The sequence below is a fragment of the Neophocaena asiaeorientalis genome, unplaced genomic scaffold (assembly GCF_003031525.2).
Source record: "Neophocaena asiaeorientalis asiaeorientalis breed wild unplaced genomic scaffold, Neophocaena_asiaeorientalis_V1.1 scaffold142, whole genome shotgun sequence".
Taxonomy (NCBI): domain Eukaryota; kingdom Metazoa; phylum Chordata; class Mammalia; order Artiodactyla; family Phocoenidae; genus Neophocaena; species Neophocaena asiaeorientalis.
In genome coordinates, this window is record NW_020174563.1 from 1 (window position 1) to 117,160 (window position 117,160).

The window sequence follows — 117,160 nt, forward strand, 5'->3', positions numbered from 1 at the left end:
GTGAGCCTTCCCAGAGTCCGCCATTAGTCCCACCAAAGAACCCTGGTAGGCTCCAGTGTTGGGTCGCAGCAGGCCAAACAACCAACAGGGAGGGAACCCAGCCCCACCTATCAGCAGTCAAGAGGATTAAAGTTTTACTGAGATCTGCCCACCAGAGCAACAGCCAGTTCTACCCACCACCAGTCCCTCCCACCAGGAAACTTGCATAAGCCTCTTAGATAGCCTCATCCACCAGAGGGAAGACAGCAGAAGCAGGATGAACTACAATCCAGCCTGTGGAACAAAAACCACATTCAAAGAAAGACAGACAAGATGAAAAGGCAGAGGGCTATGTACCAGATGAAGGAACAAGATAAAGCTCCAGAAAAACAACTAAATGGAGACAGACAACCTTCCAGAAAAACAATTCAGAATAATGACACTTAAGATGATCCAGGACCTCGGAAAAAGAATGGAGGCAAAGATCGAGAAGATGCAAGAAATGTTTAACAAAGACCTAGAAGAATTAAAGAACAAACAGAGATGAACAGTACAATAAGTGAAAAGAAAAATACACTAGAAGGAATCAATATCAGAATAACTGAGGCAGAAGAACGGATAAGTGACCTGGAAGACAGAATGGTAGAATTCACTGCTGCGGAAAAGAATAAAGAAAAAAGAATGAAAAGAAATGATGACAGCCTAAGACACCTCTGGGACAACGTTAAACGCAACAACATTCACATTACAGGGGTCCAGAAGGAGAAGAAAGAGAGAAAGGACGCGAGAAAATATTTGAAGATATTATAGTCGAAAACTTCCCTAACATGAGAAAGGAAAGAGCCACCCAAGTCCAGAAAGCACACAGTCCCATACAGGATAAACCCAAGGAGAAACACGCCGAGACACATAGTAATCAAATTGGCAAAACTTAAAGACAAAGAAAAATTATTGAAAGCAGCAAGGGAAAAATGAAATATAATATACAAGGGAACTCCCATGAGGTTAACAGATGATTTCTCAGCAGAAACTCTACAAACCAGAAGGGAGTGGCAAGATATACTTAAAGTGATGAAAGAGAAGAACCTACAACGAAGATTACTCTACCCAGCAAGGACCTCATTCAGATTCGATGGAGAAATTAAAAGCTTTACAGACAAGCAAAGGCTAAGAGAATTCAGCACCACCAAACCAGCTCTAGACAAATGCTGAAAGAACTTCTCTAAGTGGGAAACACAAGACAAGAAAAGGAGCTACAAAAACTAACCCAAAACGATTAAGAAAATGGTAATAGGAACATACATATCAATAATTACCTTAAACATGAATGGATTAAATGTTCCAACCAAAAGACACAGGCTTGCTGAATGGATACAAAAACAAGACCCGGGCTTCCCTGGTGGCGCAGTGGTTGGGAGTCCGCCTGCCAATGCAGGGGACGCGGGTTCGTGCCCCGGTCCGGGAGGATCCCATGTGCCGCGGAGCGGCTGGGCCCGTGAGCCATGGCCACTGGGCCTGCGCGTCCGGAGCCTGTGCTCCGCAATGGGAGAGGCCACGGTGGTGAGAGGCCCACATACAGCAAAAGAAAAAAAAAAACCCCAAAACACCACCCAAAAACAAGACCCATATATATGCTGTCTACAAGAGACCCACTTCAGACCTAGGGGCACATACAGAATGAAAGTGAGGGGATAGAAAAAGATATTCCATGCAAATGGAAATTAAAAGACAGCTGGAGTTGCAATACTCGTATCAGATAAAATAGACTTTAAAATAAAGAATGTTATAAAAGACAAGGAAAGACACTACATAACAGTCAAGGGACCAATCCAAGAAGATATAACAATTGTAAATATATAGGCACCCAACAAAGGAGCACCTCAATACATAAGGCAACTGCTAACAGCTATAAAAGAGGAAATTGACAGTAACACAATAATAGTGGGGGACTTTTTTAACACCTCACTTACACCAATGGACAGATCATCCAAAGAGAAAATTAATAAGGAAACACAAGCTTTAAATGACACAACAGACCAGATAGATTTAGTTGATATTTATAGGAGATTCCATCCAAAAACAACAGATTACACTTTCTTCTCAAGTGTGCATGGAACATTCTCCAGAATAGATCACCTCTTGGGTCACAAATCAAGCCTTAGTAAATTTAAGAAAATTGAAATCATATCAAGCATCTTTTCTGACCACAATGCTATGAGATAACAAATCAATTACAGGGGAAAAAAACGTAAAAAACACAAACACATGGAGGCTAAACGATACGTTACTAAATAACCAAGAGATCACCAAAGAAATCAAAGAGGAAATCAAAAAATACCTAGAGACAAATGACAATGAAAACACGACAATCCAAAACCTACCGTATGCAGCAAAAGTAGTTCTAAGAGGGAAGTTTATAGCAATATAAGCCTACGTCAAGAAACAAGAAACATCTCAAATGAACGATCTAAACTTATACCTAAAGTAACTAGAGAAAGAAGAACAAAGAAAACCCAAAGTTAGCAGACGGAAAGAAATCATAAAGATCAGAGCAGAAACAAATGAAAAAGAAATGAAGGAAAGAATAGCAAAGATCAATAAAACTAAAAGCTGGTTCTTTGAGAAGATAAACAAAATTGATAAACCATTAGCCAGACTCATCAAGAAAAAGAGGGAGAGGACTCAAATCAATAGAATTAGAAATGAAAAAGAAGTTACAACAGACACCGTAGAAATACAAAGCATCCTAAGAGGCTACTACAAGAAACTCTATGCCAATAAAATGGACAACTTGGAAGAAATGGACAAATTCTTAGAAAGGTATAATATTCCAAGATTGAACCAAGAAGAAATAGAAAATATGAACAGACCAATCACAAGTAATGAAATTGAAACTGTGATTAAAAATCTTCCAACAAACAAAAGTTCAGGACCAGATGGCTTCACAGCTGAATTCTACCAAACATTTAGAGAAGAGCTAACACCCACCCTTCTAAAACTCTTCCAAAAAACTGCAGAGGAAGGAAACCCCAAACTCATTCTATGAGGCCACCATCACCCTGATACCAAAATCAGACAAAGATGTCACAAAGAAAGAAAATTACAGACCAATATCACTGATGAATATAGATGCAAAAATCCTCAACAAAATACTAAACTGTGAAATTTTTTGTTCTAGTTCTGTGAAAAATGCCATTGGTAGTTTGATAGGGATTGCGCTGAATGTGTAGATTGCTTTGAATAGTATTGTCATTTTCACAATATTTATTCTTCCAATCCAAGAACATGGTATATCTCTCCATCTATTTGCATATTTCATTTCTTTCATCTGTGTCTTACAGTTTCCTGAGTACAGGTCTTTTGTCTCCTTAGGTAGGTTTATTTCTAGGTATTCTATTCTTTTTGTTGCAATGGTAAATGGGAGTGTTTCCTTAATTTCTCTTTCAGACTTTTCATCATTAGTGTATAGGAATGCAAGAGATAGTTTTACTTTCTCTAATTGCTTTAGGTGTAAGGCTAGGTTGTTTATTTGAGATGTTTCTTGTTTCTTGAGGTAAGATTGTATTGCTATAAACTTCCCTCTTAGATCTACTTTTGCTGCATCCTATAGGTTTTGGGTCATCGTGTTTTCATTGTCATTTGTCTCTAGGTATTTTTTGATTTCCTCTTTGATTTCTTCAGTGATCTCTTAGTTATTAAGTAGTGTATTGTTTAGCCTCCATGTGTTTGTATTTTTTACAGATTTTTTTCCTGTAATTGATAACTAGTCTCATAGTGTTGTGGTCAGAAAAGATACTTGATACAATTTCAATTTTCTTAAATTTACCAAGGCTTGATTTGTAACACGAGATATGATCTATCCTGGAGAATGTTCCATGAGCACTTGAGAAGAAAGTGTATTCTGTTGTTTTTGGATGGAATGTCCTATAAATATCAATTAAGTCCATCTTGTTTAATGTATCATTTAAATCTTGTGTTTCCATATTTATTTTCATTTTAGATGATCTGTTCATTGGTGAAAGTGGGGTGTTAATGTTCCCTACTATGACTGTGTTACTGTTGATTTCCCCTTTCATGGCTGTTAGCATTTGCCTTATATATTGAGGTGCTCCTATGTTGGGTGCATAAATATTTACAACGGTTGTATCTTCTTCTTGGATGGATCTCCTGATCATTATATAGTGTCCTTCTTTGTCTCTTCTAATAGTCTTTATTTTAAAGTCCATTTTGTCTGATATGAGAATTGCTACTTCAGCTTTCTTTTTGATTTCCATTTGCATGGAGTGTCTTTTTTTCATCCCCTCACTTTCAGTCTGTATGTGTCCCTAGGTCTGAAGTGGGTCTCTTGAAGACAGCATGTACACATACGGGTCTTGTTTTTGTATCCATTCAGTCAGTCTATGTCTTTTGGTTGGAGCATTTAATCCATTTACATTTAAGGTAATTATCAATATGTATGTTCCTATTACAATTTTCTTACTTGTTTTTGGTTTGTTATTGAAGGTCTTTTCCTTCTCTTGTGTTTCCTGCCTAGAGAAGTTCCTTTAGCATTTGTTGTAAAGCTGACTTGGTGGTGCTGAATTCTCTTAGCTTTTGCTTGTCTGTAAAGGTTTTAATTTCTCCAACAAATTTGAATGAGATCCTTGCTGGGTAGAGTAATGTTGCTTGTAGGTTTTTCCCTTTCATCACTTTAAATATGCCCTGCCACTCCCTTCTGGCTTGCAGAGTTTCTGCTGAAAGATCAGCTATTAACCTTATGGGAATTCCCTTGTATATTGTTTGTTCTTTTTCTGTTGCTGCTTTTAATATTTTTCTTTGTATTTAATTTTTGATAGTTTCATTAACATGTGTCTTGGCATGTTTCTCCTTGGATTTATCCTGTATGGGACTCTCTGCCCTTTCTGGACTTGGGTGGCTATTTCCTTTCCCATATTAGCGAAGTTTTCAACTATAAACTCTTCCAATATTTTCTTAGTCCCTTTCTTTTTCTCTTTTTCTTCTAGGACTCGAATAATTTGAATGTTGGTGCATTTAATGTTGTTCCAGAGGTTTCTGAAACTGTCCTCAATTCTTTTCATTCTTTTTTCTTTATTCTGCTCTGCAGTAATTTTTTCCACTATTTTATCTTCCAGGTCACTTTTCCGTTCTTCTGCCTCAGTATTCTGCTATTGGTTCCTTCTAGAGAATTTTAAATTTCATTTATTGTGTTGTTCATCATTGTTTGTTTGCTCTTTAGTTCTTCTAGGTCCTTGTTAAACGTTTCTTGTTTTTTCTCCATTCTAGTTCCAAGATTTTGGATCATCTTTACTATCATCACTCTGAATTCTTTTTCAGGTAGACTGCCTATTTCCTCTTCATTTGTTTGGTCTGGTGGGGTTTTACCTTGCTCCTTCATCTGTCATGTGTTTCTCTGTCGTCTCATTTTGCTTAACTTACTGTGTTGGGGTCTCCTTTTCACAGGCTGCAGGTTCGTAGTTCCTGTTGTTTTTGGTGTCTGCCCCCCAGTGGGTAATGTTGGTTCAGAGGGTTGTGTAGGCTCCCTGGTGGAGGGGACTGGTGCCTGTGTTCTGGTGGGTGAGGCTGGATCTTGTCTTTCTGGTGGGCAGGTCTGCATCCAGTGGTGTGTTTTGGGCTGTCTGTGACCTTATTATGATTTTAGGCAGCCTCTCTGCTAATGGGTGGGGTTAAGTTCCTGTCTTGCTAGTTGTTTGGCATAGGGTGTCCAGCACTCGAGTGGAGCTGGGTCTTAGCATTGAGATGGAGATCTCTCGGAGAGCTTTCGCCATTTGATATTATGTGGAGCTGGGAGGTCTCTGGTGGACTAATGTCCTGAACTTGGCTCTCCCACCTCAGAGGCACAGGCCTGGCACCCGGCTGGAGCACAAAGACCCTGTCAGCCACGCAGCTCAGAAGAAAAGGGAGAAAAAAAGAAAGAAAGAAAGAAAAAATAAAATAAAATAAAGTTGTTAAAATAAAAAATTATTAAAATGTAATTTAAAAAAAGGAAAGAAGAAAAAACGGACAGACAGAACCCTAGGACAAATGGTAAAAGCAAAGCTATACAGACAAAATCATACAAAGAAGCATACACATACACACTCACAAAAAGAGAAAAAGGGAAAAAATATATATTTTGTTGCTCTCACAGTCCACCACCTGAATTCTGGGATGATTCGTTGTCTATTCAGGTATCCCACAGATGCAGGGTACATAAGTTGATTGTGGAGATTTAATCCGCTGCTCCTGAGGCTGCTGGGAGAGATTTCCCTTTCTTTTCTTTTTTTGCACAGCTCCTGGGGTTCAGCTTTGGATTTGGCCCCGCCTCTGCATGCAGATTGCCTGAAGGCATCTGTTTCTGTTCAGACAGGCCGGGGTTAAAGGAGTGGCTGATTAGGGGGCTCTGGCTCACTCAGGCCGTGGGGAGGGAGGGGTACGGAATGCGGGGCGAGACTGGACGTTGCAACAGCCTGAGGTGCGCCTGGGTGTTCTCCCGGAGAAGTTGTCTCTGGATCACGGGACCCTGGCAGTGGCCAGCTGCACAGCCTCCTGGGAGGGGAGGTGTGGATAGTGACCTGTGCTTGCACACAGGCTTCTTGGTGGCTGCAGCAGCAGCCTTAGCTTTCATGCCCATCTCTGGTGTCTGCGCTGATAGCTGTGGCTTGTGCCCGTCTCTGGAGCTCGTTTAGGCTGTGCTCTGAATCTCCTCTCATTGCGCACCCCAAAACAATGGTCTCTTGCCTCTTAGGCAGGTCCAGAGTTTTTCCCGGACTCCCTCCCGGCTAGCTGTGGCACACTAGTCCCCTTCAGGCTGTCTTTACGCAGCCAACCCCAGTCCTCTCCCTGGGATCTGACCTCCGAAGCCATAGCCTCAGCTCCCAGTCCCCGCATGCCCCGGCGGGTGAGCGCACAAGCCTCTCAGGCTGGTGAGTGCCGGCCGGCACCAATCCTCTGTGTGGGAATCTCTCCGCTTTGCTCTCTGCCCCCCTGTTGCTGTGCTCTCCTCTGAAGCCTCCCAGCCGCCCACCCTCCGTCTCCACCAGTGAAGGTGCTTCCTAGTGTGTGGAGGCTTGTCCTTCACAGCTTCCTCCCAGAGGTGCAGGTCCTGTCCCTATTCTTTTGTCTCTGTTTGTTCTTTTCTCTTTTGCCCTACGCAGGTACATGGGGAGTTTCTTGCCATTTGTGAGGTCTGAGGTCTTCTGCCAGCGTTCAGTAGGTGTTCTGTAGGAGTTGTTCCACATGTAGATGTATTTCTGATGTATCTGTGGGGAGGAAAGTGATCTCCACATCTTACTCTTCTGCCATCTTGAAGGTCTCTGAAAAACTATGCACTTTTAACTGGAACAGGAGGATGTTCTGGGCATTAATGTGGACTTGGCATACACAGTAGGTGAAAATGACATGCAAGCTCAGTTCAGTAAAAACAGCCACTGAATTAGAGGTTTGCTGGTGGAAACGGGATTGCAAGTGGCATGCTTATCTACACAGAAAACCTCAAGGTAGGTAAAAAAAAAACAAAACCAAAAAGACTCCTAGGACCAATGAATGAGTTTAGTAAGGCAATAAGACTCAAGGTCAATACATAGAATAATCGTATTTCTAAATATCATTAAGGTAAAGTCTGAAACTTAAATTTTTAAAAATCCCACTTATAATAGCTTTCCCCAAAATGAAATACTTAGGTATCAATCTAACATGTACAGGTATCTGTATGCTGTAAACCACAAGACACAGATGAAAGAAATAAAGGAAAATACAGATAAATGGAGAGACATGCTGCATTCATGGATTGTAAGATTCAACATAGTAAAGATCTCAATTCTCTCCAAATTCATCTACAGATTTAACACAATTCCAAAAAAAATTTTTTGTGGATATGGATAAGTTGATTGTAAAACTTACATGGAAACCGAAGAAACTAGAAAAGCTAAATCAATTTTCAGGAGAAAAAGGGAACAAAATGAAAAGAATTACACCATGCAGTTTTAAGAATTACTTACATAAGGCTACAGTAATCAAAATTATGTGTTATTGATGAAGGAATCGACACATAGGTTAATGAAACAGAATAGAGAAGCGAGAAATAGATCCACATAAATATGGCCGATTTATTTTTGACCAGGGTGGAAAACAACTGAGAAAGCAGTCATTTCAACAAATGGGGCAATTGAACATTCACATGCAAAAAAATGAATCTTGAACCTCACACCTTATAAAAAATTAACTCAAAATGTCAACTATAAACTTCTAGCAAAAAGCTTAAGGAAAAATCTTTGTGACTTGGGACCCAGAAAAGAATTCTTAGACATGACAGCCAAAGGCAGGTCTATTTTTTTTTTGACAAATTTGACTTCATAAAAATTAAACTTCTGCTCTGTAAAAGACACAGTTAAGAGAATGAAAGAACAAACTAATTTTTCTCTACAAGCTATACGCCTTTCTTTATCTTGCCTTATTGTACCAACAATATAATGTTGAATAGTAGTGAAGAAAGCAGACATCCTTGCCTTTTTCCTAATCTTTGGAAGAAAGCATTCAGACTTTTCACCATTAAGAATGATTTTTAGTGGTAGGGTTTTAACAGCTGCCCTTTATCAGACTGAGAAAGTCCCTTCTATTCCAAGATTGCTGAGAGTTTTATTATTAATGGATGTTGAAATCTGCCAAATGTATTTTTACATCAATTGATATAGTCACATGGTTTTTCCTTCTTAGACTATTAATATGTTAGATTTTACTGACTAATTTTTGAATATTGAACCAGCTTTGCATCCCAAGGGTAAACTCTACTTGGTCAAGATATATTATTATTTTTATATAGCACTGGATTTGATTTGCTAATATTTTGGTGAAGATGTTTACATCTATGTTCATGAAGCATATTGGTCTGTAGTGTTCGTTGGTATGCTGATTAGATCAGAGTCACATATAACAAACCTGTAGCTCAAGAGTGGTAATAAGAATTAAACATAGTAATATGGGGTTGGTTTCCTGAGCTCCTCCCTTTGGCCCTCTGGCCAGAAAGCTGGGGCTTTAGTTACTCCTCTTTGCCACATAGTTCTGTGACTACATCCATGCCTAGGGTCAAGCAGCAAGAAAAAATGGGGGTGGGGAGTGGGGTAAAAGTGAGATGGCAACCTCACTGCTGGTTCAGAAGTCAGTTTGAATTCTCATCTTCTTCCCCAATTTGCCTACTATTTACTTTTCAAAGCCTTCGAATAGCTGCTCCATGCATTCTGTCCACGTTTATAGCTGTGTTCAGTGGCAGAAACAGTATGGAATGTTTTTACTCCATCTTAACTGAAACCATTAAAAGCTAGTTTAATCAGAATTCTGACAGGAGGCTTCTGTTATATTATATTCCTACTAGCTTTTACTTCATAAAACTTAAGCCTGCTTGCTCACCTATACCAGCAAACTCTCTCAACTTCGTCCAAAAGGACCTAACAGGCTTGGCAGATTTTCTTTTAAGGGCACCCTCATTCCTTCCTTAATGGCTAATGAAAAAGGCAGAAGTCTTCATCTCCCTTATCATAGTCTCTCTGATATCAAGTAGAAGTCCCCTAAAATTCAAGTCAGTGCCCTAGAGAGCAACAGAGCAATCACGGTTGAAAATTATTTTATCTCTGGTGTTTAGTACTTGTCTCTGTTCCTTAAAAGTATAACTATGGTAGTACTGACTTTAATCAAGAGCCAAACCACATTAACAGATTACCTTAAAAAATCACACAAGCTCTCAGAGGTAAAACTCAGTAGAGGTACTTCTTGATGTTAAGGACATAATATTTTAAAAAAACAAAAGATATAGAAAAAATGAAAATTAATGAAAACAGAAACCAAAAGCTTATTAGGCAGAATCAGAGGAGTTACATGAAGAATGAATAAGCTAGTGTCCTACAGCTAACTCCCTCAATAAATACAGGGACATATTTAACAAAAAGGGCTAAATTATCTAGATAATTATGACAGTGACATAATGGGAAATCCAAAAATGAGTTTCTTTTTCATGCTCAAGGAAGGCAAGATATAGGGGGAAAATGCAGGCACAGAGAGTACAAAAGATGACAGCAGAGCTGTCCTTCATAACAAATGATCCAAAAATATGAAGTAGTGTCACCTTCAGTCTGATTTTGCTACATACTTTCAGAAAGTATAAAGGTATAAAGCAAAGGAAGGAATTGTGAGGTAAGTTAATGAGCCTGTGCTCTAGAGCCCTCGTGCCACAACTACTGAAGCCCGTGCGCCTAGAGCCCGTGCTCCACAACAAGAGAAGCCACCACAATGAGAAGCATGTGCACCAGAACAAAGAGTAGCCCCTGCTCGCTGCAACTAGAAAAAGCCTGCACGCAGCAATGAAGACCCAACACAGCCAAAAATAAATAAATAAATATTTTTAAAAAAGAATGTCCTGCTTAGATTTCATAATTACAGTTAACATAATCTTAAACCAAAGGAAAAAAATTTTGGAACAAGTTCCAAAAAAAATCATCTCCCTACCTTACATAAATTCAAGGATACCACAATTCAAACACAGAATCCTTTTTAACCCCTTAAAGACAATTATTAAGCAGGCATTCTACCAAATCAAACAGTCACAGGGTCTGATTAATTTTTCTCCCAACCATTAAGGCTAATGATATCAGGACACTGTCCAGAACACCTGAGATACTTGGCTTGAAGTTTTTTCCTCCACTGATAATTATTTTAATTGAAGTATAGTTGATTTAAAATACTGTGTTACAGTGTTCACTGCAGCTCTATTTATAATAGCCAGGACATGGAAACAACCTAAGTGTCCATCGACAGATGAATGGACAAAGAAGATGTGGCACATATATACAATGGAATATTACTCAGCTGTAAAAAGAAATGAAACTGAGTTATTTGTAGTGAGGTGAATGGACCAAGAGACTGTCATACAGAGTGAAGTAAGTCAGAAAGAGAAAAACAAATACTGTATGCTAACAAATATATATGGAATCTAAAAAAAAAAAAAAGGTTCTGACGAACCTACGGGAAGGACAGGAATAAAGACGCAGACATAGAAAATGGACTTGAGGACAAGGGGAGGGGGAAGGGTAAGCTGGGACGAAGTGAGAGAGTGACATGGACATATATACACTACCAAATGTAAAAGAGATAGCTAGTGGGAAGCAGCCGTATAGCACAGGGGGATCAGCTTGGTGCTTTGTGACTACCTAGAGGGGTGGGATAGGGAGGGTGGGAGGGAGATGCAAGAGGGAGGAGATACAGGGATATTATGTATACATATAGCTGATTCACTTTGTTATACAGCAGAAACTAACACACCATTGTAAAGCAATTATACTCCAATAAAGATGTTTAAAAAATAAATAAAATACTGTGTTAGTTTCAGGTGTATAGCAAAGTGTTTCATGTATATATATATTTTTTTCAGATTATGTTCCACCATAGGTTATTACAAGATATTGAATATTGTTCCCTGTGTTATACAGTAAATCCTTGTTGCCACCTGATATACTTGGAATCTGAAATGTATACCTGCTGGTCAGCCCTTCTAATCCATCTCTACCTTTCAGGAAAATAGTATATTCCACATAATCTCACTTGAACACTTTTCCCCTTACATGCAAACATAATACTTGATTTATGTATTATTAAAAAGAAATATAATGTGCTGTATTCATATTAGATTATATAATTTTTTTTCTAGTTCTTACTCTTATATCCTTTTTTTTATTCCCAAACTTCTTTTCATTCCTCTGGAAGGAAAAAAAGAAACCAAAAAAACTGACATATTAGTTTTTGGAAACTGACATACCCATAGGCAATCTCAAGATTATTATATTTAAGAGCTTGATGGCATCTTTCTTAAATGTATCTTAGCTAATGGTTTTAAGCTACTGGTTTTCCCTGTAATACCTCACCTTTCCCTAAATTATGACAGCTCTGTAATACAAGCAGATATTGTATTGTTACATTCATTTTAAATACAAGGAAACAGGTAAGTTCAAAGAGGTCAAGTAACTTTCCCAAAGTGAAATCTAGATAATGGCACGCTGAATCTAACATCCACGACTCCTGACTTCTACTTCAATGCTATTTCCTCTATAATACACACCTTTTCTATCAAAAGGATAATACATATCTCAAGACACACAGATCCTATACATCAAAATTAAAGAATGAGTACAACCTTCTGAAGAAGCTCTAAATAAAATGTTATATTTTCTATGTAAGGTCCACCTATCAAGAGATACAACCAATAAAGGTCTCTTGAGAAAATATCCATTAAAAAACCTAGTGTAGCTTTCCTGCTTCCAAAGAGAGAACCTAGTGAATGGTAATTGGATGGTAACTGAACTATGCCAGTTCAAGATGCCAATTCTCAGATTCCCAAATCACAGTATTTTATTTAACTTTCTATGAACATTTAGTCAATGGGAAAACAAAAGTGATAGATTTTAAAGGCCCCCTTCTTTCCCCTCCTAGATTCTAAGTGTGATCTCCAGAACAGTGACAGCAATAGAAAAATCACCGAAAATTTTGTTGGAAATTCAAATTTTCAGACTTCACCCAGGCCTACTGTGTCATAGATTCCTGGGGTGGTACCCAGCAACCTGTGTTTTAACAAGCCCTCCAGATAATTCTTATGCATATCGAAGTTTGAGAACTACTATCTTATTAGACTATCAATGCTTTGAAAACATTGCATTTCTGTTTCTCTGCTATGTATACAAGCTCTTTATAACTTGCCATTTTAAGAACATCTTCTCCATACTACATTAATTTGATTGCACTTTTAATAACAAACTTCAATTTTCCCTGTTCAGTGTTCCATGAGTTTTGGCTCATGCAGAACTAGTATAAAGTTTAAATACAAGTTGCTATAAATTTAATAGTTAGCCTTAACTATCATATTTCACTGACTCCATATCTTTTAAAATTTCATTAAAAAAAATCCCTTGCCCTTCTTGTACCTAAATGATATATCTTCTAATCAGTAATGAGCCTTATGAGTCAGTATTTTATTTATTGTACAATAATGCTTCATGGAGAATTGTATTACTTATAGTTTTTATATCCTATATTTTCTATAAACAAAAATCCAAAGTCCTTCAGGGTACAAGTTTTCTAATCTGTTATGCATTTTAATTATTTAATACTTATTTTTGCCCAGTTTCTACAGGATGCACTGTGAAACTAATGTGCCAGCAGGTACATGTCATGCATTCCTTTTTCTTTCGTCTAATGTCTGATAAAAAATGAAAGTGGGGGTGCTAGGAATTGTTAAAAAGAAAGTAAATGAATTCTTTGTCTCACTCTGCACAGATGTACTAAACTCACATTTCCCAAAGGAGAAAGAAGATATTCAAAGGAAATAAGGGTCACGATATATATAACAAATGTTTAAGGAATTAGGATGTCTGAACTCCAAGGTCAGATGGTTTGCTCTGCAGAACTCTGGATGATGTTATAAGAAAGGAAAACATTGAAGGCTAGATGGTAATCTAGGACACACAGCACACATTTCAGACAAGTCTGCAGATGTATTAAACAAAAACGTGCCTGCTTGTTTGAAGTCAGAATTTGGCAATTAGTAATCTATTTAAAACCTTTCACACATTGATGGTGAAATGGAAGAATGTCAGTACTTACATTTCAGTAAAAGTATCTAGGGGAAAAAAGCCATCACAATTTAAAAGTGTCCATATTTAAAATATAAACTTACAATACAGAGAGCGAGAACACTTATGACTTTTTAAAGGCAAAGATAGAAAACAGGAAAAAGATGGCCCCAAAGTTGGAACTAAAATGTTTGATATCCACAGACATTTTAGCCAGACAACAATGTTTTCAAATAGATGGATAACCTGTCAGATCAATAAGAATAGTATGCAGCAGGAGCTGCTTCAACGGATTCAGACTAGGCTGGAGGCAAACCCAAAGGCAGCCTACTTTCTTAAGTGCCAAGTGAGAATGACAAAATTGGAAGAAGTCAATAGGAAGGATGAAAAGAAATTAGACATCTTTATAAAAATCTGCTCAATTTAACAGTTTGGCTTTACACCAGAATGCAAAGAAGAAATGCATAGACTCTAAATCTGTATTAGAGAGAAGAAAACCCATGGGAGAAATGACCAAGATCAAAACTCTAGTCCTGGGCTTCCCTGGTGGCGCAGTGGTTGAGAGTCCGCCTGCCGATGCAGGGGACGCGGGTTCGTGCCCGGGTCCGGGAACATCCCACATGCCGCGGAGCGGCTGGGCCCATGAGCCATGGCCGCTGAGGCTGCGCGTCCGGAGCCTGTGCTCCGCAAAGGGAGAGGCCACAACAGTGAGAGGCCCACGTACTGCAAAAAAAAAAAACCCCAAAACCCCCCCAAAACTCTAGTTCTTAACAGTTGAAAGCAACCATGGATTATAAGACTACGTATGAAGGGGATTCAAGTTGTGATTTAATATTTATATGACAAACATCACTGCTGAAACATTCCTCAGGATCAATAAAGCCTACAACTTCTCTAAACAGTTCTTTGGAGTTCTATATTTGTAAGATACTGTCATTAATCTGTTTCCTATGCCCAGCTTGGTAGGTAGGTAGTTACCGGAAAAAGGAAAGCAAAGCAGTTTTATATTGAGCAACAGTAAGGAATCTGTACTAATTTTCACAATCGGACAAAGAAAATTTCCTAAACAGCCAAATACCAAAAAATCACAAACCAAAGCTTTATAGTTTATAGCAGTGTGACAACAATTAGTATATCCCAAATGATAACCTTACAAATTACCATATAAGACAACAATTCAACTCTATATAAAGATAGGGTCAATGATTTTGCAACCAAACAAAATATGGTGTGTTTGATTCTAAATTAGAGCCCCTTAGAATATTAAAGTTATTAAGAACTCTAGGGGGCATGGGGATGACAAAAATGACAATATTTTACTTTCATCCAACATTTGCAACTAATAAAGAGTGGCTCTGTTCTTGGAACTGGGCCAATGCATTTGACTTTTTTTTAAATCAAAGATGATTTAGAATAGGAAGCAACCAGAAAACTTTTGAAATATTTTGGAAGGAAAATATACAGTTTTTTTAATCTTGCTAGGAAAAATAAATAAATGGAGGTGCAAAAACAGTGGGGAAAAAAAAACAGGTTTGCTACAGCACACCTGCTCTCATTGAGAGGTTTTTTTTTTTTCTTTTCACATTTGCTCTTAGAATTTTCTTCAAAAAATGCTGTCCACCTATTCATCCTTCAGGGAATAAAAAACACAATTAAAAGAAAAACAAACAAACAAAAGCATTCCATACAAACCTGAAGGAAAAATTAATCTATGATCCAGATGTTTGTGAAGGTATATGAAAGAAAAACAGACAGGATAAGACCTTTAAGGATAAAGCGGTAAGTTTTCTGATATTTATTTTCCAAAAAGTGGGTGGGATTAGAAGTAAGATAAGCATCTATCAGTCCTAAATGAAAACAAAGAGGGACACTCATGATTCAAAGCAACCAATCAATCTATCATCAAGCTAGGCTTGCTGTAAGATTATAGGTACAGTTCTCATGTTAACTTTTTTAGATAATATTTTTAGACAAATTTTCTGGAAATGAGTAACAGAAATTTTTTGTTGTTGAAATAAAATGGTTCGGTTTCAAATCCTTTTTAATATTCTCCTTTCCCAGTTCTCTTCACCTCAATCCAGAAACCCCTCCATCCAGAGTTCATGTTTTCTTCCTTTTCTATTTTAGTGAAAACACACCACATTGATTGTAAGAATCTTACTAGATTTCCATTTGCTTTGCCTCAGCTCCTACATTAATCCAAACAATAAGGGCCTTTAAAACATTCATAAATAACCTGCTGCTGCTGGCACCTAGAAGCCGAGTGCAGCAATGTTAAGCAACAACAAATTTCATAGTTCAAGAGGCACAGTTAAGGAAAAAGGTTGCTCAGGAAATCACTCTTATTTAGCACAAAGATCCTTAAAAATTGCATGAAATCAGTCAAGTAACTATAGAAACCAATTTCTTCAGCTCCATATCACACGTCTCACACCTCAATTGTCTTTATTATCGTCTGCTGTCAGATCCTTAATCAGAAATGTGAACAGGCTTGATGATTTATTCAGCAGGGAAAAGAATCTGTAGGTCAAGTGAAAAATTTCACACACACACCCATACATACACCATGTCTTCAACCTTAGGTACTTTCATTTCCTTCTGTTCTCAGCAGCTCTGGGGGCAACTCCAGTGAGATCCAATATTAAGGCTCAATTAAAATAAGCTCCAATTAGTGGAGCTTTTTTCTCTGGGGCTAGAAAAGTCAGGAAATGGATATTGGGAAATGTAAAAAGTCAGCTACTGAGAGGAGGTTGCAGACATAAATGAACTTATTTGTTGATTTCTACAGTTGCTATGCAGAGGCCTCTGGGAGTAAAAGCTTAACCAGTCTAAGCTATAAACTAAAACCCCCGCAGCTAAACATGAACTGTGTGAAACAAGGGCTCCATTCCAGAACAGAAAACTGCTGGGCCCAGAAAATTAAAAGCCAGAGGCGTTTTCCATTTAAAACTAAATCCCAGTACCACCTCCCAGCCAAAGAATTATAAGCAGTATCAGATTTACAAAACGAACAATTACCCTGGAAAAATGTAGCCTATTGTACAGTCCCAGATGCTAAATCTCAGAAGTTTCTTTTCTTTCTTTTTTTTTTAATCCCACATTATATTCCTCCAAGTGTGCTGCTGTAGTTTACAAAGAGCCATTTCTAGACAGGCCTAAGCCTTGAAAATAAATTTTAAAAAGAGAGCACATAACTCATTGACCTCATTTGAAGTACTGCCCTTGCCTTCAGCAGTTCCTGTCCTTCCCCAAGGCTTCGGCAAATGGTATGCAACAGCAAAATAAACCCTGACCTAATTGCCAGGAGAGAGCTGCCAACCTTCCCTCAAACACAAAGACAAGCATGGTAACTTGAAAGTCCTACCTCTTTGGCTTTCTGCTTTAATCTCAGCTGTTCTGGATCTTCTTTATTGGAACGACTCTATCAAAGGAAAAGAAAATTTTAATAGAAATTACTAGCATCTAAACACCATAGTTGCCGTTAAATATTTAATAAATGACAATTTTCTCTTGTGATTGAAAACCTTAGCTCCAGGGGAAAATGCCTCAATCCAGTCTTGTGCTCTCCCTCCCACCTCCCCCTCCCTCTCATCATCTGGGCTGGCTGCTGCAGTTCTAGCCTGGAGGAAGCTTATAGAGAAAATGATGCTAACAATGTCAGTCAGGTCCAGTTGAGGCATGACGTTGGTCTTGTTGGAACACTAAAAACTGAAAAATGGATGGTAGAGATGAAGGAAAAGAAAAGGATAACTGTTGGCTCGAATGAATGAAAACAATCAACATTGGCTAATCCTTAGGTGAAGCCATTTTGGTAAAAAATATGGTATTTCAAGGACTATTGAAAACAAGAACGTGATGAACTTTGAACCAAATTTCTCTCTCTTCAAAAGTGTAATTTTTTAAAATTAAGAAATACATCCCAATGTTTTCATGAGAGTATCTTACCATCCTTGGGTCCTCTATAGCACTTAACAGAATGCTGTGCCCAAGAAAATGTTCAATAAATGTTTATTGAATGTCACTTTCCATACTGATTCAGTTTAACATTCAAAAAATGAATAATCTTACAGGACTGCTATAAGAAAAGAGCTACATTCTACATGTAATGCTATGATGGAACCAAAGGTAAGGAAAGAACAATATTTCTGACACTACAGACATTTGTCCACTGAAAAATATGCTGCAGATAGGTGTATTCTTCTTCTTAGTCTAATAGTCACCTAACTCCTTATAAACCTGAATATTCCACAACATTCAATAGCAGCTAACTAAAGATAGCTAACAAAATAAAAGCAAAAAGTATTTTCCTATTTACTTAGTTTAACTGATAACGTTTGATTTATCAGTACTTCTGTTAAAGGAAAACACAAGGAAGAAACTGTTTATATCTGAGTGCCTTCTAATTTTAAACACCTTAATTAAATACCTACATAAGATTCTACCGAAAGCTAATACATTTTTTCTTAATTTTGTCTCCAATCTAATAAAACAATTTCACTCTAGCCCAAACTAAGAAAACTCCCTTGTCATTCTACTTATGTTAGGAGAGAATGAGTATATGTGTATTCACATAAAAATATGGGTGTATATGTATGTGTGTACGTATATGTGTGTGTATATAATTTTTGCCACAGTATAAAATGGGCACATTTGGGTATCAAGTCTTTGTCAGTCAACCAATATTTATTGACTATCCATAGTATATATTCTACTCTGTGTGACATTGTTCTAGGCCTTGGAGATATAGAAATGAGGTAACAAGACAAAGTCTCTGCCTTCGAGTAACTTACATTTTAAGAAGAGAAAAATAAAATAATTTTATAGAAATTAAACACAGTTGTGAAATGTAAAACATTTACAATGGGGAAAAATAAAAAACAATGACTGATAGTGATAAGTACTATAAATAAAATAAAACAGGATAATGTGATAGAAAGAGGGGCGTACTTCTGTAGCCAGAACGGGATGGAAGACATCTCTGAGGAGTGACAACTGAGTAGAGATCTGAATGACAAGAAGGAGGCAGTCATATAAAGATATGGGGGAAGAACACTCTTAAGCAGAAGGTGCAGTCACTGCAGAAGCCAAAAAATGGGAATATGGTTGGCATACTTGAGGAAAGAAAGAAGGCTGGTGTGGTTGGAGCATAAAGAAAAGTTGAGAGATAAGGCTGGAGACAATGTGCCGTCTTCTAGGTCATGATGAGGAGTTGGGCTTTGATTCTAGTTGTAACAAAAAGCCACTGGAGGGTTTGGAGCACAGGTGTGAGATGCCACTGGCAGGACACTTTTGAAAGGTCACTCTGGCTGCCGTATAGATGACGCACTGTATGGATCCAAGACTGGAGGCACAGGCACACAGCAATTAGGAAGCTGTTCTAAAACAACTGCTGTAAATACAAGACTGAGAAAAAGATGAGGGCAACTTGAACCAGCGTCATAGAATATGATGATAAAAAACTAGATTGAAATACATGTTGGGGGTAGAGCCAACCAGATTTATTGATGGATTGGATATAGGGTGTGAAGTAAAGAGAGGAATCAAGAATGATGCCTAGGATTGTGGCCTAAGTAACTGGAAGGATAGAAAATTCCAACTTCCCGAGAAGGTAAAGACCAGAGCAGATTTGGGGAAAGGGAACTCAGTGTTCAGTTTTAGATGCTTCATTAGTAGCCTAGGATACAAACTTGGAGCACAAAGCAAGTCTGCTCTGTGACTGGAGCAGAATGAGTGAAGAAGGGAGGGACATGAGGAAAGTTCAGAGAGAGAGGTGGGTGTGTTTAAAAATTTGGTAGTAAGTTTGGATTTTATTTTAAGGCAAGAGGAAGTCACTGAAGGATTTTAAGCAACAGAGACACACATGATTTGTTACGAAAACACTATCCTGACAACAGTATGAAAAATGGATTGTAGAAGGAAAAGGACATTAGTTAGAAGACATTATAAAGGTCCAAGGGAAACATGACTCAGATCAGAGTGATGACAACAGTGATGAAGAGAAGGTGGTGGATACATTTTGGGAACTGAATAGGAAAGTGAACTGGATGTAGGGAGAGAAAAGAGGAAAAGGACTTAAAGATGACTCCTAGGTTTTTTTGGCTTGAACATCTGGGTGAATAATGATGTCATTTACTGAGTTAGAAAATCTGTAAGAGTAGAAGGTAAAACTATGAGAAAGTGAGAGCAACTATAATATACTACACCGGATAATAACTAAACAAGTATTTAAAGGTTTATAACCTTGTTTACAGCAGAGTAATTGGGAATAAAATACCAATAAACCACCTCGTTACATTGGCTGTGTGCTTGCTTATAATACTCAAGGGCTCGAGAAAGAGCATCTTCTTTCCCAGTGCAAGAGGGGTCAGAATGGGGACTGAGACCGTGCGACAGTGAGAAGCTGCACAGTGACAAGGTTGTGGGGCGCCTTGGCACATGAAGGTATAGAACAGAGGTCAAGAATGCAGGGTGATGAAGGGCTGGGGAAGACCCACCAAGGCATGGGCCAGTGGGCATGGCGGCCAATTACATGGGCAATGAAATGAGGGCAGGGGTAACAGTGGTAGCAGACAGAAGAGTCAGTCAGCATGGTTGCTTGGGAGATTAGTTACATTGATCAAATAACTAAATTGAGAACATAAGCAAATATATCGAGGATAATGAGAGTCAGGTTTCTGACTTCAGAGTAAGTACTTATAAACATGGAAAGGTTAAAGCTAGGAAGAACCCTAAGATATCACAGAGATATTCATATAAATTTATAGTTTTATAATGTACACACACAGTAAAATAGTTATAGATCTATGTTTGTGTGTTTATATAGATATGTGTACATATCACATACCATACATGTTTCCTAGATCTGTCCATTTGACAGGGTCTACATGTAATGATACTCTCTTAGCAATGAGCACACTGTAGGCTCTAATCTTGATTTCTGGATATCATCCTCAACTAAAAAGTATATGGTTCCTTGATGAACTGACTGATTCCAGGGCTGGGAAAGGATTAGTAAAAGCTGGGCCTGGAGTATCTTGTGCCTGAAAGTAAGGACATGCTCAGTGAATGATGGAAACATGATTAAAGGACAGAAGTGCCAGCTGGAAGGGTCTCCCACTCAGGAGCAATTTGAGCAACAAAATAAATAATGATAGTAATGGGTTACAACCTGTTGCATCAAACAGAAATCCACGAGCACATGTTGATATAAATGAATGCATGAATGTATGAATGAATGAATGAGAGAGAGGAAAGCTCTTCCACAAAGTAGAGTACTAATAAACATAGACGAGATGATGAGAATAAAGAATCACCATTTGGCAGCCATCACAGAGGTATCCGATTCACAGGTATCATCTATGGATGCTAAAGTTGCTCTGTGGAGTTTGATGAGGTATGGGATATTAGTATAATGCTATAATACCTTCCTACAGAAAACTAATTGATTACAAAGGGGGAAAGGGAAACTTTAAAATGGAGAGAACTGATCAAGGTTGCCTTTTGATAGAATCAGCTGAGAAGAATGAAGCATCATTTCTATGCATTCCCACCAAGAATGCATGACCCAAGTCAAGTTGTAAGGAAACATAAGATGAACCCAGGTTGACAGTCACCCTACAGAAGGTAAGGCTTGTACTCTTGTACTCCTGAAACTTGTCAAAGACATGAAAGAAAAAGAGTGAGAAGATCTGACTGAAGGAATCTGATGACAACTGAATAGACACACATTCCTGAATGGGAAAATGGACCATGAAGGAAAAAGAGGCTTGAAATAGCTGGTTAAATCTGAATAGGGTCTGTGGATTAGATGGTAGTGTCATGTTATTCACATCCTGACTTGGAAGCTTATACAGGAGAATGGCCTTGCTTTCGCAAATACATGCCAGAATGTTTAGGAATGATGAGACATCATGTCTGAAGCTTGCTTTCAAAAGGTTCAGAGAAAGACTAATTAGAGACAACAGTTCCACACCTTTGTGAATGTACGAGAAACCTCTGAATCCAAAGAAGAAAGAACAAAAGAAAGAGAATAATGATAACGGGAGTGTGCACCTGTGTACAGAAATGATAGATGGAGGAAATGCAGTAAAATGTTAAAAATGGGGAACCCCAACTGAAAAGGAGATGTATAGTTCTGGCAACTTTTCTGTAAGTATGAAATCATTTCAAAATAAATGAATTTTTAAAAAAGTGATTAGTATGTGACTAGGAACAAATATTCTAAAAGGGGAGGATTCCAGTAACATTGGAAATCAAAACTGAAGCGTTTAAAACAAAAAATAACACTAGTATCCAACCCTTAAGACTGCTCCCCAAGGCCTACAAAGAAATGTGCAGCAACAAAACGCAAACTATAATGGAACTAGCTCTCACTCCATCTGGCACTAATGGTCCAGGAAAATGCTTAAAGGAGGAAGAAAGAAAATCAATAATAGCCTTACCTGTTCTCTCTTTTAGTATCTCTCTAACCCATTCCTGCTCATCTTCTATTTTGTTTCATATAATCCTAATTATCCCTAATTTTTACCTATAACATTCATGTCCACTTTCCAAATTTTCCTCTCTCAACTTCAACTTGGCACATATTAAATCATATCCCTGAAAAGACCTTGAAAAATTTAAAAACATTTTTACTTGGGGAGGGGGAAGTGGTATGATGCTAGGCACACAGGAATTGAGAATGAGGAGACAAAAGATTATGTCTCATTAAACTAAATTAACTGAAAGCCACTGTACGACACCATCCTGTGGCTGTGAGAGAATTTATTAGTAATTTCATTTTAAGAAATCCTTCAGAGAAATCTAAAGGCCTAACAAAACCAAGATAGTCAACAAATGATAAAGCCAATTCTGACCTCCTTGCCAGGCTGTGTTCACTCATAAATCACATAGGACCTTACCTTGGCTGCTTTAAGTAACATTTCTCTTTCTTCTACATCCTTTCTATGCTTCTCCAGTTGATCTAGCTTTTCAAGAAATTTGAGCTGTGATCTGGTGTCATTAGACAGGATGTAATTTTCACTTGCCTGGGGAAAAAAAAAGTTTTATGATGATCCTAGGCAACACATTCTACATTAAGTCTTGTTATAAATCAGCTAAAGACAGTAACACAAACATAGGGAACTAAATTTACAGGAGGTAATATGTTTATTTCTGTTAAGCAAACAACAACAAAATAAGAACTTTAATCATCCTTAAAATTTGAGAGGTGATTAAGCATTGAAATTTCAAAGAGCTTTCCTAGTAAGCTTCATCCAGAGGGGAGGAAAAAGGAATTAAGCCAAGCAGATCCTAATAACTGGAAGTAGAAAGCAAGACAGTGCACCCTTTACCTATAATCTAAATCTTTTTATTTAAACTATCGTCCATCTGAGCAGACCTTAATGATTAATTAAATCGTAGGACTGTGAAAGACAAAAAATAAAAAACAATCATCTCACTGAAAAATATACCTAAGATGAAAGTTATCACCCTTGTTTCTATTGTTGAATTGGTCTAACCATGCCAAGTGAAGACAACTTCTACCAAAATACGACATAAGACAAAATGGCAAACATTAAAATCCTAAACCCTGTTGTAAGAATTTCCTTAAGCTATGGACTTGGGCAGAAACTACAGTCAAAGAAATTAAGTATACAATGTATAAATGAGAGTCATAATAGACAAATATAATTATTCATCTTCAATATTCCGTAAAATGATAAAATTTATACTGTTTCATTTATTCTGATATTCTACAGTGTAAAACAGTGCTTTACAATCTAAATATTTTGTAATTTTATCTGATATGACCACCTATCTCTCCTCCTTTAATATATGTATGCTTGTTGGGGGTGGGGTGACTTCCTGCCATCTACTCATTTCAGTAATTCAGACATCCAAGCTATAGGAGGGAGACTATAAAATAGGAAAACTGAATGTTTTTAAACGTTTAGTCCAACGGTCAGTGCGTAGCTTGGAAATCTGGGTACAGCACCATTCCCATCTTTGTTTTATCCCATGCTTATGGTTGATTCAATTAACTGGGACTGAGAAATTTCATATGCCCAAGATTCTTTTTAAATTAAATTTTTATTGTTGGTATTTAACTAGATCAAAAGAGTATTACATAGAATAATGAACAAGGATGTATTAGTGCTACTTATTTTATTTTGTGTTTAATACAAAAAGAATTCTCAAATGTTTTTAAAGTTAAATAATACAAGATAGAATATGGAATACATTATAAGCCAACCATACAGGCATAAACAGAATAACCAGTGGTTTCTTAAATACTTCATTTTTACCATTTTTGTGTTCATATACCCTGGAGATAATTTACTGACAGGATTTAATTTAAAAGGACAGCAAATGCTAAATTAAAAAGGCGCACAGACTTTCTAAATTTGAACCCAATCTCATTTCCATGCTAAGATTCCTTCTCTCTCTTCCAACTCAGTACAACTGCCTCTTGCTTAATGCATCCTTCCTTTACTCTTCCAGTCCTAAACAACTGAGTGTCTTCCCTACTTCTACTGAGTCTCCAACTTCATTTAAACAACAGTACCCCAATCTTATCATGATGCTTCCTGTCTACCCAGCTGGTCTAACTGAAGTCTTCTTGCACCACACAGTCAGGTGGTTTAGCAGTGAAAATATAAGGACTCAGACCAAACAATAACATCATCAAGTGAATCCCATCTAAAGAAAGTACTACAGCCCCTTTCAACTGGAAAACATGAAGTTTCTCCACAGCCACTGGCACGTAGAAGACTCTAACATATCTTCAGTGGGAAAAAACCTGGCAGCAAGATCAAAAGCTTTGTATCACATGTGTCACTTTCTACTTGTTTACTTAAATCTCAGTTTATGGACTATGATTAATTAGAGAATTATGTCTAACCAGGTGAAAGATTATCAAAAGTAGAGGGATTTCAAATGGAAAGAGATGGTGGGATTTTGCTTTTAATAAAAGTAGCTCACTTTTGTGAAATTCATGGAGTAAAATTTCCCATACTGTACAGATAAAAATAAATCCTATCAGGGATGAGCTGAAATGTAAGGACAGGGCTCAATCTGTGACACAAAGATTATTACAATCAAAGTCTACAAAATAAGTATATAATTTTGAACTAGATCCAAATATAATTAAATGATTATTATTTCTGTTTAAAGAAGGATGATCGTGTAGCTGCTTTTCTATATGTGCAAATTCACACAGCTGTGAATTAGCTGTATTAAGGAATAAGTGTGGGGAAAGGCGGACAGGGGAAAATCAATCAGGATAGGCAGTGTCAAGACAGAAGGTTAAGAAGGTATTAGCTTTAAGCTAAGTTACTGAGTTTCTAAGTGGGGTAGATACTATCCATTTTGCCTGGGGCAACTAAACCCTTGGAATATGTGTTATTGATATACACTAGAAGAACTACTCCACCTGAAGGCTATACATAATAGAGCTTTGGATGGCATTCTGGATAGTAAACATTACTTGGAAAAATTCTATTCCATACTAAATGCACATGCTACATTTTGTATAGAAACTGCCTACTGTAAATGAAAGTGCACTCATGTATATCTGAAACAACAGGGTGCTTGAGGCAGGAAAAGGGGAGAATCCAGATGTGAAAAATTATAAGGCTCTTTAAAACGTTACAGTAAAAAGACAAAAAGGAAGACTAATCCCCCCACATCCCAAAAGTGAAGGTAAATTGTTATCAATTTAAATTAGGTTACTGCAAATTCAGGATGCTAATTGTAATCCCCAAGGTAACCACTAAGAAAATATCTAAAAAATACACACACACACACACACACACACACACACACCCACACACACACACACACCCACACACACACACACACCCACACACACACACACACACACACACACACACACGTGCAAAGGGAATCAAAACAATATACAACGAAAAACATCAAACAAAAAAGAAGGCAGTAGTAAAGGAATGCCAAAAAAAGCCGTAAGACACACACAAAAACAGAAATAGCAGAAGTAAGTTTTTCCTTAATCAGTAATTACTTTAAATGTGAATGGATAAACTCCTCAATCAAAAGGTAAAGACTGACAGAATGGATAAAAAGCAAAATCCAACTATATGCTGTCTACAAGATATTGGCTTTAGATAAAAGCAAAAATAGGCTGCAAGTCAAAGGATGGAAAAAAAATATTCCATGCAAATAATAACCAAAAGAAAGCAGGGGTGGTTATACTAATATCAGCCAAGACAGACTTTGTGTCAAAAACTGTTAAAAGAGACAGGACATTATATACTGACAAAAGAGTGAATTCACCAAGAAGATATAACAAGAAGATATACACACTAGACAACAGAGCCCCCAAATATATGAAGCAAACACTGACAGAACTAAAGAGAAATAGTTTTACAATAGTAGTTGAAGTCTTCAATACCCTACTTTCAATACTGGATTGAATACTTATACAGAATATCAATATGGAAATAGAGGACCTAACACTATAAACCAACTAGATCTAACAGACATATATGAACACTCCTCCCCAACAACAGAATACACATTCTTCTCAAGTGCACATGGAACATTCTCCAAGACAGACCATATGTTAGGCCACAAAACAAGCCTCAATAAATTTAAAATGATTGAATTGTGCTAAGAATATTCTCTGACAACAATGGAATGAAGCTAGAAATCAACAACAGAATGAAAACTGGAAATTTCACGAATATGTGGAAATTAAACAACATACTCTCAAATAACCAATGAAATAAAGAGATCTCAAGGGAAATTAGAAAATACCTAAGAAATGAATGAAAACAAAAATACAATGTACCAAAATGTATAGAATGCAGCAAAAGCAGTGCTCAGAGAGAATTTTATAGCAATAAATAAATGCCTACATTAAAAGGGTAGATCTTAAATCAGTAACCAACCTTATATCTTCAGGAAACAAAATGAGAAATGAAAGTAGGATCATTACCACTGACCTTACAGAAATAAAAAGGATTATTAGAGAATACTATGAACAACTGTATGCCAACAAATTAAATAACCTAGAAGAAATGGACAAATTCCAGAAGCACACAAAAATAAATACTGATAGTAGGGGTTTTTTCACAGCCTTTTCTGATGATCATATATTTTTAAGTCAGTCCAGCAAATTCTCACAAAGATTTATACAAGTGAGGACCTCAGCAACTATAAATAGTTCTTCCAAAGTTCTAAATGAAGCAGAAAGGAGAGAAAACAGAATGATTTCCTCCAGGAAATTTACTGGTGGTAGAGTGGCTGATCTTCCCTAGATTGCTTTTAACCTATGTGTAGGACATCATGACAATGACCATTCTTGCAAACTCAAAACCTTATAAGGTTACCCATATACCACACTGTACAAAATCTACCTATGAACATTTCTTGATATAGGGGGAAAAGGTTATCTTTTTCAACCCTCATTACCCAATACATTTGTTCTCCATCCAAACCATAATGCAAATAAATCTAATGCTTTCATCTTGATGATGGCAAGTGATTTGGTTCACACTACTAGGGATAAGATAGGCTATTCTTGTATTTAATTTTTTATAAAAGTGGTCAATATAAATAATGAGTGGCACCAATATTAGCACTCAATGCAATCATTTAACTTATTAAAAGGAACAGGAGTGCTAGCAGAGAACGGATCACTGAAGAGAACACAGCTATCCAATACATTATCCCTTCTAACATATCCTCCCTCCCAGTCAAGAGCTTTAGGAGGAGAAGCCTCAGGCAGAACAGATGCAAATTTCAATGTAGAGTGACATAGAAGCTTTGGATACCATTTGAAACCCTATTTTATTTGTCATGTAAGCGTATCTAAATAAGGCAAGTTAGGAATGAGACTTTTATTTTCTACCAATATGAAATATGTCTCGACCATTTCCTTGAAAAAATATACTTAGAATATGAATCCACATCAAAAAACTACCTTTAACACAACAAAGAAGAGACAGAAGAGTTTGTTCTTCTTTAAGGATTTCCTTTACCTTGTAAGTTGTCATTCGATGCTGAGCGATTGTAGTCAGTTTTTCTAGAAGGCCTCGTAATCGCTCCTGTGTTGCATGGGAGATCAAGTTCACAGCATCAGAGTTAAGTTCTGTAATGTCATGCTTTTTACCTGTGGAAGCAGAGAAAATCCATTACGTGTTTTAGTAGTGGCTGATAATTGAAATAATTAGCACAGCAGGTATTCTGTTCCCCCTGGAAGTCATACCCATTATGAATAAAGGTTTGGAGATTATGATTTTCCTGGTAAAGTCACAACTTCAAAGATCTTAGACATTACATTAATAAAACCTAGCCTGAAGCCTCAGAAAATATAGACATTGTTTCACTTAGCCTCTAGACTCATTCTCCTTGCAAGGTCATTTATAGGACAAAGTTAATAAGAACACAAATCAAGTCTAGTGTTCAGGGAGGAAAATGGTAACTGCAGAAATCAGTGCTATATTCTGTTAATTTTAGTCATTAAAAAAATAGAAAATTACATTTTGCCGTTTGACACTGTTAACAATTTATGACATTTATTTCAGTTAATTCAGATTGTGAGTCTCTGTTAATAACTTGTCTGCATGACACACCTATACACCTTTTGTCCATTACCAATCATGCTTATTTTGCACTAACTCATGTTCCATAAGCTGACCTGGTAATTAATTTACAAGTTGAAATGGGTTCAAAGCCTCATCATTTTACCCATCAATTTGAAAAATTTCTCTTTCACTATATCTCTTTCCATAAATAAACCAAACTTCTATTCTTCCTTCTGCTAACTAGGAGGAAAGTTTCAAGAAAACAATTTGGACCACATACCCCAAAGTAGAAGCTCATTTATAAATCAACCTTATCAGTTTTTAAATAGTAATTCTCCAGCTCAGTGAAACTACCTGTATCATCAGAGACCTAACTCTAAAGATACAGGTAATTAGGTAATCTCATTTAAATGAGCTTTTAAATAGTGCTATTGTGTTTGTTTTTAACATATGCATTTATAGAAATTTAAAATATATTATTGTTTGATTTTGCACTCTATCTGAAACATACTCATATACTCAAAGTGTGAATGAGTATTGCAAAAAACAAGCTTTAATTAAAAGCTAACAATTCTTAAACACATTCTTTGACATTATTCTATAACAAATGTTCAACTTAATTCAAAATGTGGGCTATAGTAAATCACACAGGAAAACGATATAAAATGATTCAGCTTCTCCTATAACAAACTTTCAAAACAAAGCAGTTCATTACTTTGTAGCAAAAATGAATTAATCACCAAGTTATGATTCAAGGGGGGGAAAAACACTGAAAAGTCAAATCTACTTTACTAAAACATCAGCATAAACAAATAGTGGGGGCCTTCTACAGAAGGAATAATGCAATTTCAAAACAATCCAGTGATTAAAATTATAAGTAAACATAGAGTATATAGAGGATGACATGCCAGTTAATGCCTAAAGAAAGTGAACATTTAAGAATATAGTGTTGGGCTTCCCTAGTGGCGCAGTGGTTCAGAATCTGCCTGCTAATGCAGGGGACACGGGTTTGAGCCCTGGTCTGGGAGGATCCCACATGCCGCGGAGCAACTGGGCCCGTGAGCCACAACTACTGAGCCTGCGCGTCTGGAGCCTGTGCTCTGCAGCAAGAGAGGCCGCGACAGTGAGAGGCCCGCGCACCGTGATGAAGAGTGGCCCCCGCTTGCCACAACTAGAGAAAGCCCTCGCACAGAAACAAAGACCCAACACAGCCATAAATAAAAAAAGAATATAATAGTGTTTGGGGAGAAACTTTGAAAATAATTTCATATGTATTTACAAAACAGAAACCTACGCTAAAGAAATATCCATATTTTTAAAATACTAAAAATAAACAAGTACTGGGAGTTGCAATCAATTCCAGGGCTTAGTGAACAATCAAACATTCTAATATCTTCACTAAACTGATGATAACACATAAGAGAGTTACAAGTTAAAGTCTCACTTTAAAATAAAACACTCCCTTTAGTAAAGTCACCATCGACTGTTTAAGGCCATCTAGTAGGTGTTTGCAAGCTTACTATGTGATTTTTACAGAATGTCTGTGCAATTTAATTCAGGTAATTAGCAAAAAAGGAAGAACATTGGCATGTTTACTCCCCTAACATATTCAAGTAAGAAAATCTTCCTCCCCAAATTCTTTGGGTTACTTTATAATTCCTGTTATTAAGAAATGGTCTTGGTTCTGATCTGTTCTGTAAACATGGAACATTTTATTGTACATGAAAAAATTTTATTGTATTAAATAAAAAACATTTTATTGTAAATGAAAAAATTCCTAGAAATATATAACTCCATTCACTCTATGGTTTTTGTTTTTGTTTTAAAAGCTTAAGTAATTTAGAGGGAAGAAGTTTTGCAATTTTCCATCATATTAAATGACAAGTTGTTGTTTTATCATCAAGAACTGAAAATACAAAAAGTTCTCCCCAGAATTCTCCTTGAAAGCAGAGGTTAGCAAACTAAATCTAGTCTCTCTTTATAGATAAAGTTTGATGGCAATACAGTCTTTTCTATTTGTTCATATGCTGTCTACAGTTGCTTCTGTAACTTAACAGCAGAGGTAAGCGTTTGCAACACAGACTACATGGCCCACAAAGTGGCGAATATTTACGATCTGGTCCTTTGCAGGAAAAAATATTGTCAATCCCTGTCCTAAATGATGGAAAATGCTCTGTCAAACTAAAAGTTTTCCTATCATATAATCGAGGTTTAAGTCAAGCTAGAAATAAAATTTAGAAGGGGGGCAGGGAATTGCTAAAACTAAGTATGAATCTACTTCTACTCCACCAGTTCTAAATAATTATATGGCTAAAAGGAGTTAAAACACCAGTAAATTTTCCAAGCCATCACACAAAGATATTTGCTTAGGCTTATTTCAAAATTAAGGAACCATCTCCTATACAATACAAAATACAATGCAAGAAGAAAACGAAAGAGAAAGAAAGAGAGGGAGGGAGGGAAGGAGGAGGAGGAGGGAGAAATCAAACAAAACACAAGCAAACAGCAAACAAACATTTTACAATTAGCTCTTCTGAATTTCTATCCCTTTGAACTACTGTAAATTCTAGTTTTTCAAGATAAAAGAAGGATAACATATAACCAACTTAAATTAGAGGTGAAAAAAGTGATAATTTGAATAACATACAGTAGGAGCTCACATATTTCTTTATTGAGTAATTGTGAAGTAAACTTAGAATATGTAATAGTAATGCATTTTGAAGTCCTTAAATATACCATGGATGTATCAAAAATCTGAAACCTTCACATTTTTGTGTTAGGCCTTCAACACAGAATGTAAAGGTTCTTAGTCAAGCATACTAAAAGGTCACTGGTACTGGCCCCTCAAATTGGACATGGGTGAAGGAAGAGAGCTAGAGGAGACTCCAGTAAGTCCCTGTGTCAGGACACAAGAAGTGGGGTAACTCACGTGCAACAATCTCTCTCCAATCTGTCTCTTTTTTCAGTTATCACTGCAAGCTTGGTATTAAACAACAACAAAAAAGCTGTTTGCCTCCAGAATAAAACTGGTATGTTCTCTTCCATTTCCTTTCACATACTTCAGGCCACCCAGCAACTACTCCTGGCCAGAGAGAACTCTGATATTCTAGTTCAGTTCTTTTACGGTAAGGATGGGTTCGAATTTCAGTGTTGAGATGAGGAAAAAGGGACTAACTCTCATTGGTTGTTTCTTTATTTCATAAAAACAAACTTGTAATAAGTTACATGCCTAAAGCCCAACCAAGGAAGAACAGCACAGAAAAAAATAGTATATCATAAGCATATATTCATTTTTTACACATCTATTCTCCCATTAAGATGAATAAAATATTAACGTCTATTATCTACACCAGAAACCATAGGTTACATGATTTAAGTTACATTAATAACTTTTAAAATAAAATACTTTTTTCTATAACACCCATGAAATCTTGATTACTTCCAGAGCCTTTAAGCCTCAGAATTCCCAGAAAAACCAACCCAGGCTATCTCTTTTGATAACATTTTCCTTGGAAGAGACAGTCCTATCAGGTCAATAATCATACTTACCAATGTCTAAAATTCTCTTTTGTAGAGGTCCAATGAAAAGAAACGGTTCATCTTTACATGACTGAACAAGTGTGCCAACCAATTCAGAGTTTGTTGCTAAGATGCAGGCATTTTCTTCACTGAGGTTGACCCCTGCCATGGAAGTCACATCATTGATGTCATCTTCATCTCTAATAGAAAAAAAAAGAAAGCTTTCAGTGGTTGTGGTATGTGAATGAGTGATTTAAGACAGCAAAGAATTATAGATCTCTCCTTATAACTAAAGACATTATTTTACTCAATTTATCCAAGCAAGAGAAGTAAAGCATGGCTATCTTTCCCTGTCAGCCTTTAAAATTCACTGGTGTTTCTAACCACTAGTGTACATTTAATATCAGAAAGATGAATCAGAAGCAACTTTTGTCTCCTAGTGCCCATCTCTCCCACTCTCAGTTTAGTAAATAAGATAGTCTAAGAGGGATTTGGAAGTTATACTAAGTTATCCACAAATTGAGGGTAATGAAAGAATGAAATAAAAACAGACTTCTTTGTTTTCATCCAAGATGATTTAAAAACCCCTCAGATATCCCCAGTGCAGTCCACTGTTCCACTGAGGAGGAGAAATCCCCCAATCCCGAAAGGTCCATACCCATGTAAAAGCCCTTGAAAAGAAGCTTTCTAGACTAGCTATTCTGAAACCATATGGTTAAAAGTAGTTTTGTTTTTCCGCTTCAGACTTTTGGTGTGCTCCACCTGTACCAATTGAATTCATTAAACCACCTCCTCAAGCAAGTGGCTGCAAAGGGCTTATATTTAAAATATAAAATTATTTTATACACACATATGCAAAAGACATACATATAAAAACACAAAATATGTTTGAGCTCCTTGCATTGTCCCAGCAAAATTAAATAGTTGCTTTTATCTAACAGAATTGCTACATGGCTACAGTACTAAGATGAGTATATATGTTTCAGGATAGAGAAGTGAGAGACAAAAACCTAAAATTCCCTTATGGCATTCTTAACACCCTGTAATAACAAGCATGTTACTGATCATAACTCATGTACCAATGCATAACATAATTTACACAAACATGATTATATAAAAAACATATTGTTTCTATTTATTGCATGGGCCGAAAGATATATCATGCAGTTTCATGTCAACGGATTTAAATTATGAACCTCCTTGTGGTAATGCATTTATGCACAAAAAAGGGATATAAAGTATAACTGTCAAGCGCTCAAGATACGAAGGCCTCTGGTGTTCAGCTTTAAAAAGCAGCATGTTAGGAGTGAGAGGGAAAGAGCCCCTACTCACACAGGTATGAGAGATTCAAACTAAATGAAAGAAAGTTAAGTGCTGGACATAGCAGTTGCAAGTGGAGAGAAAGAACAAAGGTCTCACAATCTGAACACTATATTTAAAGACCTAACATTAAAAGGTATGTCTGTGTAATGGAGAAAAGAAAAAAATTTTAATTAGTATCTCAAATCAACCAAATGAAACACGCAATATAAATAAACTGTATGGGGACTTCCCTGGTGGTCCAGTGGATAAGACTCCGTGCTCCCAATGCAGGGGGCCTAGGTTTGAACCCTGGTCAGGGAACTAGAGCCCACATGCCACAACTTAAAGAGCCCACATGCTGCAACTAAAGATCCTGCATGCCGCAATGAAGATCCCACGTGTTGCAACTAAGACCTGGCACAGTCAAATACATAAATATTAAAAAAAAAAAAACTATATGAAAATGGTTGGACTCCACCTCATCAAATGTCACAGAGGTTCTGTCAGAGGGATGGTATGAGAATGGTTCTAAGAATCAATTTACCAACTATGAAAACAAAGAAGTATTCCAGAAACATCTAACCATTTAAAGTCTAAAGTGTAAGACGTAGAGAATGGACATGAGGACATAGGGAGGGGGAAGGGTAAGCTGGGATGAAGTGAGAGAGTGGCATGGACATATATACACCACCAAATGTAAAATAGATAGCTAGTGGGAAGCAGCCGCATAGCACAGGGAGATCAGCTCAGTGCTTTGTGACCAGCTCAGTGCTTTGTGACACCTAGAGGGTGGGAGGGAGATGCAAGACGGAGGAGATATGGGGATATATGTATATGTATAGCTGATTCACTTTATTATACAGCAGAAACTAACACACCATTGTAAAGCAATTATACTCCAATAAAGATGTTTAAAAAATAAATAAAATCTAAAGCATAAGAACAGTAGAAACCATAAACCTAAAGATGGACCAAGGTCTGAGTAAAAAAAGTATTTTAAAAGGTCTGAGTAAAAAATATTTAAAAAACCCCCAAGTATCAAGAAAATGAAAAGACAAGCCACACAATGGGAGAAAATATTTGTAAAAGACATATCTGATAAAGGACTGTTATTCAAAACATATAAAGAACTCTTAAAACTCAACAATATGAAAACAAACAGATTAAAAAATGGGCCAAAGACCTAATAGACACCTCACCAAAAAGATGTGCAGATGGCAAACAAGCACATGAAAAGATGCTCCACATCCTATGTCACCAGGGAAATGCAGATTAAAACAATGAGATACCATTACACGCCTATCAGAATGGCCAAAATCCTGAACACGGACAGCACCAAATGCTGATGAGGGTGTGGAGCAACAGGAACTCTCATTCATTGCTGGTAGGAATGCAAAATGGTACAGCTACTATGAAAGACAGTTTGGCAGTTTATTACAAAACTAAACATACTCTTACCATATGATCCAGCAGTTAAACTGCTTAGTACTAACCCAAAGGAGCTGAAAATTTATGTTCACACAAAAACCTGTACATGGATGTTTATAGCACATATACTCTTAATTGTCAAAACTTGGAAACAACCAAGATGTCATTCAGCAGGTGATTGGATAAATAAACTGTGGTAAATTCAAACAATGGAATATTATTGAGTCCTAAAAAGAAATGGTATCATAACATGAAAAGACTAGAGGAACCTTAAATGTACATTATTAAGTGAAGTAAGCCAATCTGAAAAGGCTACATACTGATGATTCCAGCTATATGACATTCTGGAAAACGCAAATTATGGAGACAATAAAATGACCAGTGGTTGCCAGGGGTTAGCAGAGAGGGATGAATATGCAGAAAACAGAGGACTTCTAGGACAGTGAAATATATAGTATCTGTATGATACTATAATGGTCAATACATGTCATTACACATTTGTCAAAACCCACAGAATGTACCACACACCAAGTGAACTGTAAGGTAAACTATGAACTTTGGGTGATAATGATGTCTCGATGCAGGTTCATCAATTGTAACTAACAGACCACTCTGGTGGGGGATGCGGATAATGGGGGAGGCTGTGCATGTGCTGCCATTTTCTACAACGTCCAAATCAATTTTTTGCTACGAACCGAAAACTACTCTAAGAAACAGTCTATTTAAAACAAAAAGGCCAAGTACAAATCGATGAAAAGTCAGGTCACTCCAAAAGAAAATACCAACCAGTTACTTAACACCTTTAGGACTCAAATTTTTCTTCCTTTAAAAAATGAATAACTTAGATTAGGTATTTTCTAAGGTCACTCTCAGCCACTTAAAAGAATGAGGCAGCTCTCTTTGGCCAGACACAGAACAAATGCCAAGGTGTATTGTGAAGTGGGAAAAAAACTAAACAAAACATAACAAGGTATAGAACAGACTGCACCTTGAAAAAAATACACACACACACACACACACACACACGGGCATAACATATCTCTGGATGCACAAGAAATTCTCTGGAGAGGGAAACAGGGAAGCATGGATAGGAAGAAGATTTCATTTATACCACATCATACTCCTTTCTACCCTTTGAATGTTGTAGTATATACACAGATTACCCAATCAAATGGTTAGTGATATTTTAAAAAATAATATATAAATAAACAGAGAAAGAAAACTGGAGACAGAAAAATATTATGAAGTTTAGACATATGGCCTCATCTTTCCTTTAAAAAAAATCAGAATTGTATAAGGTACACAGCACATGGCCTTTACACACATAAACACAACACTGATTGTTCACAATCTCAGCTGTTTGCTAGGTACACAGGCCCTGTAAACTGCACCCTGCTTCCATAGGTGAGGTCCCACATAGCCCCTGCTGAAATCTCACATACAGACTGGAGAGACCAGTACCAGGCCTCCTTACTACCAGTACCATGCACAGTACTAGAACTGAACAGAACTCAATGTTCAGTGAGGAGACTGTCCCATGTCTTTTAGAATCTTCTTGCAGCCCTTCTCTGAACTAAGAAGGGAGCTAAACACCTAATAAGATTTGTTCTTGCCTACCCACCCACCCAATTTGGCCCCAAGCTGAACACAGCTCCCTCTACTTCAGCTGCCAGTTGCTACGGTTACAGAGGGTAGCAGGAATAGAGGAAGACCCCTACTGAGGGAAGAGGAAAAGGTACCACAATAAACAGTACCTGAACCACTTAAAACTTCCTCTAAGAAAGGAGACAGACTAAAGGAAAGCAAAGACAACACAATGTTGTAGCAGCATTATTGATAAGGCTAAATATTGTAAGATAGGCCAAGGCAGTAATAAAGGCTTTGATGCTGAGGCGTATTTGTGATTCTGGGTTGGCTCAATTTTAAAGGAAAAGAAAGTGAGAACCTCCAAATCGCATCTTCAAGACTTCTGGTCTAATGCAGTATGTCTTTTAATGAAGGTGCTGTGAAAGATAACCTGTTTCATTTTAAAAGACATACAAAAAGGAAATTTAATAGTGCTTCAATAGAAAAAGGCTTCCAACTCAAGATTTTGTGGGGAGTAATAGGTTAATATGCAAAAATTAAAGTAGCATTACCCAATTATCATTAATACCTTGCATTTTGGTTTCTGAAACTGATCTAATTCTTCAGCTTTTTGTAAAGTTAACCATTGCTTGTACCTACCTTCTTAAATCTCTTCTACCCTTTTAAGATCTATAATAGCATCAGACTAATTTTTCTATAGTAGAGAAAATCACATTACTTTCCTATTCAAAAACATTTCATGGGGCTTCCCTGGTGGCGCAGTGGTTGAGAGTCCGCCTGCTGATGCAGGGGACATGGGTTCATGCCCTGGTCCAGGAAGATCCCACATGCCGCGGAGCGGCTGGGCCCGTGACCCATGGCCACTGAGCCTGCGTGTCCAGAGCCTGTGCTCCGCAATGGGAGAAGCCACAACAGTGAGAGGCCCGCGTACCGCAAAAAAAACAAAAAACAAACATTTCATGATCCTATGAGCTCAACCTGATATTCAAGGCCTTCCAAGTAATGACCTTAACTTAGCACTCTTACCTCCCATTCCTCACCATAAAATAGCTCCTACTGATTTTGGCTTTCCTGTTCTAGTCTTTAGCTCCTCTTGCTTTATTATCTTTCAGCTGTCAGTGCCTTATCTATATTCCAGACCTATTTCAAATGCCTACTTTGGAAATGTTGGTTTAACTTATCTTTATACTTTTAAAGCATCTGTCCAATTGCTACATCTTTTGAATTTCCAAGGGTACATTTTGTCTCTGTTATGGTAGGTCTTATTCTGTCTTCCAATAGTCAACTATTTGCCTTATACTTCAACCAGACTAATTTTATTGATCATATTAATCACTCTCATCACCTATCGTTTCTAGCAGAGTAGTCATAAATGGTACTTAAATATTTGAGGAATTTGTATGTGCTCAGAACAGCATGCTGTTTATCTGTGACAATGTATTAGGAAGTAGAAGAATGGTGGGTAAAAAAAGATGAGTCAAACTGCCTACCGTGAAATCCTGACTCTGCCACTTACTGTCTATATGAAATAAAGCAAATTAATTAACCTCTCTAGGCCTGCATCATAAGTAAAATGGAGACAATAACAATCCCCACATCTGAGACTGAGGATTGAAGGAAGCAATCATATCATGAAAAAAAGGAGTCCCTTTAATATATAAAGAGCTCCTACCAATAACTAAGGAAAAGACCTAAAATCCTTAGGTCTTGGAAAAATGGATGAAACATAGAAATCTTCAGCTAATGAAAAATTTTAAATGACTCAAATATAAGATGTTTTACCCTACTCATAAGAAAAATGTAAGACACAATTTTTCACCTGTTAGATTGGTAAAGTTCACGAGAACATGTGGAAATATGATACCTTAAGCTTTGTTGCTCAGAGTATAATTTGTTAAGCCAACTCCACTGAGGGTTATTTGACATTATCTAATTTATAAACTGCTCTTTCTAGGAAAACGATAGTCATTGCAACTCCGTTTTCTGAGTACAAAACACTGGAAACAACCTAAATATCTATCATTATGTAACTTTGTTTAAAACATCAAATCACAATGATTATATACTGATATAGAATAATCTGCAAGATTTATTACTACTAAGTTGTAAATATCAAAATGGGTTGGCCAAAAAGTTCATTTGGGTTTTTCCATTACATCTTACAGAAAAACCCGAACAAACTTTCTGGCCAAACCAATAAAACATCATATATTGTATCCTGCCATCTATGTTGAAAAGATTCTATCTAGAGAGATATGCAAGAAATTGATAACAGTGGTTGGCTCTAGGCTGAGAACCTGGGCAGCAGAGGGAAAATGATGCAAGAGAGAACCTTATTTTTTTCCCACTGTATATCCTTTCGAATGCTATACAAAATGTATGTATTATCTAGTCAAATAAATAAATAATTCGCTTAAAAGGTATAAACAAAAAAAATTTATTTTAAGAAGATCAAGTTCTTCCTTTAGGTTACTAATCCCTGGTTAAATAAGGTTATTACCTTCAATATTCTTTTTTCACCACCCTTGGGCATAACCTCGCTACATTACCACAGCCAGCTTACAAACCCTGCTTTCTTCCTTCTATGACTTTTTTAAAGGTATCTTTCCTCATAGGAAATTCCCTTTCCTCTTTTTAACTCAAACACAGCATAGGATATTGCAGTATTTCTCAAACTTCAGTGACTGTAGGAACTACTTACGAGTATATTCCTTTGCAGTTCATTCAGCATGTAAGCACAAAGATAATTTTTTCTAAATCACATTTTACTATGAAAAAATCTGCCTAAAAACTATGAAAGACTTCACAATCTCATCTCTAAGTCTTCATTCATGTAATTTCGCTGTGAGGAATGTTTAAGAACCTAATTTCTAACAAGATTTAGCATAAAGCGACTCCTTCAAGAAGATTTTTTTGTTGTTGAATTTTAACCCTAGATTTAGAGTTTATCTGGGCACAGCTCAGAAGGATGTTTCTTCCGTCTCCTGACTTTCCAAGATTTTGTCACCAGAGACTGTTTTCTCTCTCTTTAAGTCCTTACTTGAATGATTAATCATCTATATTATGTCATACTCTATATAACAAGTATATATCATTGATACACTTGTATATATAAGGACAGACTCTTAATAAATACATAATGAAACAATTAATTACATATGAATCAAGGTAGAGCACATGTTTAATCTACACTAGAGAATCTGATTCCTGCAATATGAAAAAATGGGACATTAAAGTTGGTGGAATGATATTATCTGTGCAAACGGCATGTAACCTTGTCCTATATTATTTTCTAAGTGTCTTTTAAAGCAAATTTTTAAAAAACCTATTCATTCCTAGCTGGTAAAATACCTTCTAAGTTATGTAAGTATATATTAATATACATATATATATTATTCATCCATAAATATTTTATAATTTCTCTCTAAAATATAAGGACTCTAAACGAAGACCTTAACCATAAGGCATTATCACCTCTTCAAAAAATCAACAATAATTCCTTATTACCATCAAATAGCCAGTCTGTTTAAATAGAGTTAACTCTACAAACATGCACAGGTACTGTAATATTTATCACTTCTGATTCTTAAGTACGAAGAATAAAACACAAATCTCTGGCACCCTCTGGTGTTTAAACACTATATAGCTTCCCTTATTCATCCCAGATGTACTGACAAGCACAACAGAAAATATGATTTACACTGGGAAAAAGTCACAAAAATGTTCTTTTCAGTTAAACAGGTAGTTATGAAAATACAGGAAGATATCACTCTATGTTATTAAACCTCATCCAGTTAAGACAGGATCTAATGCCATACACTATTACCTCCTCTTATTTAACAAGAGTCAATACTAAGGGTCTATTTTAAGCTTCATTTTAACAATAACTGAAGTGATAATTAAGTATCCAAGAAAGAAAACTGAAAGACATTACTATAAAAAGATATGCATAAAACCACATATAACCCAAATAACTAGAACATATTATACAAAAATGAAAAGTGTATCTTTGTGCAAAAATAAAATATATCTTAAAAATAGATTATATCTAAGATTATAGATAATCCTGTTCTCTTTTTCAAAATTCATTATTTCAACAAATTTCTGAATGCTTATTATGAACAAGGCATTGTTCTAAATGTTAAATATACAATGGTAAAGTTATTGTAAACTCTCAGAGATTTAAAAAGGAATGGGGCATATAAAGAAGGGTAAATAGATGAATAGGGTAACTTTAGATAGTGCCTCAAGACAGCAGATATGACTGAAAAAGGAATAAAGAGAGAGGATTTATCTAAACAGATATAAAAACATATAATGAAAGATAACTGAAAATGCAAAAATATTAACACAGAAATAAAACAAAAACAGCACTAAAATGAAAATCTAGAAATGTACCCTTGTATAACTGAGAATTTACTAAAAGGTAAAGTAGCATTTCAAATCAGAAAAGTAAGGATGATGAAATCTTCAGTAACTGTTGTTAAGATGAGCAACCCAACTGGGAAAAGGTAATTTCTGTTTAAGCTATTTACAAAGATAGAATCAAGAATTACTGAAGATTTTGTAAAGGTCTATTGCATATATGAGGTGTGTATAGATAACCTGGAAGAAAATATAGGAGCACATCAGTATGAGCTAAGGATAGGGTAAGATTTTTTAAAATAATGCAAAAGTCAAAAGCTATAAAGGAAGAGACTAATAAAGTTAATATTGTGATTTAAAATCTTCAAATAACAAAAGACACTAAAAACAAAATTACAAGTTAAACAAAAGATTGGGAGAAAAATATTTATAACATACACATATTTATAACATACACAATGAAGATCTACTCTCAGGAATTCCCTGGCGGTCCAGTGGTTAGGACTTTGTGTTTTCACTTCTGAGGGCCCGGGTTCAATCCCTGGTTGGGGAAATAAGATCCCACAAGCCACACAGCGTGGCCAGGAAAAAAAAAACAAAAACTATTTTCCAATATACAAGTCTAGAAAGCAATAAGCACTCAATAGCTAAATGAGCAAAAGTAGTAAGCTAGAAACTACCTAAAGAAAATACTAATGGTGACACTTTTGCTTCAGGCATTAACTGGACTAGATTTATCCATGAGAAATTACATGACATTCTTCTAATTTAGACCAGCTTATTTTCATTCCAGTGTTGGATGCACAGAAGTTGTCAAAAAGGTGTCAGTAAAAATAAGCACTGAGCACATTCTAAAAGTAGAACTGCCTCAGGGGCAAATGCCTGTGGCTAGCACTAGTTTTCGGACCTCTGTTAAAGTGGAGAAACTCTTAACTCAGGTTCTCTAGAACAGGTACTAACGTGGTCCCAAGTCAATAGTCATCCCTGGTTCCTATGGGACACAGTCACAAATCTTCTTTGGAGTAAAGCAAACTCAATTTGGGTCACCAGATTTAATCTGATTTACCCATCCACTGAGGTTTTAAATTCAACAATTACATTTTTCACTTCTAAATGTCCTATTTGGTTCTTTATCAAATCTTTGTATTCATTTTTTAATAGATAATTGTTACTTGCTCATTTTTTGTGATTCCACATTTTATTTTTAACCATTTTCTAAGAGTTTTTTTTTTTTTGCGGTACGCAGACCTCTCACTGCTGTGGCCTCTCCCGTTGCGGAGCACAAGCTCCATACGTGCAGGCTCAGCGGCCATGGTTCATGGGCCCAGCCGCTCCACGGCATGTGGGGTCTTCCCGGGTCGGGGCACAAACCCACGTCCCCTGCATCGGCAGGCGGGCTCTCAACCACTGCGCCACCAGGGAAGCCCTATGAGAGTTTTTAATACTGAATATTTGATCACCCAATGTTTGAAGTCAGTGGCATTACAACTGTGTTGATGTTTCCTTTGCTTGGGGTGACCTTTCCTTGTAGGCTTTATCTTTGAAAGTGAACACATGCATATATACCAGAAAAGAATGAAATGACATTATTAAAGTGCTGGAAGCAAAAAAAGGAAAGCCAACCTATAATTCTAATCTCACTCCTGACATCACTGTCTACATAAACAACGTAATTTAAAAATTATCAGGAATAAGAACTTAATAAGGGGGTTGGCATATAATTTTTTTAAAAAAAGCAACCTAGGGAATTCCCTGGTGGTCCAGTGGTTAAGACGTGGGCTTTCACTGCTGTGGGCCCAGGTTCAATCCCTGGTTGGGGAACTAAGATCCCACAAGCTGCGTGGCGTGGCCAAAAATAAATATAAATAAATAAATAAATAAAAAGCGACCTACATTTCTATATACTAGGAACAGAAAAGGCAATTACCAAAAATTTTACCTATAATAGCAACAAAAAGGTGCCTAGGAATAAACCTAACAGATAAACAAAACAAATGGTGTACAACCTGTATAGATAAAATTATATCACTTTACTGAAAGATGTTAAAGAAAGCATGCATAAATGGAGACATAAATCATGTTCATAGATAGAAGGTTCAAAATTATAAAGAAATCAGCTGAAGGACAATGGACCTATAGGCTCAAGGCCATGTCGGTCAAATTCTAGCAGGTTTTTTGTGGAATTTAAACTGATGCTTAAATTTATATGAACAGCAAAATCCCAAGAATGGCAAAAAAAATCAAGAAGAGCAGGGGAAGCGGGTATGAAAGTGGAGGAAGGAGGGTGTAAAAGTAGAGGAAGGAGAGGAAATAAAAAAATAAAGAGGGATAGGTAGGAACATGCCTTAACAGAGGTAAAATTTATTTTGAAGTTATAGCAAATTGAGCAGTATGCTACTGGAAATAAATTAAACAGTAAGATAAAATAGATATTTAAAAAAAAGATTAACAGAATAGATAAGCCCAGAAAAGACCGTGCCTATACAGGCACACCTCCTTTTATTGCACTTCACTTTATTGTGTTTCGAGATAATGTGTTTTTTACAAATTGAAGGTCTGTGGCAACCCGGTGGTCAAGCAAGTCTACCAGTGCCAGTTTTCCAATAGCATTTCGTGACTCTTCGTCACATTTTGTCAGTTCCTGCAATATTTCAAACTTTTTCATTATTATTTTATTTGTTATGGTGATCTGTGATCAGTGATCTTTGATGTTACTATTGTAATTGTTTTGGGTCACCACAAACCATGCCCATACAAGATTGCCGACTTAATAGGTAAATGTTGTGTGTGTTCTGACTGCTCTACCAACCAGCCATTCCACAGTCTCTCTCCCTCTCCTCAGGCTTCCCTATTCCCTGAGACATGACAATATTGAGATTAGGCCAGGTAATAACCCAACAATGCCTCCTAAGTGTTCAAGTGAAAGGAAGAGTTACTCATCTCTCACTTTAAATCAAAAGCTAGAAATGATGAAGATTAATGAGGAAGGCCTGCAGAAAGCCAAGATAGGCCGAAAGCTAGGCCTCTTGTGCCAGTTAGTCAAGTTGTGAATGCAAAGGAAAAGTTCTTGAAGGAAATTAAAAGTGTTACTGCAGTGAACACACAAATGATAAGAAAGTGAAACAGCCTTACTGCTGATATGAAGAAAGTTTTAGTGGTTCTGGACAGAAGATCAAACCAGCCACAACATTTCCTTCAGCCAAAGCCCAATTCAAAGTCAGGTCCTACCTTTCTTCAATTCTATTGATACAAAAGCTGAAGAAGAAAAGTTTGAAGCTAGCAGAGGTTGGTTCATGAGGTTTAAGGAAAAAAGCTGCCTCCGTAACATAAAAGTACAAGGTGAAGCAGCAAGTGCTGATGTAGAAACTACTGCAAGTTATCCAGAAGATCTACCTAAGATAATTAATAGAAGTGGCTACACTAAACAACATACTTCTAATGTAGACAAAACAGCTTATACTGGAAGAAGATACCATCAGGACTTTCATAGGTAGAGAGGAGAAGTCAACCCCTGGCTTCAAAGCTTCAAAGGTCAGGCTGACTCTCTTGTTAGGGATTAATGCAGCTTATGATCTTTTAAGTTGAAGCCAATGCTCATTTACCATTTTGAAAATCCTAAAATTAGGGTTCAGAATCCAGCAAAGAAAAGTACCCTAAGTCTTAGTTGAAATACCTGAGGTACTACATCCTATAGTCAGGGAGAACCAAAGGGACATGGAGTCTTGGAAAGATTACAGCCTAGATTTGAATTCAGTTACTGACTAGATGAAGGCAATCTGCTCCTCTCCTGCCAACCAGCAAACTGGATAAATTCTCTTTCTGGAGGTAATTAATCCAAAACTCTTATAATTATTTTTTACACATATTTGACACTGACTCAAAAATTACTAAGTTCATACCAAGAAATAGGACTAAAAAGCCAAATAACAGAAACAGACTTACAGACAACCTGGATGTTGGGAATATTAGGTATGAACTTTAATATAACTATGACTAATTGTTCAAGAATGCAGAGGATAATTCCAATAGAGAACAAAAATCTATTAAAAAGAAATGGAGGTGTGGTTTCTGGTAATGACAGAGTAGCTTAATTAATCATTATAAAATCAACATACAACTTTTTAAAAAGGCAACCACTTTAAAAAATGGGAAAAAGGCAACCAGAAACTAGAGAGAAGTCAACCCTTGAAATATGGTAACAACGATGGGTAAAATTTGTGAGTTTATGTCTTTTGGCCTGAAAGCACTCTCCAGACTGTGCAGCCGTATTCTTGGTGTCAGAGGTCAGATTTCAGTGTTGAAAGAGCACTTGGACAATTAGGGAAGATACACCAGAATGTAAGGCTCCACAGAGCAGTAATCCCTCAAATCTGCATATAAATCTGACCTAATCATTGACTGATGGAAGAACTACATATGCCCCAGGGGACACCGCAGCAGCCTAACAAAAACAGCAATAGGAAGGGGAAAGAACCAAGTGAATATTTCAGCTGCTACTCAACCAAAGAAAGACTAAGTTTGGAATTTAAGAACAGTCAAGTTAAACTAAAATAAAGTCTACTAAATTAAAAATCAGTCTTCAGGAACATAACTGAATCCAGAGTCAATAATTACTAGATATGTGAAAAAACAGAAAGTCACTGAATGTTCTGAACACAATGAAAACTTATAAGACGTATGAAAAACTGGAAAATGGGACCTAGAGTTAAAAAAAAAAAAAGTTGGCAGAAATGAGCCAAATGTTGCAATTAGCAGACAAAGATTTTTAAGGAAGCATACAAATATGCTGACAGATTTAAAGGAGCATAAAGATCAAAGAAAATAACAGAGCCTTGGTATATGCAGGAAAATATCAAAGTCTAATGCATATATAATTGGATTCATAAAAGGACAGGAGAGATAATGGTATGAATATACATAATGATATGAATGAAAACTGACTTTTCATCAGAAACAATGGAGACCAGAAAACAATGGAATAACATCTTTAAGTCTTCACAGTCAAGACTGGGTCAGCCTACAATTTCTAATTGGAAAAAAAAAAAAACCAAAAAACCCTACCCTTCTAAAGGGAAGGTAAACAAAAATAGTTCTCAGGAAAAGGAAAACAGAAGAGTTGTCACCAGAATTACAGACCAAGAAATGCTATAGGAAGCTCTTTAGCTGAAGGGAAAAAATACCACTGAAAACTGAACTCTACAGAAAAAAAAGAAGAGCACTGGGAATGTTTTAAAGAAAAGAAAGAATATTTTAAGGAAAAAAAAAGGACTTTAAAGCTAAAACCATAACACTGTGGATACATACATACATTTATAATGCATGCTGATGTAACTAACACATATGAAAATAAAAATATATAGCACAGAAGAAGAGAGTGAGGTAAATGGACTTATATTGTTGCAAAGTTCACATATTTTATGTGTAGTACTATATTACCTCCAAATAGAGTGTATACTAAAAATACATGTTATAGCATATTGTAATCCCTGTTGATCAAAAACAAAAAAATGCAGATATAGATAAGAAGCCAACAGAAGAATTAAAATGAAATATAAAATAATAATCACTTACCCTAAAAGACAAAAAAACAAATGAATAAAATAGCAAAATATTAACCTAAAGAAACTGTTGAATTTCATAAGAAAAGCTCAACCTAGCTATATGCAATGTATAAAGGACACTCTTTAAATACAAAGACACATGTAGGTTGAAAAAAAGGAAGGAAAAAGATAGAATATGCAAACAGTAACAAAGCTGAAGTGTTTATATTCAGCAGATAAAATACACAGCAATACAAGAAATATTTTCAAATAAAGAAGGACATGTGGGGACTTCCCTGGTGGTCCAGTGGTTAAGACTCTGTGCTTCCACTGCAGGGGGCCCGGGTTTCATCCCTGGTCCGGGAGCTAAGATCCTACATGCCACGCAGCATGGTCAAAAAAATTTTTTAAATAATAATAAAATAAATAAATAAAATTTTAAAAAATAATAAAAAAGGACATGTAATTATGATAAAAGGGCCAATTTATTAGAAAAACAGAACAATTATAAATATGTGTATACCTAATAACAGAGCTTCAAATAATTAATGTAAAAACTGGCAGAACTAAAGGAAAAAATAAATCTATAAGCATAGTTGGAGATTTAATACCCACTCTCAGTAACTGATGGAACTAGTCCAAAAAAAGAAAGCCAGGAAATAGATATAAACACTACTAGCTACCTTCACCAGAATGGCACTTACAAAAAACTACTCCCCCAAACTGAGTAATACATTTTTTCCAAGGGCATATGAGATATTCATCAAGTTCGACCACAATAAAGAGTCTCAAATTTAGTAAGATTGATATTTTACAGTGTATATTCTCTGATCAGGACAAAATTACATTAGAAAAAAATGAATAAAATCTCTAGAGAAGCCCCAAGTATTTGTACTATTAAATAAAAGGAAAAGGAGAAAATATTTTGACATGAATAAAAATGAAAATGAAACACTATAATTGGCTGGATGCTAACTCAGTACTTAGGGGGTTTATAGTTTTAAATGAGAAGCAACTAAAACCCAACATAAGGAAAAGAAAGGAATATTTTTTATAAGTCAATAAAATAGACAAAAGATGAACAGATAAAAACAATAAAATCGGGCTTCCCTGGTGGCACAGTGGTTAAGAATCCGCCTGCCAATGCAGGGGACACGGGTTCAAGCCCTGGTCAGGGAAGATCCCACATGCTGGTGAGCAACTAAACCTGTGCACCACAACTACTGAGCCTGCGCTCTAGAGCCTGGGTGCCACAACTACTGAGCCCACGTGCTACAACTACTGAAGCCCATGTGCTTAGAGCCTGTGCTCCACAACAAGAGAAGCCACCGCAATGAGAAGCCTGTGCACCCCAACAAAGAGTAGTCCCTGCGTGCCGCAACTAGAGAAAGCCTGTGTGCAGCAACAAAGACCCAGTGCAGCCAAAATAAATTAATTAAAAAAAAAAGTAAAATCAAAAGTTAACTTTCTAAAAACACTAAACAAAACTGAAAGAAACATATCAATGAAAAGAGAGAGTATTACTACAAATCTTACAGATATTAAAAGGATAAGGGAATAAAATGAACAGCTATATGCCCAAAAAAGTCAACAACTAAGATAAAATACACAAAATCCTTTAAAAAAAAAAAGCATGATACTATGTTACCCTAAAGAATCTACAAATATTAAAAGGAAAAGAAAGTAGCAGCACAGTTTCATTTCAACAAATTTAAAAGTAAGATGAAATGTACAAAAACCTTAAAAAATGCAACTTTCTGAAATTGACATTAAGATGACAGAGAAAATCATTTATAGATGAAACTGACTTTCTTATCAAAACCTTCCCCCAGGGGACTTCCCTGGTGGTGCAGTGGATAACACTCCATGCTCCCAATGCATAGGGCCTGGGTTCGATCCCTGGTCAGGGAACTAGATCCCACATGCATGCCGCAACTAAGAGTTTGCATGACTCAACTAAGGAGCCCACAAGCCACAACTAAGGAGCCCAGCTGCCGCAACTAAGGAGCCCACCTGCCGCAACTAAGACCCAGAGCAAACAAATAAATAAAAAAACAAAAAAACCCAAAACCTTCCCCCCAAAGAAAACAAAAGACCTATTTAGTTTCAAGAGTAAATTCATTCGTATATTTAAGGAAGAAATAATTTCTACTCAAAGGTTTAAAATGAAGGAGAGGGAAAAACATCATACAACTCATTTTTGAGACCAGCATAACCACGTACCAAAATCTGGCAAAGACACCATAAAAACAGAAAACTATACACCAGTATCCCTAAAGAACATACATATAAAACCCTTAAAATATTAATCAAATCAAATGCAGCAATATATAAAAAGGATAATAATACTTCAGCAATACTAACATTCAAACTATTTTTTTAAAAATCAGTGTAATTCAGAATACATTGTATTATTTAAAAAATGAATGACCATCTTAAATAGATGAAGAAAAAGTGCATGACAAAATCACTCAATTTAAAAATGGGCAAAATATTTGAACAGACATTTCACAAAAGGAGCTACACAAATGGCCAATAAGGACATGAAAATACACTCAGCATCTTCATCAACATGGGTTTGAACTGCATGGGTCCACTCATACACAGATTTTTTCCAGTAAATACACACAGTAGTAGATGATCTGGAGCTGGTTGAATCCGAGGATGCAGAACCACAGATATGTTGGGCAGACTATAGAACTTGAGCATCTGCAATGGGTCCTAAAACCAATCCCACCGCAGATACTGAAGAATGAGGGTACAGCTAAATACCAACTACAATAGTTAAAACTTTAAAAGCTGCAGTTTATCAACTGTTAGCAAGGATATGGAACAAATTCTCATACTTTGCGGGTAGGACTGTAAATGGAACAACCACAAAGGAAAACAGTTTGGCAGCTTCTTATAAAGTTAAACATACACCTACTAAATGATTCAGCATTTTCATTCGTATCTTTATGTAAGTAAAGGGAAAACTTATGTCCATACAAAGACTTGGATACAGGTGCTCCTAGCAGCTTTATTCATAATAGCCAAAAACTGGAAACAACCCGCATGTCCACCAATGGATATAGAGACAATTCAGTACAAACAAATGCAGTAGACCCATACAGTGGAATACTACTCAGCAATGAAAAGCAACAAATTACTAATACATGCAACAACACTGCATGTATATCAAACACATTATGCTGAGCAAAGGAAACCAAACATAAGAATACAAATTATATGATTCTGTTGATTTGAAACCCCAGGAAAGACAAATCTACAATGATAAGAAGCCAATCAGTGGCTGCCTAAGGTATAATGGGGGGACTGGCTGGGAAGTCTCACAAAGGAGGCTTCTGAGGTATTCAAAGTATTCTATGTATCTTGACTGAGGTACTGGGTACATGAATTTAGCCTTTTGTCAAAACTCACTGCACTGGAAGACAATGATGACTTCCTAGGTCACCATCTTCCAACATTTACTCCCCAAAACAATATAGAACAACAAAAACCACAGCCTCAGCATAACTTGAAGACAAAGAATACCCAAACTTCAAAACAAGAATAAGTGAAAAAGGAAAACAATTCCCAGTGCACACTTTCTTGTCCTATTGCGACCAATTTCCCAACCCACTCACCCCCACCTCAAAGGCTTTGGGTAAAAGGAGACTAAATAAAAACTGCAGAAGAGACACCAGAGAACTAGTGGCAGGCATAAGGATGAAATAATGGTTGTCCTGGTAGATCAAAGTATGGACTACATTCAATTAATTTCATCCAAACAAGAGATGACTAGGAAAACTTCAGAGAACAGATTGAAGGTGAGCATTTTAATATAAAAGTAGAACTACAACTAAAATATAGGTGGGGATGAGGAAGGAGGACTAATGTACAAATATTTATATATTGTGACAAATAATGCAACTAAAAATGGGAGAAGATAGAGAAAAAAGAAAATAGAATATCCACACACTGATTTTTAAATAATCAACTGGTAGAAATTAAAGAATATCAATCCAAGGACAAACATAAGACTGTAAAACTTCTAGAACAAAGCATAGAAGAAAATCTTTGAAACCTTGGGTTACACAAACATTTCTTAGACAAAACATGAAAAGCATAACCTATAAGAGAAAAAAATTAATGAACTAGACTTCAGCAAAATTAAAAACTTTTGCTCTGTGAAAGACACTGGTAAAAGAATGATAAAACACACCACAAAGAAAATACTTCCTAATCACTATGTGACAAAGGACTTGGATCTTGAATATATAATGAACTCTAAAAACTCAATCATAAGAAAAAAAAAAACTCAAAGGAAAAATGGGCAAAAGATCTGAATAATACACACTTCACCAAAGAAGATAGTATAAGGATAGCAAATAAGCATAAGAACAGATGCTCAACATCTTAAGTCATTAGGAAAGTGAAAATTAAAATGACAATAATAACAACCACTATACACTTATTGGAATAGTAAAAATCAAAAGAATTGGCAATAACAAGTACTGACAGAGTTGGAGTGCAACTGGAACTCTCATCACTGCTGGTGGGAATGCAAAGTAAACAAAGTAAACAACTTTGGTAGTTTCTTAAATAGTAAAACACATACTTACCTAATGACCCAGCAATAATACTCTTAGATATTTACTACAGAGAAATCAAACCTATGTTCACATAAAAATCTGTATGTAAATGTTTACAGCAACTTTATATAGAATCATTAAAAAACTGGGAACATCCTAATGTTCATCAACAGGAAAACGGATAAACAAATTTACATTTAGACAATGAATGCTGCTCACCAGTACAAAAGAACAACCTTCTAATAATCAAAATGATGTAGATAAATCTCAAAACAATGCTGAGTGAAAAAATTCAAATGCAAAAGAGTATATAATGTAATTTTCCATTTATGTAAAGTTCAAGAATGGACAAAAATGATCTATGGTGATGGACATAAGAACAGTGGCTGCCAAAGGCAAGGGTTGGAAGTCATTGATTTGAAAGGAGCATAGAGATGATGGATATGTTCGGCATCTTGGTCTGAATTATGATTATACAGGCATATGTTCGTCAAAATTCACTGAGCTCTACATTTAAGATTTGTGCACTTTACTGCTTATAAATTATACTCAATAAAGTACTGTTAGCTTTTTAAAAAGGCATCATTAAATTTATTTTATATAAGTATTATTCTGTCATCCCCTTCCTGTTTTTTAAAAAATTATTAATTTCTTAAACCAGACCAAGTTTTAACTATTTAATTTCTTTACCTGAAGGATGCTGTTCCATTCTCTTTTATTTTGCTTTTCTGAATAGATGACTGAAGTGACAGAACTTTACTTCCTGGCAGGGTAATTTGCTTTAGAATGGAAGCTATAAAATCAAAAGAAGAAAGAAAAGGTAAAATTTAAAAAAAGCAATCACACTACATTAGGAAAAATTCAGGACAAGTTATGTTTAATGCATATAGAATAATCAAAGAAAATTTCAAGCTGCCCTAGAACTATGTTTAAATTCAAACATGACAATGAATTTATTCCCTGCACAAGAAATCATAAAATTAAGACCTCTCCCATTTCTTTTTATATGGTCCTCAAATTGGCTAGAAAATTACCAGCATTATAAAAATATTATGCAGAAAAGGTGACAGAAACATGTTAATAATATATCCTTTATAGTGGTAGATTTAAAAAACACATAAAACCTCTTTTATTTGTAAGACTGACTTCCAAACGTTGGGAAAGAAGCACATTTTAAAAAGAAATAAGACAATAGCAAATTTTATAAGTTAAAAAAAGTACTTTATTTACTAGTAGATTGTTTTATCTAGTTACAAAACACCATGAGTGGTGCTTCTTTAATCTAAAACAACATACACCCTTAAAAAGTGGCTATGTACAAAGAATATAATAAAGTTATCTTTCAGTCTTCTCTCACAGGCCTCAACTTAAAAGAAATCTCTCTTCTCTTAACAGTGCAAAAGAAAAGTACGGAAACCCATCCATCATGTTCCAAACCCAAGGGATGAGCCAGAGTCTACCTTGAGAAAACTGACTGGTAGGTACTGCAGTGCCCACTGTCACCTTCTGTCCAGATTTCTGGATGGTCAATGCTGAGGAATGGGAAAGTGTGGTCACTTGTTTTGCAAGGCCTCCTGAAGGCTGCTGGACTACCTGAAACAATGAGAATTATTAATACAGTCATTCAACTAGACCTGCTTTAGGAAAGAACAAGCTTTCAATTGTAACAATAGAACAAATGATTAGGCTCACCTAACTAAATATACCTTTATCGTAGCATCACAAGAAAGCCTACTTAAAATTTAAATTTGTATGTAGCAAAATTATCTTACTCAAAAGTGAAAAACATGACTATCTCACACTATAATTTTCAGAGTGTAATTCAAATTTATATTCTGCTAAATTTAAATCTCCAAATAGACCCTATTTTCATCTTTTAACTTAACACAGAAAATTTCAAACACATACAAAAGCAGAGGGAACAATAAAATGAAACCACCTATACCATTATTACCCAGCTTCAACTATGATTAATTCTTGACCAATTTTATTTCATCTATATCCTTACCCACTTCTCCCCACTCTCAATTATTTTAAAGCAAATCCCAGATATATCTTTTTATCCATAAATATTTCAAAATATACCTCTAGAAGATGATGACTTTCAATCGGTTGTTTTTTTAAAAGTATCTGAAAGATAACAATGCTACAGGCATTCTCCAAGATAACAGTTCAAGAAATCCAGAGGGTGAGGGTTGGGGATAAAGGAAGAGAAATTAAAGTAATAGCAGGGCCTTGTTTATAGCTTCAAAGAAGAAAAAACAGAATAGCAGAGTTTCATTTTTTCACTTCAAAGAAAAAAAACAGTCACCATGTATTTGAGCCAGCTATTGAGAGCGAACTATTTATAAGTCCTCAAACTCATATATGGCTAATATAAATGATCTAGGAGGTAGACTTCATAATGGAATTCTGGAGGTATAATTTATTCTATACTCTAATTTTTTGTAAATAAAATTGTCTAGTGCATATTACTAAACAAAAGTAACTTACAAGAAATCCAAAATGTCCCAATAAATAATCTTATAGGAACCAATGTTCCTAGAGAAAAAATACAAGTTGGAATAATCCAATTGCCATGATTCTATGAGAATAGACTCTTGAAAGAGAGAAACAACTCTTGAAAACAATGATATATTTCAGTTGAGATCATACTTATGTATTGTAAAGTCCTAGGAAACAGATTTAAATTCTATAAAGTAATACACATTCAGAGTCCCATTTATGCATTCAGATTGAAACTCAAAAGAAAACAGAAACACTCCTAACAATTCTGGCATACCTCCCTATTGTTCATATTTTCTTCCTTGATATCTTTTATTTGGTATTCTTTTCAGTATTTTAATTACAAAAGATAGTAATAAAATGTTATTAGAAATTTGCTTATGAGTTAGTCTTCATACCATTTTTGATGGGTACTCAAAAATATTAAAAAAAAGTAACAGCCTAGAGACCAGCCCCTGAGGTGGAAGGAGGCTCTATGCCTCCTGGGGTCCTGCCAGGAGGGGTGGGGGCATGGAGGCCAGAAGACCCCAGCATCAGCATGTGGCCCTAGCACAGAACAAGCTGGGGAAGGCAAGCCTTGGTGCCTGCAGGAGGGCTCCCAGGCCAGGGATGTGTGTGGCTCAGCCTACAGCCCACTCCAGGGCAAGTTCATGCAGGGAGCAGGAGGCAAATGTGGCAACTGATTTAATAATCCTGGATACCCATCACTCCTCATCCTAATGAGGATGTACCAATGAGGATGTATGCTACCAAGTGCACCTAATACACTTGGGATCACATGTGCAGTATATTCCTGCACACTTGCTGAGCACAATAAAATACAATGAGAAAGTATAAAACAGTTCAGTAGTCTTCTTTCAAAGAAAGTACCATTTTTAGACCACAATATTAGGCATCTTATGGACACTGATATTAGAGAGATGGAAATTGGCCCAAAGATGATACATCTGCTCTTACTTGGCAAGCAAAACAAAGAGCTATTATATTTTTAAAAACATGTCCTTTATTTACTTTCCCTCCAAAAAAACCACTAGAAAAGAAGAAGAGTAAATAGTACATACCTTAGCCTTTTCTCTTGACAAGTCAAGTTCTGATGTTTTACTAGGATGTTAATTTAATGTTCTATAGTTTATAGAAACTGCAGGTCTAGAGCTACACAATATTCTTCAGGTGACAGCTATTTTTTTTTACATTAATTATGATTTTTACACTAACTATGATCTGGAATATCTGACATGGAACTGTTCTTAAATTCCATAAGGAAAGGAAGCAAACAAACACAAGTACAGATTAAACTAGTAGATGAAAACACCCTTCACACTCTGCTTTCTCTATATTTCGACCCCACCAACTCCTCTGTTCATAAATACACAGCAATCAAATACTTAGCTCTAAATAACTCAAGCAGTACATGCACACAAAGTTACTAAAGGGTAATACCTCCTCTAATTTTTATATAGTATTCAATATGTGATTACTGGCACACACTCACTGAGGCTGAGTTCTAGAAAACATAGGGCCCCAAATGAACAAAAACTGTAGTATAAAAAGTCAGGAAATAGGGAATCCCTGGTGGTCCAGTGGTTAGGACTCTGTGCTTTCACTGCCGAGGGCCTGGGTTCAATCCCTGGTCGGGGAACTAAGACCTCGCAAGCTGCGCAGCATGGCACCCCCCACCCCAAAAAGTCAGGAAATACATGTTAGTTGCCACTATTTCTTAGGAACAGCCAATGTGTGGTTCTTGTGCCACTACTCATATTCTGGGACAAGCATACATCACTAAATACCACCATTTCTATATACCCACATGCAGCCTTAGAATCTTTCTTAACACAGAGGTCCAGTAAAATCCTATAATGAGAGTTGAAATGTATTTGCCATGCCCAATCTAGATTAAAATTCAACCTTGGCAACCTCAGAATATGCTGTTTTTTCAAAGGGCCTTCTAACCACTTTTTAAAATTTGCCCAAATGAATTCTTAATTATATTACCAGCTTTTATAGAAATCAGTAAATGCTGCTTCAAATCGAGAACTTATAAATTTCTGTTAAAAAAGTTAAATGTGCTTATTTGTATGATGATTTATATGAACTTTAACAACAAGCAAAACTAATCTGTGGGAGTCATTGCTTCTGGAGGTACACAGGTGGGGACTGACTGGGAAGGGACAAAAGGGAACTAACTGCAAGGTGATGGTAACACTCCATATCTTGAAAGGGTTTGAGTTACACAGAGGTAAGCATTGTCAAAACTTATCCAATGTTACATTTAAAATTTGTGCACATCACTGAATATAAATTTTAGTTAAAAGGAAGAATACAGTAAACAAATATTGATTGGTAGTTAATGATATGCATGCATTAAAATTGTTTAATTTTTTTAGGAAGAAACCTTTGAAATGTATCAAAAATTAAGATTGATAGGTGGATAAATCAAGTATAGTAACTGTAAATAGTGGAATCTAGGTGGTTGGTATATGCGTGTTCACTATAAACTTCAACTTTGCTATGTTTGGAAATTTTCATAATAAAACATTTTCTTGAATAAGGCAAAAATAAGACAACATACACACTGTAAATATTGTCTCTAAATAGTCTATTTTCCATAAATTCTAATGTATCCTCACCAAACTAAAACCTAAAAAAATATATTCTTCAATTAAATTTAAATGAACTGGCATTAATCAACCTATATATTAAGACTACTATATGAACCCTGACTAAATTATAGTCCATGAAGATTTTTCGACGTAACTCCTGATTATATATGGAAAATAAAGGGTAGTAGGCCTTACTTGGATTCAGCCTCTTTACCAAATCTTTCATTTGTCCTATTTGACAATCAACAACTGAATTCTACCTCTCCTGTCACTCTTAACAGCATGCTAAGAAGAAAAAAAAGACAAACTGATTACTTAAGTCTGGATCGTAGTAGATCAGTCCAATATGAAACTGACAGTGAACTACTTGACCCAATAAAACAATAATCCTTGTTTTGTTTCCCACTCAATTTTAATTTCAACTTCTTTAACAAAAATACTGGCCACCAGCACACTCAGAGACTGAAATTTATACCTTGAAAATGTTTCTCCTTCAGTGAGAAGTGAAGACAGAGACAATCAGCAGAGTTAAGCCTCACAGAGCATTTCATATAAAAATGTGTATTCTGAAATTCTTTAATGATTCCCTACTTCAAAATAATTAGGTACGAGACAAAAATATGATGCAACAACAACAAATTTTTTCTAATATTCTGGGTCAATTTATTTTAGGAGATCAGTTTTACTTCGATGAAACTGAAAATTACATTAATAATGTACTGATAATTAGTTGTTTTTCTCTTATATCCACAAAACAGTAATAGTTGGAGAATGATTGTTGAACCTACTTGGCCACACTTACTTATCAAATGTCTACAATTCTGTTAAGAAAGAAATGCAAGTAATAGTCACCTGGGGAAATATATATCTGAAATAAGGAAAATATCTATGATAATACTACAACTTCCTGCCCTATCTCCAAATAAAATTTTTTTTAAAGATTTTACACACACACACACACACACACACACACACACACACACACACACACGATTACTAAGAGTAACAGTATTCAGTTTACTCTCTAAAACTATACACCTTTTTTCTAAAAAAAGAAACCCAGAATTTTCTTTCTCATTCATTTTTGTTCACACATGTGGATTTGAGAAGCTTATTAATTTTTTGTGTTAAAATTAGTTATTAAAATTTATCAAAATTTAATTTAAAAAATGATGAGACATTAAAATTTAGCTCTTTTAAATTAAATTAACTTTTCTAATTACATTTAAACTGAATTACTATGACAATGTTTAATTTAAATTAAATTTAGCTTTTGCTCAATTATGTGTAAAATAATTTTTTCACCAATATCGTAAGGAAAATTTTAAGCATCAAAACTCCTGAAAGCTTCTACTTATTATCTATCCACCACTGGTAGATTCTAATCCAATTCATCCACTCTCTTTCATTAACTTTTTAAAAAAGGTAAAAATGTCAAGCTCTGCTTAGTTGTAGTATATAACATCCTATAATAGCTGCTATGCCAGAATTGGTAGACAACCAATAAGATTTATCATTTAAAAGAATTAGATTCTTAGATGAAATCCGGGAACTACTGATTAGGTCCATATTTCAACAATTCAAGCATTTGAGGACCAAGATATACAAAGCACTATGTTGAACTACTGGTACAAAATGAAAAATTTACACCTAAAGAAAGTGTGAACAATCCCAGCTAATTTACTTGATGAGAACTTTAGCAGATCCCCAGAGGGTAACATACAAAAAAATCCATGAGATAGAAAAGATAACATGTGGTCATAAATCTAAATTTTTTTTTAAAAATTGGGAGGGGGGGTCTCTTTAATCTGGAATGAAAACATATGCTTCATAAAATAATAACCGTACAAAATCTAAACCCTGCAATGGCAGATTAAGAGGATTCTCATACCTTGAAAGTGTGATATTTAAAACATCTTATCAAGAAGGCAGGAAACCTATACAACTCTTTAGGAAAACTAGACAAGCTAGAAAAAGATAAAGTATTAACAGGGATTTTTAAATTCATGATTATTAAAGGAAATAAATCACACAAATTTTATACCTAACATTGAAAAACACAGCCATACTTCTACTGTTCAGACCACTTTTGGCGATTGCATCCTGAGTTACATGGACCACAGATTTGAACTAGCGTGGCAATTCTCGTATTTTAAATAATTATTTACCATATTTCTTACAAGCTGCATTGAATACTTTATGTTTCTAGCACCCGGAGTGTTTTCCTCCTCACTTAGACAGACCTAGGATTAAACTGGACTATGGTTTATAATGAACTCACTGATGATATTCTTAAATTACTTGAGTAATACTAATTCAAACTTAAGTAACATTAATTTTCTAAATTAGCTGATTTGAAAGAATGTCCTAGTTCAATCCTCTCTGTGGCATTACCATACAGAAAGAACAGCTTATCTTGTTCTGTGCCCCAGGTAAAAATTTGTTATAAAACAGATTACAATGCATCTTCGGTGTCTAGCTGCTCTGTTTCTGCCATTTTAAACAGGAAGATATGAATACTGACATCACATTTGTTGACTAAAATTGAAACAAAGGCCAAACAAGAAAACAGAATTCACAAGGAAAATATATTCCCCATTCTTTTAAGAATGAAAGCAGGAAGTTTAAAAATCCCTAAAATTTACCAGTGGATTTTGTTACATGTTTTTCTTGATTGAAACTGTTTCTAATGTATAACAAGGTAAGCCTATAAAATGTAAATGCTGTCAAGATGTTATTACCTGACAGTTTTCCATTTCAGGACCCTCTAGAAACCTAGAAGTTCTTGCCATAAGTGCCAGAATCTAATGGGAAAGACGCTGGGTTCTAGGCTGAGATCTATTACTTGTTGAGTGCCAGTGGATAGGTCCCTCACAATTTCTGGGATTCTTAGTTTTCTCCCTGCCTTGTCTTCATCAAAATTATTTCAAAATCCATACTGCATACAAGACATGTTTTAAGACTCTATGTAGCTATAAAGTATTATTTCACTTAGGGGTGGATATGCTATAGATTTTCAATAAAGATTAGCATTTATTCAAGAATCAGCTATGACCCATAAAGAGGATTTCAATACTCTTAAGTGCTACCAAAAGAGACCTTTCACCAAGGCAATTACAGTTACAATGGTTCCCAAACCTGGCTACTCAGATCGATGTTTAAGAATCACTGCTTCTAAAGAAGGTTCGTCTCTGAGATTAAATGCAGACGCCCAAGAGAAACGCCACAAGGCAGGTACATTTCTCCACTTGAAAATCAGACGCAGAGTAGGAAGGGATGAAAAAAGATCAACACCCAGGAAATGATTATTACTTCCCACCGACCCAAGAGTTTTTTGACTGTTGTCCAAACCGATCTTTCCTCTTTCATTCTACACCTAAAGCTTGCCCTCTGCCTCAAAGACAATCATTCACAGATACTAATGTCTTCTCCTGATCACGTACACAAGGCTGGGAAGTTTACTTAGATTTTACTGTTCCAAAAAGCAGAAAAAACTAAAACAAAGAGATTCAAAACACAGCCTTTAACATGAAGGTTTTCAAAGAAGAACAAGGGCAATCACCAAAAATCAAAAGAACAGTTAGTTCTGTTACAGTATAAGGTAGGGGAGAACTTTACTTTAAAAATGCGATTTTTAATTAATTCACCATGTACTATCTTCCACAGGATAACAATACTTTCAGTCTTCCGATAAAACACGTCTTGAGTGAAGTAAATCTAAACACTAACAGATAAACAGCTAAAATTTCAGGTTTCTTCCACCCAAGAACTTCCCAATCTATAGGGTTTAGGAAGAAACACAACTTCTTACTCATCTACTCCCCTCACTTCTCTCTTCCTTCAGCACATTTTTAAAAGAAATGTTACCATAATATCACCTATGTAATAACCTTACCAAACATATTTAATCTGAATCTAGTCTTCAGGAAATGATTAGACAAAACAAAATAAAGGACACTCTGCAAAACAGCTAGCCCAGGCACTTAAAATAGTACAACACAATGAACAAACACAAAAGGCTGAGAACTGTTCTAGATTAACGGAGCCTGAAAAAAAAAAAAAAAGACAAGTGTAATATGCAATTCTTTACTAGAAACATCAGGAAAAAAATTAGCTATTAAGGAAATTGTTGGGACAACTGTAAATATTGTGCCAATATTAACTACCCATGTGTGATAATAAGTACGTTTGCAGTTATGCTAAAAAAAATCCTTTTCCTTAAGAGATATACAGTACTTAATGGCACAAAGTCAATTTCTGTAACCAACTCTTAAATGGTTCAGGAAAAAATTACATGTGTGTTTGTGTATGTGAATAGAGGGAGGAGAGACAAAGCAAACATGATACAATGTTAACAACTGGTCAGCCCTGGTCAAGGGTACACAGGGGTTCATTTTACTAGTCTTGCCAGTTTTCTGAATGTCTGAAATTTTCAAAAGAAGAAATGGAGGAAGAAATGAAATGTTACTCACTAGTTGTTTGACTTTAACTGCCTGTGGAATGCTGGCTGGTTGTGTAAGCACGGGGCCCGGCTGTGCAAGTTTGATTTGGACTGGAGTGCCAATGACAGGCTTGTCAGATGTGGTCCCAGCAGAAGTAACAACAGGTTTCACAGACGGAAGACATACAGCTGCTGCTGAGGTTTCTCCAAAAGTTACCGAGGGGAGGGCCAGTGTCACTGCTGTCCCAGAGACAACTGGCTTTTCAGGCTGAAGTGAGACTGCTGTCACTGTGTTCTGCAGAGATGTCACTAGCGGTTTTGGAGTCTGAAGCACAACAGTTCCAGCTGTTGTTCCTCCTGGCACAGCAGCTGGACCCACAGAATGAAGTGTCACAACTCCAGTTTTTGCTCCCCCTGGAGCAAGTGGATTCAGAGTTTGCACTGACACAGTTCCAGATGTTGCTGCTTCAGAACCAATTATGGGCTTTTCAGGCTGGACTGAGGAAACTACTGTTGTCACCACAGGAGAAGGCGTTACTGTTGTGGTACAGGTAGCAACGACCACCTCGCTAGAAGTCTGCTGAACACACTGCTGAATAAAGCTCTGGGAGTTAGGCATCAGTTGTCGCAAGGCAATCACACTTTTCTAGAAACAGAGGACAAAAAAAACACTGAAAACTAAATAAATGAGCTCTAGTAAAACAGAACTACTTTGTATGTCATATCTTTACAACATAAAATTAAAAGTATACCAACGTTTCAGTTGAGGAAATCTGTTATCAATCATTTACATTCTGTCAATATCCAGGATATAATTTAAAGCCCCGAAGTGCTTCATTTTTCAATTCATAATTATTATGTCTCAGTATTAAACTTATTTTATATACTTCAGTATCAAATTGGTATCAAATATTAATTTGGTAAAATAAAACACTGTATCCTACTTATTTGTATTTATCTAAACCCCATAATAGATCACCCATAACTTCAGTATTTACAAGTTTGTTTACAGGACAGCAGAATCTAAAAAAAAAAGTTTTTGTTAAATAACTTCCAAACTTTGAGTAGAAACAGCCTTTACATCAAAATAAAATTAATAGAAAGAAGGTCAATTTCCTTAATTGAGCTAGAATATTTTCTGACTGGGTTTTAAGTTGAAGTCTACCTTTGTATCTTGCTAAAAAAATAAAAACAGCTTAACCTATAAAGAAGGTTCTGCCTTTTCATCCCTGGGGTTTTTATCTACTTTTGTTTTTGAGTAAGAAAACAAGATGAAAAAGGAGGTGGTTAGTAGGTTATCTTTCAGTGAATTCATGAGCTGTTTTGGAAGATTTCCTTGTTTTGATACTTAAATTCAGTCAGATTGCCTTTACTTAAGAAGCAAATGAGAACTATTGCTTCTCTTCCCTTTCCTTCTAGTTACTTCTTTTACTTTTTTTTACTTAAATACATTGAGAATATTTTAATCTGAAGGTTTTCAATTATATGTATCTATAAATAGTATCAAAAGAAAGAAACAAAAAGTCTTTCACGCTCTTTTCCCAAACTTTAAAAATGGTAGAAAACAGGGGCTTCCCTGGTGGTCAGTGGTTGAGAGTCCGCCTGCCGATGCAGGGTACGCAGGTTTGTGCCCCAGTATGGGAGGATCCCACATGCCTCGGAGAGCCTGGGCCCGTGAGCCATGGCTGCTGAGCCTGCGCGTCCGGAGCCTGTGCTCCACAACAGGAGAGGCCACAACAGTGAGAGGCCCACGTACCACAAAAAAAAAAAAAAAAAAAAAAAAAAAGGTAGAAAACAAGCTGCTTTGGAGACACATGAACAAATGAAGTGATTTGATTAATTAAATTTAAGCAAGAAATCTAAGATGGGGGAGACCTGAAAAAAACACAACTGGAAAGAAATGATAAATAAGACTTAAAGAGACAACAATAAAAACATGTATGTTAAATTATCTCTTGATCACCTGGCCAGAGTTAAGTCTAAATGCCGAATCCCTTATCCCTATGCAAAGTCCAACCTCCAGAGCTCTCAAGGATGTGAAAAAAATATTCTCAAGAAAAAACCATAAGGCTTAATAATAGTCCTCAGAAAACTGATACAAAATGCAAGTACTTAATGGTAATATTTAGTAACTTCAAGGGAGTGTTACATAGCCAGTAGAGTCAGGCTAAATTCTAGACCTGTGTGTTTGATCAAAAGTTAAGTCAATTTAAACAATTTTCTCATCTCCAAAATGGAAAATACTATACCATCTAGCACCTATTGTCAAAAGACTGATATGAAAATTAAGTCCAAACAATGCAAATTATAAGTGAAGTAGCTAGCAAAGCACAGAACACATAGTAGGTACTTTCTTATTTCCCTCCTTCTCCCCCCCAGTGTCTCCAGTGAGTATGAAACATAGATACACTAAACAGAGTTGTCAGTGTCACGTAGAGCACCTACAGCTCACAGAACTTTTACATTGAAAGGGACCCAAGAAGAACTGCAGCTAACTTCTCAATCAAGAGGGTCACCCGAAAACAGGCCTCTAGTCATTTGATGTTCGGTACTGCACTGACCCATCAATCTTCCCTTCCCCAGATTAAGTCTTCCCTGGCTAAAACATTCTCAGTTTTTTAGCCACATTTTATATCACATGATTGGCATCTTCCTAATCAACATGGTCAGCCTCCTAGGGACAATTTCCAGTTATTTTAATAGCCTTCTGAAAATGTGGTGCCCCATCTCCTTTCCCACTCTTCTTTCATGAGGCATCAAAAAGTCTTCCTCTATGAAGTCTCTTTCATCTCCCCTAGATAATTAAGCCAAATTTTTCTAAAGGCAACTGTTCGTTCCATTATTTCAAAATATATGGGATGAGTGTTTGGTTCACTAAAATCTCAGGTCTTTAATAACTTTATAAATTTCAATTCAATTCCTTTTCAGCTTCAAAATATCCAAAAGGAATATATTTTTTCAGCCTGCCAAACAAAGCTCTTGTTATCAAAGTTATTGTTCTCCATCAAAATCTATTTAATTCAATAAATCTTAGAGAAGAGTGTGTCTACTAACAATATAAATTAATTTTTAAAAATAATAGCTTCCTCCCTCCACGAAAAATAATAATAATAGATTTCCCACTAAATTTGGTACCATGTGGTTTACTACTTCTAAGAGAATAAGAGTCATCAGGACAAAGCAGAGACACTATTTTTTTTTAAAGTTAAGAATCTTTGAGAATACAAGCATCAAATAATATAATCATTAAGTTATGTTCAGGAATGAGATGTTACTTCTGTTTTCTCAATGTGTTCCAATGCAAAGAATATGAATTATGAATGTGCTTTACAGATTACAACAGCCCTGAGAGATTTCTTCTACTGTTACTATCTTCACATTAAATTGCTGTCACATTGAAATATTCAAATTTTAAATTACTTTAAAGTAATCTAATTCAAACTATTTCCTCAAAGTAACACATAACTCTACCTTAAGGAAAGGAACTAGGTGAGGCTGAGGTGAAGACTTGAGTTCAACATACAGTTGTCTAGTAAATTCTTCTGCTTCAATTTTTGCATCCTGAGGAATGGAAGAAAGAAAACACTTTTAGGTCTACAAATATTTTACAAGAGGAAAAGTGTGTGGTTCATGATTGTAGACATAGCAAACTTTGAACAGTAATAAAGTCAAAGTCTATCATTAAATAGGGGCAGTTTTTTCATGTCCCCTACAAAATAAACATAGAGATGTTTTTTCATACAGAATACAATGAAGAGATTATTATTATTATTTTTTAAGATCCCAGTAAGCAAAGTGAGAGAAGAGCTGGCTGACTGGATAAGGTGATAGTACTACAGTCTGTTAAGAACAGTTAAGAAGTAAAGACACAGGAGTCCTACACTTCTTAGGGTAGGAAATTGGAAGTTATTTGGTGTGGGGGCCTTGGATTTTTTTTGTTTTCTTTTCTCAATTTTTAAATTACTTTAACTGAGGTTAGACTGTATTTTATTATAAGGCCACAATAATAGATATGCTGTTGTTCCAAAGAACTTAGGAACCCTTCCATACTGGTTTGGACTCTAAACACTGCAGGGGTCTAAATTATTTTCACATTAATACTAATCATTTTTTTGCCTTTTTCACTGTGCTGAGATTTGCACTGATGGTACGAAAGCAACTGCTGGCAAGAAAGGCAATTGATAAAAAATTTAAATAGTTGTCGTCATACTCTGCATTGCTATGCATGTGTGGTAAAAAAGAAAAAAAAATAGAGCCAGTTCCACTTTAAAATGTCCTTCACAGAACAGTAAAATTTAATTTTACTAAATCTTAACCCTTTAGTAGACATCTTTTAAAAATACTGTGTGCAAAATAATGGGAACCATACATACAGTAGACCAAAATAAGATACTCAAGGAAAAGCACTTTGTGATTGAGTTGCTAGCTGAGCTAGCTGCTTTTTTTCATTTACTGGAAAGAATATCAAACCAGCTGTGGTTAGTCACATTGGGGTATTTTGAGAGACACTCTCTCAAAAAACAAACGACCGAAGCCTGTCACTGTAAGGAAAACAACTGATGGTTTTTGTTGCTAATGATAAAAATCAGAGCTCTCAAGCCAAAATTAGAATTTTGGAAAATTTGTAACCACAATCCTGAGCTTGATCCTTGGAAAATTTGTAACCACAATCCTGAAGCTTCGGTACAGCTTCCCTGTACTGAAAAAATTTTCTGATGCGATTGTTAGATTACAAGTATGATTTTTCGATATCTTAATGAACAAATCTGTCAACATTTGGAAGATCTATACAACTCAGCGAACCAATTATTTTCCAGACAACCAAATGTGAGCTGTTACATTTGGGTGAAAGATCCATTCAGGGTACAAGACAAACCAGTGTACGCTAAAGAATATCCATAATGATCTGGAGAAAAGCTCTTAAAATACTTTTCCAACCACCTCTTTTCATGAGGCCAAATATTCTCCAAATACTAATAAGTTTTTATTTGACCAAGTAGTCAACCTTCTCTCCAAAGCTCTTTTTAGGCTAAGTGAAGCAAGACTAGCAAACATAAAGTAATACAGTCGGCCCTTCATATCCCCCCCACGTTTTGCATGAGCAGATTCAACCAACTAAGGACCGGTGTAGTACTATATTTACAATTCACAGTTGGTTGAATCCACAGATGCGGAACCCACAGATAGGGAGGGCCAACTATGGGACTTGACCATCCATGGATTTTGGTATCCTCAGCCGGTCCTGGAACCAACCCCCATGGATACTGAGGGACGACTGTATAGACTAGATTTACTAGTCTAAGATTTATAATCATTACAAAGCTTTCAATAAGCAAAAGCAAAGGTTATCTAAAAATGCACTTAAGATAAATCTCATTTAAAAATATTTATTTCTCATTTAAAACGTGTTCTACGGCTGCTTACAGAGCTTTTATAGTCCCAACTTACCAAAAGTTGTTCCACCAACTTCTTCACATTCTGCCCCATCTCTGGGGACTGTGATCCGCTACACGCTAGTTTTATTAACATTGCGAGGAAGTTCTTACATTTCTTCACATTTTCTAGCATCGTCTAAATATAGAAGTATAAACAAACACTCACAAATGTTAGCTAGAAAATACACTTAAAGAAAATTTGTAAAGGGTTCTATTTATGTAAGGTACAAGGGAGAGCGTTACCGGAGAAAGACTAGTCTGAGCAGTGGCTGAGTTCTCTGCTGTGAGACTGGGCTCACTTGAGGGGGTGGGTGGCGCTCCCAAACTTGAAGGCTTCAGGGTAGCCACAGTATTCAACGGCTTTGCAGGGGTCACTGTGACAACACTGGTTGGCACAGCCACAGACTGAAAGTAAAAGCGGTAGATATCGAGAGATGTATTACTATGATATGCATCATGGCGAGTGCCTCATTTCACACTTAGACTACAAATGGATCTTGACATCCTTGCTTTTATATTATGCTCTACTAGTCTAAGGCAATGTAACACCATTTACCAGCTCTGGACTCTGGCAGCTCTGGGTTTCATTCTCACCTACCTACCTATTTATCACTGACACCCAAGTGTTGACCTCAGGCAAGTTACTTTATCCTAACCCTCTGATTCCTGTTTGTAAAAAACAAGGACAGCAATGGTACCTACTATCCTGGGATTGTTTTTAAAAAACAGTGCCAAGCACGTAGTCCTCAAATATTATTAATACTTCTCCAAAAAAATTTGAAATAGTAAGTTTTTGTAAGAAAATATAGAATTTCTTATTTTATAATATTCTGCTTTTTATTAAGTATAAATCTGAGAGATCTATTGATCGTCTCATATTCAGATAAGCTGCTTTTATGTAGACTATTAGAAAAACAGTAATAGCTTTGTAATTTGTAATAACAAATATTACAAAATGTGATTATCTTATTTTCACACTGAAAAGAATTCCGGTTGTTTCTTCTATCCTCTATTAAGTGAGGTGTGATTATAGCACCACCTGCAGGATAAAAAGTTTAATATAAGAAATCGCAAATTGGGTAATAATTTAGACAAGCAGACTGAGATAAAGCAACAATCTTACTTTAAAGACAAACACTAAAAGTTACAGAACATGAGTAAAGTTTGAGGGCAGGAGAGAGAATAGTATTTACAATTCACACAGAAAACTGAACAGTGCACCATCATTTTAATTTAAATACTTGTGTTCTACAGGCATAAAATACAAAAAGGTCAGGTTGTTATTACCCTCAAGAAACTTTCTTTCTGCAACAATTAATATAAGTGAATTCAAATATACATCAAAAATTTCCACTTTAGGGCTTCCCTGGTGGCGCAGTGGTTGAGAGTCCGCCGGCCGATGCAGGGGACACGGGTTCGTGCCCCGGTCCGGGAAGATCCCACATGCTGCGGAGCAGCTGGGCCCGTGAGCCATGGCCGCTGAGCCTGCACGTCCGGAGCCTGTGCTCCGCAACGGGAGAGGCCGCAACAGTGAGAGGCCCGCATACCGCAAAAAAAAAAAAAAAAAAAAAAAAAATTTCCACTTTAGAAAGACTGAAGCATATATTAGACAAGAATGTTTTGGAGGTAAAAAAATGGGAAAGAAATTTAAAACACTGATTAATGATGAAGATGAAAACTTATGAAATGTTAAGCAAAAAAGGTGAAATTAAAAATCATACCTAAATTAGTAGTTTTATTAAATATTACCAGATCTCAAAGACAACAATGAAAATGAAGTCTCGTTCTTAGTCTATCCCTGGTCCTGCTCTTCAAGGACAAGTACTGTACAGTTCCCTCTGAATCCTTTTGGAGATCTTCTAATAAACATTCTTAGGTTTATGTACAGTAAACACATACTCTTTTTTCAGTGAGTATGTTTTATACTCTACCATTAATTCTCTGTACTACTATATTTAAGAAAGTAATGTTGAACTTTAGCTGTTGACTATGATTACCTCACAGGACTGATGGGAGGGGTTCCTCAGGCGAGTACTGTCCCTCTTCCTTATGAAGCAAAATAAGGCCCAGCGAAATGTGAGCTCAGGAAAAAAGTCCTATTTTTTGTGAGTAGAAGAAGCATTTGTGGCACTCCTACTTTCCTTGTCAATATTTTATTCTGTCTCCAGCACAAAATTTGTCCTTCATAACTCTTTTTAATATAGCTACTACCTGTACCTTACCAGATACCTGCAACTCTTAAGAGGTATGGAGAAATACACAATCCTGGTCTTACTCTATGTATATAATCACACTGCCGTAATGGACGGACTGTTTTAAACTCAATCATAAATCTCAATATTCTAGACCAGGCAACGCTATTTCCATGCTTTGCAAGACTGCACTGGCACTGATTAGGCATGTCTAGGGGACAGGAGAGAAAAGACCTGGGGTACATGTGAAGTAAATTGTGAAAATCAGTTATATTAATACACAAGAGTCAGTGAAATTAATTGTATACAAACTTAACAGACTAAATTGCCTTTTAAGGAGAGTCATCCAAGTTCTAGCTCCTTATTTCCAAGAAATGTCTAAAATTGAGATGCTTTACCTCTCAAAGTGGACACAGAAATTATTCACTAACTTCACTGATAATTTCAACTGCCTTAGCCTACCACTAAGGAGCAACTCAGCTTAAAAAATGCATCAATCTAAATTAAGAAAAGTTATACACACCCTGCATGGAAATAGCAACTGTAGACATATATATGGAAAAATAACCCAAGGAAAAGAATTAAACAACACATATATACCATTTTAGTACAACTATATGTACTAAATCTTTAATAAATAGATACAATAAAAAAATTGATTTACTCAAAATACTGTGGAAGTTGAAACCCCTTTCATAAAATAACTGTATTGTAAATTCTTCAAACTTCGTATTTTTCTGTTGCCTCAACATCCCTACAAACAGGCTGTGAACGCCTTGCCCAGGTGACCAGGTGCACCAGTGTGATAAGGCTGGTCCCTGCCACAAGTTCCCTTTCTGCTCTCCCAACTATGACATAATGACATTCAAACACACCAATGAAATCCCCTCACGTCTTTTACTTGTGTACTCCATACCAACCCTCAACAAAGGCACTTGCCCCCAGGTCCTCATTCCCTCTCAGATCCCCATTTGTTTGGTTGAGTCTGCCCCGGTGCTCCTCCCATATGGCCCCCTGCATGTCGTTCCATGCCACCCTCTTCTAGGACCTGTCAGTATAGGACGTCTCTTTCACTTTCATATACCTTCCTGTGGTGTTATTTGGTGTCCACATCTGACTGATCAAAAACAAAAAAAAAAATCCCATTTTAAGAAACATAATTATTTCTTACAACACATAGCAGCTATCAGTAGACCTAAATTCATACCCTTTGGCCCAGTGATCTCCCCAGAATAACCTAAGGGCAGGGGGGCAGGGGGGAGGTGGAACCTAGAGTTTGAGACAATCAGCACAGAGGTCATTAAGAATATAGTTTCCAGAGTCAGATAGAGACCTTGGTTCAAATGCCCCCTTTGCTACATATTAGCAGAAATCATGCAAATTTCTTAACTTCTCTAAACTGATTTTCACCTACATAAAATAGAGATAACACTTCCTTACAGAATAGTCACAGGATGAAATGAAATGAGATGAGGGATGTAAAGCACTTAAAAAGTGTCCAACACATTAAGTGCTCAATAAATGGTAGCCATTATTAGCAAAAAAAACAACAAAAACAAAACAACAACAACAAAAACTATGTCTAAAATCAGGTTCACTGATCACCATCTCTGTTAGAGGAAGTAATACAGTTAAGTAATTCTGAAACACCAAACACCATGTTTGATCCACAGCATGGGATTTCACATAACATGCTTCAAGAAGATGTACCTTCTATACAGCAAAGGAAGTACAACAGTGGTCCCATGATCATGGGATCCACTGATTATATCAAATATGGCATGATCCAGAAGCTGCCTGCCTAGTAAAGTATTAGGACAGTGTTCAGAAAACACAGGTGAAGTGCAAACTCAGAGACAATACTCTATGAAGATGGAATTCTATCCTCCATCTTCTAAGACTTAGTGCATACTCACTGAATCAAAAAATTCTATATGGTACTATGTCCCCAACAGGACAAATATATGAAGAACCAAGGAATCAAAGAGTAGAAGGAAGAACGGCTCCACTTATCATTATTCCCAAAGATCCACTGGGGGATCCTGTGCTTCCCATTCCTGCCAATAGTGGGCACACTTTCACCAAAGAACATAGCAAGAGTCCCTATAAACTAGACACCATGGCTGCCTCTTGGACACTTCAGGGTCCCTGTGTCCAGTGACCAACAGGAAAGAGAAGAGTCATTATCATGACAGGGGTAACTGACCTGACAACTGGAATAGGTAGGGTAGCTTTTACACAATGAAGGCCAAGAGGAGTTTATGCAGTGAATCCAGGTGATCCATTTAAGTGCCTCTTGGTATTTCCTTGCCCAATTGTGATGATAAATGGACAAGTGACACAACTCTTGCCTCAAAGGACTGTGGCAATTTGGACCTTGGATCCCTCAGGGATAAAAGTCTGATCACACTACCAGTTAAGACCCAGAAGAGTTGGTAGTTGAGTGTGGGAGGAATCTAGAATGGATGGTGGAGGAGGAAATGATGGTATCAGCTGCAGCACTGGGGACTGTAGTTCATCCTACTAACCTCTTCTTTGCTTCTCCAAGGAAGAAACCTATAGAAATCCAAGGAGAGCTGGTTTCCAACACATATGAGGAAGTAGATCCCAGCAATTCAAGGAGTAGACTGTGATACACCATCACAAAGAGAGATTTGTGTTATCCTAGCTGTTGGGAATGCTATTTAGACAGACGACAATTGTCAGCTCCTTCAGAGTCTGCTTCAGCTACAGAGAATAACCTGCCCATGAGCACAACTCTCCCTGGAGAGTCCACATCCTACGACTGATCACAGAGGGGAAATTATGGCTCAGCCAACCATGTTGGCACACAGTGGGACAACTCTGACGTGCTACACTTGCTCCAAAGCTCTCCATCAGGTTGGCTGAGGCTTTATTGGACCTGCATCTAGTTCAAACTCTTACTCTCCTTCCCTTCCACAGGTATGAATCCCTAATAAATATGCCATACACCAAAATTCTGTCCCAGCACCTGCTTCTAGACACTGTGACACATGAACATTAGATGCATTTGTATCAATTTAACACATTCAAATAAATCTGATATTCCAAGAATATACACCATGTTCATCTTGTGTTTCCCATACTTCTAACAGCTCCCAGTTTAATAAGTGTCCTCATATATCATTGAATTGCTCTCTTCAGGAAATAGCTAACAATAAATAATAACAAAAGATGAGAAAATAACCAGTGCGCACATCGCCACAAGTCACAACTTACTTGCACTGGGGAAGGCTTCGGAACAGTGGTTACCACAGTAGTTCCTATTTGTGCCAGTTGTTTAACAGGTGCCACTGCCACCTTCTTGATTAACTGTGAACTAGAATTCTTGTGGGGGAGGGGGAGATAGTACAGAGTCATCAGCATTAGTAATTTAAAATTAATCGGTACTATGGCAAACATCAAAACACTTTACCACAGCAAACTTCTTTGTTATAACTGGTTTTATAACCTCATGAATTTTATGCATATTTTCTACTATTAACCTAACTGGTCAATTGGCCATTTCTTATTCCTAAAGAGGCAACTGATTAAACAGATAAATATCACAGTATTTCTGCATTAAAATATTGAATTTTACTCTTTGGCTCACACAGAAAACATATAGATACTTTTTTTTTTTTTTTGGTCATTTCTATTGCTGGTATCCTTTTAGTCTTTTTTTAAAAATAACTTTAATTAAACTTTATTTTTTGTGATATAATTGACATATAACATTGCGTAAATTTAAGGTGTACAATGTGATTTGATATATTTATATATTGCAGTGTGATTCCCACCATAACAACTATATCACATCACATAATTATCATTTTTCTTTGTTGAAGTATAGTTGATTTACAGTATTATATAAGTTTCAGGTTTACAACATGTCAATTCACAATTCTTAAAGGTTATACTCCATTTATAGTTATTTTAAAAGATTGTCTATATTCCGTGTTGTACAATATATCCTTGTAGCTGATTTATTTTATATATAGTAGTTTGTATCTCTTAATCTTCTACCTCTATCTTGCCCCTCCCCCTTAGATTCTTATTTAATATATTATTATAAACAAAAGTCTGCTAATCTATCTCCTCAACCCATAGCAAACAAGAAAGGGAAGGAGCAGCTATCATTGACAGATACAGAAATAGAGAAAATGACTGGCTGAGAACCTAGAATCAAATTATGAGAGACTGGGTTGGGGGAAACTGGCAAAGAATGATATTACCACAGAATACAATGAAACTTTTTATTAGGATGAGCCTGCTTCATCAAGAAAATACTATACTACATTCCACATTTTCTGTTTAACCAAAGAAAGATGCTCATAAAAATATACTTTTTAACTCTGGCACACACAGGATAAGCTTTAGTTACCTAGAAAGATGATCACGTATGTAAAATAAATCATCTTCTAACAATGCCAAGTTAATGAAATATTACAGCAGATTTCTAATTTTTTTAAAGGTAATTCCTATATGATACGGATAAAAAAGAATATTATAAATTGTAGTGTTAATGTTTTACCACAAATTAAAATTGAAGCAGAATGGCTATTTTCTTCCCGTTTAGAGATGCACATAGCCCTTTGAACATCCCCTTGAGGACGACAAAATCTTTGAGTATGAAGATTAACTTATTAGTTTTGCCAAACGACAAAACCAAACACCTAGATTAAATTAACATATTCAAAGAAAGTAGCTTAATTCAAAAAGTCGAGCAGAATCATCTCTTCTATATTTTTACTGGCAAATACATACAAATTTATATGAAGATAACTGCTGGAAAACTGAGGAGGATGAAAAAAACTTTAATGTACATTACCTGCATTGTACAGATTTTGACTGTTTGAGTATTCGCTGGTACAGCTGGCCTTGAAGTTATGTTACTTGTGGTCTCGGTTCTTGTTACAGCTTGCTGAGGAGATACCAACATCAACTGACCACTGTTACTTTTGATCAAAACTGTTCCTATAGTTAAAAGAAAACAAAATGTGAGCTAATAAAGTATAATCATCACATATTCTTCTTCCCCTTCTTTCAGTGCTATAAAGTGTTCTGAATAAGTGGTTAGTTAGTACATACTGAATTCCATGTCTACTAATTAAGATATATAATATGGAAAAAATGTTGTCACTCAAAGCTATTTAAAATATTAAAAGTCTAAACATATGAACAAGATACTCCTGAAGAAGGCAAAACACTTTTCCTCATGACATCAAACTATTTATAATGCTACAGTAAGACGGTATGGTAACAGCACAAGACTACACAAACTGACCAATGGAGTAGAATAGAAAACCCCCAAATAGACCCCAAATAGCCCGCAGATATGTCATATCAAATTTTTCTAAAAGCACTGCAGATCAGTGAGAAAAAGAGCTACTATTCAATAAATAGGGCTTGCTCAATTAACTAATGGAAAAGATGAAAAGTTTCACACCATACACAAAAACCCAAGGGCATTAAGGATACAAGGATAAGAAGTAAAAACTTTTAAACTTTTAGACAATGTAGAAAACTGTCATTCTGAACTTGTGATAGGGAAAAATTTCTTAAATAAGTTTGATACATACAACTATATTTTAAAAACTTTTGTTCAGCAAAAGATATCTTCAGGTAAAAAGACAAACCACAAAATTGAAGAAAATTTGGGGACTTCCCTGGTGGTGCAGTGGTTAAAAATCCACCTGCCAAGGCAGGGGACACGGGTTCGATCCCCAGTCCAGGAAGATCCCACATGCTGTGGAGCAACTAAGCCTGTGCGCCACACTACTGAGCCCACGTGCCTAGAGCCTGTGCTCTGCAAACAGAAGCCACCACAATGAGAAGCCCACGCACTGCGACAAAGGGTAGCCCCTGCTCACAGCGACTAGAGAAAGCCCCTGCGCAGCAACAAACACACAACACAGCCAAAAATAAATAAAATTTTAAAAATAAATAAACTAAAATAAAAAATTGGGGAAAATTTTAGTTCACGTATATTCAAAGAACAAATATCCAAAATGCAAAAAAGAAACACAGATACCAGTGACAGGGAAAGGTAAATTAAGACCACAGTGAGATATCACTTTATATCTACCTAGAGAGAAAAAAATTAAGAAGTCCAGTGACAATATTAAGTGTTAGAGAGATGTGTGGCAACAAAAACTCTCAACATCTTTAGGCTGGTAGTGTAATTTGGTACAACTGCTTTGTTCAACTCTACATTGTTGTGCCAAACTGGTTCCAATTTGCATACCCTCTAACCCAGTATTTATAACGTAAAGAGATTGTTGTCCATGTAAGTAGGAGGTACAAACAAGAATATTCATAGCTGGAGTTCCATTTCTGGAATGGCAGCATGAAGAGCTCAATAAAGCCACTCCCCAGCAAAACAAGCATAACGTGAAAATTATATTTTTAAAAACAACCATTTAAAGTCTTTGGAAATGCCCTAAGGCATACAGAAAACGACTAGACAATTATTAAAGAGAATCTACTAAAACTCAGAACAGCAAGAATCTGTGGCATCTGAACCATGACCCACTCCCTCTCCCTTCTCAGTTCAGGCATTGTGGACAACATAAGGCCTCCGTCTTTCCCAAACTCCCAGTTGAGGGCTATGGTATCTCCCTGGGAGAAATAGGCCACTAGCATTTCCCATCTCTGCCACCCCAACTTGCATACAGAAGAGAACAAATTTGAAATAAGTGCATCCAAGAGTTTCCAGGCTTCTTGTTTCACCCATCCCTACTCAGAAAGGGAAGGCTCTACCCCAGGGATGGCTCAGAGAATACTTGGGGCCCAATCACCCTCACCCCAGTTCTTTCATAGGGTGGAGGTCCCACACTGGAAGAGGTAAGCAGAGAAGACCAGAGGCTACCACCATGCCCAGTACCCCACTCCTAAAACATGGATATCACTCAGAAAGAAACATGCCATAGCCCTGGGTACTTGCTCCAAACATCTCCCAAAAGAAACTGACTTTATTTCCAACAGAGTGTGGGAAAGGTCAAGGCTAAGGTCACTCTCAAGTACAACAGAACAATTAAAAGGTTTCTGGTATCTTCATGACAGATATAAGCTAAGTCACAGGCATATCTCCAGTTTATCAGAGAGAACAAGATAAAGAAACAACTAAGAAGGGCCCTTCTGGGGTGAGAACCTCAAGCAATGACCTCAAAAACTACCCCTTGTAAAGGAGTCCACATTTAATTGAATCAGACTATGGAGGAAGTTAGACTCTAGGGCACTGTTGAAAACAAGAGGGAGGGTAACTGGCTGGCAGTGAGTGGAGCCTAACAGCTATGCATGACACCAGCTGAAGCAGAAATCTTAAAGGAGAGATCAGAGAAAGAAACAGTCAAAAAGAGCCCTGCTAAAACCACTGTCATCCCAGGGTGGCTGTGCTTATGCCCAAAGCTGTACCCTGTGAGGAAAATAGACTTCACTAAAATAACACAGCCATTTAAAAAAATAAACAAACAAACAACAATAACCCACTCAGGGGAGTAAAGACCAGTATCTAGACTTGCTATATTAGTTTTGGGGCTTCCCTGGTGGCGCAGTGGTTGAGAATCTGCCTGCCAATGAAGGGGACACGGGTTCAAGCCCTGGTCTGGGAGATCCCACATGCCGCAGAGCAACTAGGCCTGTGAGCCACAACTACTGAGCCTGCGCGTCTGGAGCCTGTGCTCTGCAACAAGAGAGGCTGCGATAGTGAGAGGCCTGTGCACCGTGACAAAGGGTGGACCCCGCTTGCCACAACTAGAAAAAGCCCTCACACAGAAATGAAGACCCAACACAGCAAAAATAAATAAATTAATTAATAAACTCCTACCCCCAACATCTTCTTTAAAATATATATATATGTATATATATATTAGTTTTGCTTAACAAATTACAAGACATACAAAGAAAAAGAAAAGTGTGACACAGAAAAAGGTAGGCAACAGAAACCACCTATGAGGAACTAGATGTTAGATTTAACAAAGACATCAAAGTAACTGTTATAAATATGTCAAGAAGCTAAAGGAAATCATGCTTAAAGAAGGAAGATATGATGATGATTATCTCAACAAATAGAGAATAACATTAGAGAAATAAATATCATAAAAAAAGGAATTCTGTAGTTAAAAAGTACAATAACTGAGGGCCTCGCTGGTGGCACAGTGGTTGAGAGTCTGCCTGCCAATGCAGGGGACACGGGTTCATGCCCCGGTCCGGGAGGATGCCACATGCCGCAGAGCAGCTAGGCTCGTGTGCCATGGCCGCTGAGCCTGCGCGTCTGGAGCCTGTGCTCCGCAATGGGAGAGGCCACAACAGTGAGAGGCCCGCGTACCGCAAAAAAAAAAAAAAAAAGTACAATAATTGAAATAAAAATTTCACTAGAGAGGCTTAACAGCAGACTTGAATGAACAGAAGATAAGTCAGTGAACTTGAAGATAGTTCAATAGAGATTATGCAATCCAAAGAACTGAGAGAAAAAAGAATGAAGAAAAATGAACAGAGCTTCATAGAAACGCGGGACAATGATAGGCGCACCAACGTAGGCATAATGTGAGTACCAGAAAGAGCGGGGGAGGGAGGGGAAGGGGGGGAGAGAAAGAGAGAGAGAGAGAGAGATAGGAACAGAAAAAATATTCAAAGAAATAATGGCTGACAATTTCCCAAATTTGATGAAAAATAATCTAAACATCCAAGTAGCTCAACAAACTCTAAGATAAATGCAAAGAGATCCACACCAAGACACAATATGATAAAAATGTACAAAGAGAAAATCTTGAGAACACCAGGAGAAAAATGTACAAGAGTACTGCATTAATAGGATTAACAGTTAACTTCTCATTAGAAACAATGGAGGCCAGACAGCAGGGGTATGACACATTCCACTTGCTGGGGAAAAAAAAAAAAAAAAAAAAACTATCAACCAACAATCAGACATTCCCTGAAAATATCTGTCAAAAAAGGAGACAAAATAAAGACATCCTAGACTGGGATTGACATATACACACTACTATATATAAAATAGATAACTAATAAGAACCTACTATATAGCACAGGGAACTCTACTCGATACTCTGTAATGGCCTATATGGGAAAAGAATCTAAAAACAGAGTAGATATATGTATATGTAAAACAGATTCACTTTGTTGTACACCTGAAACTAACACAGTATTGTAAATCAAATATACCCCAATAAAAACGTAAAAAAAAAAAAAAAGACATCCTCCTTAGAGGACGGAGTGCTAGCAGACAAACCAGACAGGAAATACTAAATGAAGTTCTTCAGGCTGAAAACAAGAGACTCCAGAAAGTAACTCAAATTCACATGAAAAGGGCACTGGTAAAGTTAATTATATAATTTATATGCATATTACTGCTTTATCTTAATGGGTTTAAAAAACAACTATACAGAACAATATATATAATTGTATTCTTGAACCTATAACATATTAGAAATGTAACATATTTGTGAACAATAACACAAAGAAAGTGGTCAGGAGCAAAGTTGTACTGCACTAGGGAAATGACTTCAGATGGTAACTGAAATCTATAGGAACAAATGAAGAAAACTAGGAATGGTAAATAAGAAGGTAATAAAACAAATGCTACAAATATATCCTTGTGCTCCTTTCTTCTGTCAGCATCTTTAAAAGACATATAATTACATAAGGTAATAATTATAACAACGTATTGTTGGGTTCGTAACATATCTAGATGCAATATGTAGAGCAATAATAGCACAAAAATAAAAAAGAGGGAAATGAGCTAAATAGGAAAAATGTTTCTACATCTCACTGAAACAAGTTAATATAAATGTGAAGTAAATTCTAATAAGATGTATATTGTAAGCCCAAGAGCAATCACTAAAAAATAAATATATTCTTTTTTTTTGCGGTATGCGGGCTTCTCACTGTTATGGCCTCTCCCGTTGTGGAGCACAGGCTCCGGACGCGCAGGCTCAGCGGCCATGGCTCACGGGCCCAGCTGCTCCACGGCATGTGGGATCTTCCCGGACCAGGGCACAAACCCGTGTCCCCTGCATCGGCAGGCAGACCCTCAACCACTGTGCCACCAGGGAAGCCCAAAATATATATATTCTTAAAAAATATTATAAAAGAATTAAAATGTTACACTAGAAAATATTCACTTGCAAAGGAAAGACGGAACAGAGGAAGAACAAAAAAGAGAAAATATATAGAAACAAAAGTAAATGGCAGGCTTAAACCCAACTATATCAGTAACATTAAATGTGAATGGATTAAATAATCCAATCAAAAGGCAAAAAGTGTCAGACCCAATTATAAAATAGGATTCAACTATATGCTGCCTACAGAAGACACACTTTAGACTCAAAGACACTAAAAAGGTCAAAGTAAAAGGACAGAAAAGACATATCATCCAACAGCAGCCATAAGAAAACTGGAGTGGCCATACTAATATCAGACAATAGAGTAAAACATAATGTGTTACTGGATATAAAGAGGGGTACCTTATAATTGATAAAACAGCCAATGGATCAGGAAGATTTAACAATTACAAACATACATGCACCAAACAACAAAGCCCAAAATATATGAAGAAAAGTTGACATAAACGAAGGAAAAAAATAGAAAATTCAACAATAATACTTGCGAGACCTCAACACTCTACTTTCAATGAAAGATAGATGTCTAGGTAGAAGATCAACTAGGAAATCAAATACTTGAACAACACTATAAACCAACCATACCTAAAACACATCAATAGTATACTCCACCCAACAACAGCATTCTTCTTAAGTGTATATGGAACAGTCTCAGGATAGACTACATGCTAGGATATAAAACAAGTTTAAATAAATTTAAAAGGACTGAAATCATACAATGTGTGGTCTCCAACTACAATGGAGTGAAATTAGAAATCAGTAACAAAAAGAAGTTAGGGGAACTCACAAATATGTAGAAATTAATTACTGCTAAGTAGCCAGTTGGTCAGTTAAGAAATCACAAGGGAAACTGGACTATACTTTGAGATGAATGAAAATGAAGACACAACATACCTAAATTTATGTGATGCAGCTAAAGTAGTGTTTAAGGAAAATTTATACAGCTGACCCTGGACAACATGGGGGTTGGAGGTACTGACGCCCCACACCCCTGTTCCGTTGAAAATCTGCATGTATCCTTACAGTTGGCCCTCCATATCTGAAGTTCCGCATCCACAGATTCAACTGATTGCAGCTCATGTAGTAGCATAGTATGATGCACTTATTGAAAAAAATCTGAGTATAAGTGGACCTGTGCAGTTCAAACCTGTGTTGTACACAGGGCAACTGTTGTTGTAAATCCCTCTATTTTAAAAGAAGGATTAGGGCTTCCCTGGTGGCCCAGTGGTTAAGAATCCGCCTGCCAATGCAGGGAATGCGGGTTCAAGCCCTGGTCCAGGAAGATCCCACATGCCATGGAGCAACTAAGCCCGTGCACCACAACTACTGAGCCTGCGCTCTAGAATCTGCGAGCCACAACTACTGAAGCCCGCGCACCTAGAGCTCGTGCTCTGCAACAAAAGAAGCCACCACAATGAGAAGCCCGCGCACCACAATGAAGAGTAGCCCCTGCTCGCCGCAACTAGAGAAAGCCCGCGTGCAGCAATGAAGACCCAACACAGCCAAAAATAGATAAATAAATAAATAAATTTATATATTAAAAAAAAAGATCTGAGGAGATGTGGCAAGCCCTGAAGGATTTCAAGTAGGAGAGACATTATTATATTTGCATTTCAAAAAAAAATAAAAGAACGATTATTTGAATTAATAACTTAACCTATCTTAAGACATTGGGGAAAAAAGCAAAATAAAAACTATAGCAAGCAGACGAAAGAAAATTAATAAAGATTAGAGCAGGGATCAATAGAATAGAGAATAGAAAAACAACTGAGAAAAATCAAAACAAAAGTTGGTTCTCTGAACAGACCAACGAAATTGACAAATCTTTACCTAGATTAACTAAGAGAAAAGGAGAGGAGGCTCAATCTGCTAAAATTAGGAATGAATGAGGGGATATGACCACTAATCTTACAGAAAGAAGGATTATAATAGAATACTATGACCTATTATAAACCAATAAATTGGATAAATAATATGAAATGGACAAATTCCTAGAAACACATAAACTACTAAAACTAACTTAAGAAAATGGGCAACCTGAATAGATCTCTAACAAACACAGATTGAATTAATAATCAAAAATAGTATCCACAAGATAAGCTCAGTTCCAGATGGCTTCACTGATGAATTCTACCAAACATCTAAGGAAAAATAAATCCTTTACAGATTCTTCTAAAAAACAGAAGAGGAAACATGTGTCAATTCATTCTGTAAGGTCGGTATTACCCTGATATTAAAACCAAACAAAGACATCACAAGAAAACTAGAGACCAAAATGTCTTATGTATACCAATGCAAAAATTCTCAACAAAGTACTACCAACTGAATCCAGCAACATTTAAAAAGTGTTATACCCCATGACCAAGTGATATTTATCTCAGTATGCAAGGTTGGTTTAAGACCCACAGCGAACACCATACTTAGTGGTGAAAGACTAAATGCTTTTCCCCTAAGATCAGGAACATTTGAGATGAGGAATGAGACAAAGATGCCTACAATCACTATCACTTTTATTTAACATTATACTGAGAGTTCTAACCAGGGAAATTAAGCAAGAAAATAAAATAAAAGGCATCCAGAATAGAAAGTAAAACTATCCACATATATTATGATCTTCTATATAAAAATCCAAACAAATCCATGAAAAAAGCCATTAAAATTAATAAACAAGTTCAGCTAGGAAGAGGATACAAGATCAATTTTAAAAAATCAACTGTATTTCTATACATTTCCAATGACTAACTATAAATGGAAATAAGAAATAAAAAAATTCTATTTACAATAGCATCAAAAATAATATACTTTAGGAATAAATTTAACAAAATAAGTGCAAAAGCAATACTGTGGAAACTACAAACTGTTGCTGAAAGAAATTAAACATCTAAATAAATGGAAAGGTATCCCATGTTTGTGGACTGAGAGACTAATACTTACTTTGCAGGACTGTTAAAGGGATCAAATGAGACAATATGAGCAAATTTATGAATTTTAAAGTTATTGGTGGTAGTTGTTATTAATGCCTTAAGGTCCACAACCTTTGAGTCTTTCTAACTCAAATATGAGTTAAAGCGACTTCACAGCCTTTGAAATCCAAACTGTGGAGGGCGCATATGGTGAGCACTGAAGACAACTGCCTCTCATTTCACGACGTCCAGGAGCACTGTTACAATTGTGGGAGCAGATGATCATGTAATATTCCTTTGATAAAGCTAGGGTGGAAACAAGAACCACGAAGATTATCCAGGAACTAATTCAGGAATTTGAGAAATGCAAAACCTATACCATGTCTCAGCATGAAGGAGTTGATGAAAAAGGACCAGAACCATTTCACAAGCAACTTTTCACAAACTTCTGTACAGTAAGACTGAGAAGCAGAATTTATGAAGCACAGTCTATGATATAAAAGAAGCAATCAAGTCCTTACTCATCACTCTGAAATACATTATAGAAGAGACACAGAATACCAAAAATGGAAAGAGCCACAGTCTGGTCTAAATCCCACAAATTCATAAAAAAGAAGACTGAAGAGATTGCCAAAAATATTCAACAGAATAATCTTCAGGGCTTTGCTACAGTTTCTTTCATTTCCTCACAATGCCCCCTTTTTTGTTTCCAGCTCCTGCTCCCTAGAAAAACCTGTGGTGCATATGTATATTTTTTTAAAACTAGTTCTGTTCACAGAGGAAATTCTGAAGTAAAGAGAAATCAAATACTTAAAGTATTCATTACCTTGGGAAAATCAGAGCTGACTCCTATGTAATTTAAGCATCCTTGAGCAATCCTCTGCTAATCCTCAGTATATAAAAGAAGTAGAACAAGACCTTTTTAAAATGTTATTTTAATCAGTGTTTCTATGTCATTCCTCAAGTAGTGGTTATCTTATTGTGCATCTGTGAGAGCACAAATATGAGTATGTTCTTCTGCCACACCTCAGCAGAAATTCCAAAAGCTGCTCTTCAAGGTAACTTCTCACCTCCTCTCTAAATAACAACTAAAGGCAATTTATCTCCTCTCTTTTGTGGGAGTTTATCCATGGTCGACAGCATAACAAGTTATAGTGTAGTGCATACTTAGGCTGTGGTCCCGGTTTGCTGCTGTTTTGCTCTAGCAAGTTTCAGTTTTTGTTTCTCTGTGTAATAAAAAGATCAAGTTCTAAAATGCTATAAATCGCCTTTTAACATTGCTACACCAAGTGGTAAGCACAGTGTTGTGGAAAGAATAGAGTTAAATAGACCTGAATTCAAATTCCCTCTGACATCTATGACTTGTCTGGCATTGGGCAAATTCTTTACCCTCAGAGACCTTTTTCCTTATTTGCTATCTATCTATTATGACCAGCAAACAAAAGAATATAAATAATGTATAAAAATAATAATGGATGAAAAGTGCCCAGCAATATAATGTTGTATGTCAATTGTAGCTCAATTTTTTAAAAAAGGGCTTAGCACAGTACGCCCTCAATAAGTGATCCATTCCCACTTACCAGCAAGTTTCCACTGCTGAAAGTTCTTCTCTCTTAATACCTTTTTGATTGTTTCTAAACCAACTTCACTGACTAGATAGGAATTTTGTTTTTAACAAATTAGGAGTAATTTCATTCAAACACATTCATAGCTACTTTATAAGAGTGCATGTAGGAGGACAATTTAGAACCAGCAGAAAATGTATCCAGTGGTGCACACAGCCTTAAGTGTAGGTACCTCGTGTACAATACAAAACTAAAACACAGCTACAACAGAACATTAGGTACAAAAGAGGCACTCTCATTTTGCTAGGGGAAACTGACATCACATGAACCAAATGCTTCCACTTCTTTACCACCTTTGGGGGTCAGAGTTCCCATTGCTGCTCAGCAAAATACATAGAAAAGCATCAAATTATGAGTAGAGTTTTTTCCCAAAGAAGATAGCACGTGCTTTTTTTCCCCACTGAAATTCCAAGTGACTTTCATTTGAGGAAAGAAAACAAGGTAGAACACTCCAACACCATTCTGCATATTTACAATATGCAAATGATCACAAAGCAAAACCTTCGTCTCAGTCATGAAAAACAGCCCCACAGAGTACACTCTAGTATAAAAAGTAGTCACAGGCTCATTAACGGTAGCATTCACACAATGCTTCACAAATAACCACCTCATGGCTCTGACCTGTCAACTCTGGCGTTTGCTCCCTGTGAGAGGGCTCCTTCTAACTCAAAGTTACTTACAATCATCACACATCTGAAAATTGTGCGGGAAGGAACATTATTCATTTCTAAGCAGTAAACTTACTTAGGCTTGTTTAAATTTAAAATTCACTTTCGGTCTTAACACACAAGAGCCTTTTAAAAACACTTTTTTTTAACATAGTAATCTAAGCGTGTGGATATAAAAATTGATCCTTTCTCCATATGAAAATAAACTTTAGCGACACTCTTTATCCTCCCGCACCTAAGAGCCAGTGCCTCAAAGGCCCTCCTGAATAGGCTGCTCCAGCTTTTCCTGTGTCACTTAAGGGAAAAGATGCTCCCTTTAAATAGGAAAAGAAAAACTATGCAGTAAGGACTCAAAGATGCTATCTTGATTGTAACGCCAAATCACTGCCCCGCAAAGTCAAGATTATGAAAGGTTCTCTTGGCTGAGTTTTTTAGAACTCCCAGCGAGAAGGCGCAATCCCGGGCTGCGACGTTTCCCGTGTCACCGCTGGCCGGCCCGAGGGATAAGCCGGAAAAGGTGAGCGACATACCTGGAGGAAGCTGAAAATTAGCAGGCAACTGGATTGTTGTGGTGTTGGGTGCTTTCACAGCGACAATCTGAGGAGCTGGCAGACGAGGGCCGCTGCTGAGTTTAGGAAGAGCACTGACAGGAGCCACTTTAGTCACCAGGGTCCCCACGGGGGACCGCAGCGGCTGGGGCGCCGCGGACTCCACGCAGACACTGACAGGAGCCTTAGTCACGGCGCCCAAGGCCACCGGAGTGCTCTCCACCCGGACTGGCAGAGCCGCGGCGGGGGCCATGGTCACGGTCCCGGAGGCGCCCACACCAGCTGGGGGAGCGGCGCCGGCCGGTTCTGTGAGGCCCGCGGGCATCCCCAGGTGGATCAGCGGCAGCTGAGGCGCCGCCGTTCCGGGAGCACAGGCGAGGGGACGCTTGACAAGCGGCAGCCGACTCCAGTGCAGTTCCGGCTCCACAGCATCGCTAGGGAGAGGCGCCGGGGCCGCCACACGAGTCAGTGACCGGCGCCGGCTGGACAGCGGGACCCCGGCGATCCGGACCTTCCTCCAGTCCGCGCGGCCCCGCCGGCAGCCACACCTGCTCGGCCGCTCGCCGCTTCCTCAGCGGCGCTCACACGTGCGCCGGCTCAACCCGGCCCCTCAGTCTCGCGACCAGATGCAGCGGAGCCCGGCGGCGCGGCTCCCGGAAGGGCGTCACTTCGGCTCCCACCTTCCACCAAAACTGCGCGGCGGATTCCCCCGCCAGAAATTTCAAAACTACAAACCCAGAGTGGCCCAAAGCCCCCTACGCGCGCTCTGCACGGCCCCTCTGCGCGACCACGCCAGCCATGTTTATATAGCCACGCGGAGACCTCGCGCACGCGCACCAGCTGCCGCCGCTGCCCCGGGCTTCCCCCAGAATCCGGCCGCGTGATTGGCCACAGACTGGAATCGCGCTCGTGACGTCAGTAGGGACGGCTCCGGAGGGCGTTAGAATCCGCCTCTGAATCCTGAGGAAAGAGGGGCGAGTTGCCAAAAATCTACCACGTGGGGAGGCCAGACAGCGCTTGGAAAACTGCGGTATCCGCGTTCTGCTCTCTCCTTGGTATCCCCAGTTGCGTGTTCCTTGAAGAGCCCGGACTATACTTTCCACAGGCTTCTACTTTTTAAGGAAACAGTGTGGAAGACCGATTTCAGAGAACGGTAACAAAGTAAGAACTCAATCACGCTTCCTCACTGTTTTTCTGCGGGCTTGGCTGTATAGCGTCGTTAGAATGAGCATTGCATTTGACACTGTGAAAAAGACCCTTCCATTTCTTTCTTTTAAATGTTTAAGCATGGCGTATAATTTTACAGTCTGTAGAATGTGCCTATTTTCGTATAATTTAGGGTTGAGCTGCCCCAAGGGAAAAACTCTTTCTTCCTTGGCGTTGCTGTAGATGTCTCCGTCACCTCTGAGCTTATTTAAGTTGTTTACATGTCTGTGTGCTAGAAAAGTGGGACAGTGTCTTTTGATTCCTACATCCTCAGATTCTAGCGCTTAGATTTTAAGTGCAATGCTAGATATTCTTTGAATAAGTGAAAAGAGTGTGGCAAATGAATCAATAATACAAGTAAAATATGGGAAAACTTGCCCCTTAGAGATCTAATCAGAGAAGATGCCTTGATTTAAGGCTGGTGTCCTAATATTATATATTTTAGGAACTGACACTATACTGAATGAGATAGATTATGCAGGTAGGCAGGCAACGTGACCTTTACGGCTTCTAGTTCTGTCCCTCCCTGTATGTTCCAACAGACAGGATCTACTCACAGTCCTCACACGTCACTGCATTTGCCATCTCCCACATCTCAGCCAGTCCAAATCAAGAACCCATCTCATGACCCAAATCAATCGCAACATTCCCCATTTTATGAAGACTTACTTGATCACTTACCTTACAGAAAACCCCTCCAAGTGGAGTTGAAGAGAGGAAAACTAAATTTATTGAGCACCTTTTGCGTGCTGGTCTTAGGAGATACCTTTCTTTCTCCTTTCTTTCTTTCTTTTTTTATTTCTTTCTTTCTCTCTCTTTCTCTCCCTCCCTCTCTTTCTTTCTTTACCACCTCATTTTACTGACTTAAAAACTGTAAGAGTAATTTATCCATGAAGCTGGGAATCTAACCAGTCTGTATGAAGCCAAAGTACATCTCTTTCCACTACTCCACAAATGTCTGATTCATCTTATATCCTCCATTGCCACTGGCAAAATGCCTTGCACAGAAAAGGTATTTAATAAATAATTTGCTAAGTGAATGAATTAAATGGAGCCATGCAACATTTTCAGTGAAGCAAAGCCATCTAGTGGATTTGAATCTTAGACCTGCTTTTTACTAGATAGGCAAATTGTTTAGCCTTGGTTTTTCTCTCTCCGTGTAGTATAGTTCAGTGAATGCTAGAGGAAGGAAGGCTCCGAAGTTTGCTCTGAGAACTACCCTTTTCTAAACTTCCATTAAACCCCACCTCCAACTCACATACTTTATTTAGGTATGTAAATAACCTCTATCAAGTTACTAAGAGGCTTGACTTGAGGAAGTATACTTTCTTTTTAAGGTGACCTTGAACATTTTTCTTTTATGTTTGCTTTATAATTCGCCTTGCTAATGGGAACTTTAATTTTCTAGTTGAAAAAAATATACTCCTCCTTACCCAGCACTTGTCCTGATATTTGGAGTTTAGCAATAATTATGTTTAGTACATTTCCTTCCTATAGAAACTTATAAGAATAAAATAGGATACATAGGAAGGCAAAATGCATTTTGTCTCTATGTAAGAAAAGAAAAAATGTAGGGGGAAGATTATATCTTGATTTTATTAGATTTATCTGTTAAAATATTTGTAAAATTAAAGATGTTGAAAAATACTTATCCATTTACCTTCTGTCTTAGTCCAGAGTACTAATCCCATTCATGAGGGTTCCACTGTCATAATTTTACACCTCCCAAAAGCCCCACCTACTAATACCATCACCTTTGGGAGTTAGGATTTCAAAATACGAATTTTGGGGAGACACAAACATTCAGATTATAGCGACTTCTAAATGATGGACTCAGTCATTAATTGTCCATATATTCTGCTTATCAACTCAGGTAATAAAACAAAATTGAACAAATAGAAAATTTATGTTCTGAATATTTTACTATTTTACATACAAACACACAAACATAATTTAACTAGGGTACAGTTATCGAGTGGACAATGTAAGTTTTTCTTATTGTCCACTTGATTTTACAAGTACATACAGTCTCTTCACAAAATGAATAAAAGTTTACTACTCTAGAATTTAAGTAGGAAGCCTTCTTTATCAGTGAAATGAGACCAGCTGAAAAATCTGCCGGAGAAAACATAACTGTTTGACTAAGATGGCTATGGCCTCAGCTTCAAAACGAGCCAGGAACAACTGTGTGCCTTCAAGTTCTATACCTTGAACCTAGTCCCTGTATCTATGTTTTGCATCAGAGCATTTAAATACTTTCTGCAACAGAACACCACTCTGTCATTCCCTTCCTCTTAAAGGAATGTGACTCGAACTTTTTTTTGGCCGCGCCACGTGGCTTGCAGGATCCCAGTCAAGGATCGAACCTGGGTTCCCGGCACAGAGTCCTAACCACTAGACCACCAGGGAATTCCTGTGGTCCAGACTCTTAAAGAGTTTTGACTTTATGAATGATTTCCAGTTTTGGTGGCTTCATTAAAGATTCAGTGAAGTTTGAGACACTTTTTAACATTTTTAGTGTTTGAAATCTTGCTCTTAGAAAAAGTGAATGCAGCTGAATGATCCTAACATAAGAGATCCATTCACACTATGGAATATTAATTAGCATTAAGATTTACACATTTAGGGACTTCCCTAGTGGCTCAGTGGTTAAGAAACGGTCTGCCAATGCAGAGGACACTGGTTCAAGCCCTGGTCCAGGAAGATCCCACATGCTGCAGAGCAACTAGGCCCATGTGCCATAACTACTGAGCCTGCGCTCTAGAGCCCGCGGGCCACAATTACTGAGCCCATGTACCACAACTACAGATGCCTAGAGCCCTGCTCCGCAACAAGAGAGGCCACTGCAATGAGAAGCCCACGCACCACAACGAAGCGTTGCCCCTGCTCGCCACACTGGAGAAGGCCCGCGCGCAGCAGCAAAGATCCAACTCAACCAAAAATAAATAAATAAAATTAATTTTTTTTAAAAAAGAGATTTACACATTTAGAGGTACATTTATGGAAAAATGATCATGGTATATTGTTAAAATTTTTAAAAGGTTATAAAATAGTATGCAAAGTATGACTCCATTTTTTTGTAAATTAAAACAAATTTTTAATCAATAAGCAGATTAGATATATACTCAGAAGAAAATCTAGATAATACACCAAACCCTTAACAGAGGACATCTCTATTTGGAGATACTCTAAGCGATCCTTTTTTTTTTTTTTTTTAATTTTTATTGAAGTATAGTTGCTTTACAATATTGTGTTAGTTTCTACTGTACAGCAAAGTGAATCGGCTATAAGTATACATATATCCCCTCGTTTTTGGATTTCCTTCCCATTTAGGTCACCATGGAGCATTGAGTAGAGTTCCCTGTACTATGCAGTAGGTTCTCATTAGTTAACTAAGTGATCCTTTTTAAAAGAAATTCTGTGTATTTTCTAATTCTTTTAACAATGAATGAATAGTATTTACATAGTCAAAAATTAACACAAGCTTTTTCTTAAAATATGTATTCTTAGTAACAATTGAAATCTGTAAACACAGCTAAGTACTCGCTAGTCTCCTTCGCATAGCATCCAAGAAACTTCACTGAACTTCACCAAGCTGGGAACCTTCCACTGGCCCATATGTAACTACAGGAATTTCCCAAATACCCCCAAACTTTCTCTCAACTTTATGCCTTTTCATACATTGGTTCACGTCCCTTCAAAGACCTTCCGCATCTGAAACATGTTCTACCTGGCCAATTCCTATTTGGCCTTCAACAGGCTACAGCCGACACTGGATGAATTTAGTGCCTCTTTCGTCTCTCACAGCACACTGTAGTATCTGAGTTGTTTTTCTTGTCTATCCTCTCTCACTAAATTGTGAACTTCCTGATAGCTGAGACTGTGTCATGTTCATCTCAGAACCAGAAGAGAGAATCTAATACATAGTAGAAAGACAAAGAGTACTTCTCCGACTCCTATTCCAATCCCAACCTCTAGACTGGCTACCAGGGGCAGGAATTCTATCTTGTCTGTGTATTCCTGGTGTCTAATAGGACGGTAATATTTCAGCTTTCTGTTCTCAGTCTATACTTTCCTTGGGTGATAACATTCACTTCCATGGCTTAATTTCTATCTATATGTTTATGACTTCCAGATCTGTCTATCTTTGGCCCACTTTCTCTCCTGGTTTCCAGACTTATGTAGACAGCTGCCTACTGTCTTCACCTGGATGTCCCACAGGTTCAAACTAAACTTATTCTGCCATCGTCAAACCTGCTTTTTCTTCTATGATCCTATTTCAGTGAACCAATGAACCCCTTTCCAGTTGCCTAAGATGTAAAATTAGGAACTGACCTTGAGTTTTCCCTCTTTTTCACCTGTTTCAGTCAGCCTTAGATCCTGTCAATCCCAGCATCATATCTGTAATATCTCTGTGATCCATCAACTTCTCTCATTCCCACCATCACTATTCTAGTTCAACCCAAGTGCACTCACTTAAATTATACTAACTGTGCTGTGTCCATGCTTCTAGCCTTGCCCCTCCATTCTATTCTGCAGTCTGCAATTAGACTTTTTTTTTTTCCAAAATGTTCCTTTAAGCACTAACATGCGAGTTATTATCATCATTCTTTGATTTAGGATTATTTTTCTTTCTTACTGAAAGGAACCTAAAAAGAAAACAATTTCTATATTTAACCATTTGTAATTCTATCATTCTGGCTGAATTCTAATTTTTGCATATTACTTTCTAATCCTTGTCCATTGTTTGCTTGTGAAGTATGATTTTGTATGGAACTTACCTTTGCCGAAATAATTTTCCATGCTTAAACATTTAAAGCAAGTCACTTGCATAGTTCCATACTTCTAAAATGTCTTCATAATGATCATTTTACACGTTTATGAAATACAAATACATAGTTGTTTGCATGTATAATTACAAATTATGATAAATGCTATGAAAGAAAAGAACAAGGTGCTTCAAAAGAGGGTAATGGATAGGATCTAATTTCGATATGGAGATATGGAAGTGTTCCAGGAATTAAAAGAATGCTTGTGAGACAACTAGGGGAAGGGTGGCCTAAATGACCTTTGGAGAGGCCAAAAGGGGCTCGACCACCTTCAGGGCTTAAAGGTCATGTGATGTGCAAATGAAAGCAATTGAAATATTTTAAGCAGAGGAGTAAAAATGAATCAATTTACGTTTGAAAACTTTTTATTTGGAAATAATTTCAAATTTAGAGAAGAGCTGCAAGAAATAGTACTTAAAATTCCCATATTCTCTCCATCCAGATTCACCAGTTTTAACATTTTGATTTGTTCATCACTTGCTCTGTCTCTTTGTGTATGTGTGTCTATACATATATAGTAAACATACTCACTCGATCCTCATTACTCACACATTCTGTATTTGCAAATTCAAATTCAAACCCCCTACCAAACCCCCTACCTAAAATTTATTTGTTCCTCCCCTCGTGCCCTGTGGTACTTGCAAGGTCTTTTGCAGACATTTGCAGAGGAGGGAAAATTTTAGTTGCCAAATGTGCACATTCCCAGGTGAGCTCAAACAAGGCTCTGCCTTCTTGTTTTAGCTCTCATACTGTAAACAAGTATCCTTTTTGCAGCCTATTTAGTGCCATGTTTTTCATATTTTTGTACTTTTTGTTGATGATGTCACTGTTTAAAATGGTGCTCAGGCACAGTGCTGAAGTGCTGTCTAGTGTTCCTAGGTTACATGCCTTACAGAGAATATATGTGTTAGATACGCTTCTTTCAGGCATGAGTTGTAGTGCTATTGGTTGTGAGTTCAATGTTAATGAATCAACAATATATATTAAATAAGGTATCTTTAAACAGAAACACATAAGACATGTTGATACATTGAAGGGTGGAAAAAAAAAACATGTTATGACCAGAGGCTTAGAGGAACCTAATTCTGTATTTCCCCTAGTCACAATTTTTTAGTATTTGCTAATTCAGTGTTCTGTGACTTCATAGAACACAATCACCACAAATAATGAGAATCAATTCTATATATACTTTCCCCCTAAACTACTTGAAAGCAAGTTGCAGACTTACCCCTTACCCCCAGATACTTCAGTTTATATTTCCTAAAAACAAGGACTTATATAACCACAGTACAATTAACAAAAGTAGGAAATCTAACATTGATACAACTATTTAGTCAGCAGATCTTTAATCAACAGATCTTTTTCCATTTTGTCCCAATAATGTTTTTTATAGCAAATTTTTTTCTAATCCAGGATCCAATCCAGAATCTTTCATTGCATACAGTTTTATATCTCTTCAGTCTTCTTCAGTGGAGAACAGTTCTCTGCCTTTCTTTTTCATGATATTGCCATTTTTGAAAACAACAGGCCCTTTATTTTGTAGAATGTCCTCAATTGGGTTTGTTTGTTGTTTCCTCATAATCAGATTCAGGTTATGCATTTTGACAGGAATACTGCATGAGTGATGTTATGTCCTCTGTGTCACATTAGGAGATACATTATGTAAGTTTACGTTATTACTGTTTAGCTTAAATTTGATCACTTGTCTGTGTTGGTATACGCCAAGTTTCTCACCATAAAGTTAACTGTTTTTCCTCTTTGTATTTAATAAGCAATGTGGTGGGACATATTTTGAGACTATATAAATATGCTGTTCTTCATCAAGCTTTGCCTTATTAATTTTAGCATCCATTAATGACTTGGCTGAATCAGTTATTACTATGGTGGCCGCAAAATAGTGATTTTTTAAAACTCATTTCTTCTACATTATTGTTTGACATTCTACTGAAAGAAATAGTTTTCCCATTTCTCTTATGTATGTATCAGCATGGATTCATGCATTCTTTTTTAGTCAATGGGCTATGATCAGTAATTGCCATGACTTATTTTGATTCTCAAATTGTCCGAGATTTGGACAGTGAGAACTCCTTTTTAAGTTGTTTCCTGTATCCTTTTGATGTACCCCCATCATTTTCTGAGTAATGTACATTCTTAAAAGACCATTCTAGTTATTATATGGAGAATGGACTTGGGGAAGGCAAAAGAAGCAACAAAGAAACTAGTTGGATGGCTCTTGCAGGTGAGAGATGATGGCAGCTTGAAATAAGTTGGTAGCGGTGGACAGATTTGAAGTATATCTTGGAGGTAAAAATCTGTGGGTGTTAGTGGTAAATTGAGTAAAGTAGCTTAGGGAGTGGAAGGTGTTAAGAATGACTAACATTTCTAGCTTGAGATATTGGGTGGATGGTGATTGCATTCACAGTCATGGGGAAGATTGGAGATGGAGCAGCTCTGATGGAAAAGATCAAGAGTTCAAGAAAGATCAAATGGAACCTGAAAGTGAAACAAAAACTAGGCTTTATATTACCTTTCTACCTGCACTTCTTGACAGTATAGATTATACTTGAAGTAATGGGAGTAAATGTTATGATGGAAGGAGAGCAGGTGCAGTAAAGAGAGAAGAACCCATATCAAACCTCAGCATTTCATGGTAGCATAGAAAAAGAAGCCAATAAAAGGAACTAGAGAAGGAGGAGAGGCTGGAGAGATAAGGGGGAAAAACCAAAAAGGGTGAAGTCAGGAAGCCAAGGCAAAAAAAATCAAAACAGGTGAAGTCAGGAAGCCAAGATAAAAGTGTTGAACTAGGTGAAATGCTGAGAGGTCACATTTCAATTTGCCTCTTCTAGAATGATGCTTGATGAAGACAGGGATCTTTTGTTGTTGTTCACTGCTATACCCATATATATATGGGCCAATGCCTGGCCCATAGTAGGTGTTTCATAAATATTTTTGACTGAATGAATGAATTTGTAGATCATGTGTTTCTGTAGTGTTATCACATTGATTAGATATAATGTCCAGGAAAATGTTGAATAATAACAATGATATGCTTCCTAGTCTTGTTCTTTTTTTTTGGCCATGCAGCATGCCAGATCTGTAGGATCCTAGTTTCCCAATCAGGGATTGAACCCGTGCCCCCTGCAGTGGAAGCAAGGAGTCCTATCCACTGGACTGCCAGGAAAGTCCCAAGATGAAGGCTTTGACGTCACATCAGCTCAGGGCCATGTTTTATTTTTGTTTTTTGCTGCCATCAAACATGGAGGTGCTGGGAGTTGAACCCATGGCCTTGTGCATGCTAAGCACGCATTCTACCACTGAGCTACACCTCCCCTTGAGTTCCTAGTCTTGTTCTTGATGTAATGTTTCCTCAAGTGGTTTAATTGTTTGATGTTTGCCTCTCCAAAACAAAAATTTGTGGTTTCTTGCATCATTAGTAAGTTTCCATGCCCCCCACCCCGTCACCATATGCCCCTCCTCTCCCCCAGTGTCTCCGGAAGTAACCCAAATGTAGAATAGAGGTCCCATCGTGATGTGACCGCTGGTTGGCATCACTTCTGGCCACCACCTCCCTTTTCCCACATCTTCTTGTGGTGCCATGCTCCTCTTGCCAGGCAAAGAGGTGGAGGAAGAACTTTCCCAAGGAAGTCTTCTTTGACCCCCTCCCCAGCAAAACCCCCCATTATGTTTGTTTTCCTCTTGGGTGATCCTCCTAGTAGATTCTCCTAGTATATTCCTTACTTCCCTGTTTCTCTTGAGACTCTATAAGTTTCTTTCAGAAAGGTCTGTTATTTTACTGTTTAACCTGCAGTTTCTGACACAGTATCGTGAGGTTTTGTGGTAGGAAGGAAGGAAGGAAGGAAGTCAAGGTCCCAGGCAAAACAGCTAAAACCTTTCACCCACCATCACCTCTCTGTTTCCAGGTATTCTTCCCACAGACTGTCTTCTAAGTTTCAACAAATTCTTCATTATATCTTTCCTATACTGTCAAGTAATCCCAACTAATGTATTTCATTTTAATTACATTGTTAACTGATAAGGTGTGATTCTTTTCTTTTTTTATTTTTTAAGAAACTTCTGAATGAGAAAAAAGTTTCAGGTTTTCAGGACTTAAAAGTTGTCGACCTCACCATCTCCTAAAGCTTTAGGTATGTTAGATCTGGGTTTAAATTCAGATTTGCAATGTGCATTTGTATATCAAAACTCTTAGAAGACTTGCAATAAAGCGACTGTTTTCAAACTTTTTCATCTCAGGAAACTTTAATACTATTAAAACTTACTGAAATCTTACTTACTAAAATCTTTTGTCTGTGTGGATTGTATCTATCAATATTTGCCATGTTAGAAATGAAAACTGAGAAAAGTATAAATTATTTATTTATGGGTCCATTTAAAAATACCAATAAAAGCCTCACTACATGTTATATTAGCCAGGGTCCATTCAGGGGACAGATACCACATCAATTTTTTGAAGAGCTAAAATTTAATATAAAAATTTGTTAGCTACTAGAAGGTGGTTAGATACTGAAAGGAGTAGAAGAGGACTGACTCTAAGGCATCCTTAGAGTAGCAGATGCAAAAAAGCATCTATACCCTCTAGCTAGAGGGAGAGTGGGCATTAAAAGAACCAGGGATTAATTAGGAGAGGAACAGTCCCCATGGCTGAGATTCAGACCTCCTCCAAGGGGGCATGGAGCACACAGCCTGGCAGTGATGAAGAAGCTTGCCAGATGAAATGGGCCATTGCTGGTCTATAAAGCCCCTGCAGGTGGGGAAAGCATGGCCTGCGGGTGTAACTGGAGTTATCTGTACTTCATAACAGCGGAGTACCAGAATCCGTAAGCCAAATAGTTACCTGTTGCTGTGGCTCTGCAGTGTGACTTCAGTGCCCTCTATTGGCGAAGTGTGACATTTCATTAGCTGGCAAAGGAGAAATGTTACCAGGGTCCAGCTCTGCTATCACAAAAGAGGGCAAAGAAAGGCAGATTTGTAGCTGAGAGTCAAGAAATTGATAATTAGCACACATAATACCATAAATATTTTATAATATTTCATAAATATTTTAAATGAAAAATAACTATAGTTTTCTCAGCCAGAGATGCCCACATTCTAGTAGGAGATACAAGTGTGAAACAATTATAGACAGTATGAGACAGGTCGCAACAAAGAACCTTGGAGACACAGAGGTTGGGCCTCTAATCAAGCCCGAGGAAAGGCTTCTTGGAGAGGGCTACTTGTGGTGAGTCATAAGAAGTTTCCAGAGTCAGCTCAATCGATGAAAAGGAGGAGGAGAAAAGTCTTTTCTGTGAGAGGAAGCATGTGTGTGCTCCCCAGGTCAGTCACATACGCAGCCCCTTGCAATAGAGCTGCTTTACTGACAAAAAGGGCATCATGGGGTGGAACCACTTGACCCCAAGCTGCTGGCCACCACAGACTGGACAAGCAACAGGAAGCTGGCCCAAGGGCAGCCACTCCTTTGGCCACAATGACCCTACCCAGGCCTGATGCAAAAATATCAGCTGGTCCAAACATATTTACTCGTGCAGAATTGCAGTTGGGAACCTTGGAAAGAGAAGGGAAGTTAACTGTGGAAGCTGAAGCTACATGATTGTAATGGAAAGAGAAGCTAGAGAGGCCATAATGCACATGTATGAGCTAGAAGGTTATAAGGGAAAAGAAACCATGAGTTAGCATAAACCGTAAGTTAAAGAAAGAAAATGAGACCGAGAAAGTCAGACAGTAAAGAGAGAAGAACAGATGTGCTGAAAGGAACTGATCCTGTTACTGCTTCAACGTTAGAGTTAAGATCCAAAAGTTCCTGATGCTGACATTTCTAACGCGGCCATTCCTAGGAGGCAAAATGATGTGTTTTTCCCAGTTTTGTAATTCCCCATGAGGGCCCTTGTTTCTTTGAATCCTTTCTGGAGTGAACCTTTGTTTCTTTTTACCAAAAGATCTCAACTGAAATGGGCATAGAGAAAACATGACACAATCAAAATGCAAATATCATGTCTGAAAAAAGGTGGCCTTGAATTGTCCCTGAATTCCTAGTGCAGGTGGGCCAGCCTTATATACGTGATCCACTCACATGTTATATGTATTTCAAAGACAGAATTATAATTCACCAAACACATCATTTGGAGAACTTTTCAAAACCTCTTTCCTATTAATTTATCCATTATCAACAAATATGATATTATGCTAGAATAAGATAAGCAAAGAACAATCTCATCTTAGCCAGTAATTTTAAGTAAGAAACAACTGGTATCTGATTTTGGATTTTTAAGTTGTAATATAAATGAATGGCTCTCTAATATTCATTCAGTAAATATTTATTAACTACCTACTGTAAGCTCAGACTGTTCTAGGCACTGGCCATACACCAACGAATAAAATAGACGTGGAACTTACAATTCTAATGGGGCGGGGCAGTCAGTAAACACATACAAACACATATTTCAGGTGTTAGGTGTTTGGGGCGTGGGAGTCCTATTTTATAAGTGATGGTCAGAGAAAACCTCTCTGATAGGGTGACATTTGTGCAGCAAATGGAAGGAAGTACAGGAGCAAGCCATGTCCACATAGAGTACGGGTAGAGCGCTGCAGGCAGAGGACAGTTAGTTTCAAAGCTCTGAGACAGGAGCCTGCTTAGTGTTTATGAGGAACAGCAGGGAGGCCAGCATGGCTTGAGGTGAATGAAGGATGGCAGAAATGGCAGGAATGGCAAGAGATGAAGCAAAGAGGTATGGGGAAGGTGGGGGAAGGGAGATCACACAGACCATAGTAGGGGCTACGTGTAGATGTCTCCTAGATACTTAGCTAATGAGTTCTAACAAGTACTTAGGTGATGCCAGTGCATCCTAAGCATCCGTCATCTGGGAGCTTGACAGAAAAGACTCATGGGCTCTACCTCAGACTGATTGAATCAGAACCTGCATTTTAAAAAGATCCTCAGAGATTCATATATACATTAAAGTATGAGAAACACTAGTTTAGCTTATGTTAGTCAGCAAAGACATAGGAAACCACAATCAGCACTTTCTCTTTAATTTTCAGTTTAGGATGGATTTTTCTACTTCTGCAAAAAAAAATCACTGGGATTTAGATAGGGATTGCATTGCATCTGTAGATGGCTTTGGGTAGTACTGACATCTTAACAATATTAAGTCTTCCAATCTATGAAAACAGGGTGTCTCTCCATTTATTTATGTCTTCTTTTATTTCTTCCAGCAATGTTTTGCAGTTTTCAGTGCACAAGTCTTTTGCCTCCTTGGTTAAGTTTATTCCTAAGAATTTTATTCTTTTTGATGCTGTTGTAAATGGAATTTCTTAATTTTCTTTTTGGATTGTTCATTGTTAGTGTATAAAATGCGTCTAATTTTTGTTTGTTGATTTTTTTATCCTGCAACTTTGTTTTCTACTCCAAAGATTCCATTTAAAAAATGTTAGAACTACTAAACATCAGTGAACAAAGATGATTTTACTTCTTCCTTTCCAAATTGGATGCCTTTTATTTCTTTTTCTTACTCAGTTGTTCTGGCTAGAATGTCCAACGTACTGATGAATAGAAGTGGTGAGAGTAGGTGTCCTTGTCTTGTTCCTGATTTTAGAGGAAAAGCTTTCTGTCTTTCACCATTGAATATGATGTTAGCTTTGGGTTCTTATCATGTTGAGGAAGTTCCCTTCTGTTTCTAGTATACTGAGTATTTTGTTTTTAAATCCCAATTGATACTTCAGATTCTTTCCCATTTGGTAGCTTAAATGGACACAGAAGTCTTGGGAGTGTTTGAAAATGGCATGTTGAAGATGGCAGGGACACAAAATGGGAGGAGTCTTGGCTCCTAGACTTTTTTTTTTTTTTTTAGTTCCTAGATTTTCGCTTGGAGGATTGCAATCAACAATGGGATTTGTTATTGGGAAACAAACTGGGGAATTCCCTGGTGGTCCAGTGGCTAAGTCTCTGCGCTTCTAATGCTGGGGGCTCGGGTTCGATCCCTGGTCAGGGAACTAGATCCCACATGCCTCAACTGAAAATCCCCCACGTGGCAACAAAGATCCCACTTGCTGCAACTAAGACCCAGCACAGCCAAATAAATTAAATTAAATTAAATTAAATTTAAAAAGAGAAGCAAACTGTGTGGGCTTATCTACTATAGTAGCTAGCATTGCTTTAACATGTAAGCAAAAAGTAATTTCCCAAATATAGTAAATGCTCTTACAAATTGATGTGGGAAAAAACCAAAACCTATCGGAAGAATTAGGTAAAGGATATGAACAATCAATGGGAGGAAAATTCAAAAGACTTTTAAACAAACATAAGGATGTTCTACATCATTCATAAAAGAAATGCAAATCAAAATTATTTGGGTAAATTTTTAAAAATACAAAGTAAATAGCTATGAAATTATATATTGAGATTTCACCTATTTATTGGCAAAAAAGTTTGAAGCACTGTTTTATTAGTTTGAGTTCAATTAGAGAAGCAAAACCACTGTGGTATCAAATAAGCAATTTTCTTCCTCTAGGAATTAGACCTCACACAATTGTGGGAGTTGATGGAGAAGTCTGTGCAAGGTTGTCGCTGGTGTCAGCTCATTCTGGTAGTCAGGAAGGAAAGTTGGATGTGAAGTGGGGAGGGTGAGAATAAACTGTAACCCATGGGGACAAACAGTATCTTGTATTTTTCACCATCTGTATCTTTCACCATCTGCAACCTTGGCAATGCTGGTGACCTGCAGGAAAAGCTGGTGTCCTTTGCCATAAAGCTGCATGCAAAGAATCTGTTAGCAAAGAATATGAAGGAGGAGATCCGGTAGGATCTGGAGGAACTAGAGTAGCTATGGGCCTGGATGCCTCCCCACACCAATAAAGTGAGCCAGCAAACCAACATCCTTTGCGAGCTGCTACAGTGCTGGTGCCCTACATGGAGCTACTTCTCTTCTGCCTTTCAAATACTGTGCAAATTTCTCTTGTGGCCAACTCAAACTTGCAGCCATATAGGAAAGAAAATTCTGGGAAATAGTTCCAAGGTTAGCTGAGTTGATACCATACAAAGCCAATGCAACTACAATGGGAAAGGTATAGCAGAGGGACCCTCACTCACTGTTAGGAGAAACATAAATTTGTATAATTGTATAACATATTTTTCACCCTGAAATTCTAATTCTAGTGATTTATCCTGTAAATATACTTCTAACTATGGGAAATGACAAACAAAAGTTTATTCATTGCAACATTATTTGCAGTAGCAACACCATGAACAGTAATGATCATCAATAGAAGACTGGTTAAGAATTTAACCTTATATCTGTACGTTGGAAAGAATGATCCTCTCATGGGAAGATCCTCAAAGATATGTTAAGTGAAAAAATCAAGATACAGAACAGTGTACAGTATGCTACCACTTGCATTAAAAGATATATTCATGTTTGTATATGTATGGAATATCAATAGAAGTATACTGAAAATATCAGTAGAAACAAACTGATAACATCCGTTACCTTCAAGAAGAGAAACTTAGTTACTGGGGGACCAAAATGAGTTGGAGTATTTATACAATTTTTTTTAAATTTGTGTACCACGTGAATGTATCAGTTATTAAAAATGAGAGTCTCCTTTAAATGAGACTGTTACATGCATTTCTTCTGTTTATTTCTGATATATGCTTCTTGAAATCAAGATCTTACAGAAAATATTCTTGTGACCTGTTTTCTCTATGATAGGTGAAGCACAGTATACCTTTATAACTCTATTAAAAATACAGTGAAGGGCTTCCCTGGTGGCGCAGTGGTTGAGAGTCCGCCTGCCAATGCAGGGGACATGGGTTCGTGCCCCGGTCCGGGAAGATCCCACATGCCGTGGAGCTGCTGGGCCCATGAGCCATGGCCATTTAGCCTGTGCATCTGGAGCCTGTGCTCCGCAACGGGAGAGGCCACAACAGTGAGAGGCCCGCGTACTGCAAAAAAAAAAAAAAAACAAAAACAGTGAAAAGCCTTCTTATAATTTTTAATTAGATGAGACATTTTTATGACCCCTCAATAACCAATGAAAATGTATATGGAGTTATGATAAAGTAACTGCTTAATTTCTTTCTAAAGGAATGTCAATGTTTGAAATATATATATATATATGTATAGATATATTTATATATGTATTCAATTAAACAAGACAAAGCATGGGAATACTTGGAATGAAGAGCCCTAAGGAAATATGAAATATGAGATTAAGTGGGTTTTTTTGCAAACTTGGAGAGTATTTATTTCAATCACATCCTTTTCCAAAGATCAATTAGAAATTTACTTGCTTCCAAGTGTCTTTTAAAACTTACTGTGCAAACTGCAGATCTGCTTCCTAATTAGTCATGACTTCACTTCAGATGATGGTGAGATTGTCATGTCTTTCATTACTTCACTCACTTGGTCATCATCCTCAAGATGACCAGGAATGAGGGAAAAAACTTTTAGAAAGGAATAAGTGCTAACCTTAGTAATGAAGCAAAGCTGTCTCTGGCTCTGTCAGACAAGGGAATATTGTAATGACCACTCTTATACCATCCACTATTCAAGAAATAAAGAAATATGATGTGTCAAGTGCAGTCGAAGCCCCGTGTGTTCCCTTCTCTTCCAACCATCCTGATTTTGCTTTTTATTTTTACTACATATGGATACATACATAGACAACACAATACATTATAGTTATGCATGCTTTTAAGTTTTCTTAAGCAGTGTGCTTCTTGAGGGCAAGGTATGCATGTTTAAACTTTCTTAAACTTTTTCTGCATTGAATGTTTTTTGGATTTATAATTGTAAGATACATAATATAGATAATTGACATGTACAGTTTAGAGAATAATGAAGTGAACATGCACATGCTCACCACCCAGCTTTATAAAAGCCTTACCTTTCTTGTGCATTTCTCTCCCCGGCTCCCAACAGAAGTACTCATGTCCTGACTTTTGCAACAACTAATTCCCTTGCTTTTCTTCAGTTTTACCTCACTGTATCTGTTAAACACTATATTTAGCTTTGTAGGTCTTTAAGCTTGCTATAAACATTCCTTTGTGTATACTCGCTCACAATTGGCTTTAGTTTTTGCTCAGTGTTTTGGAGACATATACCTGTTGTGTACATGTAACTGTAGTGCCTTCTTTTTCCCTGCTATATGGTATGCTACTGTATGAATAAGTCATAGTTTGTTCAGTCATTTTCCTGTTGATGAACATTAGGTTACTTCCCTTTTTTTTTTTTGCTGTCACAAGCAATGCCTTTATAGGCAATTGTTTTTATGCACATATACTAGAGTTTCTGTAGGCTGTATACCTCAGAGTGGAATTACTGGCTGAAGGACACTTGCCTCTTGACTTTCTAGATCTCACTACCTTGTTGCCCAGAGCAGGTGTCCTAAAGTCCAATAGCAGTATAGGAGTTTCTTGGGCACCAGATGCTCACCAACATTTTATATAGTCTAAAAAAAAATTTTACACAGTCATTTTAAATTTTTTCCAACTTGATGGCTGTGAAGTAGTGTCTTATCATAGTTTAATATGTGTTTCCTGGATTAGTGTGGTAGAGCATTACTTAATAAGCTCCTCATAAAGAGAAAATCATTCAGGTGTTCTCTTCTGTGAACTGCCTGTTTAAATGGTCCATCCATTTTTCTGTTGCATTGTTTTTTTTTATTCCTTTGAACCAACAGTCCTACATAAACTCCAGACACACACCTTTTATCAGTTATATGTTACACGTCTTCTCCCATTTATGGCCCGTCTTTTCACTTTCATTATGGTATCTTTTGATGTAGAGAAGCTTACATTTTCAGAGTTGAATTATCAATCTCTTCCTTAAGTGTTAGCACTTTTTGTAGCTTGTTTAGATACAAGGTCTTAAAGAGCTTATTCTCCTGTATTGTCTTCTAAACGTTTTACCTTTTATGTTTAGGTCTTTAATTCATCTGACATTGACTTTTTAAAAAATGGTGTGAAGTAGAGTTTCCATTTTCTTTCTTTCCAAATGGATAACCAGTTGTCCTATTTTCTTTCTTTCCAAATGGATAACGAGTTGTCCTATCACCATTTATTGAAGCACTTATTCTTTACCCACAGATATGCAATGCTAGCTGCCATAACCCAAGTATCCCAATGAGGGTGGCTGTGTTTCTAGGCTTTTTATCGTCTCATTCTTATTTTGGTTATTGTGCCAGTACAGCTTTCTCCTGGGCAGCACCGGCATCTGTTCTAATGCCTTCTCTGATTCTCAACCCCTTTCTGTTTTTGGCCTCTGGGGTTTCCCTTACTTCTTGTGAGTTCAGTTATGCATTTAAAGGGCATATGTTATGTTTATTAGATCTTATCCAGCATTTCTTTGCCTGTAGTGAGAGATTTTTTGCAGACTATATAGTTAATGATAACCTAATGATGGAAAGAGAAGTTGTTTAGCTGATTCCCAAAAACAAATGTTTGTGATCATCTCACCTTGAGGATACAAGGGAGGAAAAGCACAAAGTGCTTGCATATTGCATTTTTCCAGTCAAGCACAAAGTGCTTGCATATTGCATTTTTCCAGTAAAAGAGGTAAAACTGACATTTTAAATAGCAATAATGTTTGAATATATTTTGGCTAAAACTTCACATTAAATAAAAAATCACTTTGTATAGATCAGCGAAACGTGACCAAAACAATACTTAGATTTCCAAAGTAAAACAAAGCAATTGAGTCAAAAATAATCTGACTCTCATGACAGTTACAGGAAGAATAAAACCAATGAGATAGAAAAGCTTCTGCCTCCTATGATACAGCCTTGTGAGGAAGATTTAGGCAGAAATGTGTCCATTTCGATGGATAGCTGTGGTGTAAACACTATAAGCATCAGCACTTTGGGCATAAACTATACAATGTGCCTCATAAGAATTAAGTGAGTTAATGTTTATAAAGAATTCAAAACAGTGTCTGGCATGTAGTAAGCACTATGTGAGTGGTTGTTTAATAAAAATAAGGGGTGGAATTACAACCATATCATTTGGATGGTGTGTCCCTATTTCGCCCCATATAGGAAACATGTCTTCAAGACAAGGACCATATCGTTTGTTTCTGGTACTTAGCACGAAAAGAATGTTCTATGAGGATGAGGAGTAGGTGAATGCACCTTCGTGAGAAGGCTTCCCAGGGCCATGTGTGGTATCGCAACACATCCCTCTCTTCCTGGAGGTCCCCCCATTTTTACTTAACCAGTGTCTGAATCCACTTTCAGGGACCCTGCATGCAGTATATATTCAACAATTATGTGGCGCCTTCCCATCACTATAATGTTCAACAAGGGCCAAAGACATTGGGGAAGACATAGAGATTGAAAACAGGCACATGACAAGATGCTCAACATCACTAATCACCAGGGAAATGCAAATCAAAACCACAATGAGATACCGCCTCACACCTGTTAGAATGGCTATTATCCAAAAGACAACAAATAACAAGTGTTGGTGAGAATGTGGAGAAAAGAGAACCCTGTGTACTGATGGTGGGAATGTAAATTGGTTCAGCCACTATGGAAAACAGTATGGAAATTCCTCAACAAAATTAAAAATTGAAGTACCATATATTCAGCAGTTCCACTCCTGGGTATTTTTTTTTCTTTTTAGGCCACACTGCATGGCCTGTGGGATCTTAGTTATCCGACCAGGGATTGAACCCAGACCCTCTGGAGTGAAAGTCCTAACCACTGGACTGCCAGGGAATTCCCCACTCCTGGGTATTTATCCTAAGAAAACAAAAATGCTAATTAGAAAAGATATACGTACCCCTATGCTCACTTCAGCATTATTTACTGATATGGTAGCTAAGATATGGAAGCAGCCAAAGTATCCATCAGTAGATGAATGGATAAGGAAAATATATACACACGTGTGTGTGCACGCATGCACGCGCGCGTGTAATGGAATATTACTCAGCCATAAAAAAGAATTAAATCCTGCCGTTTGTAACAACATGGATGGACATAGAGGGTATTATGCTAAGTGAAAGAAGTCAGAAGAGACAAATAGTGCATTTTACCTATATATGTAATCTACAAAACAAAACAAATGAACAAAAAATAAGGAAACAGAAAGAGTTATAAATACAGAGAACAAACAGGTGATTGTCAGAGGGGAGGGCGTGTACAAGGAGGAAAGAAATAGATGAGAGATATTAAGAAGTACAAACTTCCAGGGGCTTCCCTGGTGGCACAGTGGTTGAGAATCCGCCTGCCAATGCAGGGGACACGGGTTCGATCCCTGGTCCAGGAAGATCCCACATGCCATGGAGCAGCTAAGCCCGTGTGCCACAACTACTGAGCCTGCGCTCTAGAGCCCGCAAGCCACAACTACTGAGCCCATGCACCTAGAGCCCATGCTCCGCAACAAGAGAAGCCACTGCAGTGAGAAGCCTGTGCACCGCGACGAAGTGTAGCCCCCGCTTGCTGCAACTAGAGAAAGCCCATGCACAGCAACAGAGACCCAACGCAGCTAAAAATAAACTAAATAAATTTAAAAAAAAAAAAAAAAAAACAAACTCACTCAAGAGATCAGATTTGTGGTTCCCAGAGGCAGAGGTTGGAGGAAGGGGCAATTGGATGAAGGCAGTCAAAAGGCACAAACTTCCAGGCGTAAGATTAATAAGTACTAGGGATGTAATGTACAACATGGTAAATATAATTCATGCTGTTGTACGTTATATATGAAAGTTGTTAAGAGAGTAAATCCTAAGAGTTCTCCACAAGAAATAGATTTTCTGTTTATTTCATTTTGCATCTATATGAGATTATGTCCACTAAACTTATTGTGATAATCACTTCATGATGTTTCTAAATCAAATCATTATGCTGTACTCCTTAAACTTATACAGTGCTGTATGTCAATTATATCTCAATAAAAGTGGAAGAAAATATAAAGTATACAAGAGGATGTGTATAGGTTAATGCAAATACTGTGCTATTTTGTATAAGGGACTTGAGCATCTGCATATTTCGGTATCCACAAGGGGTCCTGGAACCAATCCCCCTTGGATACCAAGGGATGACTGTACTGCAACTTATAAAATAACAAAGGTAAAATAAATATAACAAAATATTTTAAAATTTCTTTAAAAGGCTCTGACAAATTTTGGCAATTCACCAAAACAAGGATGTTTTTATCATTCATCTAGAAATGCAAGTCAATAGTATATTCAGTTTATTTTGGAATAGCTATCTTTAACTGACAGTCTATGCTCAAATGGCACCAAATTATTAATTAAACATTTTTATTAATTAAATTTGCATGTATGAAAAAAGTAACATACAAGGCAAGTTATATAGTCTCGGGCTTATGTAAAATCTTGACTGCTTTCAACAATTACTGAACTCTCTTTTCAAAGAAAATCGTCATACTAATATATGTTTGTCCATGTAATAGACTGAAGACAGCCACAAATATGGCATTCTCAAAACAACACGTAACTACTAAATGTAATGTTGCAAATTAACTTATTTCCTTAAAATTTCACTAAATAATTCTAAGGAGCACAACAAAATATTAAAAGCTCCCAGGGTTTATCCTAAGAATTAGGCAGTCTTTTTTGATTTTTTCTTCTTTGCTTCTTCCTCTTTCTTTCCTGTTTCATTTACTTGTAATTCAATTTCTTTGGCACTAAACATCTGAAAAGAGAAAAAAATTTAAAAAGCAAATTTCAATTATAGCAATAATTTCTAAATATTTATAATGTGAAGGAACCCAATTATATTTTATAAATTTTTATGTTCTATTTATAACATTATATTTTATAACTTCAAATATATAATGAAATATTTCACAAGGTTCAAAAGCAACATACTTGTAACAATTATGGACAAAACCAGAACTCTATGACATTTCCATTCTCGTGTGCTAATATAGAAAGCTGGGCAAATGCAACATTGCATTACATATCCTATATCTGATAACTCTGAAAACATTTTTATGCGAGGCTTATTCTATTCATGAGCAAATAACTCATTACTGAACTCCTATCCCTACCCCACTGTGTGATTCTTGAAAAGGTTTGTCTATTTTATCAGCTCATGGACTAGCCAAAGGCAGGAAAATGATGATTTACACTGTGCTTTGTTTACAGCTACTGAGTAGAGAGCAAAACAGTTTTTATTTTATTTAAATCAATTTTATTTTATTTAAAATGAAAGTTGGGAGCAACTTGCTCCAGATCATATGGTTAAACAAATGTATCTGCTGGAAATTAAACCCAGATCTATCCAATTCCAAAGCACAGGCTCTATTCACTACACAGCCTATTGTGAAATATCATGTGGAAAGATAGTGTAACTTTGGTGCCAGTACACATACCATTCTACCACTCATAAATAAAACTATATGTATATCTGTGTGTGTGTCTATCCAGGTGTGTACATATGTATGTGATGGGGCTGGAGAGGTGACTCTGGACTCAGTGGTTCTGTGTCCCTGTGGTGTTGGCACATCTGTCCCTGAGTCCTTGGCAGCAGGGTGACAACCTGACCCAGCTCCTATCTCCATACTCTGTGCTCAGCACCCTGGTTATTTATGTGGAGCCTTGCAGAGGCAGACCCAACTACCCTGTCCCCATTTCTCTTATTCACTGAAACTTGCTCCTGCACTCTCCTTGCATCCCCATCCATTGGTGTCAAAACAACAATAACAACAACAAAAAAACTGTCAAGAAAACAAAAACAAAAGCAAAAACCACTACTCCACACAGCACTGATTTTAACATTATTTCCCCTTGAAATATTTTCTTTAAAACAAAAGTTATATGTAAAATAATCCTTTTTAGCGCACTTTTCATATAGTTTCCCATGCAAGTGCTTTTGTATACTCTCAGCTAAAGGACAGCTAGTTAGCAAACAGTGTGAAGCTCTACCTAATGAACAATAGTGAACCACATTTCAAATGCTCTTTAGCCAATGAGTCCTCTATCACAATATTTGGAACAATTTATCACAGCGTTCTGAATACTTTATTTTGCAGTCTAGCAGTTTTAACACATAATGGCTGACAAAAGGTGTACAAATAATAATGCTAGACTTGCCATAAAGAAATATGGAAAGATTATCACACTAGATATTAAAATGCAAGTCTTACATAAGCTCAAGGCACTCATAAATGAAAAGTAGAGAAAATAGATAAAAACCAGTAGGCAATCAAGAAAGGGTGGGGGTTTTTTTTGTTGTGTTTTTTTTTTGCGGTATGCGGGCCTCTCACTGCTGTGGCCTCTCCCGTTGCAGAGCACAGGTTCCGGACGCGCAGGCTCAGCAGCCATGGCTCACAGGCCCAGCCGCTCCGCGGCACGCGGGATCCTCCCAGACCAGGACACGAACCCGCGTCCCCTCCATCGGCAGGCGGACTCTGAACCACTGCGCCACCAGGGAAGCCCAAGGGTGGTTTTTTGACATAATGAAGGATAACATTGTGTTAGAAGCCTAGAGGGCCAACAATTATATAAATGGCAGCGGAATGACACTGGCTAGAAGCTAATCTTGATTTCAGAAGATGTAAAGACAGGAAGAGTAACTGTTCTCTATATGGTGCCAGGAATGAATCTTTGTAAGGAATATGCTACACTGACCCTATATAGGACTGACTCAGTAGGGGTTCCTACTTATAAGAACATATACTAAATGGGGTAGGCCTATATATAGATCTCAGCACATCTGGGTCTTCCCAGAGGGCTAGTGTAATAAGCATGTACAAATTAGTGACTATTAGGCTACAGAAACAAATCAGAAGTCATCATAGTGTCAGTGGATGCTAATGGATGTTTCAGGCTTATAATAAAAGATTCACAGGTGTCAACAACATATTAAATTTTGTCAAAATACTTGATGCTACAGATATTTTTTCCTCTTTGGTTAATGACTTACCTTCAAAGGTTGCTTTCTTCTTATTATAGCAAGTTCAATGTTTTTTCCACCAGATTGGACAACCTAATGTAAAACAAGTGCAATTTTAGAATTACTTCAGGAAAGTCTCTGTTTTAAAAGGCGACTGAATGAGGGGAAAAAACATGCTTTTCTGTATATGCTTTATTAGATCACTTACTTCCAGCAAAGCTCTTATTGCTAATTTGATAGCTTCACTGTCGTTTGCTACAGCATCTTCTGTGTAATTCTTTTCTAGAAATTCTCGGACAGTTTTAGCACTTCGACCTATTGCATTTGCCTTGAAAGATAGAAGATAATTATTAATATCATTGCAATATGAATGAACTTATGGTTACTAAGTGAGGTCTAGAGCTTACTCCAATATTTCTTAGCATAATTACTAAATGAAGATTGTAGGTTCGAAGATTTAGCAAACATTTCAACAGCTCATCTGATTACTATATGAATAATCTGTGGTGATGGCATGGCTGACTTTCAAATATACCAATGCTTTCCTAGCCAGTGCTTTCTATTTCCTTAATGGCTCCCAAGTCCTTAGTAGTCAGAAAAGATTCAAAGAGTTGAAACTCGAAAAGATGTGAAGAGGAAAGGAGACATAACTTTGCAATATGATGAAAAAAGAAGAAAAGAAAAAAAGGACATCACTGTGAAGAAGAAAGTTGTTTCTGTGGATAGGACTGTGCGTCATTTTCTTAGAACTTAGAATATAAGTATACTAATTACTGATTCATTATATCCTTTGACTATACGCAAGAAAGGCTGCTTCTGTTCCATGCCCCATTTTTCTTTGTTCTTTAGAAATTTTCATCAAATGAAGGGAAGAGGTAAATGCATTTTCCTGGCTGCATGACAACAAGTAGTATATGGCATGTTCTTTCCATTTAGTCTCAATATCCAGTACTAGTAATGATAATGATGATGATAACAGCAATTTATATTAACAGAGCACTTAATGTGCCAGGCACTATGTTAAGTATTTTACATGGATTATCTCATCTTAACCATCACAAAAACAATTAAATAGGAACTGTTACTACTCTAATTCATACAGGGTTAAAAGAGCCTTCTCAACCTCAGCACTGTTGGCATCCTGGGCTGGATAGCTCTGCCCTTGTGAGGGCTGTCCTGTGCACTGTAGGATGTTTAGCAGCCTTTATCCACTAGATGCCAGCAGCACCCCGGCCTCAGCTGTGACAACCAAATGTGTCTCTAGATATTGCCAAATGTCCCTTAGATGGGACAAAATCACCCCCATTGTGAACCACTGGCTTAAGTAATCTTGCCCAAGATCATATAGCGGGTAAGTAGAAGATCTGAGCTTTGAAACCAAGTAGACGGAATCACCAATCCAAGCTTTGAACTCTATACCCCATGCTGCCACATGCCCCTTGCTGTGATGTCTCTAGAGAGAGAAAAGAACCAGCAGAAAGGCCCATCCTTTCACTGAAGGATTCTGGCACGAAATGGGGGATGTCTCAGTTCCAACTGGTAGGTATTATGATTACTGGAAAGAGATCTCAAAGGAGTCTCTTAGGAAGTGAGAATGAAAACACACCTTTTGTACTACATGAGTATATAGTTCTGCTACTTGACAGAACTTTTTTGATACCTTTATATTTCAGAAGATTAAACTAAATAGCTGTGAAATTTTAAATCAGATTTTGTGGCCTTGAAATTTCACTAAGATCAAAGGTAAAGCCTTCAGCCTGGTATGACTTTGGAGTTTATCAGCTTCTAGTTTGTTTTGGTTAACTAATTGGTTGCTGCCCAGAGAGGAAGTACATAAGGTAGTGGTTTGTCCAAAAATCTCACTGAGCCTTTAAAAGTCACCTTGTAAATTCCTGGTGACGTTCCTGTCCACCTCTTCCGATTGCTGATGTCAAAATTCTTTAACTCTTAACCTATTTGACTGTTTTCCTAAAATCTAGCTGCTTCTTGCCACACTCATGCCCCTACCCTCCCTGCAACCCGATCACCCACTCCAGCTCACTTCAACAGACTCTGATGGGTTTGCAGTGTTTTTCCTGCCTGCCTATCCAGATTAATGACGATTTTCTGTGGCAAACAATATGAGCTGCCAACCCCAATGTCCATTCTTCCTTTGTAACAGAACTCTAGGCAATGTGCCTGCTGAAAAATGTCATGTCCTACCCTCTGTTACCAAAAGGTATATACAAGTGGAAGTAACTGGGTGAAACTTCTAGTAATCCTTGCTGCCTGTAATGCAGACATGTTGGCTGGAGGTCTAGTAACTACCTTGAGAGCATGAGAAAAGACTAAGATAATAAAAGAGGCAAACACCAGCAACTGCCTATTTCAACCTCATTATGTGGGAGAAATAAATCCTTCTGTGTGAAGAATCATCGCATCTCTGTTGTTAGGAGCCAAGAACAATAACTCACGAATACACCTTTGAGTAGATCCTGTGACATACTGCCCCACTCCCCTTCAGAAATGAAAGCCTTATTCCTACAGTTGCTGGAAGTGCCAATGGCACACAGCCCTCGGCTCTTAACTTTCTTTGAGAGGTGCCTTTGTTAACAAGAGCTGCCTCATCTAAGGTCTTGTACTATCTAGGGTTGGCCCAAGTCCAATGACTGATTGCTGAAGAGCTATTCATGTCCAGTCCCCTCACCCCAACTTGGAATAACTTTGAAGAGCTACCCCAGATCCAGGGCTTCCCATGGGATTGATGAGGCCTTCATTGAGATTGCACTGCAGTCCAACTTCTCCCTCAGCCTAATCTGGTTCCCCCCTTCAACAAATGCTGATCCCCAAAGCACTTCCTAATATACTTCCTAAAAATGATGGTTAAATGACCTTTAAAATATTTTCCAAAGAATACCAGAGTGGAGAGAGGATCTATGATAAAAGGGTTCCAAATTCAAGTAATCTTGGAGACTACTACTTTAGCTGCTTCTAGAATATTTATAATGCCTTTTAGAAGATGCAGAACGTAACAAAATTTATTAAATTTCTTTAGAAAAACATCTCTCAAAGTTAATTAGCTTTAAAGAGCTTGTTTACATTACACCTATTAACATCAAAAGAAATACACTTTGAGAAACACTGCTCTGAAATATACAACATATTAACTTTGTTCCTGTTTTAAAGTGTTACCTACAACAGCAAAACACTTGGCCTTATAAGCTCTTCACCATCGCTCCATCCAAGCTGTCCTTGCCGAAGTCACCAATGACTTGCCTGTTACCAAATTCAATCATTTCATGTCCTCTTCTTACTTGATCCATCAGTGGCACTGACTCAGCTGATCAACTCTTCTTAGAATACTGTTTTCACTTAGGATCCAGGATATTGCTTTCTGGGTTCTCCTCCTTTACAGAATAGACTGGATCTATCCCCACCTTTCACTGGCCACTGCCCCTGATCTAAATCTGGTCTTGCCTGAATTATTATTAAGAGTCCCCTAACTTGTTTGCCTGCTTCTACCCTACAATCTGTTCTCAATAAAAGAGATACTTTTAGGGTTTCCCTGGTGGCGCAGTGGTTGAGAGTCTGCTTGCGGATGCAGGGGACACAGGTTCGTGCCCCGGTCTGGGAGGATCCCACATGCTGTGGAGCAGCTGGGCCCGTGAGCCATGGCCGCTGAGCCTGCGTGTCCGGAGCCTGTGCTCCGCAATGGGAGAGGCCACGACAGTGAGAGGCTTGCGTACCGCAAAAAAAAAAAAAAAAGAGATAGATACTTTAAAAATATAAATCAGATCATGTTACTCTAATAAGCAAAAATCTCTAGTATCTATTTCACATGTCTTCTATGTGTACCCTGTAAGACTACAGCCTAGTACTGCAGTGTTGTCATCTCATGGTACCAGAGCTGTGTTCTCAAGTCCTCTATACCATCCTGTCAGGCTACGTGGTATAATAGGTCAGAGTAAAAAAACAAAACATAGAAACAAACAAACAAAAAAACTTGATCTTATGTTTAAAGTGCCATAGCGCGCCGCCCCACAAATAAAAATAAAACCGGAAGATTTTACTCCACCTCTAAAGACTGAATATCAGAATTTATATAAAATGTATAGAGAATCCTTTGGCCTAGGGAAGTAGCATGAAGTAGTGGACAGAATACTGGACTAACAAGCAGAAGACCCTGAGTTCTAATTCCAGTTTTGCTATTAACTAGTGAACTTAACTTAAAAAAAAAAAAATCACTTAACTCCTGAGTCTTACCAAATACGTAAAATTAAAGTTTTCAAGACTTTTTTGTTATTGATGATTTTTTTAAGCTGCATAATGCTTCCTTCAACCAAAATCTTATAAGAAAGGACAACATGTAAAATCAGTAAAATGATGATAACGGGGTGTAGGTGTGTGTGCGCACGTGCTCACGCTGTTCACACCCTCCCCACCTCCACCACGTGGCCTTGCAGTACCACAGCAGCAGTTTCAGACCTGAGTGATAAATGAAATCCCCAACAATTAAAAAAATTTCCATAATTTTCCTGACTGACCTTGAAATGAAATAAAAATGCTTCTCTATATAACCCCCAGGGAGCAACCAAATTAAAATAGAAAATTATGTAAACTTGGAAATTGTTATGATATTGAAATTAAAGGTCAGGATGTAATGATAAATGTAAACAGAAGATGGCAGACTTCAAAATATTTAGAGAAAGATTGAGTGTAATAATTTGTTTTGTTTAGGGCATAGATTTGGGAGGCACATGAAATCTAGTACCTGTAAAAGATTTCTAGCCGGCAGAAAAAAAGTCTGGCATTTGCATCAGGTAAATTCATAGTTTCTGGTTACCAATTAGATTGTCCAGATAGCTTTTTAAGATGTGCAGTTAATAACGCAAGTATTCAGATCTTTGTGGCAAGAATATAATCCACTGTTTTACTGGCCTGGTTAACTCATAACCGTCTTATGAGTATGGTCAGCTAAAATCAAATCCTTTAGTTAATACAGGTTTAAAGACCAAGGCAGTATTTCCCATGAATTTATTTGGCCCTTAATAACAGTAAAATAAGCTCTTTATAAAATTATTTAAAGCCTGAGTGTTTAAACTTTTAATAAAGTCAAAATCACTTAGACTCTATAATATATAGTCTTATTCTTATATATGAGAATATACAAAAATTCACTTCTGCAAGCTGTCACTAGTTTCCCTAAGCCCTAGACTTTTGTATTATATTTGAGTTTACCATTAAACAAAGTTAGCAGTTGGGTACTAAAACAAGAGTAACAACTTATCTGGAAAACAAACTATGTTCCAGGAATTATGTGGATACAACTGCCAGGTACTGACACATAGGTATAGATTCATAGTTTGGGGTGCTTTGACTCTCCTAGAATAGAGGATATATTAAAGATTTCACCATGAGATTTAAAAGCTCATTTAATTCTTTACTGAAAACAAAAAGACTATTTCTACTCAAAGCAAGCATCCTACTAATATGGAGGAATGAATGATGAAAAGAAACTGGGTATTTATCTTACTTTGCCATTTATATACATTTTGGTTTGTCACATTTTTCAAAAGTAAAGATCCTGTGATTAATAAACCAAAGTGTTTCTTTATCCATCAAAAACCATCATAGTTTCTGACTAGCTAAATTGTTACATAAAGTTTATACTACCATCAATATTTTAGTACAACATAATTTGTTCTCATGTCCCTGAAACAGATAAAGCACCTACTCAAATTCTAAAATACATTAACAAATTCATGACTCACCTTCCAAGCATGATAAGTACCAGAGGGATCAGTCTGATATAATCTTGAGATACCATCATTGTCAAAACCTACAATTAAGGCAGAAATACCAAAAGGTCTTCGTCCATTGCTTTGAGTATATTTCTGAAAAATAAAATGTTTTCATGACTACTTTCTATATGAGGACTTTTAAAGAAAGGACAACACTATTACTTATCAAATAACAAATTCCAATAGTAAAGTATTCCTGATAATACGATCTTTATTAATTCCTATTGTGTATGACTTCAAGATCCTCTTCCTTTTTTTGTACTATCCACAATCCATGATGAAAATTTTGAGAAATAAATGTACACGATATGTAAAATAAAATCGTAAGTTTCTTATGTATGGTCTTAAATTTGTTTTCTCGTTGCCTTATGTAAGTTTGGTAACATAACTAGACTTTAAGCTTTTTTCTTACTTCAGAGAACTGTGCATGTCATACCATTTGGTTCCCAATGAGCTGTGCTTTGGAAGCATGTCCTTGGTTTACTTTGAGGGACACTTTGTTATTATCAAGTATTCTTACTTGATACTATTAGTATCAAGTATATTCTGTTCACTATACCAAGTTATCTCTATATAAAAACCCAACTAAGACACTTCTTTCAGTACCAAGACAAGGAACCTCTGTTTCTCTTGAAGAAAAAATAAGTTTTTTCCTGACTGACAGTGGGGCACTGGAAACCAATGGTATTTCTTTTTACTTTAGTGCCAGGAACTTTCTGAATTTGTACTCTAGGGAGTGGAATTCACACTAATTCTGAGACTGGCATCCACAGAAGTTGTGCAGAGAGGCAGCCCTGGCAGAAAACTCAGGACTACATTTGTAGGCAACTGTAGGAACTGTATATAACTCTATGGCTTGAGATAGCTTTATACTAGCTTTCTTCTTGGACTTGTCTACATATCTGTTTTTAAATTTTAATTGTATTATATCTATATTTATAGGCCACTTTAAGTTTCGGGGTTTTTTGGGGTTTTTTTTTTTGGCTTCATGGCTTGTGGGATCTTAGTTCCCAGACCAGGTATTGAACCCGGGACCCCTGCAGTGGAAGCATGGAGTCCTAACCACTGGACAGCCAGGGAATCCCAAACCACTTTAAATTTTGAATGCAAATAGTGAGTTAAAACATAAACTCTTTTTTTTAATAACATACTTTTATTTTTTATAAATTTATTTATTTTTATTTTTGGCTGCGTTGGGTCTTCATTGATGCGCGGTCTTTCTCTAGCTGTGGTGAGCAGTGGCTACTCTTCGTTGCGGTGCATGGGCTTCTCATTACGGTGGCCTTTCTTGTTGCGGAGCACAGGCTCTAGGCACGTGGGCTTTAGTAGTTGTGGCACGCAGGCTCAGTAGATGTGGCTCACGGACTCTAGAGCACAGTCTCAGTAGTTGTGGCACATGGGCTTAGTTGCTCGGCAGCATGTGGGATCTTCCCGGATGAGGGATTGAACCCATGTCCCCTGCACTGGCAGGCGGATTCTTAACCACTGCACCACCAGGGAAGTCCACAATATAAACTCTTAAAGAATAGGGTTTGTCTTTTTTCTCTGTATTTCCTAATGTTCCTAGTTCACACCTAGGTATGAAGTAGATGTTTTGTAAATATACTTTCGAGGAGAGAAACTTCTACCTTATTTGCTTAATTAACCACTTTTTTGGTTTTGTTTTGTATTGGCTGCACCGTGCTGCATGTGGGAACTTAGTTCCCCCACCAAGGATCAAACCCGCGCCCCCTGCACTGGAAGCGTGGAGTCGTAACCACTGGACCTCAAGGGAAGTCCTAATCAACCACTTTTTAATGAAACAGTAACATATGCACAACTTAAAATAATTTAAAAGAACAAAAGGTGTACATGGGGATAACTCTTTTGTCCCACAGCCTCAGCCTCCTCCTCAGTAGCAACCCCACTGTTACAGATTCACAATGTATATTTCTATAAATGTTCCATGCATAATAGCTTTTGTATTTCCAAAAGAAAGCCTAAAATCCACATTTGGGAACCTTGTATATACAATGTTCCACACCTTGTTTTTTGGTGAGTACCTTTTAACTACTGGGAAATCAAAGCAAAGAAAAAAGAAAAACAGAACAATATAAAAATGTTGAACTTTCTTGAAACATGAATTAAATTAAAAAAAAACATGTATGTAATCTAAAACTTTAATATCTAGAATATATAGAACCTACTAAAAAATCTCTGTGTAGACAAATGGTAAAATCCATGCCAGGAAGTATTCTAAATGCATTAAAATGTACTAAATCATTTAATCCATACTGCAATTCAACGAACATTATTGTAACATTCATTTTATAAATAAGAAAATTGAGGCAAAACAGGCTAAATAGTTTTCCCAAGGCATTAACTAGGAAGTAGCAAAGCCAGGATTTAAATCCCAAAATTCTGGCTCCTGGGAGTACATTCTTAACTACTAGAGTGCCTGTCAAAAGGAAAGATAGTTTACACTGGGAGAAATGAAAATAGCATACCAACATGTGGAAAAAAATTGACCTTACTACTAATTATAAAATACAAATTAAAACAACTATTACAGTACTATGTTATACTTATTTGCAAAATAAAAGAAAAATGAAAAATCCAATGCTGATGATTCTTCAGGGATGTATTTATGCATTGCTAGTTGTACAATAAAAATTTGTTCAATCTTTTTAGAAAGCAATTTAGCTACGTATAACAAGAGTCTTAAAACTAATTACAATCTCTAATCTAGTAATTCCATACTGAAAATTAATTTAACAATATAATTCAAAAAAGAAAAAGAAAAGCTGTGACAAAGATAGAGTAATGTTATTAAAGCAGCAAATTGAGAGAGAGAGAGAGAGAGACAGAGAGAAAAGGAGAAAAGGAAAGAAACTGGAAACAACCTAAATAATTACCAGATAGCAACTAGAAACAGTACTGTATAGTTCGTAAGGATGGTAATTATAAGGAGATGTTGCCATATTTAAAGAAGAAAGAAAATGGTAATAAATGAAACAATACTTGTATACATCATGATTATACTAAATGTTAAATCATGTTTCTACCCATGGACTCAGAAGAAGTCATATCTAAACCTGATCAGTTGTGTTTAGCTTTGTAGGTGAAACAATCATGGGTATTTCTTTGGAAAACTTTAAAACATGTGTTTTACTGCTACATCTCTGATGTAGAAATCTGTACAACTGTAGAAATCTCCTTAAAAGGTTACTCATTTTTTAAAATTTAATATAATTCTCAGAATTGACATTGATTGAGATTTCTGATATCAAATCAATCCACTCCACTGGAATAAGAATGTGAGTTTGAAGTTAAGTGTGAGAAATAAGGAATTTAGCATGTTTTAATAGACTAAATGGTTAGAGTGACTGTAGTATTCCCATGACAGGACCCATAACGATGGAAAAGAAGAAAACTTGAAGAAATCTGTTGGAATACTGGCTTACCTGCTTTAAGGTTGCTATGAAGCGAGTTATATATTCTACAGTGACTGGGTCCTCAACTGTAAGCTTATGACTCTGGCACTCCACACGAGCTCTGCTTATTACTACTCTTGCATCAGCGGTCAGTCCTATAAAAGTAGTCGATACATTAGAAAAAAAGGATGACATTTTTTCTTGTCGAAAGGGTTTTGGCCACCATGATATTTTTCTTGTAACATCCTTTGTTTTCTCCAATATATGTTCTTTTTTTGTGTGTGTGTGGTACGCGGGCCTCTCACTGTTGTGGCCTCTCCCGTTGTGGAGCACAGGCTCCGGACGCGAAGGCTCAGCGCCCGTGGCTCACGGGCCCAGCCGCTCCGCGGCACGGGGCACGAACCCGCGTCCCCTGTATCGGCAGGCGGACTCTCAACCACTGTGCCATCAGGGAAGCCCTCCAATATATGTTCTTAATAAAGGATTTATAAAATAGACTATAACTCATCCTAAATTAGTTTCCTTCACTTGATCCATTCTTTTTTTTTTTTTTTTTTTGGGGCC

General features: G+C 37.0%; 2 protein-coding genes across 4 annotated transcripts in view; both read right to left on the bottom strand.

Annotated features, from left to right (window-relative positions):
* Positions 1 to 16,204: 16,204 nt before the first annotated feature.
* Positions 16,205 to 84,271, bottom strand: TAF4B (TATA-box binding protein associated factor 4b). Its single transcript, XM_024757910.1, has 14 exons — positions 83,483 to 84,271; positions 72,449 to 72,594; positions 70,858 to 70,965; positions 65,669 to 65,830; positions 65,439 to 65,561; positions 63,462 to 63,551; positions 60,022 to 60,636; positions 51,905 to 52,037; positions 51,135 to 51,237; positions 31,679 to 31,848; positions 27,584 to 27,714; positions 22,487 to 22,612; positions 16,951 to 17,007; positions 16,205 to 16,278 (listed from the first exon to the last, which is right to left on the bottom strand). The coding sequence occupies exons 1-14, from the start codon at positions 83,823 to 83,825 to the stop codon at positions 16,255 to 16,257; spliced, it is 2,331 nt and encodes a 776-aa protein (XP_024613678.1). The 5' UTR covers positions 83,826 to 84,271; the 3' UTR covers positions 16,205 to 16,254.
* Positions 84,272 to 104,884: 20,613 nt separating this feature from the next.
* The window catches only part of PSMA8 (proteasome 20S subunit alpha 8), a 31,125-nt gene continuing 18,849 nt past the window's right edge, over positions 104,885 to 117,160 (bottom strand). For 2 of the 3 annotated variants that reach the window (XM_024757903.1, XM_024757902.1), the window contains exons 3-7: positions 116,627 to 116,751; positions 113,154 to 113,276; positions 107,612 to 107,731; positions 107,434 to 107,496; positions 104,885 to 105,198 (exon numbers count right to left, since the gene is read on the bottom strand). In XM_024757903.1, coding sequence (XP_024613671.1) covers positions 105,106 to 105,198; positions 107,434 to 107,496; positions 107,612 to 107,731; positions 113,154 to 113,276; positions 116,627 to 116,751 — 524 coding nt within the window. In that variant the 3' untranslated portion in view covers positions 104,885 to 105,105. Of the gene's footprint in view, positions 105,199 to 107,433; positions 107,497 to 107,611; positions 107,732 to 113,153; positions 113,277 to 116,626; positions 116,797 to 117,160 lie in introns of all 3 variants that reach the window. The other variant, XM_024757901.1, reaches the window with a different exon arrangement.

Excerpts from the sequence above, each read along its gene's own strand:
- TAF4B (XM_024757910.1), bottom strand. The coding sequence starts at position 83,825 with ATGCCCGCGGGCCTCACAGAACCGGCCGGCGCCGCTCCCCCAGCTGGT. Across the intron at positions 72,595-83,482 it reads TAATTTTCAGCTTCCTCCAG|GAACAGTTTTGATCAAAAGT; the intron begins GTATGTCGCTCA and ends TTTTAACTATAG. Across the intron at positions 27,715-31,678 it reads AAAGAGAATTTTAGACATTG|GTAAAAAGCATGACATTACA; the intron begins GTAAGTATGATT and ends CTGCTTCCACAG.